Raw genomic sequence first — 144,179 nt, forward strand, 5'->3', positions numbered from 1 at the left:
CGATCTCAACAGGTTCTTTCCGAACACTTTTTCAAATATATTTCTGTGGGGGTGCCGACTTGCCCTTATGGCCTGATCTTTGTGATGAATCCCTATATGCATTTCATCGAGAGGGTTATACTGAATCATTTGAGTGCAGAAAATATCTCCGATCTAGTTTAGTTTGTGACAAACAGAAATTTATATATATATATATATATATATATATATATATATATATATATATATATATATATATATTGACATAATAAGGGCGGGACTACCCTATTCGTTATCAATTAATATAGATGATATTCATTTTCATGATATTGGGTATGTTTTCCATATGTTCTTATTGTAGATTTTCGTTGATCTACATATCGCGAGAAACTGCCTCAAGAACAATTTTAATATTAGGGGCCGAATCCCCTTGCAGTCTATTAACTTTCATAAATCTCCAAATGGAATCTATTCAGAGTAACATTGTTCATCACTTGACATATTTAGTTTTTACCGATCTCGTCAGGTTTTTGGTGGAGAGGCGTTAAGTATCGGAGAAAATAGGGGTGATTTCACCCTGTTCATTTTGTTTAAGCTTGAGTAGTGACTATTTCATATTTTAGTAGGGCTCATTCTCACTACTTTTCTGTTTCCGATTCTAGTCGATCTCAACAGGTTCTTTCCGAACACTTTTTCAAATATATTTCTGTGGGGGTGCCGACTTGCCCTTATGGCCTGATCTCTGTGATGAATCCCTATATGCATTTCATCGAGAGGGTTATACTGAATCATTTGAGTGCAGAAAATATCTCCGATCTAGTTTAGTTTGTGACAAACAGAAATTTATATATATATATATATATATATATTGACATAATAAGGGCGGGACTACCCTATTCGTTATCAATTAATATAGATGATATTCATTTTCATGATATTGGGTATGTTTTCCATATGTTCTTATTGTAGATTTTCGTTGATCTACATATCGCGAGAAACTGCCTCAAGAACAATTTTAATATTAGGGGCTGAATCCCCTTGCAGTCTATTAACTTTCATAAATCTCCAAATGGAATCTATTCAGAGTAACATTGTTCATCACTTGACATATTTAGTTTTTACCGATCTCGTCAGGTTTTTGGTGGAGAGGCGTTAAGTATCAGAGAAAATAGAGGTGATTTCACCCTATTCATTTTGCTCAAGCTTGAGTAGTGACTATTTGATATTTCAGTAAGGCTCATTCTCACTACTTTTCTGTTTCCGATTCTAGTCGATCTCAACAGGTTTTTCCGAACACTGTTTCAAATATATAGGGATTCATAACAAAGATAGGGCGTTATGAATCCCTATATGTATTTCATCGAGAGGGTTATACTGAATCATTTGAGTATTGGAAATGTTTCCGATCTCGTTCAATTTTAAACAAACAAAAATTCATATGAGAATATAAATATTGAGAGAATAGGGGTGATTTTACCCTGTTCATTTTTCTTAAGGCTGAATAGTGACTATTCAATATTTTAGTTAGGCTCATTCTCACTCCTTTTCTATTTCCGATTCTAGTCGATCTCAACAGGTCCTTGCCGAACGCTTTTTCAAATATATTTCTGTTGGGGTGCCGACTTGCCCTTATGTCCTGATCTTTGTTATGAATCCCTATATGCATTTCATCGAGAGGCTTATACTGAATCATTTGAGTACTGAAAATTTTCCCGATCTCGTTCAGATTTTGACAAACAGAAGTTTATATATATATTGACAAAATAAGGGCGAAACCACCCTCTTATTATTAATCAATATGAATGGTATTTATTTTCATGATATTAGTGTTGATTACTATATCTTCTTATAATAGATTTTCGTGGATTTCGATTTTCTCGTCAGAAATTGACCTGGGCAGAAATTTCATATTAGGGGTTGAACCTCCTTTCAGTCTATTAACTATCATAAATTTCCATGTGCCATCTATACAGAATTTTTTTTTATCATTTGACAAATGAAATTTCTGCCAATCTCTTCATGTTTTTGGTGGAGAGATATCAATTATCAGTAGAAATCGTCATTACTTGTAGCAATAGGGGTGAGACCACCCTTTCCAGGTTTAGGCAGCCTGATTACCTCTCAATTTTCACTGAAGCTGTCATTTTGCATTATTTTGTGTTTTAAATCCAAGTATATCTCGAAACGGTTTGCGAAACTCTTTTTTGAAGGTATACCTGTTATGGGTAGGCACTCGCCCTTTTAGTGTAATCTTTGATGTGAATTCCAATATGCGTGATATCATCATGCATTTCTACCTCCAAAATTCATTGTGAAGTAGACATATTTCGGGAAAATATAATTATGAGCATTATTCATCTGGTCAACTGTAAAATCGAAAGAATCGGATTTAAATCTAAAGCTAACTTCAGCCACATTCATTATACATCACATAACATAAATCGCTTTTAATTAAAAGGGATCGGTACTCCCTATCTGAATTCACTTTTTCGACTGCTTGTCGTTCTAAGAAATAATTCTGTCAAATTCATGGGATCTCCATAGAGTTCACACACTTGAGAGTATCAGAACTGAACGAAGTCTAACAGTTCATTAGAAGAAAAGAGAGAGGAATGCGGACAGGTAAATTTGTCAACACAGAATATCATTTGCGAGGGTATAGGTGCTCCTTGACAATTTACCAATATACGGCTTTCAAAATAAACGTTGAATGAGTGGACTCAAGATTATTCCAATGACTATATACAGCATTTATGATTATTTACATGGGGGTGGACACTGTGCATGTGTACATGGGAGGTAGCTTGATACGTTTTTATCAGATTGGGTGGTTTAGGAAAACTAGTTGGTGAATATATTACTATCTTTTGCAGTTTCTAAACTGGAGCAATGTACAGGGTGGAACATTGATCACCTTAAAACAAAAATATACGAAGTGTGTGAAAACGAAAACGTTACACACACACGACAGCTATGTTTCAAAGGGGCTTCACTTATAACGTCGTTAAACTATTCAATTATATCCCAACTCATGCCAAGAAAATGAGTTCAGGCGCCTTCAAAAATATATCGGGAAACATATCAGTTTGCTAGTCTGAATATTGATAATAACTTTGCATCTTAATACTCTGCAACCTATCCTCATCCCTTTGGAGTCAATTACATTTTTTCCTTTTCGTTTTGTAATTTTCATTGTGTTTTCTAGTTTATGTTTTTAACTATCGGTTTTTTGTACTTTTATTAATGACTGACCATCAGAAGATTAGATGCAATAGTAGCCATTGGTTAAATCTCGCCTTCTATTGATCAAATAAGAGGGTTATATTATCATATTGTGACTTGTTCATTCAATTTTCCTTCAATAAACGCGATTATTATTGAATGGGTAGCTCCTATGAACTTCCTTTTGGACCAGTATTCCCCTGTGGATGTTCTTATTATCGCTTCGTAAATAAACCATTATTTATCGATGATAAAAAATGGTCATTGCGGATCATCCTTAAGAGATGGACATATACTATTACAGACTTTTTTGTAGATCTTTTTAAGGTGTACAATACTGTGGTATATTTTTTTATCTATCTCGGAGCTAGCGTTTGCAATGTAGGCGGAAAAAATGTGTTCATTTACATCACATTAGAAACCTTTAAAATTATCAGTGTTTTTCTGTTACATGTTTAGGCAAACCCGCACTGAAATCCGTCGCGCAGATTTGAAGATCTAAGCATACATAGGGCGGGTTGGCTGTCCTTGTTCATCTTTCACTACCTGAACCAATGTGCATGCTGTTTTCGGCGAATGCATTCACTTGGGATGTGGGGGTTGAGCAAACCGGCCATCGGATGCCTGCTTCCACGTAGCCCCGCTGGATACGGGAACGACAGAATCACTTGTGATTATGTTATTCCCCAACTGAATGGCATCCCATTCAGTTGGGGCTTAATCCTTAGGTGTGTGTATCCGTGCCGAAAAGATGAATGACTCTGAGCCTATCAGCTGTCTCTACGGAACCTTCGAGATATCGGGCGCACTCTTGTCGTAGCATCGCCTTCTCACGGTAATGCAGGGCTCTGTCGTGATTGACCTTCCTTTCCTAGCTACTCGTGGGACTTTTGTCGACAGAGTAAACTTCAAAATTAATTCTTTCTGACGCTGAATCTATAGAGGAGATGGATGTCGAGCTTTCGACTCCAACTGACCTACCTGTAAACTTAGATCAGGAGCGAGTCTACAGAGGAGATGGATGTCGAGGTTACGACTCCAATGGACCTCTGTGTAAATTTCGTTCAGGAGCGAGTCTACAGAGGAGATGGATGTCAAGTTTACGACTTCAACTGACCTCATTGTATATTTAATTTAGGAGCGAGTCTACAGAGGCGATTATTGTCGAGTTTACGACTCCAACGGACCTCTCAGTGAATTTAGTTCAGGAGCGAGTCCATAAAGGAGATGGATGTCGAGTTTACGACTCCAACTGACCTCCCTGTAAATGTAGTTCAGGAGCGAGTCTACAGAGGAGATGGATGTTGAGTTTACGACTCCAACGGATCTCTCTGTAAATTTCGTTCAGAAGCGAGTCTACAGAGGAGATGAATGTCGACTTTACGAATCCAACGAACCTCTCTGTGAATTTAGTTCAGGAGCGAGTCTATAGAGGAGATGGTTGTCGAGTTTGCGACTCCAACTGACCTCCCTGTAAATGTAGTTCAGGAACGAGTCTACAGAGGAGATGGATGTCGAGGTTACGACTCCAACGGACCTCTCTGTAAATTTAGTTCAGGAGCGAGGCTACAGAGGAGATGGATGTCGAGTTTACGACTCCAACTGACCTCTCTGTAAATTTAGTACAGGAGCGAGTTTACAGAGATGGATGTCGAGGTTACGACTCCAACTGACCTCCCTACAAATTTAATTCAGGAGCGAGAGCTTCTCAACTCATCAAATCCTGATCCAACAACTGAACCTTAAAAAAAAGGTTTGGTGGTGCAGCCAAGAAACGACCGAGTCGTCTCCTCAAGAGCGGGGTATTGCACCAAATTATTGAGCGGCGTACGCAAAATCTGTTTCAGGTGTAGGAACAAACCCCCCATGAGCAGGTAAGCAAACGTTTGCACTCAAGTGATGATTCACCAAAACCAGAGGCGAAAAAGCCCTGCTGGCTGATTCTAAGGCATCGTCAGATGTAGCTGACTTGCAAAAACCCTCATATGGGAAGGTTGTCACGTGTATCAAGGTGGGAATCTTGCACCTTGACTATCCGACTACCACATTAACGATGAAACTGCAGAGCATATACTTTGTGCCTGCCCCGCTGGGGACAGAATCAGGTTTTTAGAGATCGGCAGAGCCGAATGAATAATTCAAAAATATATTCGAAGCCTTGTTCAAGTGAAATGGCAAAAAAATAAATTGTCTAACACTAGTTAGATAATTCGATTGAAAAGAGACACTCGAGATTTGAATGACGATAAACTGTCAAATTTTTACAGGAAATGTAAAGAGTTTTACATTGAGGCAGTAGCCCAAATCAAACAGAGGTTTCATTTTGCTAATAAAGAACGTCAGACACTAAAGAGTTTAGTTGTTGAATCCACAAGCGATTTTAGGTCATGGTTTGAGCAAAAACCAGATAACATCAATATCTGATTTATTATATCATTTCCCAAGTATTTATCCAGAAAATATAACAGAATTGGATAGATAATGGAGAACTCTTCGCAAGACCAATTTTGATTTTGACGAGACTGAGACGCCTATTGTAGATATATTTTGGTGGCATGTTTCCAAATTGAAGAAAGGCAACGGCTCTGCAATGTTTCCACTATTATTGACTGTAACCAATAAGTTTCTATGTTTTCCGCACATCACTGCTACGGTAGAACGCTTATTTTCGAGCATTAATGTTACGAAAACAACGAAACTAAGAAATAAACACAAAGTCAGAAATTAAAAATATTTGTTCAATGCGACAAATGACCATTCAAAAAAATTCAATAAAAAGATGTTCGATATCAAACACAAATAAAGATGAAACGGAAAATCAAGAAGATTTACAAATTTAAAATGAGATAGACATATTAACATATCTTAATGTTTCAAACCTTTGACGTTTAATTTGATTGAAACTTTTATAAATATATGATTCAAATTGCCCCCCTATAATCTATTCTATTTATTACCATGATTAAATAATACAAAATAAAAAAAGATAAAGATGTAAATTTACTGTTTTTGAATTTGATATTTACACTTTTCTACAGTTTTTTTTTCAAGCATATCTGCAGTTTTGCTCTATGCTGGATTTGGCAACACTGGTTACCTCTGCTGTGGCACTGAACACTGTCAACCACTGTTGCCACAGCTACCCCGTAAGGGGTAGTTCTACTCCTCTTGAACTTAATTTCACCCTCTCGCTCCCCTCAAGTAAATTTAGCCGCTCAGGTACAAAGCAAAAGAATGTAAAATAAAAATTGAAAAAATGAACAAATATTTGAGGTTTGATTTTGAATCTACCGCGTTACACGAGCTGAGTACCCTTGGCAGTGTTGGCGTAGACTGAGTATCTGGTGCCACTGGTGGCGGTTCCTTGAATTGTGTCTTACTGTAAGACTCTTATACCGATAGTTCCGAAAATTTGTGACTGAGTACTGAATTACACTGCAATGCTCTTCTGCTCTTCCAATGATACCGATCGCAGTGATCATGCTCTCTCTGTGCGTGTGAAATGTTTGTGATATGACATTCGACATTTTTAGTTAAAGTTGAGAACGTGAATATGGAAATGTTTATATTATGTGTAATCTCAACCTGTGATGTGAATTTAGTTATAAGTATAGTAGAAGTAACCGATATTGTGCACTCTTAAAGTTGTCGGCGCTCTCGAAGGCCAAAAAAAACAACACATAGATATGAACCGGCAGCAAACTAGTCTACGTGGACTGTATGCCGGTTTGAATTGAATAATTTTACTAACCGAGTTAAAATCAAATTTGAAGTCATGTTACGGTGACAAATAGAAATCGGGGAATAAGGCCTTTGGTTATCGCCTCGTCTTCAGTTCAGGAACTGATCGCGATTTGAGTGTTGAAATTCGATATTGGTGCAGTTATAATTACTTAAAATTTTTGTTAGCTGTTTAAAATGTGGCGTCTTTGACCAAGTACTAATATTAATAACGAGTGTAATAACAACTCACACTATTTCCAGTGAAGTGATTCCAATAGCGATGGTGAAAAAAAAAAGATACAAGTGAATAAGATTCGGATACATTTAAATACAGAAACACAGAGAGTATGTTTCAATGTATATAAGAATCTACATTTCAAGTTTGGTTTTGAGGAAAACCAACTATTACAAGCCACATCAGATTTGACCGAAATTCTCAACTGTACGTAAAATAGTCAATAACAAACCTTATGAACGTAAGATGCGATGTGATACAGGATTACCAAAACCTTTAGATGTTCATCTAATAAAATCATTGAAAAAAGCAATAGATGACTGTCACAAAAGCAATGAGATTCCTACAACCGAAATCATAAGGAATAAATTGAATACTTTCGGCCATAACGTGAGCTGCTATGACAAAACTCTTCAGAATTGGATAAAGAAAATAGGATTCAGATTTAAAACAATAAAACGAACGTCAAGCAGTTATGGAAAGCAGAAGAATTTCGGAATTTCATAACAAATACTTAGACACGACAGTTACGAAAGTGTGGATTGATGTTTCAAAAATGTGTACGCCTAACAAGCCTACAAAAGATCCCCGACTAATCATTGTGCATTGCGGAGGAAGTAAAGGATGGTATCCGAATTCTTTGAATTCATATGGAAAAAACTTGAGGACTGAAATGTTGACTATCATAAGAACATGGAAGCTAATATTATCGAGAAATGGTTTGAAAACACATCGATCCCAAATTTGGATGCGATGACATGTGACTTATGTTTTTAATTACGATTGTCAAATTTATCATAGAACAATGAACGACAATCATAGGTATACGTCAATGCGTCACTGTGATTGGTGTCATCATGTGAACGTGGATCCACCCCGGTTCTACCCCGCTCCCTTCGAAGAAATCTACTTCGATGGAATAATAGCTTGTGGCAACACTGCTGTCAACAGAAAATGAAAATATCCTGATAACAGCAGTATACAGACCCCCATTAACTTCCTTGGAATCATTCATCCAGAACTGGTCGGGATACCTAGAAAAAATTAAAAATAATGAATTCCAGCATCATATTTCAATAGGTGACTTCAACATCGACATTCTTGTGGAAGATCAAGAGATATCTAGCGATTATCTGAATGTACTATCTGAATATAACTACGTCTCAATGATAAACAAACCCACAAGAGCACAAAATAATTCATCAAGTTGTTTAGATCATATTTTTTTGAATGCAAAATCAGAATGCGTACTAAAAGAAAGCCTACCAATTATAATCAAATCAGGAATCACCGACCACTTTACCACATTGTTAGTAATGACTTTGAAAATAACTGAAAAAAAGCAAAGCGTGGATTGTAAGAAATACATAAACTATCCTGAACTGAAATCGGAACTGAGAGAAACAAACTGGTTAACCGTATATAATGAAACAAGAATTCAAGAAGCAATGACACTTTTTACAGAAAAATAACTCGAACAATAGAAAAACACACTAAAAAAATAAAAATCAAAAGAAAATTAATCAAAAGGAAAATTTGTATAACAGAGGGCCTAGTAAAATTTATAAATACCAAAGAAAAATTATATAAAAAATATATTGAAAATCCCGAACAGTACAAAAAAGAATATGTAACATACAAAAATCAACTGAACAGGCTGATAGAAACTACAAAAAAAACTACTATGTTAAAAAGATAGAAAAAAATAAAAATAAAACGAAAACATTATGGAACACTGTGAAAACTCTACACAACTCCCATCCAAAACAAGAAATATCAAAAATTGAATCAAAAAATAAAAATATAGTCGAAGATGAACAGGAGATGACTGAAATCTTCAACAACTATTTCATAAATGTAGGGAAAACTCTAGCAGAAAATATAACATCCTCACTTGAACCCACACCTGAACGAGAACCAGTCCCAAATTAATTCTTTCTGACACCCACTACGGAACAAGAAATCAAGACAACAATTGATTCACTAAAAAATGGAAAAACTCCCGGGTACGATTCGATCACCGCCGAAATGCTCAAAAGAATATCAGAAGCAGTCTCAACTCCATTGGCACATCTGATCAATAGAATATTCTCTACTGGAATTTGTCCTTCACACTTCAAACTGAGCATTGTAAAACCTCTCTTCAAAGAAGGAGAGACGACAAAACCGGAGAACTATAGACCCGTGTCACTCATAACGAATATAAAAAAAAAATTTGAAAAAATAATAAAAGGTCGAATGTCACAATATCTAGATAAATATCAAATGATCTCAGATAGACAGTATGGGTTCAGACAGGGAAAATCCACCCAGGATGCAATAGCGAAAATCACATCAAAAATATACGAGGGTATGGAAGACGGATTAATGACAATTAGTATATTTCTCGATCTCTCCAAGGCATTCGATACAGTCAATCATGAACTGCTTCTAGGTGCCTTGGAGGAATTAGGATTTAGGGGTATCGTGCTCAAATTATTCAGAAATTACTTATCAAATATATTTGTTTCCTATAGGAAACAGTCAGTACAAATTGAAGACAAAATAAGCACTCAACAGATAATCACATGTGTAGTACCACAAGGTACCGTCTTAGGATCCATTCTCTTCACTATTTATGTGAATAAACTATTTACCCTGTGTGGAGGAGAAATCTACAGCTTTGCTGACGACACAGTTGTGTTATACAAAGATGATTCATGGAACAACCTGAAAAGCAAAATCGAGTTAGATTTTGAAAGTGTGTTGAAATGGTTTGACCCGAATTACCTCACAGTAAACTATGACAAGACCAAGTTTATGCCATTTGCCATCTACAAAAACAATTTACCTCAGTATGAAACGATTTTAATTCAAAGAAATGATACAATCGAACTTATACATTCCACAATTAGTTTTGAATATTTAGGAATAACATTAGATCGACACTCGAGATGGGATATACACGCTCAGAATATCGTTAATACTCTAAGGTACATGCTCCCAAAATTCAAATATTTGGTGAAAATATTAAATACTCACCATATGAAGGTTCTGTACCACGCATTAATAGAATCAATATTACAATATGGGATATTAGGGTGGGGAGGCATAGCAGATATCCACCTAAAAAAAATTGAAATTTTGCAAAAAAGATTCCTAAAAATAATATTCAAGAGACCATATAGGTATCCTACAGACGAATTATATAAAGAATCGAAATGCTTCGATTTGAAACAATCATTTTTTTATAGCATTTTAGTTAACCTATACAGAAACAAACACGAACTGAAAACACTAGAACATAAATACACAACAAGACAAAAAATCAATTCTGATATTCGTACGAAATACTCAAAAAAGCGGTAGGACAACGATGTTATACTTACCTCGCACCTCGGGTTTTCAACTTCTTAATAAGTTTAAAGGATCTCATCACTCACATCAACTCTATCACTTTAATCAGAAAAAAACTAAAATCGTACACATTTAATCTAGACAGAAAAGTAATTCACGATATATTATGAGTACAGAACAATTATTTGAAAATTAAAGGGTTATTTCCCCTATGTTGACTACAATATTGAAAATCTCTATTAAACAACAAAATTTATGAATAAACAGGAAAAAACCCCACGCACAACCTAGGTTTCTGTGGGTCTCCCTGTTTATTCATGGAAATCATCGAAGAAACTGATATCCATTATTGTACTTAGAATGATACAGAAACTTATATTCACAACAATAAGTATTAGTACTATTACATTGTTAATATAATATTGTCCAACTTAGGAGTGTTCTCTATATGCATCATAATTATTATTGTTTTACTTTACACATTTTAATATTCTGTCCACGCACAAGTTTTACTTTTATGGGTCTTCCTTTCTTTTATTTATTCACCATTGTTATATATATATATATATATATATATATATATATATATATATATATATATATATATAACAGAATAATTAGTGACTGAATAATTAGTGATATATCGATTTAATTCGTGAGGTTGCAGTCAATAGCTGGGCTGTTACAAAGAAAACTCTTTGTTATATGTCAAGCTTTCGGTATATTTCACACCTTCGTCAGGACAACTACAATAATAAGATTATATATCTTGTAAAAAATATATAAATATGGAGAACTTACTAACGTGAGAATAAAATATAAAATGGTTCAAAAACAGATAGAAAAACATTAATAAATGTCAGTTGATAAAAATTTTGGCTGACAATGTCAAGTGGGAAAATTCTGAATGATACTCGAATTACTAGATTTTTTATTTTCTTTATCATATTTCAGTAGGTACGCGTAAATTTTGCTAAGACTATCAATATCAGTTCGTTTATTCATTGAATGTTCTTCGTTATTAATATGTATCATTTCCAAAAATATTCTTTTAGATATATATATATATATATATATATATATATATATATATATATATATATATATATATATATATATATATATATATATATATATATATATATATATATATATTGTGAAATTGATTTGAAATCTTGGTAAATAAATATTATATTATTATATTATAACAGTGTGGTTGATAGCAACAGTGATGCGTCGTTTAGAGGCCTATGAAGTGGCAGCATCATATTGAAAATCGCGAAAACACTTTGTAAAGAAATGAGATGTTATATGAAAAATATGTATAGGGGACAGTTATCGATAATGTAACAAAGAATATCCCTAACTCATTTTTTTCCATTTTATTTTTTAAAAATGTTTTTAACTTTTTATTCCTTTGACGAATTTCAAAATTTTTGAGATAGCGAAATTGTACGATTGAATATAGTCAACTTCTTCACAAAATAAAATATGAAATAATGTTTGACTAATCTATGAAACGTGTTTTCCTTATTCAATGAATTGTCACACATCAAGTGCTGCCATCTTATACAAACTGAACCCAGATTAGAGCAGAGAAGGGTTTGGCAACATCGCTGTTAGCGAAACGCCCGTCGAGTGCAAATAATATCAGTTTGATGTTAGGATAATTGGTCTCTACCAGTGACGGCTCGTGCATTGGAGAACATATACACACAGAAAAGCCCACCGGAGGGGCGAACATTTTTTGGGTACCGCACTTATTCAAAGCAAAATACGTAATATTCGCATAAATGCAAACAAAAATTGTGTATTGCCGAAAATTATATGTATAAAACTGACCGGTAAAAAAAAACAAGGAAAAAAGGTTGTCTTTGAGTTATTTAATATAAATGAACTCTTCTCAGTCAATAAATAATACTTTTCTCTTCTAATATAACAGTTTTGTTAACAATTGCTACAAATATTTAAGAGCACAAGTACTTAATTTTGTTTATAAAAACAGGTCTAAAAGTAAATGTTATTGTCCAGCAAGAACCAACGGGGGGATGAGAGTCGTGTCTTGCCAGGAAAGGAAAGGAAGGATGGGGTAGGAAGGAAGGTTAAATCTGGTTTGTTTAAGTGAATTCACAAGGCACCCGCAAACTACTTTTAATCGACGGTCATTCAAGTTCAATATAATCTGCGAGGGTCCCGCATTTTGAAAGGTGAATTGAAAGGAATATTTTGTAATTTTCGATAGAAAGGAAAAAATAAAAAAGAAACTGAAAGTAAACATATCATTCGTTTTCAACCAAGACGAACAAAAACTAAAAAAAAAACAAATTACAAAATAAAAATAAAAACAAAAACATAAAATTCTTTGCTTGAGTTACAAACTGTAATAAATAAAACATAACTCTAATATTTGGTATTATCTTTGGTTAAGTGAAATATGTAGGTATGTACATAGCTGGGCACCGTTAATCAAATAGTTAACTTCGTTAATCGTTAATCCGCTACAAAAAAAGTTAGCTTCGTTAAGCGTTAAAGCGTTACATTTCGGAAGAATTAACGCAAGTTAACGTTAATCGTTAATCCGTTAATATGTGTAAAATTGCATTTTTATATCGTTGCGTTAGTGAACTTATACAACTTGTTGGTTTAGGTTCTGGAAGTTAACAGGTTAGGAATAAAACAAAATACTTGTATAATTCAAATGTGTAATTTAATCGTCGGGCATAAGGTGCATATTCCCCTTCATGAACATTAACATGTTGAAGTTCTCGTCTGAAAGCGAGGCTCGTTTTGGTGTTAAAATGTCTTTACCCGTGGAAAACAGACGTTCAACTGCAGCGCTTGAGGGTATAGCAGTATTGTATTCAATAAATAGATTTATGAATATCTGTTCCCCGAGGAATGCAGCATCGTTGAACGAGTCTTTTGATTTCATGTCCAGCCACATTTTAACGAGACTTTGCGCTTTACACTTTAAAGAGTTGGAGCTCTTTGGTTTTTCTATAGACTGAGTGACAGAATTGAAAAAGTCTTCCTCCTCGTCATCATCGTTGTTACTCGCATTGCACCCTCTGCCAGTTAAACTATCTCTGTCCTTCGAATTTTCCGCTGCTTCTTGTCGTAAAGCATCTTCTACCTTTTTTTCCATGACCTTTTTTACTGCATCCACTCTACTGCTGTCATACGTTTCCAGCCATATCAACCGGAACTTTGGGTGAAATGCCGCGGCAAGTAGGCACTGTTCATCATTCAGGAGTGGACCAAACCTTTTCTCTATGCCATTTAATAAGGCATTGGCTAAAGCTGTGCAGTTTACTAGGCCCTTAGATTTAATATTTTTTAATTTATAGACAGTTGCTGCAATCGTCGGTAGTAGTGATCCGAAATATGCTTGAGCTTCTCCTTGGATACGATCGAGGGCATTCGCGACAGGTGCCATAACCTGTAAATAAGTATTTAATATAAGTATTGATATGATGTGGAAAGAAAATAACTTTAGTAAAACGTTAATTTAAACTATATACATATATGAAATTACCTTTGCGTACTCTTTCATTACAGTCACATCTTGGTCATTGAAAGTTAGAATTTTTAGTTGAGTCATAACCCTGTGAAGAGAAGGCCTTTTTGTTTCCAATATACTGTTGAGAACGACAATAGCATCATACAGAGAGTTCCACCTCGTCGTATTTGGAAGGACAAGTCGTCTGCCTAATTCAGCATGAATGCTATCTGCCGCTACCGTACTACGTGATTGCTGATTCCAGAGACTACGTGCCTTGGCTAAGGCACTTCTGTAGGGAGTCTTGAAAACAATTATTTGTAGAGCAGCATCTGCATCTTTGCTAGCGACCAGATTGAACGTATGTGCAGCACATCTCATGTGAACTGGCATAGTATTAAAGTTTTCTAATATCTGTTCATTGATTTCATTGCACTGGAGATGATCAGGAGCATTCAGTATGCTTTCTATTGAAATAAATTCTAAGTCATCATTTTCTTCTGAGTTTGGATTTAAAAGATTGGCAATATCAGGGTCAAACTCAGACTATAAATCACATGATGGCAACTCTGGAAGTATGTCGATCTCCGAGCCGAATTGCACAAATGCCTTTACAAAGTTACTGCCATTATCCGTAGTAGTCCTAAAATAAAATTAAGCCTGCTTTTAAAGGTAGCCTACGTTGAGAATATGTGTACAAAATTTCATCGGCTAAGTAGTTTCTACGTGAAAGCGTAACAAACGAACAAACTCACATTCACATTTATAATGTTAAGTAAGGATTACGTAACCGATCCACATCACCGTAGGTCACATCACTCACATCACGAAAAATAGACTTAACTGACCTTGGGATTTTTTTATCTATGTGAAATTCATAGTGAATATCTATCATTACTTGGGCCAGAATGTCGTATGTATGATGACCTTTTAGGCGTATGCACGTTAATACTGCATGCATTCTGGCTCTTGTGATAGCATCTAACCAGTAAACTGTCATGCCCAAATAACTTTTGTTGTGAGCTGACCAACAGTCAGCCGTCGTTGCCACCCAATCAATTCTTCCAAGTAAACTGAAATTAAAATTATAAACACATCACGTGAAAAAATGCACTAATAATAAATGAAAATTATATACATATGTATATGCATGCATACCTATTTTATGAACCCCTAATTATTTTAACTTTTTTCAAATAAAATTATACCTACGTAGGTATACGTATACGTAAGGCGACGTTTATCTGTTAAAAATAAATAGAAAATAGGTATTTATTTTAGTTACTTACCTAATCAGGTGTTGCTTCAATTCAATGTGTTCGTCAGTAATGCGTCTACCCAAAGTTCTTCTTGAAATTGAATTTTTGCTAGGGTTTAACGTTTTTATCAACGCACCAAAAGACTTGCTTTCGACAACATGTAAAGGAATCATGTTTGAAACAAATAAATTTACTATACATTTGTCCACTTTGGCTTGGGGTACACCGCTGCCAGTAGCTGCAAACTGTACGTACTGTGACTCATGTACCCTTCTTACATGTTGTTTCAAATTATTCAGGCTTGATACATGCACTTTTATTTTGGTGTCTTTCGGCAAGCATCGCTTACACGCAAAAATTATTTGCTGGCCCGATCTGGATACAAATTCCACATACTCAGTCAAATGTGGCCATGGATTCTCATCAGGACCGCTGAATTCCGATTCCATGTCTTCCATGATATGGTTTTAATTACTACACTGCACAGCCTACACTTTTTCTAACTAAATTACATTCACTCTTCTTTATCAACACGCAAATGATCACTGAGAGTAATTTATAATAACAACAAACAAGACATTCGTCACTCTAAGCACTAGCGCTAAGTAATGGAATTATCAAACGAAAAAATATCTTCGCAGTTTTCTCACTCGCACGTGCCGGCAAAATATATCTAGTTTTGTTTTTGTTTCACGCGCTGCCACGCGCCGCTCGGCACTTGTCATTCGTTTCATACTTGTCTGAACCTGTTTTTCGCGCCGCGCCGCGGTGCCGGTAAATAGTAGGCATTAGATTAACGATTAACGGGCTTCTGCATATTAACGGAAGTTAACATGTCCGTTAACATTTTTAAAAGTTAACTTAAAAGTTAATTCGTTATCAAAATGTTAACTTCGTTAATTAACGATTAACGGATTAACGAGTTAATGCCCAGCTATGGGTATGTACATAATATATACAGGTTTTTTAAATTACCTACTCTGCTTTAAATATAAGAGGAATCCTTCTATTTTTAAAATTGGCAAAGTAGTCAATTACTTCGTCATAAAATCGGGGGTTACCTGTCACTTCTTTTATATACTCTTTTTCAATTGAAAGAAAAGATATATTACTTAATCTATTTTGAGTCATGGAATTTCTACTGGATTTAATTATTTTCAATGCTGAAAAATTTCTCTCAACTGACGCTGATGTTATGGGAATTGTGACAATTATAGATATAAGTTCAAATAACTCAGGCATGCAATCTCTCAAATCATTTTTAAACATAAAATTTAATAAATCTGAAGGAGCCTTGCAATTTTGAAGCATATGAGGGTGGCTGTACATTACGATTAATTCATTTTTCAGTTGAATAACATCGAAAAATGGATACTGAGCTATTAAGTCGTTATGAAGTTTTTGGGGAAAATCTTTGGTATAAGGACGAAAATTTTTCAAACAACAACAAATCAAAGTAGTTTCATTTAAGTAAATCTTCTAATCTAACTTTGATTTGCATTAAAAAGGTGTCCAATATTTCATTATAAATCTGTTTACAATTTTGTCTCAAATCGAATAGGTCTAAATTGGTTTTCATTGGTTTTCAGCTATTCATTTTTATTCTTTAATTTTTTAATTCTTCTTTTTTAGTTCTTTCAGGGATTTCAAATCAGATAATGAAAGTATGAACGAATAAAATTCAATAAAATATATGTTTCATAGAAATGTGATTTACTTTACTTTTCGCTCATTCTACGTTATATTTTATTGTTTTCAATGAAACTCTTTGAGTATTAGTCATAGTTCATTTCCACTAATCAATTATGTTTATCACATAACTTGTCGATTTGATATCTTCTATAAATTCATTCAACTCGTTTCGAGTGATTTTGAAATGTGAAAAAAGACAAAAAATTACTGCATCTAGTGTTGAATCAGAATTTGTACATGCGTTGAGTGATATCCAAGTTGGAAAGTAAGGAAAAATGATTGAACCTTGCTTAGAATCACCGAATGATATAAAAAATATATTTATGAAATGAACGAAAACGAAACGCCTCACTTCTCGTAATCAATCATGACATGTTTTTTTTTCTGTAAATGATTACCGAATGTGCCTTTTATACCTATATTTTTACATCATTCGCTAATTCTTGTCTGGGTTCAGTGATAATTATCATACTTTTCAACTCGGAAATCACAAAACACAAGAACAACTTTCCATTCAGAACTCTAATCAGTCATTACTCTATATTTTCTGCCTCTATGAAATCACTCAAAGTAAATGGAGCAAAATGATTGTATAGAAGACGCCAAAGTGACAAGCTATGTGATGAATAGCATCCTTGATTAGTGAAAATATTTATTAGTGTGAAGTTAGCCACAGTTTCCTGGCTACACTTTCTGACGTAGGGAAAATTATATGCGGGATAGAGGAGCAAACGCGGGCGGTGTTGTCAGATTTTTTACTTTTTCTGTTTCTGATGATTAAAATTCTTCTAGTGAATAAACTTAACCTACAAGAAGACCATGTTTCTGATACAATACTCAACATAAAGTCTTACAAATCCGTGAGGAGACTTCGATAATCTACCCAAATGATTTCGAATGTCAGAAATTCTCATATTTCTCAAAAAAGAAGACATACAAATAATTATATAATATAATTGCGGTCAAAACAATGTGTGACCGTAATAGACGAGGAAAAAATTATTTCTCAATAAGACCATCAGTAAACTAACAGAAATATTTCGAGTGCCAAAAATTTTTGTATTTCGCAAAACTGATGACATATAGTTGAAATTATATACAGGAAAGGAAAGGAAGGATGGGGTAGGAAGGAAGGTTAAATCTGGTTTGTTTAAGTGAATTCACAAGGCACCCGCAAACTACTTTTAATCGACGGTCATTCAAGTTCAATATAGTCTGCGAGGGTCCCGCATTTTGAAAGGTGAATTGAAAGGTATATTTTGTAATTTTCGATAGAAAGGAAAAAAATAAAAAAGAAACTAAAAGTAAACATATCATTCGTTTTCAACCAAGACGAACAAAAACTCAAAAAAAAACAAATTACAAAATAAAATAAAAACAAAAACAAAAAATTCTTTGCTTGAGTTACAAACTGTAATAAATAAAACATAACTCTAATATTTGGTATTATCTTTGGTTAAGTGAAATATGTAGGTATGTACATAATATATACAGGTTTTTTAAATTACCTACTCTGCTTTAAATATAAGAGGAATTCTTCTATTTTTAAAATTGGCAAAGTAGTCAATTACTTCGTCATAAAATCGGGGGTTACCTGTCACTTCTTTTATATACTCTTTTTCAATTGAAAGAAAAGATATATTACTTAATCTTACCTACAAGAAGACCTAACCTAACCTACAAGAAGACCATGTTTCTGATACAATACTCAACATAAAGTCTTACAAATCCGTGAGGAGACCATCGATAATCTACCCAAATGATTTCGAATGTCAGAAATTCTCATATTTCTCAAAAAAGAAGACATACAAATAATTATATAATATAATTGCGGTCAAAACAATGTGTGACCGTAATAGACGAGGAAAAAATTATTTCTCAATAAGACCATCAGTAAACTAACAGAAATATTTCGAGTGCCAAAAATTTTTGTATTTCGCAAAACTGATGACATATAGTTGAAATTATATACAGGGATAAAACGATTTGTTTGGCCGTAATAGGCGAGGAAAAAAATAATGTCTGACAAGACTTCAACTAAAGTACCCGAAATATTCCGTGTGCCAAAAATTTTTGAACTACATTGGAAAGAGAACATATGTAATGTTATATATACAGAGTCAAATCGATTTGTTTGGCCGTAATAAGTGAGGAAAAAAATAATGTCTGACAAGACTTCAACTAAAGTACCCGAAATATTCCGTGTGCCAAAAATTATTGAGCTACATGGGAAAAGAAACATATGGAATGTTATATATACAGAGTCAAATCAATATGTTTGGTCGTAATAGGCGAGGAAAAAAATAATTTCTAAGCAAGACCATCAGTAAAGTAACAGAAATATTTCGAGTGCCAAGAATTTTTGTATTCCGCAAAACTGAAGACATATAGTTGAAATTATATACAGGGTCAAAACAATTTGTTTGGCCGTAATAAGCGAGGAAAAAAATAATTTCTCAACGAGATCAGCAGTAAAGTAACAAAAATATTTCGAGTGCCAAGAATTTTTGTATCTCGCGAAACTGAAGACATATAGTTGAAATTACATACAGGGTTAAAACGCTTTGTTTGGCCGTAATAGGCGAGAAAAAAAATAATGTCCGACAAGACTTCAACTAAACTACCCGAAATATTACGTGTGCCAAAAATTTTTGAGCTACATGGGAAAGGAAACATATGGAATGTTATATATACAGAGTTGAATCAATTTGTTTGGCCGTAATAGGCGAGGAAAAAAATAATGTCTGACAAGACTTCAACTAAAGTACCCGAAATATTCCGTGTGCCAAAAACTATTGAGCTACATTGTAAAGGAAAAATGTGGAATGTTATATATACAGAGTCAAAACATATTGTTTGGCCATAATAGGAGAGGAAATAAATAATTTCTCAACAAGAGCATCAGTAAAGTAACAGAAATATTTCGAGTGCCAAGAATTTTTGTAATTCGCAAAACTGAAGACATACAGATGAAATTATATATAGGGTCGGAACAAATTTTTTGGTAGTAATAGGCGAGGAAAAAATTAATGTCCGACAAGATTTCAACTAAAGTACCCGAAATATTCCGTGTGTCAAAAATTATTGAGCTACATGGGAAAAGAAACATATGGAATGTTATATATACAGAGTCAAATCAATTTGTTTGGTCGTAATAGGCGAGGAAAAAAATAATGTCTGACAAGACTTCAACTAAAGTACCCGAAATATTACGTGTGCCAAAATTTTTTTAGCTACATTGGAAAGAAAATATATGGAATGTTATATATACAGAGTCAAATCAATTTGTTTGGCCGTAATAGGCGAGGAAAAAAGTAATGTCTGACAAGACTTCAACTAAAGTACCCGAAATATTCCGTGTGCCAAAAATTATTGAGCTCCATGGGAAAGGAAACATATGGAATGTTATACATACAGAGTCAAATCAATTTGTTTGGTCGTATTAGGCAAGAAAAAAAATAATTTCTAAACAAGAGCATCAGTAAAGTAACAGAAATATTTCGAGTGCCAAGAATTTTTGTATCTCGCGAAACTGAAGACATACAGATGAAATCATATACAGGGTCAAATCAATTTGTTTGGCCGTAATAGGCGAGGAAAAAAATAATGTCTGACAAGACTTCAACTAAACTACCCGAAATATTACGTGTGCCAAAAATTTTTGAACCACATTGGAAAGAAAACATATGGAATGTTATATATACAGAGTCAAATCAATTTGTTTGGTCGTAATAGGCGAGGAAAAAAATAATTTCTAAACAAGACCATCAGTAAAGTAACAGAAATATTTCGAGTGCCAAGAATTTTTGTATTTCGCAAAACTGAAGACATATAGTTGAAATTATATACAGGGTCAAGACAATTTGTTTTGCCGAAATAAGCGAGGAAAAAAATAATTTCTAAACAAGACCATCAGTAAACTAACAGAAATATTTAAAGTTCCAAGAATTTCAGTATTTCGCAGAACTGAAGACATACAGATGGAATTATATACAGGGTGGAAACAATTTGTCTGGCCGTAATAAACAAAGAAAATATTATTCAAATTAGTACCCGAAATTTTACGCGTGCCAAATATTATTTAGCTTTCCTTGGAGAGGGACATAAATAAATGAATCACAACATTCCGAATTTTGATATTTCAAATCAACAACTCATTTTTAACCTGCAAGTCATCAAAAAACATTGTGTTACAGTAATTCGAAATGCTTTGGAAAAATAGAAGGAATAATTTTCAGGGGTAAATTTCATTATACAATGTTTCATTTGCATAATTCACAAATGAATCCTCCATCAGGACGTTTTTCATACCGCATATGACAAGCTTCGTGGGAAAGTCTTCGACACTTTTCACATTGTTTTATTTTGGTATCTACTGTTATTATGACCCCGCAAATTATACATTTATCCTGCATGTTATCAGAATTATGCAATATATCAAGTTTTTATTTTATTTCTATATCCTCTTATGTTGACGTTGTTCATTAGAGATTTTGAAGCTGCAATATTTTCAAAAAAATATAATATGAATGGACCGCAACTAAATGAATCTTTTTGTATGCCGTGTGAGAGTACTGTTATTTTCCAGTCAGTTAGCTCGTACTTTTCATTATTCATTTTGTTATAATATCTCAAAAAGTCAAAAAATATTTCCAAATATTTTTGTGACTCTGAAATAGAGCATCCTGTTGGATTTAGAAAGATAAATATTTTTGATTTGAAGTCTATTACCATTAAGCAGAAATGATGTGCACTTGGGTAAGGATTTGCATCAGAGTAATTCTGCAGAATTGGGAAGACAATTTTTTTCTTACCTATCTTGAAATCATTAATGGACCAGTGAATTTTGTCAGAGGAAATCAAAAAAATTCGTGTAGCTAGAATACATTCGACAATTTGATAATTGCTTCCATTATTTTCATTCGATATATTCAAATGTATATCTATGAGGAAATTTGTGAGCCAGGCGGTGCTAGACAAAATTGCTAAGTCCTCGTCAGTAACCTCTTTCACCATGCAGGGATAGCTTTGGAAAGTAGCTATAATATATGATCTGCTTATTTTCTTGTAATATTCAAGATTACTGGTTATGAGCTCCTTCTGACCGGTTACTGGCATTAAACTACGAAAAATCGGTTCTTTCGGAACTCCTGCTAATCGGGGCAATAAAAACGTTTCAAAAAAGTTTCTCAATTTCTCTAATAATAATTTCCATATTATGAAATCTCTTTCAATTCTTTGAATTTTGATTCCATCGTTTGTGAAAATGACAAAATCACACCATTTGCGATTTGTTACTCCCAATAGACCTTGGATCTGATAATAATAATCACTGGTTGCTTTGAGCAGTCCATTTTTTTTGTCGCAGTATCTCAAAAGACCTTGTCCGCATGCCACATTGGGATTAATATTTCTTATACGATAGGGGCACTTTATCTCCACTATCCCATCATTATCTACGAGAGCGTCTGGAGATGGTGCAATATATTGTAATTCTGGGTGAATACGTAACCCAGAAGTGGTACATATAATATTTTTTTCTTCCATGTAAGCTTTTAAAGCTTTTTTCCCGCTTTTTTTCCCGTGATCTATTGCATTTGACCTGAAATTGGGCGGATTAACAATATCCATCAAGATATTTTGCAGAGTCTTTTCAGTTCTAGCTTTCCAAACTCTACCAAATAATGATGAAGTTATCCGTTTTTTCCTCTCATTATACCATGAAAGAGATCTACTCTGTTCTCGAGTTTCTCTTTCAATAGTATCTAGTGCGTAGATAGATTTTTTGTACTCCTTTTCAAAAAACTCTCGACAAACTTTTTCTTTTATACGTTCATCACCGCTCTTTGAAACGCGGCAAGTGTTACAGAAATATGAGTCATGTTTTTCTGGGGGATATAATTCACAAGATTCGTGAACCCATCCTAAACATCCATCGCATCCATACCAAACTACCGTATGATCTAAGAAACCAACGCCGCAGTGAACACAAAGATTTATAGTATCATCAATTATACTTTTGTCTTCAAGCATCCGTCTCAAATGTTCACCCTGAAAATTTGTCGATTTGTTGTTATATTTTTTCAACCAATTTTCTTGAGATGCCAATCCTTGATCATCAACAGTCGCCTTGTGAGAAACTAATACTTTTCTATGCTTTCCTTTATTTGGAATTTCAAGTAATTCTTCTTTATACACCGATAGTACATACTTTCGTATTTTTCGCACCACCCTGCTACATTTTTGTCCCATATGACTGGCTAGAATGTTATTTTTGCATATACCATACCACCTCTCGACGGGGGCGTTGCTCTTTCTGTTTGAATCCTCCAACATCAATCCGCTCCACAAAGGTACGTATGGTAAGTACCGTTTCATAATGGTGTCAAAAAATTCTTTACTGAAATATTGGTTCATAGAAAATATATCGTCGTTATCTTTTTCAATAGTTGACAGGCTAATTCTTGAAAATGAATATAAAAAGGGCTCTTTTCGTATATTGTAGTGGAATATTCTGAAGGAATTGTATATGTTATACACGAAGTATCATATTCAATATCTTTTGCATAGCATATTTTTAGCAGATTATGTAAACTTTTGTTTAAGGTTGGAGTTTTTGATGGAGAATTTAGTACAACCGCTATATTTTTGAACCATAACTGAAAAGTATTCCACATCCGTATATTGAAAGAGGCCGCTAAAATTTCTTTCAGATGTGTCCTTATAACATCTTCTTGGAAATGGTTTTTAACTTCAATTACCATATTCTTGAATATATGATTGCAACAAATATGTAACTAAATTTTGTTGCTTGGAAATGTTTTCAACTTTGTGACAATATTATACGTCAGCTCTAGGTAATCTATCAGCTCCATACTATTCCATGCTACAGAGGTTGAATTCATCAATGCCCAACTGAAATCAACAACAACAGAACTGAATGGGGGTCACTTCTTTTGTTCTTGCAAGTAGAATGATCTGAATTTCAACTGCCATGCACCGATCGAACCAGCGTCGTGATCAGATGATATCATTTCTACCACTGGACATACTCTTTTATTTCTGGGTAGTTGAATGACTCCGCAGTAATAGAATATCTTTTTCGATGTTTTTTTAGGTTTTCTTATTAGTGAACCTGTTGAATCTAAATATAAAACAAGTTTTTGCCTCATCAGAAACAGTTGTTCTCTGCTATATACATACACATGCAGTGGATCACCGACAGTCTTAATATATTCTGGATGACTTCGATACATTAATAACATATCTATGATGTCATCGGAGTGCCTATCATTCCTCGCAAATATCTCTGCTCTGGCTTTTCGATATACTGCATCTGATCTAACAGAACCTAAATTATGTGTTTCACTGTCGAAATGGATAGCGACAAAACATCGTTTTGACATTGGTCTGGTGGATTTATATGCAACAAATTATTTTTAACGATTTTTCGTTGAATACCTCTCATTTGCTCATATTCTTTCCCTAAATGATTAAAATCATTTGATGTACTGAATACTTCCACTATATGGGTTGGTCTAGAAATATTGGAAATATTGTTTATGAGAAAGAGGTCACCTCTTTTTAGATATCGGTTTGTTTTGTAACATACTAAACAAGTATTATTAACAGATTTAATTTTTATATTCATCATGAATTGGTAAGAGCTTTCTATCAATTGACGATTTTTACATATAAACTGAAATTCTTTTTTGTTAAGTATAAATACTCCTTCTTTGAATGTACACATGGTGTAAGTGTTCCTCGACCAGTTACTTTCGTTCAAATTTTTGCATCCGTAAGGTAAAATTTTTGTTGTTCCGTCTTCAATTTGTTTTGTTAAGTAAGCAAATTCTTCATCAATATCTTCATTATCGGGAGTAACATTTATAATTTGTTCCTGAACATGTGTTATTTTGTTCTCAGTTGATTGGAATGAAAGAGAATCTGGGGTCTCCGATATTATATTTTCATTTTGATAGTTTATTTTCGTGGATTCTAGCTGATCATATCCTTGGGAAAAAGTTATGTTTTCGCAAGACAAGGGTATCTTCATCTGCAATAAATGATCGTTCAACATCTACGTTCTCTACAATTGTTGAATGTAGAAATCCGTTTTCAGGAATATCAATATTAGGAAAACATTCATGAGGAATAGGAGAAACACTGCATTCAAAAACGTCAGACATTTTCAAACTCATTCTCGCTTTCAAATCATTGGCATGTCTTTTGATGAAACCATGTAATTTCTTACGAGTTCTCACGTTACTCTTCTCTCCTATTATTTTACACAATTCTGAGTAATGAGGGTTGCTGTAGTAACTTTGGGTGAGTAAATATTCAATACTGAGCCCTTTAGTTTTCAAATGATCTAATACTAAATCAATATTTCGTTCAACCAATTTCTTATTATTTGAAACTTTGGGTACAGGTTTTTCATCACAACGCTTTTCTTTGAATAATATCATTGATTTGATATTTCCAGTATTTCTTTTCAGTGCTTGCAATACCATGAATCGAAACGTATTGCTACTGGTTGAAAATAAATGATTGGCAGCATCTTCAATTATTGGACTCGATATATTCAAGTATTCTAATGTAGTTTGGGTAATACTTGTATTCGCATTCAGATAATCGGCGAGTTCTCTAACTGGAAACTTCGTTTTGCGACCAGCCATTGTATTAAAATAAATTCCAATAGATACTTTTGGAAATGAAATCAACAACTGAATCAACAGATTTTGCCAAGTCTTTGCAAATGAATCGAAACCTCTATTGAAGCGAGAAAAATATTTTTCCCTTTCAAAAAACGTAACAAGCGCCTAGAAAATTATGTGATGTACGTTGTAGTAATAGTATCTCAAGAAAAGTTCGAATAATTCAAGAAATAAATCAAATGAAGCAAATCATCGAAGCCGTCGCATAAATCACAGCGAGCTAAAATGAATCTAAAATGGAATATTAAGTACCTACATACGAAACATTGCTAAGATCTACCGCTCTACCTACATAATAGTCGACGAGTTGTCTATCTCTACAACGCGCTCCTAAGGTAGACACGTTGGTTAAAATTTGATCTGAATCAACAACTTTTTCAACTGAAACCGTCTGTTAAAAACACCGACCGTCGAAATAATCAAATGTTAAGATATTCGGAACAATATTAATCTGAAGAATTTTACTGTTTGGATTATTTATAAATTCTGATGCAGATTGAAATATAGGAAAATATCGAATATATAAAAAAAGATGTAGAGAGGTAGTTGAGTAAAATATGTTTCTCTGTTTAAAAATTATCGATTGTTAGTGTCGATTAATGCAATGACCAAAAAAATGTATCGGAATGATTCATTTAAGAAAGGATGAAAAAAATGTACAGTAAACTAATGCTGAATTGTAAGAATACTGTGAAAGAGTCACAAAAAGTTGTATGGAGAAGTATTCGACAAAATACTTTTAAAAAAATTTGAATGCCAATTGGAAACAATAACAAGTGTTAGGTTTTTCAAAGGAAAAAAATGTTAATTGAATTTTTGTGCGAAGTGATTATAGTGGCATATTTCAGCGACTAAAGCCCCGTAGCGATTAGTAAATACTACACGCTGTTACAATTCGCTTTTGAAGTAATAATATGTTCGGAATAGTGAGAATCTTGCGATGGATCTGCAAATGTATCGTAATCATCTGATAGTTAAATATTCTCAAGAGGGTAATCCAATAAGAAAGAGATTACACTTTATTAGATTATCCGCTAGGAAGGAGTAAATGAGAAGTTTGATGAAAGGATTGTTCAGGTATATCGACGTTACTTCGAATTGATATCACGAAAAGTCTTCAATATTGATTAACGTCGTAGAAATTACGAGTTTGTTGTGGGACAATGATTAGTTTTGGTTTCACAACTGACTGCCATAGAGACTCTCGTGTGTAGATGCCAATGGTTCCCTTTCATGAAAGACAAACGGAGAACCACAATCACAGAATGGTATCTATCGACTGCTATCCTATCCAGATTACCAATGGATGGCGAATGTTTATTATTACTCAGGCTGATAGGCCGTGGCCGAAAAAAAAATTCGAATACAATAAATTTGAGAAATTTCACAAAATATTTTGACAAATTTGATTGTTTCGTCAAAAAATTGAAAAATTATATTTTGAAGATGAATAACTTCGAAACGCGTCTGTTTATCAAGAAATTATATGATATTTTTTTTGTAGAGTGTTCAATTTTTTGAACTATTGAACAGTTATGAAAAACTCAAAAATCAAACTTTTCCATGTTAATCAAAGGGGGAATTGAAATTTACCAAGCGGTATATTTTTGTTAGACTGAACCGAAATCAAATAATTGATATTTTGTAAGGAATAGGTGAAGTAAACTTTTTATGTTTTACGATATCATTATATATATAAATCATAAATGAAACAATTAGTGGACACAACACTCCAAAAGTGGGGCAAACCGCGGACACGTGTTTCTGGCTATTGGCCCCATCAGCGTGGTGCAGCCAAGTGTAAAGATGGGCAACACTTGTTTGCCGAAAGCAGGAAACAACACATATGCATGAAGTCAACAACAGGAGACAACCGCACATTTGTGGTTCCAGTTAGAAGACCTAGAATTCCCAGGCTACAACTAACATGACCACGTAGGCAGCTATAGCTACCTGCGTGACATCCGGGTCCAGGCTATCATACCCACTCGATAAAATATCTATGCGGCTAAGATTTTTGCTTTAGTGCGGCAAGCCGGTATGATTTTAAGATTTCAGAGTAGAGAGGACATCATTCCACCAAGGACTCCAATAATCTGAACAACCATCTTGACAGAGTGATCTGGATAGAGTCTGCAGAGTTCGAAGAAAAAATCTCCATATTTTATCACTTTTTCCTCCTCTTTTCTGACGATATTCGTCTCGCCAGGAGCTGAAAACTCCACGACAAATATCGTTTTGCTCTGGTGGTCGAGAAGGACCACATCAGGCTTCTCAGCTGATTGGATTATTATTATTACTATTCTCACCGTAGTGTGCGCTGGTCAGGCCTTATTCCTCAAAGCCCCAATACATTCGGGAGGGCGCGTCAGCATTATCAACCAATGACTACTGCCTGGCAAGCCATGATGAACCCCTCAGTTTCCGACTTCAGCCCACTCGACCTGAGAAAAACGAACGTCAGGCGCTTTGATAAGCTAAGGTCTCCAATGTTATTGAAGAAGACCCCATGCATTGGCTTATTCTTGTGTCTCCGCAGAAGTGAGGTGATCTCTGCGGTTTTTATCTGAACGGGTCTTTGGTTGTAACTCAATAATTTTTGGCACACGAAATATTTCGGCTACTTTAGTTGAAGTCTTGTCAGACATTATTTTTTTCCTCGCCTATTACGGCCAAACAAATTGATTTGACACTGTATATATAACATTCCATATGTTTCCTTTCCCAGGTAGCTCAATAATTTTTGGCACACGTAATATTTCTGGTACTTTAGTTGAAGTCTTGTCAGACATTATTTTTTTCCTCGCCTATTACGGCCAAAAAATTTGTTTCGACCCTGTATATAATTTTATCTGTATGTCTTCAGTTTTGCGAAATACAAAAATTTTTGGCACTCGAAAAATTTCTGTTACATTGCTGATGGTCTTGTTTAGAACTTATTTTTTTCCTCGCCTATTACGGCCAAACAAATTGTTTTGACTCTGTATATATAACATTCCACATGTTTCCTTTACAATGTAGCCCAAAAATTTTTGGCACACGGAATATTTTGGGTACTTTAGTTGAATTATTGTCAGACATTATTTTTTCCTCGCCTATTACGACCAAACAAATTGATTTGACCCTGTATATATAACATTCCATATGTTTTCTTTCCAATGTAGTTCAAAAATTTTTGGCACACGGAATATTTCGGGTACTTTAGTTGAATTCTTGTCAGACATTATTTTTTCCTCGCCTATTACGGCCAAACAAATTGTTTTGACCCTGTAAATAATTTCAACTATATGTCTTCAATTTTGCGAAATACAAAAATTCTTGGCACTTGAATCATTTATGTTACTTTACTGATGGTCTTGTTGAGAAATTATTTTTTTCCTCCCCTATTACGGCCAAACAAATTGATTCGACCCTGTAAATAATTTCAACGATATGTCTTCAATTTTGCGAAATACAAAAATTCTTGGCACTTGAAATATTTCTGTTACTTTACTGATGGTCTTGTTGAGAAATTATTTTTTTCCTCACCTATTACGGCCAAACAAATGGATTTGACTCTGTATATATAACATTCCATATGTTTTCTTTCCAATATAGTTCAAAAATTTTTGGCACACGGAATATTTCGGGTAATTCAGTTGAAGTCTTCTCAGACATTATTTTTTTCCTCGCCTATTACGGCCGAACAAATTGTTCTGACCCTGTATATAATTTCAACTGTATGTCTTCAGTTCTGCGGAATACAAAAATTCTTGGCACTCGAAATATTTCTGTTACTTTGCTGATGGTCTTGTTTAGAAATTATTTTTTTCCTCGCCTATTACAGCCAAACAAATTGTTTTGACCCTGTATATAATCTCAACTATATGTCTTCAGTTCTGCGAAATACAAAAATTCTTGGCACTCGAAATATTTCTGTTACTTTGCTGAAGGTCTTGTTCAGAAATTATTTTTTTCCTCGCCTTTTACGGCCAAACAAATTGATTTGACTCTGTATATATAACATTCCATATGTTTTCTTTCCAATGTAGTTCAAAAATTTTTGGCACACGGAATATTTCGGGAATTTAGTTGAAGTCTTGTCAGACATTATTTTTTTCCTCGCCTATTACGGCCAAACAATTTGTTTTGACCCTGTAAATAATTTCAACTATATGTCTTCAATTTTGCGAAATACAAAAATTCTTGGCACTTGAAATATTTCTGTTACTTTACTAATGGTCTGGTTTAGAAATTATTTATTTCCTCGCCTATTACGGCCAAACAAATTGTTTTGACTCTGTACATATAACATTCCACATGTTTCCTTTACAATGTAGCTCAAAAATTTTTGGCACACGGAATATTTTGGGTACTTTAGTTGAAGTCTTGTCAGACATTATTTTTTTCCTCGCCTATTACGGCCAAACAAATTGATTTAACTCTGTATATATAACATTCCATATGTTTCCTTTCCAATGTAGCTCAAACAATTTTGGCACGCGGAATATTTCGGGTACTTTAGTTGAAGTCCTGTCAGACATTATTTTTTTCCTCGCCTATTACGGCCAAACAAATTGTTTTGACCCTGTAAATAATTCCAACTATATGTCTTCAATTTTGTGAAATACAAAAATTCTTGGCACTTGAAATATTTCTGTTACTTTACTGATGGTCTTGTTGAGAAATTATTTTTTTCCTCGCCTATTACGGCCAAACAAATTGATTTGACTCTGTATATATATAACATCCCATATGTTTTCTTTCCAATGTAGTTCAAAAATTTTTGGCACACGGAATATTTCGGGAATTTAGTTGAAGTCTTGTCAGACATTATTTTTTTCCTCGCCCATTACGGCCAAACAAATTGTTTTGACCCTGTATATAATTTCAACTATATGTCTTCAGTTTTGCGAAATACAAAAATTCTTGGCACTGAAAATATCTCTGTTACTTAGCTGATGGTCTTGTTTAGAAATCATTTTTTTTCTCGCCTATTATGGCCAAACAAATTGTTTTGACTCTGTAAATATAACATTCCACATGTTTCCTTCACAATGTAGCTCAAAAATTTTTGGCACACGGAATATTTTGGGTACTTTAGTTGAAGTCTTGTCAGACATTATTTTTTTCCTCGCCTATTACGGCCAAACAAATTTATTTGACTCTGTATATATAACATCCCATATGTTTCCTTTCCAATGTAGCTCAAAAATTTTTGGCATACGGAATATTTTGGGTACTTTAGGTGAAGTCTTGTCAGACATTATTTTTTTACTCGCCTATTACGGCAAACAAATTGATTTGACTCTGTATATATAACATTCCATATGTTTTCTTTCCAATGTAGCTCAAACATTTTTGGCACACGGAATATTTCCGATACTTTAGTTGAAGTCTTGTCAGACATTAGCTTTTTCTTCGCCTATTACGGCCAAACAAATCGTTTCGACCCTGTATATAATTTTATCTGTATGTCTTCAGTTTTGCTAAATACAAAAATTCTTGGCACTCGAAATATTTCTGTTACTTTACTGATGGTCTTTTTGAGAAATTATTTTTTTCCTCGCCTATTACGGCCAAACACATTGTTTTGACCGTAATTATATTATATAATTATTTGTATGTCTTCCTGTTTGAGAAATATGAGAATTTTTGACATTCGAAATCATTTGGGTAGATTATCAATAGTCTCCTTACGGATTTGTAAAACTTTATGTTGAGTATTGTATCAGAAACATGGTCTTCTTGTTGGTTAAGTTTATTCACTGGAAGAATTTCAATCATCAGAAACAGAAAAAATAGAAAATCTGACAACACCGCCCGCGATTGCTCCTCTATCCCGCATATAATTTTCCCTACGTCAGAAAGTGTGGCAAGGAAACTGTGGCTAACTTCACACTAATAAAATATTTGTAGATTCGGTACTTTATCAGCGAAAAATAATGAAAACAATGTTTTAATGAAATTAAAAAAATAATGTATGTAACACGATAGGATTTCATTTTTTGTAACTTGAGCTCGTTACAAAAAATTAAACTTTTCGTAACTTTACATAAATAGCTATTCTAGAAGTATGGCCAAGCATAAAATGCATCAAATATACTAATTTCACAACCCTATTCTGATAAAAAAGAGAAATTTAATTTTTTTCACAAAGCTACATTCTTTGGAATCACAAACTCAACTGCAAACAAGAGAAACCTAAAATAAGATGGAAAATTTGCACATCATTTTCGTATTTTCAATTTTTAACGCGGCTGCCATTGCGATCTCTGGCCCCGCCACTGAGAAAGAAATGAAAACCTAATATCGGTTGTATTTCAACCCTTGTCTTTGAATTCACCAGCGCAGCGTTGCCAGGTGATGAACAGGCGAATGTGGGCATTCACTAAGAAATGTTATACTTTATTCTCGTCACACTTATTTCGAGTGCTTACTTCCGCTACCCGCCAGCAGGGGCGTGCGTCTTTGATTAATTTGGCTAGAGAGAGTAAAGCAAGAAGAGAGATGACAATATCGTTGACAGATAATAATTTGGTCACGTGCTCCCACGGCCTCTTAATAAAAATTTACAAAAAGTTGCTGAAAATGGGGGTAACTTTCAAGCCACCTAAGAGCTTGTTGTTCAACCAAGATGTCCATGTGAATCTGTATAATTTTTTAAGAAGCCTTTATATTTACATGAAAGCAACCGGACTTGAAAGTAAGGAAGATCCAACTGAAGTTGCTATCTTATTGAATTTGGCTGGTGAGGAAGCACGAAAGAAGTTTTAGACATTTCCACTAACAGGTGCAGAAAAAAGTAACTTTGATAGTGTAGTAAACGCCTTCAAGGACTATTGTAAACCCATGCGAAATGAAACTTATGATCACTATAACCTCAACAAGAAGGTGAATCATGCTTGCATCTGTATGCAACTTTGCTATGTTAGAAGATTCTCTGGTCCGAGATAGACTAGTGAGTGGTATACTAGATTTGTCACTGCAAGGCTGCTACAGCAATCCACTTTAACACTCAAGAAAGCAGAAGCAATCTACAGAGCATCAGAGATAAGCAAAATACAAGTTAAGGACCTGCATAATGACAAAGAGATTGATTTTATAAAACAATCATGAAGAAATAGAGGTAATCAGGAGCAACCAGGACAAGCTAGAAGCCAAACCCAAGAAAGTGGTAATAGTAGTTATGATTGTTTAAAATGTGGTCGTAGGCATTCTACAGGTAATTAATTGCCCTGCTAATGGTAAAATTTGTTCGATTTGCAATAGACCTAATCATTTTGCTATAGGGTGTAAAAATAAAAATAATAGAAAACCAGTTAGTTAAAAAAAGTTTTGATGAATATAAAAATGTTAGAAAGGAGTAAATCTTGGACTATTGATATAGTAATTAATAATAAAATTTTAATTTTCAAATTAGATACAGGTGCTAGTTGCAATGTGTTGCCTTTGTATATTTATAATAAGTTGGGATTCAAAAATATCAGAATAGATTCTGAGCATTCTTCGATAATAACTTATGGTAATAATAAAATTGCTACAGCTGGTACTGTCACTCTCGAGTGTTATGTAAAAGGGGTAAAGTGTAAGATCAGGTTCCTGCTTGTTGATGTAGATAGTACACCAATCCTTGGATTGAATGCTTGCATGAAACTCAACCAATTGAAACGAGTTAATTATGTGAGTGGTGGCTTTACTAATGAAAGTAATTTCATTAATATGAATAAAGATGTATTTTCTGGTACAGGTAAGGTCCCTATCAAATATAAAATAGTTTAAAAGAGTAATCCAGTAACTTTTGTCAGTCCTTATCGTAGTACCCCTGATTCAGTTAAACCTGCATTAAAAAAATTAATAATAATATGTTATTTATTTAAGATCCAAATACAAATGAGAAGTACAAATTGAAAGTTCAAATAAATAACGAGAGGCTCGATAAGTAAGTGAATACTTGTTTCCAGATACAAATTTGGTGTGAATGGGCATATACACATACATTGAAATAGTTTAACAAAAACATAGAATGAATAACATATAAAGGTATTCGACTACGAACATATTCAATTGTAAATGTAATCAAACATGTACAGCTATTATAATTTATTATTATACTTGAAATAAAATTAAAAAACAAACACTATAATACAATACAAAGACACAGTTCAAGATTATTTAACTTTCAACCAGTTCTGTTTAATATAATATATCAATCGTTTGTATTCCTGCTTGATAAGGGTGGGACATAGGCATTTAAAATGGTGTTCAATTTTCATTTTCCTTGAAATAAAAATATGAAAACAAATAGTATAATACAGTAACACAATTTTCAATTTGCGAATATCAAACTTTTAAACAGTTCAGTTCAATACAATATATCAATAATCTATATACCTGTTTGCTAACAGTGATACATCGGTATTTAAAAGGTTTCCAATTTTCATTTTCCTTCGATTATTTCAGTGACTACAATTCTAGGCATTTTCAGAATGTATCTTTTTAATTCTTTCTTGAAAGTAAAAATGTTTTTGATGTCGGTTATTAATTTGGGAATAGAATTATATACTTTAGGCGCAATGTATCTGTATGACCTTTGACCAAACGATTTAGCCATGTGAGGTACTATATGTTGATTTTTCTGGCAAGTTTCATAGTGGTGAGTAGGTAGCTGTGCCTGATTCCGCAAAGTATGATATTTTAAATCAGTTTTCAGATAGTACAATTGCCTTGGATCAAGGATATAACTTTCACTAAAGAACTGGTCTGAAGGATATCTGTTGTTTTTGATAGCATTATTCTCAGAAATCTTTTTTGAATGGTTTCCAGAGGCTTAAGGTGTGTTCTCAGTGCGTCGCCCCATCCCAAAACACCATATCTCAAATGACTTCCTACCAAGGCGTGGTACAAGGTTTTCAGCTGGTCATATTTCAGTATTATTTTCAAATATTCGAATCTGTATAATATTGTTTGTAGTTTTTCAATAATATAAGTGATCTGGTGATTCCACTTTAAATGACAATCGAAGAAGACGCCCAAATATTTGATTTTTTCTACTGATTGAATTTTGATGGGAAGACCTTGAATGTTGACCTCTAAATTGTTAAAGGGAATGTGTTTTGATTTGTTGCACGTGAATGTCATGTAATTCGTTTTTTCTAAATTCACTGTAAGGAGTTTGTGTTCTAACCAGGTTTTAATACGACTAAAGCCTTTTTCTGCTTTTTCCTTAAGAGAAATCCAACTCTCGTCTTCATATAATATGGCTGTGTCATCAGCAAATCCTATAATATCCCCACCACTCTCTAGCGCACAAACCATTTATATATATACACTAAAAAGAATAGGACTCAGAACGGTTCCTTGTGGTACACCATACTCGGTATTTTCTTCGGTACTCAGTATGTTGTCAATTCTTACTACTTGCTTTCGAATAATTTCAGTGAATTTCCTCGGACGCCAATGTCTTCTAGAGAATGCAAGAGTAAGCTTTCGACAGATCTATGAATAGGCATAAGCATGCTTTATTCTCACTAACAGCACTGTTGATTTTTTTGGTCAGTTCATGAATTGCGTCTTCTGTGGATATATAGGTTTTGATATTTACAATATTTGTTATATATAATGATAATAATAGTATAATAAGGTACAGTACAATAATAAATAAGACGGTTGAATAATATAGTAACAATAATAATAGTAATAGTAATATCCTTCCTCTACATTGACGTCAATGGGTTAAGATTTGCAATAGGCGATATTTATTACAACTACAGTTCCCATATCACAATTTTTATAATTGGTTAACATTACATGTTGGATAATTTAAGAACTATTAAAAGAATTTTTAAAAGAATTTTGCGCAGTACTCAGTTATGGTGCAATCGCATAGAGACCCATCACCAACTGTCGAAACTATAATAAACTTTGGTTTTTAGATAATCAATGACCGAGACTCTGAATTTGTTGTGGTTTTCTGTATTTCTAATTTCTCTTGGGAGAGATTGATAAGCTTTTATGGCTTTGTAATGCAGTCCTTTTTCAAAAAATGAATTGTGTCTCGGTATGCTTAGTTCATTCTTGTGTCTGGTATTTATAGTCATTTGGTTTGAGTAAAGATCAAAGTTTCTCATGAAGATACTATAATGTTTTTTGACAAACATGACTAATTGCAGAAAATAGATTGAAGGAACTGTTAATATGTCTAGCATCTTGAAGTGTGGTCTACATGTTGATCTATGAGGTAGTTTTAACATACAGCGAATTATCCTTTTTTGAGTTTTGAAGATTTTATATGACTGTGTGGATGATCCCCAGAAAATAATTCCGTATTGAATAATAGATTGAATATGCACATAATAGTATATCTTCAGACTATCTAATGATACTTGATCTCTTAGTGTACGGATTAGACCTACTGTAGTACCCAGTCTAGAGTTAAGTTAGTTTAGATGGATGTCCCATGTAAGATTATTTTCCACTGTGACCCCTAAGAATTTAATATCACTTATTTCAGGAATAGATTTGTTAAGCAATTTGGCATATATCGATTCTAGCCTATTTTGGGATTTGCTGAATGTTATAAGCCCTGTTTTTCCTGTATTTAATTTTAGGTCATTTTCCTTGCACCAATCAATCATTTTTTGAGCTGCTTGGGATAATTGTCTGGAGAGGGTAGACGGGGCTTCGGCTGACACTATAACCGATGTATCATCTGCAAACTGGTATACTAGTCCAGGGTCGAGTGAATTTGAGAGATCATTTGCATATACTAGGAAAAGAATTGGGCCCAGGATAGACCCCTGTGGTACTCCTTGTGTAATGGGGTTTCCTTCTTGAAGCCAAATTGGTGATTCGAGATAATACGGTATTTTTCAAGATAAGATATCAATCTGTTTTTCAATAACTTTTCGAAAAGTTTGGACAGGTGAGTTATTAATGATATAGGTCTATAGTTGTCGACCTTTTTTGTGTATAGGTATGGCAAGAGAGTTTTTGAAGGCGATTGGCCATAGACCAATTTCGATACAAGAATTGAATATGTACGCGAGTGGTTCGACTATTTGGGAAATTATTGCTTTGAGTGTTTCTGATTTGATATTATCTAATCTGACAGATTTTTTATTTTTCAATTCTTTTATGAGGTATATTAATTCTCATTCATTCGTTGGAGATAGGATCATAGAGTTGTGAATTGATGTACGATTCAATTTATACTTTGGATCACGAGTAATGTTGTCAGTGAGCGTCTTAGCCATCTTAGCAAATTTAGAATTAAATTCATTTGAAATGTCATGTTTATCTGTTATTATTTCGTCTGCATCATTTTTTAATGATTCAATTTTGTGTTTCTTTTTTTCTGAGCCAGTTAATTGTTTTACTACTCCACAAAGTTTCTTGCTGTCTGCAGAGTTAATACCTATTTGCAGCTAGTAATAATCATATTTGGTGACTTAGTTAATGCGGACATAAAAACAGATGAATGAGCCCACGGAGTGGGTAAATAATATAGTTTTGGTGGAAAAACACGATAAAAAAAATTAGAATATGCCTTGATTCTTTACATCTGAATTAAAATGTATGCACAAATCAATATCCAATTCCAACTGTAGAAGAGTTGGCTTTAAAACTAAAAGAAAAATCAATCTTAAATGTTTTAGATCTTAAAAAAGGTTTTTATCATGTACCATTAGATCAGGGGTTCCCAATTTTTTTTGTCTCGAAACCCTAATTGACGATATTTTTTTTGGCGGAACCCTATTTTGATAATTAAAAATTACCTTGTAGTTTGAATTTTTTTCATGTGAGACTTTAAAAAAAGGAACAAATTATGAATGAAAAATAATATTTTAAGCATTACAAAATATTTATTATACGAAGATAAACACAATTAAGTAAGTAACTATAACTATTTCAATGTGAAGAATGAAATTTTTTCACATATTTTCTTATAATAGTATTAAAGTTAGGCTTAATGTCTGAAAATTGAATACGAAGATCCGGAGCTGCATCCAGTCTATTTCTGAACTTGTTTTTGGTATAGCGTAAGCTGAAAAACCAGTCTCGCATCGGTAAGTCGTCACAACGATTGCGGGATATTCATCTTTAAGTGCAATCCAAAAGTCATTCAGATTGAAATCTGATTCGAATTTTAGTTTTAGTAGGGATGAACACTTAATGTCGATCAAATTCTCATACTCTCACATAGTTAGTATCGATGGCTTGGTATGTTTTGTGAATGGATTCTGAACCCAGTCGATGTCCTGTAACTTCTTCGGAAAATAATCTTTCAAGGATTTTGCGAGGTTAATTAAATGTTCAATTATGTTTTTTTCCACATCTGCGGTTACTCGTAACTCATTCTCTTCCAGGAAGTTATTTAAAAGAGTAAAACATTGCTAATTTTTTTGTTCCACACATTCTATCCAGAAGCAAATTTTGTTTTTAAGAGACGATATTTTGTCTTTTACTGTAAATGGGGTTACCGTTCTTCCTTGTAGGGACTGGCAGATTACATTGAGTTTATCGAATATATCAGCTAAGTAAGCCAATTTCATCAACCATTGCTCATCATGCAATAGTTCATCAAGCGTACTAATATATACAGAAATGGGTTGTTCAGCAAAGAATATCGTAAGCTCGTTGTCCAATTCAAATAATCTTGATAAAACATTTTCTTTTGAAAGCCATCTTACTTCCGTGTGTAGCAAAAGTGATTGATGCTGACTTCCAACCTCTTTACACGCTTTTTTAAAAAGCCTCGACTGAAGTGGACGTGATTTAACGTAGTTAACAATTTGTACGGCTTGATCAAGAACTTTCTTTAAAGCCGATGGCATATTTTTAGTGACAAGGGCATGGCGATGCAGAACGAAGTGACTGCTACTACAATTGGGTACAATATTCTTTATTCTGGTTACTGTTCCTTTTATTTTGCCGATCATAGCTGCAGCTCCGTCGCTACACACATCAATACATTTGTTCCAGTCAATATGATGTTTAGTCATATAATTATCAATGACTTTAAAAATGTCTTCTCCTGTTGTGTTGGTCTCCAAGCGTGTACAGAGAAACAAATCTTCTTCAATTGATCCTTCGAAAGGGTATCTCATGAAAACAAGCAGTATTGATAACCCGGCTACATCCGTACTTTCGTCAAGTTGTGAAGCAAACATTTCACTGTCTTTCAACCTACAAATTAATTCATTTTCAATGTGGTCTGAAACCTTATGAATTCGATCAGATATGATGTTATTGGAACACTGAACTGCTGCAACTTTTTTGCTGCATCTTCCCCAAGTACGCAACTGACGATGTCTGCAATACATGCTTTGATTGAATTATCTGCAATCGTGTGTGGTTTACCAGCATGAGCAATTCTGTAACTTAGCAGGAATGATGCTTGTGTTGCGTTTTCATTATCTGTTTTAACATATCTCTGTAAAGCAGCCATACCGGTTTTATGCACTTCTTCGTGTCTTTCAAAAAAGCTTACACTTTTATCTTTCAGTTGCTGATGATTGTTGTCAAGATGCCGTTTAAGCTTTGTAGGTACAAGAAAGCTATTGCACATAATTATACTGCAAATAACGCATTGTTCATCTGGATTCTCAGCAATTCCCACAGGAATAAATTCGAAGGACAAGTAGGATTCATCATATTTTCTCTTTTTTGAAATAGTTCTCTCCTTAGATTCAGCCTTTTTTTGGTTGGTGTATTTTGTCGGTCTTGTCCAGCACCAGGGTCTTCCGTATTTACTTCCGTACTCTGTAATAAATTGTTAATAATCAACAAACAACATTGATAAATAACCAGCAACAACAATAAATAACCTTCATAAAAAATAAAATAAATAATAAATGAAAATTAAAAATAGTCATTGGTAAGACTGTATTAAATAGGTCAGGTAAATAAAACTTCCTCACAGAACAACCACCAACGGCTTCTTCTGAAATATTTTCTGTAGACTCTGCTGGTAAATGTGATTGAACACTTTTGCTACTTGCAAGACGTCCCGTTTTGAGTAGAGATGGGCTTATCGATATTAGAGGTTATCGATATGATATCTTATCGATACCGATATTTTGAATTCGTATCGATATTCCTTATCGATACCGATATTTTGAATTCGTATCGATATTCCTTATCGATATTGTTTATCGATATATAATAGATAAAAAAACATACATTATGTAAAATATATTACTAAATATATCAAATTCTCACAACTCGAAAACAAAAAGTAACCTAAATAAATTAGATAAATTCTAACAATCGGAAAACGAAAAGTAACAACATAACCTAAATAAATTAAATTTGTGAAATAAAAATATTTACATAAAACAAAACAATTATTCTGGATAAACTAAATATATATCTAGAAACTTAATCCAAATTTGAAGCTGAAAATATAATTTTTTCAACTCTCTTGGGACTGAGGCGAGTTCTACGATCTCGTAAGAGTTGTCCACTTTTAGAAAAAACTCTTTCCGATGGAACAGACGTAGCTGGTATAGATAAATATTTTACTGCCAATTGGTATAAATTTGGAAAATCAACCTTTCCACGATTTTCCCACCATTGGATAGGGTCTAATTTTCTACTAATTGTCTTTTGAATGAAATAAGTTCGAATTTCAGCTTCTGCTTGAAGATCAATAGTTACTGAGGAAGAGGAGGAAGTCGATACAGCAGAAACTTTATTGTCAAAGTATTCCCATATAGCCTGATGCAAGTTATTTTTGATTTCATGAGTTGAAACTTTTTCAACTTCATTTGTCTTTTCATTAATCTTCTCATTAGTCTCATTTTTTTTCTCTTCATTATTTACCTCTCCGTCAATGCTCACTTGCATTGAAATTTCTTGTTTTTTGTTCATAATTTCATTCTTCATTTTATTTCTGCACTTATTGCAAGCTTCTGGACTTATAACTATTTGTTTGAATCTAGGATCCAGCAGAGTGCTCATTACTAAAATACTATTTTGTTCAACTAAGCCCATTCGGTGGTTTATCCCTTCCAGAAGCCCATTTCTCAGAATTCTTGTATTTTCATCAAGATTTGTCAAAGCATTCAGTTGAGCTTTCAGGCATTTAACAATGGGAATAATTTTAGATGAGGTCACAATTTTCTCAGCAGACATTTCTTCTGTAATACAATTAAATGGATTTAAGGTATCAATTAAATTTTTTATTAACACCCAGTCAGTTGAAATTAAATTGGGAACATCCCTTCTATCCAGTTTCATTAATACTCTTGATAGAATCTCCCTCAAATCATAAACACTTTGGAGCATTGTTAAGGTAGAGTTCCATCTGGTATCAACATCTTTTTTCAAACTTTTCACATTCAAACCTAGCTGCTTCTGTTCAGACATGAGTAACTCAGTTGACTTGTTGCTACTTTTGAACAAATGTACTATTTGTTTGCAAATTTGAATTACATTTTTAGATTCAGATTGATCGTCATTAAGAGCATCCTTAACGATTAGATTCAAAGTGTGGGCAAAACAAGGAAGGTGAATCCATTTTCCCAACTTGACAGCTTTCACTATATTTGAACCATTATCTGATACTATAATTAACACAATGTCTGTTACACCCCACTTTTCGAAGTTTTCTTCAAATTTTTTTCTTATATTTTCACCAGTATGATCTTCTTTAAACTCACAAGTAGTTAAATTAAAAGTTTTCAATTGCATTTCAACTTTGCACCAGAAGTGTGCTGTAATACACAAATAAGACAGCTGTCTATGTGTATCTGACCACATATCTGTTGTGCAGTGCAATATATCCCCATTTATTAACTCGTTCTTCACCCTAGCAGCAGTATCATTGTATAATTCATTCAACTCATTATTACTGAGCCATTTTCTAGTTGGCAAACTATAAGATGGGTCTATAGTTTCCATGAATTGAATAAATCCCTTTCTTTCAACAATACTGAAAGTCTCGAAGTCCCTCCATATCATTTTGATTAGCGATTTTGTGATTTATTTGTGTTTCTTTGAGTTGGAAGGATATTTATGAACAGAGATACTTGGCTTTAGAAACTGACTAATTTTTCTTTGCTTTGTGGCGGTTTCCGTTTCATCATTTAAAGCCTCACGTTCATCTGGGTGGTGTCGAGTCAAGTGATGTAATAAATTAGAACTATTTCCTGAGTGTGTAACTATAAGATTGCATATCTAAAAAATATAACAATCAGTCCCATTTGGTATTTAGTTATAAAAGATTGAATTACTGTACACCTGGCTTGTCTCCATGAATCATTTCCATCAATATTTTCAAAATATATCCAGCATGCACTGCGTTTTTGTCTGGGTTTCTTAAACTTTTCCTTTTTTACTTTTTCTAGGGATGTCTATTCCTTGGTATATTAAGATGATGAAAGATTGTTATTGTTAGGAAATAGAAACAAACCAACAAAGTCAAAACAAAAAGTAGATAGGATGAAGTGACAAAACTATTTTTTAATTTACATTGGCCTAACAGTAATGTCATATGATAAATGACAAATTGCAAGTCTCGAAGACAGACACTCTTCTTTCCTACCTTTACTTCTTCTTCTGAGCTGTACAATGAAACTATGTTGCCAACTAGCCAATCGTCTTACTTAATAGCAACGTGGAAGAAGTAACGTTTTATAACAACAAAAGTGTTTCATTCTTTTCATTAAATTGATCATGAATTTCCACAAAATAAACAAATCATCAATTACACAAATTATTTCGATATTCTTATGGATATTACTTTTTGTATCGATATTCTTATCGATATTACTTTTTGTATCGATATTCGATGTTCAAAATGTTTATCGATACCTTATCGATATATCGTATCGATAAGCCCATCTCTAGTTTTGAGCCAATTATTCATTATTATAAACTAAAATAACAAAAAAACCTTAATTTAGTAAAATATCATGATGCACACGACAGTTATTTTAATCGGTTCCTAAATCTTGATTAGTTACAAAATCTATACATTCGGTAAGGTAAAGGACCCATTGGTTGACACTATAGTGAAGGATTTTCACTTCTTCACACATATTGCCAAGGAGATATTTTTTTTTCCAAAATATCTTGAGAAAACGGAACAAATAGGGTTTTTGCTAACTATAACACAAATTTTGAAGATATTAAATAAAAAAATATATATTATGTCTTTGCAATTTCACCAAAGGTTGACTTTCAAGAATCACAAAATTCCAAAGATTGACACCCTTTTACACCAATAGTTGACAAAACAATTATTTTGATAACATGCTACAATAATGTCAATTCAAACCTACATTCCCATTAATATTCAATCATGGTCTCTCTGTACAGAATGAATCAGGACTCAGAAATACTTTAAAACAATATTTAACTTTCGGTATTTATTCACCTTTTTTTCAACCAAGTGTTGACACTTTTGAAACCAGTGCTTGACAATATTTGACAAATTTGTCGGTAGCTTTTTTCTTGTTAAAATGACTTCTATGTACAATAAAAAACAAATAAATGATAAAAAAATTATATTTGCTTTCACAGTTAGAACAAAAATAAAGTAAACAATTCCATTCTTCATCTAAAATATGATATGATCATGTCATCCATCGACATTTAATTTTTTGTTAAATTCATATTTGAGCCCATCACCAGAAATAGTTATTTTTGGAAAGTCTAACTTTTCTACAATTTGGTTAAAATTGATCACACTAACATCTGTGTCATTAAGTTTGAAAGTTTTCTCATCCTCACATTTTTTCATCCCCATAACTTCAGCCTCATTTTCAGATAAAATCTTTTGAATACCTCAGACATAAATGTGCCTCCGCTTTATACCAGGATATTCAACTAATATGTAATCATTTTCTTTGTAATTATATCTCAAATCATTTTTAGATTCCTGGTCAATGAGCGGCATCTCTGAAGACGATGCATTTTCTTTGTCAAGATTGGACAAGTTGAATAAACTTATGTCGTCATCAGTGTTACCGGAATTTTCCCATTCCTCTGATGCTTCAGTATCAGATGATGAACTCTCTTTCTTCCTTTTTTTATTTTCTTTGGTTTATTCTTTTTTTCCAATTGTAATCTATGTTGAAGTTCTTTTCTTTTTTGTCTTTCTTCAGCTCTCTGCTTTTTTTTATTTCTCCATCTTTTTTTTTATCTACTTTCTTTTGGCAATATTCTTGCCATTGTTTTGATGTCACAACCGAAGGAATTTTTTCTCTGAGTGCTCTCTTTTTCTTTGGTTTAATTGGATCTGGCCACATTAATACTCTTTTGAATGGGGAAGGAATGGTCTGATTATTGATCTTAAGAGGGGAAGAATTATAAGCAGGTTTAATAATAATATCACTAATTATTGGGAAAGAAAGTTTTTTGGCTTTCTACTACTCCATCTTGATACAAAAAAGAAAAAGATGGAGTAGTAGAAAGCCAAAAAACTTTCTTACCCAAAAATTAATCACTCCTAAAAAAAAAAAAATATAACCCCTTCAATTCATCACTAATTACTTTGAGTAAAGTTTTATGTGATGTGGATGAGATATGGATCAATGAATCAGTATGTGCGCCATTTTCTGAATTATTTTCGTTATTTTCCACATTCTCTTTTGAAGCTTCTTCGATAACATTTGACTTATTACCATCTTTTTTAGTATTTCTACTTTGGCTGTAAAACTTTTCTGTAGATTCACCAAATTCTTGATCTTTGAGTCTTTTGATATTGATTTCTAGTTTTTTATAAAATCCTTAAAGAGATGTATCTTCTATTTATACCTGTCCAGGTTGAACTTATCTTCAGCTATCTTATCTTCAGGTATACATTTTTCTAAAAAAAGTTTTCTCCCTTCCAACTCTTCAAGATTATATTGATTCGAGTCTACTAATTCATTACTAGTTTTTTCAATCTTCTGAATTGTGATAGACACCGCGTCAGCAGACCACGGTACCAAACCGCACTTGCGGAACCCATTCTGGAGAACTGACGGATGCAGTCTGCTATCAATAGTTTTTCTGAACAATGAGCAGAAATCAGTTTCAAAAAGAGATAATACCATTTTTTACGGGGCGACTGTTTGTGAATGGATTTTCCCTTTTGAGTTCTATCATGAATTTTTGAACGCTATCCAATAGTTGATCTTTTCCAACTGGAAAGCCTGCCTTTGCCACACGAACGATCCAATTTACTAATAACTGCTCTTCATCCTTAGACAGGAAGGACTCAACTCCCATGCCACATTCCCTGGGAATGTCCCCTCTGAATTCATAAAGAAGGGTTATCCTAGGTAATTTGGGTTTTACGTATATTTTTGAACCTATAGTTGACACCCTGATTAAAATAGATTTTTGAGCATTACAATTCAATTATAATCTTTAAGCAATTATATTTTCTATAATAAACAGTATGGTTCAAAAGAGTAAAGCTCACCTTAAATATTTCGGAATAAATGCACCACACTCCTTAACTGATGTCTTCAAAAACACAAGAAATTTCACAAGAGTGTTACGCATGGAACTCAAATGGCGACCATATTAACAAAATCAGTTCTTTTCTACTGTACCTCCGATACACAATCCTAGATGGAACCACGAGTAATTCCCTCTTTAAAAAAGTGGGACAGTCATATTATTTACCTTATTCCATGGGATTTTCGACGGAAGTGTCAATCTTTGGTGCAGTGTCAAAAATTGGGTGTTTTACCTTACTTGATAAAAATAAGTGAAAACATCAAATTAAATCATTTGCATTTGATTTCGAACAGTGTGCTTAAAAATATTTACGAATAGGAAAAAACATACCTGCAAAGATCGAAAATTCTAGATTAAAACAAGAAGAATAAATATCACTGTAATAGCATTTCTTTACATAACACCAATTATGTGAACACGGGTAGTCTTGTCGCGGTAACTGAATCGCTGGCGTGGTTCTGCGCATCGTTGCGATGCACTGCTCGCCCCCGCGCTTGCGCGACAAAAGCGCTCATGTGCCGCAGCGCCCGCACTTTTCGGAGGCGGGTAGCGAGGTATGGCGGTAATACACGTTTGTGCTTACTCTTACCACTTAACCAAATGGTTCAAGATGTTTGCCGCGCACCGTACCGGGATTTAAGCGAAGTCTTATTAGATGTACCTAGTTATGAGTCTTTCCTACGAATGTTTTATTTAACTGTCGGACGGACGCGGAAACCCTGCGCTCCTTCTACGGAACCCTATGTTGTATTATTGATAAAAACACTACTCTTTCCCTTTTACAAATCAAATCAAATCAAAGCATGCTTTATTATCTGAAGAATAGAATTCTTATTGACAAAGCTCCTAAATATAATAGTACATAAATCCTAACTGCTTAAAATGAGCAGGAAGTCATGATAATTAAATGAAATTAAAATTATGCAAACCAATATGGATTGTCGGATGTTAAAAGTGGATGTACTTAATGTATATATACAGTCATGTTTCTATAAAATATTTTCACAACAATACAGTAGAATAGAAATAAAAACAGTTTTCCCTAATTTATTCTATATTAATTGGTTATAAATACAAAACAGGAAAGAATTGTCAGATGATAAAAACATTAAAATAATATATATACATATACATATATACACATATATACACACATATATACACACATATATATACACATATACACATATATATATATATACATATATACACATATACACACACATACACATATATACACACATACACATACATATATACACACACAGACATATATACATATACACATATATACACATACATAGACCCATGTACACACATATAATAATTTTATAAAATGTTTGATTTCTTAATACAGTTAATATGTACATACATATATAGTCATACATACACACCTACCTTTAAAACTATTTAGTGAGAGACATAGATACGACATATTTTGTACTGCTGTCACAGCTATTCAAAATTTTGTTCAAAAAATTCCCTCAAATCATAAAACGGTCTTGTTATTAAAATTTTTTTACAGCCCTTCTGAATTTCGGAGTGCTATGAATATTTTTAATTTGCTTCGGTAGATGGTTGAACATTTTCGTACCATTGTAAACAATTGAATTTTGGTATTGGGTGGTTCTGGGGACTGATAAAGGTAAATATTGGCCATTTGCCCTAGTATTACGTGCAGTGTCAGATTTTAATAAATGCAGTTTATGCTTATGAACTAAACTAGTTGATTCTAGCACGAAAATTGATGTTAACGTGAGTATCCTCTGAGATGTAAATAAGGGTTTACATGAAGTTTGGTGATTAACATGGCATAAGTATCTCATTGCTCTCTTTTGTAGCTTAAAGATCATTGAGAACAACGTTTGTGAGCAGGCTCCCCAAAATGCTATCCCATATCTGATGTGAGATTCCAGGAGAGCAAAGTAGGCTTTTCTAGCAATAAGATAACCGATGTCATTTCTAATAACTCTGATAGCATAACACCCAGATGACAATTTATCTGCCATTGCCATAATATGCTCATCAAACTTTAAATTATGGTCCAATACAACACCTAGGAATCTGTAATTATCAGATTTCATAAGTGTATCATTATCTAGTTGTATTTTGTCGATGTCCCATTTAAATGATAACACTTTAGTTTTCTTAGAGTTGAAGACCATTTGATTGGCATCGCACCACCTTTTTATTTCAGTTAGATCTAAGGAGATCAATTGGCCGAGAATATTCTTATCTTTAGTGTGCCACTCTATAGTTGCATCATCTGCAAATAAAGTGAACCTACCACTAATATTCAAGTTCGTGAGATCATTCACATATAGCAAAAATAATATGGGCCCCAAGACAGAACCTTGTGGAACTCCGCTGGTCAATTTTTTTTCCTCAGATACTGCACCCGAAACTTTCACATATTGTTCCCGGTCTTGCAAGTAAGATGTCATCCATTTATGAGATATGCCTCTGATGCCATAGTACTCAAGCTTCTGCAGCAGTATTCCATGATTCACACAATCAAAAGCTTTGGATAAGTCACAGAACACCGCCGCGGTCGCTTCTTGATTATTAAGATTAGTGTACACATTTTCTAAAAAATGATAGATAGCGTCATTTGTACTTTTGTTGGTTTGGAAACCGTATTGGTTACCATTTAGTATTTTATGTTTAATGACAAATGACATGAGTCGCTTCTTTACTAATTTTTCTATGATTTTTGCAATAGTAGATAGAAGGGATATTGGTCTGTAATTTGATGGATCCTCCCTATCCCCACCTTTGTAAATTGGGATCACCATGGCTGATTTAAGTATTGTTGGAAATGTTCCCGAGACAAACGATTCATTTATTATATCAGTAAGCGCGTCAATAGCTGCCGGGGGCAATTTTTCCAGCATATTTATAGACAAACCATCAGCTCCAGATGCCTTTTTGTTCTTAATGTCCTTCATAGCACTCTTTATTTCATCTGGGTCTGTTGGAAATAAAAAGAAGTTTTCGTCAATTCTTACATTCTCAAGATATTGCATTGGATTAATATGAATGTTAGTGGAAATGTCATTAGTAAGTTTAGTTGCGATAGAGCAATAGTAATCGTTGAAACAGTCAGGTTTCAAATTGATTTCATCGATTTGATTTTTGCTCTTTCCACGGATTTCATTTATAATAATCCAGCTCTCCTTTGCTATATTGGAGGCAGTATTAATCCTGGTATGATAATATGAAAGCTTAGCCTGTTTTATGACACTGTTGTATACACTTCGGTACCTATTGCAATAATTTTGTAGGTGTTCCTCTTTATGAAACTTTTTAATGTAGTTCAATGAGCGCATATTTTTGGCTGATATTTTGATGCCCTTCGTTATCCAAGGTTTCCTTACCTTTTTTCGGATTCTGGTGATAGGGAAAGCACTTTCAAAAATATTACTGAGTGTATTCAAATATGTGTTCATATGTATGATTCTGTTCCAGTTGACCTGATCACAGGCCTTTTGAAATTTGCAATAGTTGTTTTTAGAAAATATACGCCCAAGTATATTATGTTTTTTAGAAATGCCTTTACCAGGGAAGCTGAGTGTACTGAGAACGGCTTCATGATCTGAGAGATTTGCTGACAAAACTGAACAGGTTACCTTAGACTCATCCAAATTAGAACAGAAATAGTCTATTATAGTAGATGTACTCCGGCAAATATGTGTTGCGGATTGCACGTGCATGGTTAAGTTTAAGGAGTCTAATAACTGTTCTAGAAGCCGACAGGAACGATTTGATTTGTCTTCAAAATTTATATTCAAATCGCCTGCTAGGACAATATTCGAATTCATTGGAAGATGTGTCAGCAGTGTTTCGAGCTTTTCGAAAAATATGGTCATTTCTTCTGAAGGGGTTTTATTGTTATCTCGCGTTCTATAGATACACAGAACATACAGGAGAAACGCTTCACAGTACACCAAGGAGAACTCAAAATTTTTCTCCTCCAACAAATTACTGAATTTTTCTACCTTAACAAAGGAGCATGTATCTTCATTTACATTCTCTAGTATCAGGGTTCCTCCATGTTCAGCCGTAACTCGGTCAAATCTAGAGATGCATTTATAACCTGGTACAATTATTGGTTCCTGTGGTTTCAGCCAGTGTTCTGTAACTAATACTAATTTTGGAAAATCAAGATTTTCTAAATAAATATATAAGTCATCAATTTTGTTTCGAATTGACTGTATGTTAATGAGAAGCAGGGTTAATTTACTATTATATATACATTCTGGAAGATTCAAATTTACTACTCTTTTTCTTGGCTTAGCGGCATTTCCAATAAAAAAGATTCCTGGAGGTATCTACTTGGAATCTCAGCCTTGTCGATTTCTTGTATTTTCACTGTCTTTACAACAAGACATTTATTAGATTCAGTAAGGAAGCTGTGTACCCTTGTAAGTACATCGAATTTACTTCCTTTTTCCCTGACGTCGCTTATGTATGTGAGAGAGAAGTTATGATTATGTTTCCTAAACTCATTGATCCTTTTATTGATAGAATTGAGCAACTTTTGGTCAATAATATTATTTCTTTCAATAATTAAAAGGAGGTTTGTGAATTTGCTTATTGGTAAAATTTGTTTCAGCGCTAGATTTAGACTACGGCTATTGCTTATATTGTTGGTATTGCACATGACGATAACATAATCATCCTGCCCTAAGTTAATAGTGTCTTGGAACAAGTTACTTGTTAATTCAGATAGCTCTGTATTTGGTTTCAATATTTCATACATTGAGTACTTGCGTTCTCCCATACGACTTTCCAGGGCCATGGAAAAGTTTTTTGAATAGTCATCTCCCAAGATCACTATTCTTTTTAATGAATCTGTGTGTGACCTGTCATCACTAACGTTCGATCCTATTTCATCGGTTATTAGATTCACCACCCCTTCATCGTACAAAACGGCTTTTATTTACGACTTCCACGTTGTTTAACAGGGTAGCAACAAAGTTTTATATTCAACTCAAGGACATTTTTATGCATCACACACATGATCCAAAAATATATATCGTTAATGTAGAAAACTTGGAAATCTGATTTGTATTGCCATCTATTTAAAATGGACCAAAGTAAGGCTCAAACAGCATTTCATTTTAGCGTAATAATACAGATTTCTATGTAGATTCTTAACACCCCAGGGTTCCGCTGACCACCATTTAGGAACCGCTGCACTAGATAATGAAAGCATGGAACTATGTACTTCCATAAGACCGTTTGGTAAATATTGCTTCAAAAGACTTCCTTTTGAATTGAATGTGAGTCCAGAAGTATTCCAGAGAGTAAATGAAAAAATGTTTGGTGACCTTAACATTGGTATTTACTTTGATGATTTCATAATAGCTACGGAACCCGATGAAGATCATGATAAAATTCTCAATGAAGTTTTAGCAAGAGCAAGGAAATATGGAGTGAAATTTAATGATAAAAAAGTATAATTTTAAAGTAATTGAAGTTAAATACATAGGACAAATTTTTTCAGTAGATGGAGTCAAACCAGATCCACAATATATAGAAGCCTTTTTGAGCATTGAAAATCCAAAATCTAAAAATGAGCTGTTAAGTATAATGGGTATGGGTAATTATTTAACAAAATATGTACCTAAACTTTCAGAATTTCTAGCCCCATTGAGAAAATTGATATAAAATAATATAACGTGGTTATGGACAACAGATGTTAGCCTTAAATACAATTAAAAAACTCTTAACCGAGATACCAAATTCAAAAATATTTTACTCAAAATCTCCGATTGAAATACAGGGCTACTCAATTTGGTATTGGTGGTTGCCTACTTCAAAATCGAAATCCAGTCGCTTTCTGTTCCCGCAGTCTTACAGAAGCTGAAGTAAGATATCCACAAATAGACAAGGAGTTACTAGGAATTTGTTTTGCACTCAAAAAGTTTCATAATTTTATTTATGGTTGTAAAATTTTAGTCAAAACTGACCACAAGCCATTAGTAGCTATTTGTAACAAAGATTTTTACAAGGTGAGCAATAGATTACAAAAATTGAAGCTCAAGCTGCCAAAATATAATTTCACTATAAAGTATTTACCAAGAAAATATATGTATATTGTGGACCTCTTATCAAGATCATTCATTAAAACTAAACAAAAAGATGAATAAAATATTAAATTTGTTCATTGTCTAGATTTAGGTATTCCTATTTCTACTAGTAGCCAAGAAAATTTGAAAAAAGAAAGTGAAAGTGATTCAATATTATCCACAGTCAGAAATTATTGTAATTTGGGTTGGCCAGAAAACCTCAAAAAATTAGAATATAATCAAGAACTTTCAGCCTTTTTCAAAATTAGAAATGACCTAGTTGCGAAAAATTTTTTGGTCTTTCACAATGATAAAATCATAGTTCCTAAAACTCTTAGAAATGTAATGCTTGCAAAATTACATAACATAGCACATCTTGGGACAGAAAAATGCAGGGCACGTGCCCGGAAAATATTTTATTGGCCTGGTCTTGGTACTAATATAAGCAATTTCATTACAAAATGTAAAGATTGTCAAAAATTTTGTAGAAAACCAACAAAAGAGAAGCTAGTTCAGCATGATAGACCTAACATTCCCTATTACAAGGTAGCTGCTGATATTTTGACTTACGGTGGTTGTGACTATCTGGTGGTAGTTATCCTTTATAACCATTGCCGTAACAGTTTTCGTATTTGAATAATTGTACACCATTAGTCTTTTACATTCAAATCGGAAGGAAAACGATGTTCCGTACGTCGTTGGACGTACGGAACATTATATTACTACGTAATGCCATTATATTACTACGTAATAGAGAAGACAGACGTGAAGTAGAGGAATTTGAGAGACGAGCCCAACAATTAAGTACAGATATTCAATTATATGAGAAAAAGAAGAATGTTCTGCAGCAGTTGAATGATTTAGATATTCAAGACGAAGTGTTCGAGCCTCAGAGTGTAGAATATGTCGCCAACGATGCTGAAAAACAAATTTTTCACTTCTGACTACAATAATATATAATGTTTCGTATGAGAACGTACCGAATGTGGGCTAGTGATTATGGATGTAATCAATGGAAATCGACTCGTTCGACATCAGTCAATGAGGGTCAGGTATCAGTATTCGCAGACACAATTCCAAAGAATACACCATCCAAATATAAATTTAAAAAAATATCTGTTTTTAAATCTGTTTTCCGTTAATCAGCTGTCGTCCCCATACGAACGACCACTCTCAGAAGTTGAGAAACTTGTGCGAGCTAAGGACTAACGAAGTCTTACCTTTTAACGTGTGATTCCTAACACGCTAAAATATGTTTCGCATTTTGTCAGTGTTTCACATGGCAACTGATCTATCTTCCCTACTTGTTGGTTACTTATGACAAAAGTTGCATCATCGGCATATAAATAAACATCTGCTGTATCAATATATGCAGTGGTCGGTTTCTACGTAGAAAATAAAAGAAACTTTATGTATATCTTCACTTCGGAAATATTGACGATTTTTGGGAAATATAGCATGACATGTTTTTTTTCTCCCAATATTCGTCATTCAGAATATTTGAAATTATAAAGATGTGCCAAGTCCAATTGAATTTTTTTGGTCAAATATTCTACAGTGATAACTCTCTCAAACGATATATCTGAAATCGACCTGTGAATATACAGGGCATGAAAAACCGCTTGTCACATATTGCAAATGAAAATTTGCAGAATCTTCCTTATTTTAAATGGATCACCCCGTATATTATTGATCCATTAGGAGCACCAACGACACCTCTACAAATTTCATTAAGTATTCCCTATGGCTAGGTTCAATAGTTTTTTTTTGAATAGGCATTTTTTTCGAAAAATGGTCGTTCTTCCTATTTCTACGCCATAAACTCGATGAAAGACTTTTTTCAAAGCAAAATCCATTTGACGACTGATAAGAGTATACAAAAGATATCTTGTTTCAATTTTGTACATTACAGCGTGTCCAAACAAATATTTTTTTACGAAATGTATGTACCTATCACATTTTTCTAAATGAAAAAAAATGTTTTTCATTGGATGCAGAATTTTAGCCATAAATCGTGCAATATCAAACCAAACAAGATTAAATGAAAAAACAATATAAATATTACTAATTTTTTTTTCGTGTTATGGTGTATAATCATGAATTCAGAGCTAAAGTTCTAGATATTTAAATTTGTCAACTGGCAAACTACACAACTACAAAAGGGAAAGTTTAATGAAGGTTGATAATGAAACTTTTATAAAATATGTTCAACATGTCTTTCATTTTCTTGAATACAGAGCTGAAGTCTATGTTCTATCCTGCGCAAGACAGGTGGTGTAACGCTGCGAAAAGCATTCGTTATTATAAGTCGCATATTCTCGGAAGAAGTTGGTTGTCCGACTTTATCATATTTTTTATGTATCCCCATAAAATATCCAGTTTTGTTAAATCTGGTGATCTAGCGGGCCACCGTACAGTCCCATTCCGTCCTATCCATTTATTGGGAAATACTTCATTTAGATGAGGTCTTTGTACAGTGTTTTCCTATGCAAAAAGTCAAAAGTGAATTAAAAAAGCCTTAAATAACCAAAGGAATCAGAACATCTTCAAATACATGATTAGGAAATACACTAATAAGTGATTTCTTCCACAGTTTTTTTAATGAGTACCGAAAGATCTATAGAAGAATTATAAGAAGTAACCAGCGTTACTCATGATTACAAATCTGCCGGAACTCGCCTCACTACATAGGAGTTAAATTACATAATAAATTTAAATGTATATGTGAGCTTAAACGATACACCTGTAATATGTCTAACATGTCATTTTGCATTAAAGCCAAATGTTTTCTGACAACAAATATTTTATAGCTTAGTTTTTCAACTTTGAAAATGTGTTTCGTTTTTTTTAATATAAATTTTTAAAATTATGACTTACTAATTTTAATTATAACTTTAATTTCATAATTAAATAGAACTTGCCGATACTTGATGAAAACCCATATTAAAAAAAAATTAAATAATACAGTTTATTGTATGCCTCGTCTGCCTAATGAATGAATCTACCTGAAACGGTCAGGTATGAATTCATTGTTGTTATTTTTAATGTGCATGCCTAAATAAAATGATTTGAAATCCCTGAAACAAGTAAAAAAGAATAATTAAAAAAGAATAGTTGAAAATAACAATTATATTAAGCAACAATAAACCTGAAATGAAATGATAGTGAAATAACCTACAAGTAAAAATATAATAATTGAATAAATACAAATTAAAGGAATGCAAAAAGAAAATAATAAAAAAATAAAAAAGTGTAGAGATTCCAAGTCACGTTAGTTCACGACGTTTCGATTGTTGGTATCTACAATCGTCTTCGGGTGATGACTGGACTGATTCCTCCGAGAGATGACTATTTTATAGGTCGTTGAAATATTTTCACTTTCTCTACTTTCCATTTTCCGCTTCACTGATTCCGTGAGAGATGACCGTTTTGGCGGGAGTTGGTCATTTTTCGTTTGATGATGGGTTTCCATATGTTTCGTATATCTACGCTGGCCTGGCTGAATACGTTGTTGGACAACATGTATGCGGCTTCCTTAAATTTTCTCCTGAACCAATGTTCCTCTCTGTGCAAGATCTCAGCTTGGGACCACTCGATGTTGTGTTGTGTTGATGCTTAATATAATTGTTATTTTCAACTATTCTTTTTTAATTATTCTTTTTTACTTGTTTCAGGGATTTCAAATCATTTTATATAGTAGACAATGGAAGTCCGAACTAGTGAAATTCATCACGAAACATTGTCAATCACCTTCAAACAAAAGTGCATGCCTAAGTTGTTGGTTTTGAAAGCAATATTTACACCTTTGCTGTGCAGTAAACCGTTGTTAACCTGGCAACAGGTGCATACGTTTCATTGTAGTCGAACTCTTTCTTTTGGCTGCAGCCCTTCACAACTAACCTTGCCTTATACTTTTCCACTTCCTCATCAGGGTTTCTTTTGAGTTTAAACACCCATTTGTTGTCGATGGCTTTTCTTCCTTGAGGAAGTTCACACATCGTCCAGGTGTTATTTTGCATAAGTGCTGACATCTCTTCCTGTACTGCTATATTCCAAGCATTTCTGTCATCCCTTTTTACTATGTCCTCATAGAAGTGTGGTACATTGTCAACATAAGATTCAGCACAATACTGCAACATCCTCCTCTAAGACATAATCCTGCAGATGTGTTGGCAGTCTCTTTGGGCGTGTACTTCGACGCTGTCTTTCTGGCTCAACTGGTTGAATTTCTTGTTCTAGCTCTGTGACTACTTCTACGCTTGAGTCATCTTCAGACTGAGACATTTCCAATTCATCCCTTGGCTCAGTTGCATTGTGCCCATTTGAGGCTTGGTATACTTCCTCCCATTCACCCAGCTGTTGATCACCTGAAAACTTATGTTCATCAAAAGTAACATTCCGTCCTTCTACTACTTTACTCTCATCAGGATTCCACAATCGATAGCCATTGTGGCAATATCCTACAAAAAACACTTAATGGTCCTGGTTCCAAACTTCCAGTCTATAAGTCGCTTGGGTGGATGTAGAAAAGCTACACATCCAAATACCCGAAGCTTTCTTACATCTGGTTTCTTCCCAAACCAAGTTTCTGCAGGGACCTTGCCTTCCAGTGCACATGTAGGACTCCTGTTTAAAACATATGTCGCTGCCTGGACAGCTTCACTCCACCATTCTTTCTTTAGACCTGATTCCAAAAGCATGCATCTAGCCTTTTCTGCTATTGTTTTATTCATTCGCTCAGAGACTCCATTTTGCTGAGGAGTGTCCCTGATGGTGCACTCATACTGAATGCCTTTGGTTTCGAAAAACATTTTCATGTTTTCTGAAAGATACTCAGTTCCTCAGTCACATCGGAATCTACTTACAGGAAGATTGAAGTGTGCTGTCACCATGGCTTCATAAGCCTTAAAGTACCTGAAAGTTTCAGACTTGGCTTCCAGAAAATATACCGAGGTAAAATGAGTGTAGTCATCTACAAAGCATAGAACATACCTCTTTCCATTCCAAGAAGTAATATTAATTGGCCCCATCATGTCACTGTGGATCAACTCCAGTGGTCTTTTAGCTCTAGTTCTTCCTTGACTATGAGGTAGTCTGGTTTGCTTACCAGCAACACAAATCTCACATACTTTCCTTGCATCAGGATTGCATGAGAGTTCCAGTCCATCAACTAGTTTTGTTAGTTTTTGTAGATTTGCTTTGCTGATATGGCCAAAACGACGATGCCAGAGCTGAGCTTCTGTTTCAGTGAGATAAGCATCAGCTGAACCTGACAGCCGTTCTAGACTTAGCTCATATAATTTATCATTCCTTTGGGCTATAGCTGCAATTTTATCATTTTGTTTGATAAGGGCTTTCCCATTTACAAAGATTACGACAAAACCACTCATTTCAAGCTTTCTTACTGACAAAAGATTATGTTCTAGACTAGGAACAAACGATACATTTTCAATTAATATGGAATAAGTTTTACCATTTACATATGATTTGAGCGTCAAACTTCCATATTTTTCAGCTATGAGATGTTGGCCTGACTTGGCAACCTTAATTTTAATTGGATTTGCACAATACCTTATATTTTGTAGAACACTGTCATCTGAAATAAGATGTTCACTCGCACCTGAATCCAAGTACCATTTCACCTGATTGTTAGTGAATCCACATTTCTGAGTACTGGCTGAGAAACAGAAATCATATTCCGAACCTTGATCATTGCTAGAGTCTACCTTAGCTGTGTGGACTTGACCAGAATTTTCTTGACTTTTCTTGCGCTCCAACCACCTTTCCCTTTTCAGACATTCTGACTTCTTGTGTCCAACATTATGACAGAAATGACACTTGTATGCACATTTTTCTCCATGATCTTGCTTGTTACCTTGATGAGAACTTGTCTGGACTTTGTTCTGGGATCCTTTGAACCGCCTTTCACCATTAGAAAGAAATGCAGCTGAGGAATAAGTTTCTTCCTTATTCTTCAAAACTCCGACACTACTTAACCTCGCTTCCTCATCCAGTAATTTGCCTTTCACCACTGGTAAGGTAATGAGTGAGCTATTAGCAAGTGATACCCAAAAGAAAGCAGTTCTTTCATCACTTACTAATTTTAATTATAACTTCAATTTCATAATTAAATAGAACTTGTCGATACTTGATGAAAATCCATATTAAAAAAAACTTATTAATACAGTTTATTGTATGCCTCTTCTGCCTAATGAATGAATCTACCTGAAACGGTCAGGTATCAATTCATTGTTGTTATTTTTAATGTGCATGCCTAAGTTGTTGGTTTTGAAAGCAATATTTACACTTTTGCTGTGCAGAAAACCCACTACAAATATTTAAGGTTTTCTGCACAGCGAAGGTGTAAATGTTGCTTTCAAAACCAACAACTTAGGCATACACATTAAAATTAACAAAGATAACAGTTCAGTTTCAGAAAAATCAGGAGTGTATAAATTATCGTGTGGGTCATGTCTGATGTTTTACATAGGTCAAAGTGAAAGAGCGTTTAAAGCTCACATAAAGAAACACAAATATAGTTTCCAGAGTGGAAAAATAAATTCCACTGTAACGGTCTAAATTTACTTGTAAATATTGTAGATATTGTTCGTTTATTTACTATGGAATCGACAGAATTGTCATTTATTGATGACGAACTTTTCGTCACAGCTAGGGACACATCTGGTTTGTCAGTGTGCCCGACCTACATTTTCAAAGAAGTTGTTACGTTTCAATTTAGCACTAGATCAAACTGCTCTTATGTGACCTTTCAAAACCACTACCTTACCTTTTAAGATCTTTATTCAGAGGATATTAACAATGTAATTCAGTTACAAGTTCATTTTATTCATTTAACATCATAGTAATGGGAATCTTCCGTTCCATAGAAAACCATACCTGAAATGTATAAGAATAAATGTATGCTCCCTGACTAACTGCTTTGACCAGTACTTACGCGTTCTCCTATTGCCAATCGACATTGGAGATCCGAAATTCCTCGCTAGGTTGAAATAGTTGTTATTGTTTGTTTCTCAGTTTTCTTCACCTATCATTTTTTTCAGCCGTTGTCTGCCTTATTCCCTATACCTTTCCGAGAATATTTCTTGCATAGATTGTTATTCATCACTTCCAGAAGGTTTACTGACATATTAGAGCCATATCGCCTGAAAAACAATATTAGTTACCTCTGGGTTTCTGAATACTGTTTGATATTTTCGGTAAATATTCTGCATAATATGAATGCTCTAATATTTGTACTGAAAGGGAAGGTTATGGCGACTTACCTTATATGTTTCTATTCCATCGCATGAATAAGGATTGGTAAATAGTTGAAAATAGGTTGGAACAATATATTTTGTAAATATTCGTAAACAAGGTTAAGAGACAGCTGTTGGTTGACATCTGCCGAACTTTCGTAGTGTCGTTCCGTCGACTTACACCGAACTAGTTCTACAGTTGTTCACGGGTGAGGGATTGATCGGTTACTCAAGTTGTCAAGGGTTGTTTTAGGGTTGCATTGCTTTGAGAAGGAGTTTTGATGGGTCATGGACTTGTTGATGATGTATCAAGTGGCTGTGGAGGAATTGTTAGATTTATGATGTTGTGCACAGCGCCCCCTTGGTGCTTGTAGTGTAGATTGGATGCACTGTGGCAACAACTGGTTAGCTGTCAGATGTGGCATTCTCTTAGTATTTGGAAGTTAGCCTTCGGTGAGCTTGGTTCGGAGTTCAAAGGGTATCATCAGACTGATTGTAGGATATATTTGGTTGTATTTGTGCCATCCTTCACGGGGATTATTTCTACAATTCAGGATTGTATAGTGGAAGACTGATTGGTCATTTTGGTGTGGATATTTGCAGTCGGAAACTTAAGCTCTTTTGAGGATTTGTGGTGGATACCGAACTCGTGCCAGGTGGAAGGATTTCCGAAATTAGGTATGTCTGAATCACTGTCGCACCTCTCATGTGATCTTAGCTATGATATCACTTCTTCAATTCTACAACCTTCGTTTCTCGTCTCTAGATTCATAAGAAACAGAAGGCCCTCAGTCACTCATCAAGTCCCAGCAGGACTTCCGTGCAGAACACCGCACACGAAGAATCGTATAGAAAACCCCTTGGCCAGGGTAAGAATTTTACCATTAAATGTGTTTTAAATGATTTTAGTAATTTCTGGTTCCATCGTTATATCTCAACGGAATATTAGTATTGAAGAGAGGTTTCAACACTCATTCAATTTTCTTGATTTTTACGGATCATATGGTTATACAGGGCACCCAAAAATATACTCTTGTTATCTTGCTACTTTGCTTGATGAAAATATACCAGGGGTATTGATTAGTCAAATAGTCCTATTGAATGGGGGTTGAATCTCACCTTGTTTTATCTGATTCTGATTGAGAATTTTCTTCCGTAGGGTTTTTCTTCCTGCTTTTCTTCCTGTCTTTCTTCCTGTTTTTCTTCCTGCTTTTTCTTCCTGCTTTTTCTTCCTGCTTTTTCTTCCTGCTTTTCTTCCTGCTTTTCTTCCTGCTTTTTTTTGTCTTCGTCAAGGGTTCCTGTTTTCCTTTATTTTCTTTCTGGATCTTATTTGGTGATCCATTACTGGTCCAGCTTGTCGTGCCCTACAGGGTGATCTATCTTGGTGGTGCTACAGGGTGATCCATCTCCGCCGTACTACAGGGTGATCCACCGGTGCTACAGGGTGATCTATCTTGGTGGTGCTACAGGGTGATCCATCTCCGGTGCTACAGGGTGATCCATCTCCGCCATACTACAGGGTAGCCTAACACCATATACCGGGTGGCCCAAAAGGAGCACGCAAGTTATAATTGATTTAATTGAATATTTGTGATATACTGAGATATTTGAATAATTGTTGCCCTTATGTTTATTGATACCTGTTGATATAGTGTTTGTTTATCGTTTATTGATTAAGAGTTTGTTATTGATACCTGATTGACATAGATATTTGTGAAACGGAAATTGAGGTATATTCTTCCTTTCACGATTGCTGATTGACACCGATGCGCCTACGCCTGAGCTCACGCGACGCAAACGAGTTTGTCTTACCATCCGATACTAGTATTTACGATTTCACCTACTCAATTTTCGTGGTAGTTTTACTCGACGTATTGTAGTTTTTTTGAGCGTCGTTACTACCGTAATTTATGGCTGATTGAATTCGTGGTTAGATACACCGCGCTCTTGTATGGACATTTGAACATCGCGTAGTAGTGTGAATATTGCATTGTTGTCTTAGAAGCGTTGTTGGTTAATCCATGTAAGTTAGGATTACTGAATAAATCATATTGGGGATTTTTATCTTTTATTTCCAATATTAATTGGTAAGTTATTGATATTGTGAGTTACTTAGGGTATCTGGAGGATTAAATTTACCTGGCGCCCATTAAGATCTATTTGAAATTTGCTAAGTTGTTTAACCCACTCCCGTCTCCACTGTTTAGCTTAGCCGCGGATACCCATCTGTCTTATTTGTTACCGACAGATGATTTAGTCCCCTCTTGTGGTTTGTGAGGTGACATTTTGGCGCCCAACGTGGGGCCCTTAAAAGAAGGTTTTTTTTTTGCGTTTTGGCTTTAGTAGGTGACTTTTGGAAACTTTGGAAAAATATAAATATTTTTTTTTAATTGATACCACTCTAGTAGAATAGCGTTATGGCAAGAAGACTGGTAATAAATCGTCTTGATAAAGACGAACTGACCTATGAATTAGCATATCGGGGCGTAGCAACTGGCACTTGTGAGGAAATGAGACATCGTTTGGTTCAAGTAATGCAGATGGAAAGGTACGGCGAGAGTCTTCGATATCCTTCATATCCATTCACTTTCGAGGAAGATGAGGCTGCAATCAGAGGGAAACTAGATGATATCAGAAGGCTGATTGATGACATAACCGATTCTGGAACGAGTAGCGGGGCAATGAAACTTCAGACCAAGCTAGCACATGTGTTGAATCGTATAGACAATATGGACCCAGATAAGGATAAGGACAAAGAAACCCGGAAATCCGAACTCCTAGGTTTGGCTCTGTCGTTGATGGACGAATTTTCACATAAAGTTGACAGCAGCAAGAGAAGTGATACGAAGCGTGTGCCGGTTGCACTAAATCAATTAGAAAGCAGATTGGGAGCGCAATCATTCCATGCTAACTTAGGAGCAGTTGCTCGATCGTCTCTGACGGAAGATCCAGTCTTTGACCCATGCTCAACCAGTAAAATGATTCCGCCTTATAAATGGAATCTGAAGAAGTTTTCTGGAGATGGTAAAGGAATGTCGGTGACAGCATTTTTCGAGGGAATAGAGGAGTTGAGACTAGCGCGACATGTCCCCAACGCTGTTTTGTTGGACTCAGGTGTGGACCTTTTTGCTGACAAGGCGTATCAATTTTATAAAGATTGTCGGAATCGAGTATCGACCTGGGAAGAACTAGTGGAAGAGTTTCGAGAAGAATATCTCTCTGCCAATCATTCTGACGCATTGTTCGAAGAATTGCAGAAAAGGACTCAACACCACTCAGAAACCATCGGAGTTTATCTTGCAGTGATGTCAAGCTACTTCAGCCGCCTAGGTTGCCCAATGACAGAGGAAGCTAAGCTGAACATAGTTATGAAGAATTTACATCCCTTTTACCAAGACAGATTACGTGAACCCTTACCCACAACCATTTCAGAACTTCGCTCGGTATGTCGAAGAATGGAAGCCAGAAGGGACATAATCAATAGCTACGTAGAACCATCAGCACGTCGTGGCAACGTGATAGAGAAGGATTTGGCTTTCGTAGAGGTCACCAAGGAATTGAATGCCTTAGAGATAGCAACGGCACGAATTCCGTCGAACAATCAGTCGAAGGAGATAGTATGTTTCCGATGCGATCAACCCGGACATCGTGCTATAGGATGTGCTCTACCGAAGCAACTGGAATGCTACAGATGTAAGAGAAAAGGGTATACCGTTCGTAATTGTCCAAACTGCTCCGTGTCGGGAAACGACAAGCGACGCCTTTGAATCGTCGAGGGGAAGGCGTTCGCAAATTGCACTCGGCGACTGCTATTCAACCAATCCTTGATTATATTCTGGATCACGCCGAAAACGATGAGAGACCCTACCTTAAAGTTGAAGTCTTGGGGCGTAGTTTACTGGGGTTATTAGACTCAGGTGCCTCAGCCACTATCTTGGGACACCCAGGTTGGCAAATCGTAAAAGATTTGGTACATTTGAATTCAGCAAAGAGAATTAGTTGCACTGTTGCCAATGGTCAAGTATGTGAAAGTATAGGAGAATGTGAAGTGCCATTTTGTTTAAGAGGCAAGCTGAAATTAATTCGAGTTTTAGTGGTTCCTGATGTCCCTCATCACTTAATTTTGGGAACGAATTTCTGGAGAGCAATGGGAGTGGTTCCGAATCTGAGGCACAACGAGTGGAAATTTTCTGAGGAAATTTGCTATCTGAACGCATTGGACCATCTTCGAGGACAAACAGTTTTATCACCATTGGAAGAGGCCCGGCTAAACGCTGTAGTAGAGAAGAACAAGGAGCTCATGGGGAATAATTTAGGCTGTACGAATCTAGCTGAACATGTCATCGTGACCAACTCACCACCCATCAAGCAGCGTTATTATCCAGTGTCGCCTATTATTCAACAACATATTGATCGAGAACTAACAGAGATGTTGAAGAACGATATTATCGAGAAGTCGAATAGTGGCTGGTCGTCACCGGTTCTTCTCGTTAAGAAGAAAGATGGGAGCTACCGCTTTTGCGTTGATTACAGAAAACTAAATTCGGTAACGGAACGAGACAGCTACCCTCTCCCATATGTTTCCCACACGCTCGATAAATTGAAAAATGCACATTATTTATCCTCTCTTGATATCAAGTCTGCGTATTGGCAAGTTCCTGTGGCGGAAAAGTCGAGACCGTATACAGCGTTTACCGTTCCTGGGCGTGGTTTGTTCCAATTTAAAAGGATGCCGTTCGGATTACATAATTCACCAGCAACGTGGCAGAGGTTGATCGATACCGTCCTAGGACCTGAACTAGAACCACACGTCTTCGTCTATTTGGATGATGTAGTGATCGTTACCCAAACTCTGGAGAAACATCTGACAATTCTTGATGAAGTTTTCCGCAGATTGAGAGAAGCAAATCTCACTGTTAGCTTCGAAAAGTGTCAATTTTGTAGGCCAGAAATGAAGTATTTGGGATACGTTGTAGATAGAAATGGGTTGCATGTCGACCCCGATAAAGTCAAGGCTATGTTGCAGCTTCCTAGACCAGAATCGGTAAAAGATGTCAGGAGACTGGTGGGTACTTTTTCCTGGTACAGGAGATTCATACCTGAGTTTGCATCCATCGTTTCTCCACTCACATCGCTGCTGAAAAAGGGTAGAAAGTTTGATTGGACCGAAACTTGCGATATCGCTTTTCAGAAGATGAAGGAACGTCTTATATCAGCACCAGTCTTGAGCTGTCCGGATTATTCCCTCCCATTTGTTCTGCAAACAGACGCCTCGGCATTTGGAATTGGCGCTGTTCTCACTCAGACTCGCGAGGATGAGGACGTAGTAATTTGCTATTTGAGTAGATCATTGACGAAACAAGAGCGCAATTTTTCTACTACAGAAAGGGAATGCTTGGCCGTGCTGTGGGCGATTGAAAAACTGCGACCTTATTTAGAAGCTATTCCGTTCACCGTAATAACCGATCACTATTCCTTGGTCTGGTTACAGAATTTGAAAGATCCATCAGGACGACTGGCAAGATGGGCAGTCCGCATGCAGCAATATGACTTCAAAATTGTTCACAGGAAAGGGAAGGATCACATCGTTCCTGACACCCTTTCTCGATCGGTCCCAGTCATTGATGCCATCAACCAGCAGATGAAAGAAGAGATTTTGGACAAGTGGTACCTGCGCGTGAAAGATCGAGTGAGTTTACAACCCGAAAAATACCCCAATTGGAGATTCTCTCAGGGATCACTCTACAAGTACGTCAAACCGTGTTACGTGGAATTAGAAGACCAAACCGACGTTTGGAAGTTAGTTGTACCAAAAGCGGATCGGAAGAAAATTCTTATTGAAGCTCATGCAGACCCGACCTCAGGACATCAAGGAATATTCAAAACCTACCATCGTATCAGGGAAAGGCATTATTGGCCAAAGATGAAATCTGACGTGTCGAAGTTTGTTCGAAATTGTTCCACTTGTTCCGCCTATAAACCCGACCTCAGAGGACCAAATGGACTAATGACTCCACAACCGAAAGTGACCCGGCCATGGGAAATGATCGCCAGTGATATCATGGGACCCTTACCTAGATCTACAAAAGGCAATAAATTTATCTTAGTCGTAACAGATTACTTTAGCAAGTTTTCATTAGTCTTTCCGCTAAGATCGTCAACAGCAGAAATCATCATAAGGAAGATCGAAGAGGAAGTTTTTCTGGTATATGGAGTTCCCGAATTCTTTTGTGCGATAATGGGCCGCAATACCGATCTCGACAGATGAGAAAACTCGTGGAAGAATATAAGGTGAAAATTAGGTATAATGCCCATTATCATCCTCAGGCAAACCCGACTGAACGAGTGAACAGAACATTGAAGTCAATGTTGGCTATGTATGTGTCCGATAATCACAGGACCTGGGATTTCAACTTACCCAAGCTATCATGCGCCTTGAGAACGGCTCGACATGAGACGACTAACCACACTCCATATTTCGTGAATTTCGGCCGCTCAATGGTTTTGTGCGGAGAGGAGATCTCTCGGAGGAAAAATCTATTGGTTGATAGTGAACCTGCTGAAGATTCGAGGCCTGAAGGATTTAGAAAACTCTTTGAGGAGATAAGGAAAAGGTTAGATGTGGCTGCTCGAAAGAATGAAAAAACTTATAACCTTCGAAGAAGGAGTGAAGAATTTTGGCCAAATCAACCCGTTTGGAGGAAGAATTTTGTGGTATCGGAGGCGGACAAATATTTTAGTGCTAAGCTAGCGCCAAGATTTGTCGGGCCTTTTTATATTAAAAAAAGGGTATCCCCGTGGACATATGAATTAAGAGATGAAGACGGTAATTATAAGGGAATATGGAATGCGAAAGACCTAAAGTCAGCTAGCGCTGATGAAAATTTACGCTAGTAAATTTTCTTGAGGCAAGGGGGGAATTGTAACGGTCTAAATTTACTTGTAAATATTGTAGATATTGTTCGTTTATTTACTATGGAATCGACAGAATTGTCATTTATTGATGACGAACTTTTCGTCACAGCTAGGGACACATCTGGTTTGTCAGTGTGCCCGACCTACATTTTCAAAGAAGTTGTTACGTTTCAATTTAGCACTAGATCAAACTGCTCTTATGTGACCTTTCAAAACCACTACCTTACCTTTTAAGATCTTTATTCAGAGGATATTAACAATGTAATTCAGTTACAAGTTCATTTTATTCATTTAACATCATAGTAATGGGAATCTTCCGTTCCATAGAAAACCATACCTGAAATGTATAAGAATAAATGTATGCTCCCTGACTAACTGCTTTGACCAGTACTTACGCGTTCTCCTATTGCCAATCGACATTGGAGATCCGAAATTCCTCGCTAGGTTGAAATAGTTGTTATTGTTTGTTTCTCAGTTTTCTTCACCTATCATTTTTTTCAGCCGTTGTCTGCCTTATTCCCTATACCTTTCCGAGAATATTTCTTGCATAGATTGTTATTCATCACTTCCAGAAGGTTTACTGACATATTAGAGCCATATCGCCTGAAAAACAATATTAGTTACCTCTGGGTTTCTGAATACTGTTTGATATTTTCGGTAAATATTCTGCATAATATGAATGCTCTAATATTTGTACTGAAAGGGAAGGTTATGGCGACTTACCTTATATGTTTCTATTCCATCGCATGAATAAGGATTGGTAAATAGTTGAAAATAGGTTGGAACAATATATTTTGTAAATATTCGTAAACAAGGTTAAGAGACAGCTGTTGGTTGACATCTGCCGAACTTTCGTAGTGTCGTTCCGTCGACTTACACCGAACTAGTTCTACAGTTGTTCACGGGTGAGGGATTGATCGGTTACTCAAGTTGTCAAGGGTTGTTTTAGGGTTGCATTGCTTTGAGAAGGAGTTTTGATGGGTCATGGACTTGTTGATGATGTATCAAGTGGCTGTGGAGGAATTGTTAGATTTATGATGTTGTGCACAGCGCCCCCTTGGTGCTTGTAGTGTAGATTGGATGCACTGTGGCAACAACTGGTTAGCTGTCAGATGTGGCATTCTCTTAGTATTTGGAAGTTAGCCTTCGGTGAGCTTGGTTCGGAGTTCAAAGGGTATCATCAGACTGATTGTAGGATATATTTGGTTGTATTTGTGCCATCCTTCACGGGGATTATTTCTACAATTCAGGATTGTATAGTGGAAGACTGATTGGTCATTTTGGTGTGGATATTTGCAGTCGGAAACTTAAGCTCTTTTGAGGATTTGTGGTGGATACCGAACTCGTGCCAGGTGGAAGGATTTCCGAAATTAGGTATGTCTGAATCACTGTCGCACCTCTCATGTGATCTTAGCTATGATATCACTTCTTCAATTCTACAACCTTCGTTTCTCGTCTCTAGATTCATAAGAAACAGAAGGCCCTCAGTCACTCATCAAGTCCCAGCAGGACTTCCGTGCAGAACACCGCACACGAAGAATCGTATAGAAAACCCCTTGGCCAGGGTAAGAATTTTACCATTAAATGTGTTTTAAATGATTTTAGTAATTTCTGGTTCCATCGTTATATCTCAACGGAATATTAGTATTGAAGAGAGGTTTCAACACTCATTCAATTTTCTTGATTTTTACGGATCATATGGTTATACAGGGCACCCAAAAATATACTCTTGTTATCTTGCTACTTTGCTTGATGAAAATATACCAGGGGTATTGATTAGTCAAATAGTCCTATTGAATGGGGGTTGAATCTCACCTTGTTTCATCTGATTCTGATTGAGAATTTTCTTCCGTAGGGTTTTTCTTCCTGCTTTTCTTCCTGTCTTTCTTCCTGTTTTTCTTCCTGCTTTTTCTTCCTGCTTTTTCTTCCTGCTTTTTCTTCCTGCTTTTCTTCCTGCTTTTCTTCCTGCTTTTTTTTGTCTTCGTCAAGGGTTCCTGTTTTCCTTTATTTTCTTTCTGGATCTTATTTGGTGATCCATTACTGGTCCAGCTTGTCGTGCCCTACAGGGTGATCTATCTTGGTGGTGCTACAGGGTGATCCATCTCCGCCGTACTACAGGGTGATCCACCGGTGCTACAGGGTGATCTATCTTGGTGGTGCTACAGGGTGATCCATCTCCGGTGCTACAGGGTGATCCATCTCCGCCATACTACAGGGTAGCCTAACACCATATACCGGGTGGCCCAAAAGGAGCACGCAAGTTATAATTGATTTAATTGAATATTTGTGATATACTGAGATATTTGAATAATTGTTGCCCTTATGTTTATTGATACCTGTTGATATAGTGTTTGTTTATCGTTTATTGATTAAGAGTTTGTTATTGATACCTGATTGACATAGATATTTGTGAAACGGAAATTGAGGTATATTCTTCCTTTCACGATTGCTGATTGACACCGATGCGCCTACGCCTGAGCTCACGCGACGCAAACGAGTTTGTCTTACCATCCGATACTAGTATTTACGATTTCACCTACTCAATTTTCGTGGTAGTTTTACTCGACGTATTGTAGTTTTTTTGAGCGTCGTTACTACCGTAATTTATGGCTGATTGAATTCGTGGTTAGATACACCGCGCTCTTGTATGGACATTTGAACATCGCGTAGTAGTGTGAATATTGCATTGTTGTCTTAGAAGCGTTGTTGGTTAATCCATGTAAGTTAGGATTACTGAATAAATCATATTGGGGATTTTTATCTTTTATTTCCAATATTAATTGGTAAGTTATTGATATTGTGAGTTACTTAGGGTATCTGGAGGATTAAATTTACCTGGCGCCCATTAAGATCTATTTGAAATTTGCTAAGTTGTTTAACCCACTCCCGTCTCCACTGTTTAGCTTAGCCGCGGATACCCATCTGTCTTATTTGTTACCGACAGATGATTTAGTCCCCTCTTGTGGTTTGTGAGGTGACACCACATATGCCACTCATTTATTCACAGAGGACATGAGTTCAACCATAAATACAAGCCTCTCCATTTCCAGAAGAAAGGTTTGAAACTTTACCTGTTAGAGAGAGAGTTTTTGGCTTTCTACTACTCCATCTTGATACAAAAAAAGTGAGGGAATCTTCCAAAGAAAGGAAGGAGGTAATCAATTTGACAATAAGTAACTCTATACATGGATTGTAGATCATGCAAAGAAGTATCTTTCAGACAGAAACTGAAAGAAAGTCCCCCTGAAACAGCTACTTTCACATAAGCATTGAATTACACGAAAGAAAAAAATTCTTTCGAAACAAATACTTCTATATGAACACTGAATTATGCAGAAGATAATTTTCTTTACTCAGTTTGTATTTCAAACATTCGTTGTGGAATAAAAATCAGATATCATTCACATGAGTTCTACTTTAAATGAACAAATTGCACTTACATGGACTTATTATTTTATTATTATTTTTAGTGGAATAAATTTAATTGAAATTTGTTTTTTTTTCAGAATTTCTGCACAATAACTGATGAGATTGTCGTCGGCCTATAATACAGAATGAAACATCATCATGGAGATACACTTTGGGATGCTGTGGGTGGTAGTATATCAAGGATGCAGACGAGTTACTTGGAATGTAGTTTCCTTTTTTATTGATGTAAATATTTTATCTCGATCTTAGTGAGACATATTTTCCCATGTAAATGATTGATATAAAAGTACATACATTGGTCAAATATTGGATCAGGAATCGATTTATAATATTACTTTGAGGGTCAAAATTGTCACAGCTAATACATGTGAAAATATGCTCTATTGTGGGAGTTGTTGAAGGGATTTTTATGATGTGTGCATTTCGATTCTGTAGTAAGAAAGAAGTTATTGGTAGAAGATGATTTGTCATGGGTTCAACTGGAATAACTAAGTAAAAGTGGCTAATACTGATAAACAATTTGTAAAATGTGTCCTCAAATTGCAAGATATCTGATTATCTTTCAGAACTACAGATGTGAAGTGTAGTATTGCTAATATTTTATATTTGGTATGAAATATGTAACACTTTTTTTTGGGAAAGAAAGTTTTTGGCTTTCTACTACTCCATCTGATACAAAAAAATGGATGAGAGAATCTTCCAAAGAAAGGAAGGATTAATCAATTTGAAAATAAGTAACTCTATACATGGATGTGTAGATCATGCAAAGAAGTAACTTTCAGACACATTCATTCAAAGTAGAACTCATGTGAATGATATCTGATTCTTATTCCTCCACGAATGTTCGATATAGAAACTGAATAGAGAAAAGTATCTTCTGTATAATTCAGTGTTCATATAGAAGTATTTGTTTCGAAAGAATTTTTTCTTTCGTGTAATTCAATGTTTATATGAAAGTAGCTGTTTCAGGAGGACTTTCTTTCAGTTTGTGTCTGAAAGTTACTTCTTTGCATGATCTACACATCCATGTATAGAGTTACTTATTTTCAAATTGATTAATCCTTCCTTTCTTTGGAAGATTCTCTCATCCATTTTTTTGTATCAGATGGAGTACTAGAAAGCCAAAAACTTCCTTTCCCAAAAAATTAATCACTCCTAAAAATATTACCCTTTCAAATCATGTAACACTTGATCTTATAAAATGGAATATGTGGCTAATACTGGTAAACAATTTGTTGAACGTGTCCTCGAATCGCAAGATATCTGATTATCTTTCAGAACTACAGATGTGAACTGTCCTATTGCTAATATTTCATATTCAATAATAATAATAACAATAAATTGACTTTATTCATCATAATATACAATAGAATACATAGCATTGACAGTAAGATACTATTTCAATACCATGAGAAAAAGAGTCTACAAGTATAATCGAAATACAGAAATCTATAAAGGCAATTGAACAGATGTGTGTGGTTATCAAGATTGTCAGTTCCAATTTTCTTTAAATTTGATTTTCAATCTTTCCTTGGTATGAAATATAACGCTTGATCTTATAATATGGAATCTGTGAGTCATACTGAAATACAATTTGTAAAATGTGTCGTCAAATTGCAAGATACATTATTCTCTTTCAGAAAAATAGATGTGAAGTTTCGTAATGCGAATATTTTATATAGAGCATGAAATATAAAATTCGATCTTATGAAATGGAATATGTAGGTCATACTGAAATACAATTTGTTGAATGTATCCCCAAATCGCATGATACATGTTTTTCTTTCAGAAAAACAGATGTGAAGTGTGCTAATATTTTATATTTGTTATAAAATACAATACTCAAATCGCAATATAACTGATTCTCTTTCAGAACTACAGATGTGAAGTGTTGCATTGCTAATATTTTATAATTGGTATGAAATATAACACTCGATCTTATAAAATGGAATATGTGCAATGTGTCATCAGTTTGCAAGATATGATTCTCTTTCAGAAAAACAGATGTGAAGTGTTGTATTACTAATATTTCATATGAAATATCTTATTCAATGGAATATGTGGGTCATACTGAAATACAACTTGTTGAATGTGTCCTCAAATTTCAAAATACATGATTCTCTTTCAGAAAAACAGATGTGAACTGTCGTATTGCTAATATTTTATATTTGTTATGAAATATATCACTTGATCTAATAAAATGGAATATGTGGCTAGTACTTAAACAATTTGTAAAATGTGTCCTCAAATCGCAAGATATCTAATTATCTTTCAGAACTACAGATGTGAAGTGTCATATCACTAATATCTTATATTTCTTGTGAAATATAATACATGATATTATTAAATTGTTTATATGGGTCATACTGATATACAATTTGTTGAATGTGTTCTCAAATCGCAAGATATCTGATTCTCTTTCAGAACTACAGATGTGAAGTGTCGTATTCCTAATAATATTTTATATTTGGTATGAAATATAACACTCGATCTTATAAAATGAAATATGTGGGTCATACTGAAATACAATTTGTAAAATGTGTCGTCAGATTGCAAGATACATGATTCTCTTTCAGAAAAACAAATGTGAATACCCGATCTTATAAAATGGAATATGTGGCTGATACTGATAGATAATTTGTTGAATGTGCCCTCAAATCGCAAGATATCTGATTCTCATTCAGAACTACAGATGTGAAGTGTTGTATTGCTAATATTTTATATTTGGTATGAAATATAACACTCGATCTGATAAAATGGAATATGTGGGTCATACAGAAATACAATTTGTAAAATGTGTCGTCAAATTGCAAGATACGTGATTCTCTTTTAGAAAAACAGATGTGAAGTGTTGTATTACTAATATTTTATATTGCTTATGAAATATCTTATTCAATGGAATATGGGGGTCATACTGATTTACAATATGTTGAATGTGTCCTCAAATCGCAAGATACATGATTCTATTTCAGAAAAACAGATGTGAAGTGTCGTATTGCTAATATTTTATATTTGTTATGAAATATATAACAGTTGATCTCACAAAATGGAATATGTGTTCTCAAATCGCAAGATATCTGATTTATGAAATATGTAACACTTGATCTTATAAAATGGAATATATGGCTAATACTGGTAAACAATTTGTTGAATGTTGCCTCGAATCGCAAGATATCTGATTATCTTTCAGAACTACAGATGTGAAGTGTCCTATTGCTAATATTTCATATTTAATAATAATAATAATAACAATAAATTGACTTTATTCATCATAATATACAATAGAATACATAGCATTGACAGTAAGATAATATTTCAATACCATGAGAAAAGGAGTCTATAAGTATAATCGAAATACAGAAATACAAATCCATGAAGGCAATCGAACAGATGTGTATGGTTATCAAGATTGTCAGTTCCAATTTTCTTTAAATTTGATTTTCAATCTTTCCTTCATATGAAATGTAACGCTCGATCTTATAATATGGAATTTGTGAGTCATACTGAAATACAATTTGTAAAATGTGTCGTCAAATTGCAAGATACACGATTCTCTTTCAGATAAACAGATGTGAAGTGTCGTATTGCTAATATTTTATATTTGGTATGAAATATAACGCTCGATCTTATAAAATGGAATATGTCGGTCATACTGAAATACAATTTGTAAAATGTGTCATCAAATTGCAAGATACATGATTCTCTTTCAGGAAAACAGATATGTGAACACTTGATTTTTTAAAATGGAATAATGTGGCTGATACTCGTAGATAATTTGTTGAATGTGTCCTCAAATCACAAAATATCTGATTCTCTTTCAGAACTACACATGTGAAGTGTGGTATTACTAATATTTTATTATTATTATTAAATATAACGCTCGATCTTATAAAATGGAATATGTGGGTCATACTGAAATACAATTAATAAAATGTGTCATCAAATTGCAAGATACATGATTCTCTTTCAAAAAAAACAGATGTGGAGTGTGTCGTATTGCTAATATTTTATATCTGGCATGAAATATAACATTCGATCTTATGAAATGGAATATGTAGGTCATACTGAAATACAATTTATTGAATGTCCCCAAATCGCATGATACATGTTTCTCTTTCAGAAAAAACAGATGTGAAGCGTGCTAATATTTTATATTTGTTATAAAATACTATACTCGATCTTATAAAATTGAATATGTGGCTGATACTGATATACACTTTGTTGAATGTGTCCTCAAATCGCATGATATATGATTCTTTTTCAGAAAAACAGATGTGAGGTGTGCTAATATTTTATATTTGTTATAAAATATAATACTATTATAAAATGGAATATGTGGGTCATACTGAAATACAGTTTTTAAAATGTGTCGTCAGTTAAGTAAAAATCCTATATTAGGAAAATATGACAGATAGGAGATATTGGTAGTAAACAGTCGATATGTGAAGTGTTGTATTGCTAATATTTTATATTTGGTATGAAATATAACATTCGATCTTATGAACTTGAATATGTAGGTCATACTGAAATACAATTTGTAGTAAAATGTGTCGTCAAATTGCAAGATACATGATTCTCTTTCAGAAAAACAGATGTGAAGTGTCTTATTGATAATATTTCATATTTGTTATTAAATATACAGGGTGATTCAAAAGTACTTTGACAAACTTCAGGAGGTGATTCCTCACAATATTCTAATATGACTTGTCCAAATAAATAAATGTTCGGAAAAGCTTCGTTTCCAAGATAGGGTCAGGGTGGCAACAATGGATCAATTTTTGTTTGAGAAGATATAACTGAAAATCGGAGAAAGTTAGAATATTGCAATTTCATAACAGAATACTATAGTTATTTTTCTTTGATTTTCCATAACTACTTTTTGAAAAAAAAATATGATTATATTGTGACAGTTTTTTTGTAAAAGTTGGTAATTGAGCCAATGTGTACTGAGGGTAGGGTTCAATGGCTCAACCCCTAGTAAACAATGGATCATGAAGGTACACAGTGAATCATCTCTTAAGATTCCTAATGATTGGACACCAACAATAATAAATCCTTTATTCATACAAACCATGCTGAAAGAAATCAGTATCTAATGTGAATCACAATCTTTATAATAATAAATGAATGATAATAAACATAAAAATAACTATATGTTTCAATTTCTGGAAACCTAAAAGAAACTCAACTCAATGGTTTAATTAACAAAAAGTATGTTTCTCGTTATGTTAACAGTGAAAACTTATGATACTCACTAAATCTGGTGTTATGCTCATCAACCTCAATTAATATTAAGAAGAGATAAATCTAATGAACATTCATAAAAAGATTGTTGTCTTGAGGTATTCCCACTAATAATAGGTTCTGGTAATATTAATTTAATATCGCCTTCTCTAACGAAAGATATATCAGGTACGTCGGGAAATCGAAATTTGTGTCCTACATTTTGTCTTAAAAAAGTAATGTGGTATTCTAAATCCTAGTTTCTAGTGTGTAGTACCTTTCCCACATAATACAAGATTTTCTTCTTAGTCGAAAATTCAGTTATTACATATTCACCTTCTTGTGGCAAATGAGGTAAAGGTTTCTTCAAATCGTTATTTGTTAAAACCAAAATATTATTTTCCTCTTCACTTCTCCATTGCCAATCGTTATTGTCGTCTGAATCCTGCAGTTGAATTTCAATATCATCATCAGAGTCAAGGGCGTCGCCAGCCGATGGCGCAGGGGGGGGGCAAGTTGACTTTACATACTACAATTCATACTTTTCTCATTCTCTATGAATGAGAATTGTAGGTATTCTGTGACAGTACAGAGTCCAATGTGTAAAGCTACACGAGCACGAGCTCTTGACTATGCAATAAAAAACATGTAAATAAGTTATAATAACATTTATTAGAAAAATAGAATAAAAAGGAGTTTGAATTTGAATAAGTGTACAGCGTACAGCGTATTTTTTTTAATTATCAATCAGATTTTAATATTATAATGGTCGTTGTTTGTTTATATTAGGTTAATTAAAATATAATTTTCGGGGATTCATTGTAAACTTCTCGACCACTTTATTATTAAAATCTTGTAAGTTTCCATGTATAAGTTTTCGGTGCACACTCATCATGGCCAAACCATTGAGGCGATTTTCACTCATAGTGCTTCTTAGCCAGGTTATTTTCTGTTATTTTCAATGAACATATTCATCATATGCTACGTGTTTAACTATATAATCTTTCAAATGGTACTTACCCAACTGTTTCTTTTCCGAAGCAGATTTTTCTTCAAATCCTTCAAATAGCTCCTGACAAATTTCTCTCCAAGCTTCCCTATTCTTGTTTCTGTCTTTATATTCCTCTAGCGACTTGTCCCACAGCAATGGTCTTTCTTCCACAAACATGATTAATTTTTCCATGTCAATATCATCAATATCAGTCTCAATGACCTTTTGTGTTTCACTCATTTTAACTCCTTAAATATATGTTCTAACTTCTACTTCTCTTTCGTTTCAGGATATAAAAACTTTTTTTATAATCCTCAATCACTTCAGCAACAAAACATTGATCAAACACAATACCATAGTAGGTCTTCACTCTCCAATGGCAGAGCCAAGACTAGAGGTTAAAGTCGTGCGGCGCACGCCGGACCGTGTAAAAACCTCAATAAGAAACAATAGCCCTTCGCAGACTAATCCGGCGTGAACGCCGCATGTCCGGCGTAGGGGAGTCCGGCGGCAATTAGCGCGCCGCGAGGCGTCTACGCCGTGCGGCGCGCGCCGCATGTAGTGTGGAAAGACTCATCTACTGCCATAGCTCAACGCCGCATAAGGCGCGAGCCGCACGGCGCGAACCGGATCGTGTGAAAGAGCTGTTAGATTTGTTGAAAGCTGTGGCCCTCGCTAGGCTGCATGATTCCGGTCTTCGCGAACTAAGATCTGGATGTCTTTTTCGAAAAGCTTTCAGCCAATCTTTTCCTGCCATTTCTTTCTCAGTCCAAGATTGAGGCATTTTAAGATCATTCAGTTTTGCCATTTGGAAGGCTACTCTTCTACATTCTCTAGTGTTTAATCCATAAAACAAAAGAGCACAGTATTTGAAATAGTCGCCTAGGTTTTTTTCTTGTTCTACACTAAACACTCTGTTTACCTCATAGTTGGGTACTAATCTCATTTCGTCAATTGATCCTTTTTGATTATATTCAAAATAGTACCGCCTTAAAGTTGTAAACGGAATTTCGCTTACTTTTGAAACTTTTCGAATGCTTTCACCATTTCGAATTTTCATTATAGCTTCCCTCATGCAAACTGCGGTATGGTTCCCTCTGGTACGTGGTTTTTCAGCACGCGGCATTCTGTAAAAAAACTATTTTTGACAGGATAATGAATATTTTGCAAAAATATTGGTAGGTCCATTACACATTTTCGCAGTCCACAATGGATCATGATCCATTGTGTACTAGACGAAACTGAGCCATTGTGTACCATGACGCCATTTCAACTTCAATATGCAGTATAGCCATGAAGGATTATTCTATTTCGAGATATTTGTAACAAAACAATATCAATACAATGCTTGTTATAATACACCTACTAGTATTGGTTCAAAGCAATTGGGTAATTATGTAGAAAGGATACAATCTTACCTTGAAGTTCGAATATTATCACCATAAATAAATAATTCTTCTCAAACGTTACTCACATGGCCACAAACAAATACCGACTGGTTGGAATGTTTTCGTATAACGACAGGACGCGACGAGTGACAAAGGCAGAAGATGTTACTTTTCTTTTTGCACAAAGAACGTCTGATCCATAGTTGCCGCCCTAACCATTGTTACCACCCTGACCCAACAGGATGTTGAAGTTTTATTTTTATTTTCGTTTTTTTTCAAATAACTTTTGAAATACTGAACTTAATTAAACGAAACTTGGTAAAAGGAGGTTTTTGAGGTGTCGTATTCGAACCTGATGTTCTTATTGCTCTTACTCGTAGGGGGCGCCACCTACACGTCTTTTTCTTTTTTAAAGATTCATAACTTTTTTTGGGCGTACTTCTAGCACATTTTTCAGTAAAAAAATCGATTCCTCTATCATATCTATGTAAATAAGCTAACCTTGTTACTAGTCGCTGTAAGCAACCGTTTTCTAAATATTTGGACTTGAAAACTTCAAGTCGATTATTTGATAATCGATGCATGTTGAAGTTATTACGAATATTTTGTATTTTTCACCAGAATGCTTTGGTAATGAATTTGAGGTTTGTGAGTAGTTTTGGTAATTACATATTTTGTGACAGACGTTTTGTTGATGTTTCCGTAAGTAGAAGTAGAAAACACTTATTTTGAAAAAATGGATTATTTAAACAATAATGCTCATTTAGCCGATATGAATTTCGTTTATGGCCTTGCGGATGACAATGCCCGCGAAGCAAGACGTATTTACCAGGAGCGATTTCCTAATCGAGTACTGCCTTCAGCTCCAACATTTGCTAGTCTCCACCGTCGTTTGGCAGAAACAGGTAGCTTTGAGAGGGCAGCTGATATTATTGGAAGACCACGAGCAGTCCGAACCCCAGAATTGGAAGAAGCTGTTTTGAACGCTCTCGAGGAGAATCCTGAAACAAGCACAAGAGTAATTGCTGAAGCTGTCAATTCTACTCAGTCCACAGTTTGGAGAATTATCCATGATGAACAGTTTTATCCATACCATATTCAAAGGGTACAAGCTCTTTTGCCACGAGACTTTTCCCAACGCATTACTATGTGTCAATGGTTTTTGAGAAAATTGGCTGGAAATCCTCAATATTTAAGATATGTACTCTTCACGGACGAGGCAAACTTCTCCCGAAATGCTATCACAAACTTTCATAACAACTATGTTTGGACTGAAAAATGTGCTAGAAGTACGCCCAAAAAAGTTATGAATCTTTAAAAAAGAAAAAGACGTGCAGGTGGCGCTCCCTACGAGTAAGAGCAATAAGAACATCTCGAAAACCTCCTATTAACAAGTTTCGTTTAATTAAGTTCAGTATTTCAAAAGTTATTTGAAAAAAACGAAAATAAAAATAAAACTTCAATATCCTGTATCTTGGAAACGAAGCGTTTCCGGACATTTATTTATTTGGACAATTCATATTAGAATATTGTGAGGAGTCACCTCCTGAAATTTGTCAAAGTACTTTTGAATCACCCTGTGTAACACTCGATTTTATAAAATAGAATACGTGGCTAATATTCAAGAAATTTGTTGAATGTGTCCTCAAATCGCAAGATATCTGATTATCTTTCAGAACTACAGATGTGAAGTGTCATATTGCTAATATTTTATATTTGGTATGAAATATAACACTCGATCTTATAAAATGGAATATGTGGGTCATACTGAAATACAATTTGTGAAATTTGTCGTTAAATTGCAAGATACATGATTTTCTTTCAGAAAAATAGATGTGAAGTGTTGTATTACTAATATTTTTTATTTCTTATGAAATATCTTATACAATGGAGTATGTGGGTCATACTGATATACAACTTGTTGAATGTGTCCTCAAATCGCAAGATAAGTGATTCTCTTTTAGAAAAACAGATGTGAAGTGTCGCATTGCTAATATTTTATATTTGGCATGCAATATAACATTCGATCTTATGAACTGGAATATGTAGGTCATAATGAAATACAATTTGTAAAATGTGTCGTCATATTGCAAGATACATGATTTTTTTTCAGAAAAAGTGATGTGAAATGTTGTGTTACTAATATCTTTTATTTCTTATGAAATATCTTATACAATGGAATATGTGGGTCATACTGATATACAACTTGTTGAATGTGTCCTCAAATCGCAAGATAAATGATTCTCTTTCAGAAAAACAGATGTGAAGTGTCGTAATGCTAATATTTTATATTTGGCATGAAATATAACATTCGATTTTATGAAATGAAATATGTAGGTCATACTGAAATACAATTTGTTGAATGTGTCTTCAAATCGCATGATACATGTTTCTCTTTCAGGAAAACAGATGTGAAGTGTGCTAATATACTTTTGGCTTGGAGTCAAACTCCAAGTCAAAAGTATCATTTTTAAAATCGTTGTTCGATTTTGCAATAATCGCGGACCACCACTGTAAATCAGATAAAACTGTTTGTAACAAGAGCATGTTTGCCTCATAATTCGAAGCTAATGCCAACATTTTTTTCTCTTTCTAGTGTCTTGGTGTACATCCAGCCTTATTTAATGACTGGGCAGGCGGATATTATTGTGCCGATAAAAACAGCAAATATCCTGATTTTACAATGTTTTTTACTCAGAAATAATTGGATCATTATCATTTCTTTGATCATATCCCTTTTGGCCTCTGGAAGTTCGATAGTGAGTTTTTCGGTATTGAACAAAAAAACCTAAGAATAGACATGATTGACTTCATTGTCTAAGATGTGGTTATTCAGACATTGAAACATATCAACCGAAAGACATTGTCTCAATATAGTATTGGTTAATTTTTTAAAATTATTTCCTTTTGGCAAATCTTCGTGGCTGTGTCTTATAAGTTTTTCACTAATCTGGCAAATTTTAACAACATCAGATGAGGGATATATTAATCCGCCTTCAGTTTTTTGGGAAATAAGGGAATTAAGAAAATTCGCTTTGTTACCTATCAAGCCAGTAACACATGATTCACATTTAATTTTCATCGACAAATGTTTAGTAACAAAACCAGCTATATAGGTTACAATTTCTTCTGAGCAATGAGATAAAACATTGGTGTTCATGATATAACTATGTTCAGAAAAAATTGTTTCTAGTGATTGAGCTTCTTTTTCGGTTTCTTATAAATTGTCTTCCGTTATAATTGATATTGAACTATTTATTTGCTCCTCAGGAGTTTTATTGGTTGTACTTGAAACCGATAGAATAGAAATTTGTTCTAAAGGTAGACAATTACCTATGCCCCCACTTCTCACTTCCGTTCTTATAAGGAGACGTTTATATGCAGCCATAAATTGACGGGCGGTTGGATTATTGTTCCAACCCCCTCTAGAACGAATTGAAGAAAAAAAGAGTTCTATATGGTCTTGACTTATTTTATAGAGAGGCAAATAAATCAAAAGTTCTTTATGCCACACTATGTCATCAAACAGATCCACTGCACTTTTGAGATCTAAAAGAAAGCCAATAAAGCCAGTTTTTCTAGGTGAATTTATTATTTTTTCATTATTGGGAAATTTCAAAGCACAAATATATTCATTGAATTTCGCAACAAAAGCCAAAACTTCAACGATTTTGCTTGGGCACAAAGCTTCTTTATAGCCAGGTGCTTGCACAGTTCTCGAGTTTAAAATATCAAAAGCGGTGTCGATATATTTAATAAAACGTACTGTGCCTTCACAACCTTCAAAATCTTTTAATTTTAGTGTTTTGTTGCAAAACTCTCAAGGCGTCAGCAACCGATTTGCTGAGCAATTGCACAGCTAGACGAACCTTCATCTTTTGTTTGAAAAATGATACATGAGAATTTCGTAATTTATTCCCTAAATGAAGTCCTTCGCTTTTCTGCAATAGATGTAATCGACGAATATATTCCCAGTTAATTAAATCACCTTTATCATCCTTAAAAATTTTTAGTTCACCGATATCATTCCGTACCAATTTAAGCATATGACATGGATCATAGAATATATAAATTTTTCTGTCGAGGAATGTAAAGAATGGTTTCATATTTAACGGATCTGTTTGACAACCTGATAAATGGCACATTGCAATATTTGCAGCAGTTCCATCAAAAGTTAATGAAACAATTTTTATACCAGTTCCTTCTAAAAGTGTCAAGCACTGTGTAATAATGGAGCATTTCTGTTGTCCTTTTAAACTGTCAGTTAAAAAGTATCCAACTGGGATTTTCCAAGTACCATTTATATTAACCACCATGATTACAAATGCCTCTTTTGCGATATGATTGGTGTCATCATCCAAGTCTACCCCAAAATTAACATATCCAAGAAACTTTTTACCATCCCACTTCAAATGCTGTCTTATTGCTATTTCATCGATTATTAAAGAACATAAAATAGTTTTTTTGGCACTATTTCTGGCATACAATTTCAGGCAATTAATTGATTCGGTAGTAAACCCTGGTTCAGCATTAATTTTTTGGTACCACTTGCCAATTGTGCTACGATGAGGAAGGCAAGTATCAAAAGTTTTTCGTATGTAATCATATGCATTCGGAGAATAAAAGTTAATAGTCAAAGCAAATTTTCTCAATTCTTCACTATATTTACCTTTTTTGCCAATTTTTCGCATTAGGAGTTCTTTATTAAATGTGCTTCTATTTGCTAAAATATTAGACTGTTCTTTTGTGATTAAACACTTTGTTTCCAATAAACGAATCACTTGTTTCAATGAAACTATTTTCCTTTTGCTTCTTGTCAATGTTTGCTTTAATTGTTTGATTTTGACAGATTTCTCCTTCAATTTCCTTTTTGCGATTTGTAAGCTTCGCTTTAGTTTCTTTTTGCGGGGTGTATCTGTTTGCAGTTGAGCACTTGTTGATGGATAAGGTTCTGGTGTTTGGGGTCTAATTCGTTTCCTGTTTTTCTGGAAAATAAAAATTTGTTTAGTACACAACTCTCTTTATGGTAAGGTACTCTTAAATACTTTCAATCTGCTGAACAAAAAACGCATATTCTTTAATCTTTATTTAGCTGAAAGACATTGTCGACTGGCCTCTAAATAGAGAGTATCAATAAGGTTTGAAACATTAAGGTTATCAAATTGTTTTTGCAGTATACCTGTCTTGACTGAAGACTTGTAGGTCGTTCTGGGAAAATAGTGGGTACAGCTTCATTCAACAATTTCGTTTTTTTCCTCAGTTCTATAAAAATGACAGGTTTCAAAATGTTTTGAGCAAATACAATCGTTTTTTGATGGGGACCAGTTTGAAATCTTCATATTAGCTACCCAAATGGCCTGTCTATCTTCATTTCTAGGAAATCTGAAAAATGAAGTAGTACCGTAATAGCGGGTGGCTTTGGCCCATTTTGAACTTTATACTAATATTTGCCGGCTTTTAAAAAACCTGAATGTTATGTGATATGCACAAAATTTGAGTCTTGACCTGTTCTTTCAGTATAACTATGCGAAATTATGTCAAAAAAATCATTTTGTAAGAAAATGCAAGAAAATGGTGTGTGCAAAGTCACCCGCCGGAAGAGGGTGGCATTGTCCCACAACGTATTCAATACGATTTTGAAGCTATTATTACTGACCGAGTCAAAGCAACCCATCAGGCGTTTTCAGAAATACACAGTTAACCAAGGAAAAATTATTTTATTTATTTTTTGTCAGAAAGAAACATAAAAATTCAATGAACCAGAAACTCAAATGCGTTTTTTTTCTCAACCATCTGAATAGTTGTTTAAAACTGAATTTTAATTGTATTTTCACAAACATGGGAATGAGAATAAGTTGTCATCAAGTTTGGTTGGCTCTCCAATGGCATCCATATCGGCAATATGATGATGTACTCGGCAACTCACTTCAGGCCATCGCCAAGTATTTCCATCCCCCTTGATCATCATCAACACCCATCCGAAGCGGTTATCATTGGTTAAATATCCATCGAATTGTCCTGGTGAGCAATGACTTTCTTTTACAACCATTACATAATCTCCAATAGACAAAAATTCTTCGTTTGATTCAGATTCGTCCATGTAGCAAATACTTGAGTCAGAAGCTGATGTGTCTGAGAAATAATAGTTCTGTTTTTTGTATTTTCCTTGTAACTTGTTAGTAGATTTTTTCTGTAATCCACTGCAACCAGCTGTATTCATACTCTCTATGGTTATAGCAGGTTGATTGGTATTCTGGTTGTGCACATCCTCATTGATTGGTGTACTGCTATCGCAAATCCCTTGTTTCAAATCTTTTAATGTGTCAACTTTGTTTTCTTGTTAGTTTTTCGTCTCTAAAATCTTTGTAGCCTTTTTTATTTTAGTTCCATTTCCGTTAGTAGTTTTACAATTTGCTTTCTTTTTATTTGAAGTCTTTGTTTTTTATCAGGATTGGCAGTTTTTTTAGCTGGCGCTTTCTTTCCCCTGTTGACCTTCGCTTCTTCAATTGCTGCTTGTTGTTGTTCAAGGTCTTGAACACTGACACTTTTTCCTGCAACAACTTGAATTTTCTTTCTGCGCTTAACAGATTGTTCTGCAGGTTGCAGTCCCCTCTTTTCGGCTAAAAAATTCAGTACAGTATCGCTCACTTTTGCAGACACCGCTGCAGCATCATTGCATGGTACATTTGCTTTGTAGTCGGGAATTCGTTTCAGGACTGGCTCTTTATCCAGTGGAAAAATTCCGCATTTTCTGAAGCCACTTTTTAAATTGTCACCCCCTTTTAAGTCGACTTTTTCTACTAGTTTTTTCAAAAGTGTTGGGAATAAACTTTTGGGTATCACGCTTGTTTTTATATGTTGTGTTTTATAGTCAAATAAAAGATGTCTCCAAGCGACCTTCATAGGCCGAAAGTAAGCCACGTCCAATGACTGAGTTAAATGGGTGGAATTGGCAGGTAAGCAAATAAATTTGATGTTCTCGGCTTCACATTCTCGTACTACTTTCAGTGAAATATGTGACGATAAGTTATCGCCAATTAAAACTTTTTTTCCAGGAGTTTTCCTCAGGATGGGTAAAACCAACGAGTTAAATCAATCTTCGAAGCATGATGTGTCGAACCACCCGCTTTTGGATCTGTTATATCTAGTGCCATGAGGACCATTCTCTACCCAGGTAGACCACAATTTGTCAGACTTGTAGACAACATAGGGAGGTAGCATATCTCCTGCTGCCTTGCCACAGAACATTATCGATGTTGCAGACTTACTGAAGTTTATCACTCTCTCTGGATATTTCATTCCTCGTTTAGTTAATATTTTTTTCTTACCTGGGTCATCGCTGAGATTTGTTTCATCGTAATTCCATATGCAATCGGCTGGTACATGTTCGATTTCATTTTTCAGATGATCAAAGTAAGCTGTTATCACTGTTTCATTAACTTCGGCTCTGGAACGCTTTATATTGCTAGCAAACCTTTGCGTTAATATTGGGTTTCTGTTGAGGAATGTTTTTACCCAATCTTTTCCTGGAAGATTATTTGCAAATTTTTCTTCAGTGCGTCCTTCTCGATCCAGATAATTTTTCACAACATTTCGAAGATCTGTCTTGTCCAATGGAAATCCGTATGCAGATAATGTGCAAATATGGGTCGTTAACGCTTCCTCTTCTACTTTTGTGAATACTGGCTGACCACCATACGCATTTCTATGTCTGTTTTTTAATTTATTTTTGATTGTGCTAACTGGAATTCCGAATTCTTGAGAAGCCTTTCTCTGGGATACATTTCCACTTCTTACAGCTTCTACTGCTGTAGCCAAAGTTTCTTGGGTGTAATTGGCGTAATTTCTACTACCAAGCACCCGTTTATATTTCGATGGCATGTTTTATCTGAAAAGAGAGGTTAGGTTAGGTTAGGTTATAACAGTGTTTGAATTATTCTCAATCGAAAACTTCGGAAAACTAATGAAAGGTGAACATATACTAACCTTAATATCCTCAGAAAGCAACTAAAATCGTTGTTTGAAAAGCGAGTCAAAGTCACCCGAAAATCGATAAAAACAGCACCGTCTCTTAAAAACACCTGTTATCACGTCTCACTAATTGATTAAGACTAACGCTCTTCACAGGATACTACTAGTTTCATGAAGAATGCCGAGTGATTATACAACAGTCAATAGACCTAACAGTATTGATGGTTGCCTACAAAATTTTCCAGCTACGAATCAACTTGAGTAGTTTTGCTCCGCAAAAATATTCATTCTGATCTACATATAAAAGATAGTTCCAGCAAATATAGTGCTTTCAGCATAAAAAGAGTTTTCTAATCCCTTGACGGCCAAGTTCATGCCATAAGTCATGAATACTATTTTTCTTAGCCACGAGAAATTTTTTTCCAAAATTAGTTAAAGTCACCCTGCTGGGCCAAAGTCACCCGGTTTTACGGTATTTAATAATAATCTATAAAATTTTCTTGTAATATGAGTAATGTATTGCACAGATCATTTTCAATGAAATAGAAAAGAAATATTTAATTTGTCTAGGGTCCACAATGTAGTCATTATTTTTTTTCAATCAAAAATGTATCTTCAAGATATTCCAAATTTTCACTCGATCTGACCCTGCTATAAATGCACGCCTATGCAAAAAAATGGAACTTTCAAGGTGAATCTGAAGTCTATCATAAAATTATGAATGAAAATTCACAAAGTAAGCACTGAAATCTTCTTTAACCATAGATTATCCATCACTGAGTTACATACTTGAAAATCTAGACATTTGCATACATAGTTTTCACATAATATCCATGTTTGGCCCACTGTTCCTAAATGTACTGATGTTTTCTCACCTGTGAAATGATATACCGGTTTCCTTTTTCTCGCTATTACTACTACAATTGTAAGATGAGCACTTCACCATGTTTATACAGTATTCACCCACAAAATAGTTCAAAATACACTCAATAATTGCACAAAATCGAACAAGCACCAAGATCAATGTTTAGCACCAACAATATGGCGGCCTCTCGGAAATAGGTCACAAACTCGATTCGTACGCAGAGGTTGGCGTTATGTATCCCCTCTTTTACCTAATCTAAGCAATAGCTGGCTTGAGTAGCTTTGTAGAAACAAACGGCGCTACTGAAATCCCGAACGGGACCACGGTAAACTCGTCTAGCTTTCCGTCGAATTCAAATCGTAGATATTTTCGGTGGCTCTCGTCCACCGGGATTAAGAAATACGCATCTTTAAGGCTGATTCTCACTACACGTGCCAGGCACGATCCAGTCACGGTCAAGTCACGATCGCAATTTTTATAATGCATTCACACTGTCCGGTCAATAGTACGGTCGAAATCTCCAGACAGTCATGTTTTCGTGAAATACTTTAATGAAAATAGCCATTGTTTTGGATGAGGAAGAACAAATCTCACTTCCCAAAGCTCGACGATATTGGGTGCATCCTATCCTAAGGCAGCGCAAGAGAAAAGGAGAGTTTTCTACTCTATATAAAGAGTTGATTGATGATGAAACAAAATTCCACAGATATTTTAGGATGTCCCCTAACGAATTTCACCAATTACATGAAATTTTAAAAAGTGATTTGACCAAGCAGAACACCACGTTTCGGGAGTCCATTTCCTCTTTGGAGAAACTTGCTGTTTGTCTAAGGTGAGTAACTACATTAAGAAAATTTTCGTTCACTTTATTACCGGAGTATTTTTAAATTAAATAAATTCGGGGTTGTGTCAATTGAATAATGAAGAAGTTTTAAAAGTGGTTGTGTAATTGAAAATAAATTTATTTTGGTATATTAATGTTTAACACCAGAAAACATATAGTGTTTGTCAAACTCAACACTCATCTTAACTTAAAAGTAATACCTAATACATGGAAATATGAAATATAATATTAAGGGGAAAAAGTTTCCAATAATGAGGCGGCAAACGAAGCAACACTATCTGGTGGCGTTTCTTGTACTGATGATGCAGTAGAAGATGGTCGGGTTGAAATACTGGGGGATGTTGCAAAATATGATTGGTGTTGAATGGATGTAGTAGGGGGAATTGCAATACTATGTGTGAATTGTTGTTGAGTGAGCTGATTGTAGTTAGGTACTGATGACACCACAGAAGATGGTCGGGTTGTACTGTGGGAAATACCATCTGTAAATTGTTGTTGTGGAGTGATCTGGTAGTTTGTAGGTTGATTCCAATATTGATCCATGTATTTGGCTTCAATTTCCGTGATACTTTGGAAAATTTTTTGTTTGGCTAAAAATTTATCATAGGGATTGAATTTATTCACAGTCATTCTGATGGAATCAAAAAACACGTCCATTTCAGATTTGGGTTCTTCCTTTTTCAATTTCTTCTCCTCCTCTAGGATGTGCTTCATTAGAGTACTGGAAGCAGTTTCTGTAGCAGCAACAGGGATTTTCCTTTTTCGTAACACCGAACTGGATGCTTTTGCTATTTGTGGCGTAGGTGGTGTAGGTGGCTCTGAGATTTGTCTAAGCGTATCATTCTCATCTTCTTCATCCGCAATAAATGAAGGATCTTCATTTTCGCCCGTTACTGAGGTTATTCTCACTTTGTCTTTCATGTAAGCTCTGAGAAACTCCATATGATCTTCGTATTTCCACTTCGTTTGGAAAGAGGCGGCCTGTCCGGTCTTTGTTTTTTGACCTCTGATGTGTTTTCGAAATTGCGCACGAAGCGATTCCCATCTTTGTTTGCATTTTCGGGGATCTAAAAAAAAATGTACATTGTTGAGACAAATCTTATGCATGTCGTACCTATGAGATAATAGCAAATGCAAAATCGTACAATAATAACCTAAATATGGAGAAATAGTAATGAGTAGTACAAAATTTTTATTGTTCAGCTACTATTCGATTGCAACTTTTAATAGTGTATGTCAGGTTGTTCTATTCACTCTTTTCTCTTTTTTTTTTGACTTAAACATAAGTGTTTGTACTGATTCATTATTGATATATGGTAAAATTATATTTGTTTTAGATTTCTTGCAACCGGTGATTCATTCCAGACCATCTCATTTAGTTACCGCCTTGGTCATTCCACTGTTCATGCAATTGTACAAGAAGTGTGCAATGCCTAACCTAACCACATGTATTTTGCATAATTTTTTGCGCAACGGTACTTCAGTTTTGTCAGAAAGCTCTTCTTCAAGTGAACAGAATCAACCTATTTTTATGGCATTGCCTGGTATTGGTAACAATGCCCGACTAGAGGCATTTCAAGACAGAGAAAAATTTACTGCCTTCTTCAACTCTGAAGTGGGTTCGGTGTCATGGCAAAATGATAAAATATAACATATAATGTGTAATATTGTACGTAGCTATTTAATAATAAATTCAAAAATTTGTTTATATGCTTACCTGTTTTTAATGTTTGCCCTATTTCATCCCACAATTTGTTTTTGTGGGGTGTATCCATATATTTTCTGTGGGACATATCGTATAATTCCTCATGTTCTCGAACCAATTCAATCATTTGCTCGTCCATTTTGCATGCGACTTGACCGACGATCGCCGTTTCGTCATTCACACTGAACAGGCATGGTCAAGTCCGCCACGTGCGCGACGGTCTTTGATCGCCCCAGAAATGATCGTCACGATACTAGACCGCGGCTTGTCTTGACCGTCCCGTCCAATGTGAATTAAAGCATTGTTTTACATTGAATGTGATTCCAACGGTTTTGACTTGACCGTGACTGGATCGTGCCTGGCACGTGTAGTGAGAATCAGCCTTTAAGGTCGATTGTGGACATGAAATTGTCTTTTTGAAGCATTCTCTAGACTGTGCGATAATCTACCGTTTTGAAGTGCGTTTTTCTTATGAAACCGTTCAACTGCTTCAAGTTCAATATGAACCGTTTTTTACCCATTTTTCTTGTCGGCCAGGAAAGTTCTGGAGATAAACTGTTCTAGATTCATTTTGCATTCAACAATGGCGCCTATAGAGATAAGTTCTTCAACAGCCATTTTAAGTTGCAAAAATTCACTTGAGGGATAATTAGTTCCGACAAGGGCTTGGCCCTGCCTTGTTTTTTCGGAAAATGGGATTTTTAAACCGACTACTCATGATAGAATCATTGGGTTAGAACTTAGAAGAAATAAATATTTCTTTTCTATTTCATTGAAAATGATCTGTGCAATACATTACTCATATTACAAGAAAATTTTATAGATTATTATTAAATACTACTTCATTTTTCAGATTTCCTAGAAATGAAGATAGACAGGCCATTTGGGTAGTTAATATGAAGATTTCAAATTGGTCCCCATCAAAAAACGATTGTATTTGCTCAAAACATTTTGAAACCTGTTATTTTTATAGAACTGAGGAAAAAACGAAATTGTTGAATGAAGCTGTACCCACTATTTTCCCAGAACGACCAATATTAATGAAGAGTCAAGTCAAATTCAGCCAAATCGATATTAAAGGTCCAGATATTGGCATATCTTGCTGTACTGTTTTTTACTGGTGATGGTAATATATGAACAACATCCTTCTTTGGAACATAATTGTGTTCTTCAGTTTTGGAAAATTTATGTATTGCATTGTGTCGTTTGAAAAAAACCATTTCATACCCATCTGGGCTTTCTTCAATGATTTTTGCAACATAGTGTCGAAAAGTTGACATTGTTTTTCCATATATAATAACAATACAACAATCACCTACTTTGGGCTCATTTTCTTCTTCAAGTCCGTTGATATCTTCAAGAGAATCAGATGATTCGTCAAATTCTATGATTTCCTCATCAGATGATGAACTAGATTCCAAGACTTTTTTCTTGATGTTGTTTCGTTTTATCGTAGCTGAGGCACGTTTTTTCTTTTTGTCTTCGCGAATTCGCGCTTCCTCTTCCAGTTCTTTTTTAACGGGAGCATCAGTTAAAATCATTGATCGTCTTTTTTTGCGTGCAGATGTGTTTGTTTTCCGTGGTGCAGCTTTGGGATAAGGGCGTATTTCTTCGGGGGTAATACATTTTGATGGTCCAGCCTCGCAGTTTTGAAGCAAATTAAGATGAAAATACTGTTGATCTTGCAGTTGACTGTTGTCCGTCGGTGTGCCATTTGAAACATTTCGAGTTTTTGGTTGATCTGGGGAACGGTTTTCTAAAATTTGCCAATTTTTTTCTTGCACCGGGTCTAAATTTTGAGGCTGATTGACTGGATCCGATCTATCAGTAACATAAGAAGATGCAAAGTCAATATCAGAAAATATCTGATCATCAAACGGTTCTATACCAGTGGCTTCAAAACCCTACAAATGTTTTTTGGCGTGAACGCTTGAGGAAACGCTTCTCCAACTAAACCTGCTACATCATGTATGGTGATAGGCCTACCAGGATGATTCACCATCCATTTATCACAAGCAGAGTTATAAAAATTTTTAAAAGGTCCAAAAACACTGACGTCCAAAGGCTGTATTTTATGGCTGCAATGGGGAGATAGCGTTAACATTAGAATGCCGTTTTCTTTGGCAAAATCGAGTGCCACAATGCTTAAGTGACTCTCGTGATTATCTAGGAGAATCAGTTTGGGTTTCTCTCTAGTAGGCCTCTCATGTTCTGCAAAATGTTGTAAAAGTGGTAAAAACAACGAGCTATTCATCCAGCCTGTAGGTGTTGCAATACCTTTGCTTCCTGGAGGGGCACCATGTAGCATGTGTTCCTTGAAATGAACCCGTGGAAAAATGAGAAATGGAGGAACGAATTCTCCAGTAGCTCCAATAATACCCACCAGAGTAACTAGAGTTCCTCGCTCCGCTGAAGTTACTTGGCCGACATTCTTGTTACCCATCTTGGTTGATATCTTTGGAGGTTTATGAACAGTAGTAGTAGCTGTCTCATCTAGATTATAAATATCGTGTGATTCCAAGTTATATTTAGTTCTAAGCTCTCGCAAATTTTTAAAAAAAGCTTCAATATTCGTTTTATTAAAACTAGTTGCCCTGCTTAAACTGATTTGTTCAGGAGTTCGTAATGTGAGCTTGTACCTTTGACGAAATCCAAACAACCATTCTTTACCAGCCATGCCCTTTTCCGACCAACTTTCAGCAAAACGTTTATTGTTTGCCACTGCAAACTCATAAGCCAGAATACGAACTTGTTTACTACTCAAACCGTGGTGAATGTCAGAGGCACGTAAAATGTAATCTCCAAGCATGATTTTTTCTGCATGTGTAAAAACTAATAAATGTTAATTTTTCGGCCGAAAGTTTACTGAATTTGAATCAACATTTCTGCTTTTATCAACAAATCGTTTTAAAATTATTCGTGGTATTTCAAATCGAGTCGAAGCGCTTCTCACAGAACACCCTTCTTCTAAAACTACTCTAACAGCGTGTTTTAGCTGTTTTTCCGAGTAAGACCTCTGATTAGTAGTGCGCTTTCTAATTCGTGGCATTGTGCATGAATTCTTCTGAAAAGAAGAACAATCAAAGTTATAGGGTCCGAGTAAAGTAAGTGCAGGTTAACTGGACATGGTTCACATAACCCCACATTAGTACTGTTCAGTTAACCTCACTTATTGTTACTTCGCTAAATGCAAAAATTAACATCTCTATTTCAATTAGAAAAAACAACTACAAATACAAAAGAATAGTAGATACTTACGTCTTTAGGTTGCCCTATAAAATATAAAGATTGTGGCGATAAAACGAAAACAACTCGAAATTCGGATTTCACTATGTCAGCCCAAAAAAACCCAACTTGAAATGAGCTTCCCACTGACAGTTTTATGAGAATATTTTCATAGTGAGAAGTAGAGACCTGTATACTTGATCAAATAGTAAGAAAGTAAATTCTGCTATCTGTCAAGAGATGGCTAATATTGTGAGCTGTTCAGTTAACCTGTATGTCCAGTTATCCCCATTTTACCCTAGATTATTTAAGAAGAAATTAAAATGTATAACAATATGAACTAATATAATTCTTACTGGCAAGTAACACTAGACACAATACAACAACACAAGCAGAGAGTATTAGATGGCTAAGTGAAGAATATGGTTTTTAAAGCGGGATACTGATAAAATGAAGATTTGAAAGTTATTTGAAGAGTTAGCCAATCGAAGAGTTCTGGGAATAAAGCAATTATACGAATAATTGAATCTGTAAAAACAAACGTAAAACGTTTGCACCGGTCTAGTTGAACGACTGGGGACATTTTGGAGAACAAATCGGTATATAATTTGCCTGCGTCCCATAGTGGCTCCAATAAGTTATCTCTCGTGTTGTTAGAATGTTTTCCTTGTTACGGAGGACAAGGAAAACTAGGCACAGGGCAGTTAACCCGCGTCCGACTTGAGTTTGTATGTATGAGTAACAGACATCTTTTTTTTAGGGTGCTTGACATTATTTGCGACAATTCTTGATTGACTTCCTGAGGATGCAATTCCATATCAGATAGTGGTATATATTTTTTCTTGAGATCTGTCAATGCATTTTCTGAAAGGCAGTTTTCAATTGGGTAGTGTTTATATTTTCTGTTTGAGGGTCTTCGCTTAGGATAGCTAGAAAGTCTTCCTCCAATACTACGTCATTTTCTAATATAAGGGGCGGTGTGCTTTTCGTTCCCGTTTGTTGAGGTTGCGGCGTTGAATCTCCAAGGATACACTCGTCGTGATCGTAATTTGGTTATATTCGCGAATATCGCACTTCGGAATGAGTACGACATGGTATTCGTAAAGTGATATCTATCTGAAGGCCTGGAGGTGAAATAAAATATTTTATATTTGTTATGAAATATAACACTCTATCTTATAAAATGGAATATGTGGCTGATACTGATAGACAATTTTTTGAATGTGACCACAAATCGCATGATACATGTTTCTCTTTCAGAAAAACAGATGTGAAGTGTGTCAATATTTTACATTTGTTATAAAATATAATACTCGATCTTATAACATCGAATATGTGGGTGATACTGATAGACAATTTGTTGAATGTATTCTCAAATCGCAAGATATCTGATTATCTTTCAGAACTACATATCGACTGTTTACTACCAATACCTCCTATATGCAAAAACCAGAATTTTACAGGAGGAACAAAAACGTTAAAAAAATTAATTTAATAATTTTTAAGTGCAAAGTTATTAGAACATTATTCATTAGGGACTTATTTACTCTAAGTAAAACAGTTTTTATGTAATTTGTAGGAAAAAACAAATTTTAAGGTGTTTTTGTAACATAGGAGTTATTGGCATAATTTTCATGTCAGATAGGAGGTTATTTTCACAAGTTAATAAAAGATAGGAGGTGTTGCCATAGCTTTTATTGAAGATAGGAGGATTTAAATAAAATACGGGTATAAACTAAAAGTTTTTATTTTAAATTAGGCCTAATATATATATATATATATATATATATATATATATATATATATATATATATATATATATATATACATATATATATATATATATATATATATATATATATATATATATATATATATATATATATATATATATATACATATATACCTACATATATATATATATATATATATATATATATATATATATAGTTCCTGTAAATGTTTATATTTTGATTTTTGAATTTGTTAAGCTGTGTATAATTAAGTATTACTTCGGATATTTTCTTAGGCCTTAAGGATAGTGCTTTCCATTCATCATCAAATGGCAATTTGTATTGAATTATTCCATCTAATAAGTTATAATGTAAAGCACGAATATCCGTGACTGTAGGATCATTAGCTTTCCTACCTGGACGAATATTTGTATACTTCAAAAAAGAAGTTTTTGAATAGTCTTTGAAAAAGTCGTACCCTAATTTCACAACTTCGTATGGGGATGATTTAATTCTTGCTTCTCTGCTGGCTAAAATATAGTCACTTGGCATGTGAATGTCTCTGTTTTTGAGCTTCCGTTCAATGCAGCTGTGAACGAAGTCATACTCCATTTGAGTGTGACCTCGTTCAAGAAATTCTTGAGTTACAGGAATCTTGTTTTTAACCATTTTTCAACAAATCAGTCATTTCATTTAGAAAATCATCAAGATAGGAACGAAGTGGTTTGGGTGTACATGTACCACAATAAATACCGACCACAAAAGGAGAAAATTTAATATTTTTGATGAGACATAAAATTGTCCATAGTTGTGTGCTATTACTGTGAAACAATGGTAACCCGTCTATATTAAAACTTAGTTTAATATTTTTCTCAATAGAATTATATTTGGTTAAGTCAGCAAGTAATTTTTGCATCCCAAATTTCAAACCAATATGGATATATACACCATTATTGTCTAGATGTTTTTCTATTGTATGTTTTGATGGTGTGTGAAGTAGAGTTCGGCAATCTAACGGAAGTTCTGGATGATATGGATGAAGAATATGTAATAAATCTGTTACATCAGTATGCGATATCGTACGTTTTGCACTTGCCCAAATAGCTAATTTTGATTGCAAATCTGAATCATTAGTGGTTAGATTATTTCTTGTTTCACTAGAAAGTAATGCACAATCCGAGAATTGACAATAATCTATTTCATTATTAGAAGACAATTCAGATTTTTCTGGTAATTCTACAACTTTATCTCCAAGAATGCTATTTGAACACAGAGGAAAAGACTGGACATTATTATTATGGGCATTAGGTGCCTCAGAAATATGAAAATTATTAGTTGACTCAGAAATGTGAAGATTATTAGACGCATTTTGTATCTCATTTAAAATTGTCTGAACACCTAATGTTACTCTCCTATAAAATTGTCTTTGACCTACGACACTTTTTCGTTGCATCTCATGAAATTTCACATCTATTCTTTTCTCATCTTTTTGTTCAGTCTTTCAGGAGCATGCTTCAGCCATACTTTTATGGAATCTTCAATATCTTTTTCTGTTGCCTTGGGGATGACATGTTTAACAGAATCTGCAAAAGTTTTTAAATTAGAAAAAGGTTAAGAATGACCAGTGATGAATATAAGAATTTGGTACTCAATCTCACCTATAATCAATTTGTTGAGCCTCAAGTTTGAGAAGGCCTGTTTATTTCTAGAGCCACAAAAATTGAATGAACAAGATGCGGAATTTGTTGAAATTTGCCTCAGAATACGATTCGTACATGATGAAGTATCCTTCCCACCTAATGATAGGAGGTACGAGTTTTAAAAGAAAAATTAATTCAGTAAAATTTTCTACTACACCTTGACGCATTTTTATTACCAAAGCACTGAAATTTTCCTTCAAGGATAAATATTCTTCAAGTTTTATAACATCATTTGTACTCGTGCAGGGTAAATCTATGGGTAACTCTGGCAAACCAAAGAAAGTGTAGGTTACGTGATTTCGATTATCTGTCCCAATCAAACCAGACTTCAAAAAGTTCAATATTTCTTTGTTCTGTTCTTTAATGAAGACCAAATTTTCTAGAATTTTCCTTTGTACTAAAAAAGAAAAAAAAATAAAAATTTCTGTAACACATTGAAACTTATCAAATTCACCTGACTGGTCAGCATTATTCACAAATAGATCATCAGCAATTGTAGATTTTGATTGACTAAGACGTTTCTGTAATGCTTCATTTGATGTAGAACATGTATTTCCAGAGCCTAATGACCAACTTACTGGGGATTGGCTCTTTTGATTCCATCCAAAACTCTTTTTATCATTTGATGATACTAATGTTTGAGAGCAGCTGGACATTTGGCTGTGAGCACTCAACTCTTCAATGGGCCTTTTTACAGTCTTTCCTGCAATTGTAATAAATTTCATTATAGGGCAAGTTAGAAATAAATACAGACCATCCAGTTAACAAAATACAGTGAAAAATTACAACCTTGACAAGCTTCACTTGGTTTGGGAAGGTTGCTAATTCTAGGGAAGAATTAAAAATATGACTTAAGCCCATATGACACGGTTCAGTTTTTCATGTATTTTCTGAAAGAGAAACTGTAAACAGATTTTACTGTATCGTGTAATACAGAAACACAGATATTGATTCAGAAAATATATGAAAAATAGAACATTTTCTATTTTTCATTCAGATTATCTTGGAGCGCATGCGCATAACATATGTCAATGCCTTTTTAGGGTTATCTGAGTTTTTATGACCACAGAAGAACTGTTTATATACGTGCGTTGTGTTTATGATTTTGATAAATATCGGTGTTTTGAAAAGGTAATCAATATAATGTAAAGTGCATATAATATTACTGATATATTTGCTATATCTCCAATAGGCTAATCTGTCGTTAAAATGGTTTGGTCGTCTGTACATGTTAGTACTTTGATTGAAGAATACCAGAAATACCCCTGCTTATATGCTATTAAACATCCATTATACCAGAAAAGAAAGATGGAAAAGGCCATAAAAAGTGGAGCTGGTGTAGATTGTGTAAGTATCAAAATTCTAGAATATAGAAATAGAAAATATTACACATACTGTGCTTTTTTTATAAAGTGATGATGATATATTTCAGGTTTATGTACCATCATTATGGTATTTTGAAAAAAATAGTTATTTGACTGAACATGTGACTCCAAGACCATCAAAGTCAAATCTAGATGCTTGCGAAGAACAGGAATCACATAACGTCCTTTCTCCTATAATACGTGAAAGAAAAAACAAAAACACTATTCACATCGTAGAAGACGTACAGGAATATGAAGATCAAAATAACCTCTCACAGATTTCATGTGATGATGAAACAAAGGACAGTGAAAATGAACAATATGAGGAAATTATTATTGAGACAACAATGGATGTAAGTAATTGCATACAATGCCCAGTACTGGCAGAATTATGAACTTGAAATATCATAATATATACAGTGTATAAACGCCAATTGAAATGAATACATTATTTCGGTTACTGTACATATTTAAAAGAATAATTTGACATTCTTCAAGTAAAAAATGCCACCCCTATATTCAACCCCCCTTCGATATGACAGGGGTGGCATTTTTACATTGAAGAATGTCGCATTATAATTTAAATTTGACATGTTCCGGATTTTTTCTAATTATGTACAGTTACCGTATATGTGAAGTAATTAGTATTTTAAAATTTCACTCATTTCAGGAGGTTCATGGATTCCAGCAGGAAGATAATAATTTTCAAAACCAATCTACTCCACAGAATAAAAAACAAAAAATGAACAAAAAACCATCTGAAAGTGCAGAACAAAATGTAATGAAAGATGCCAGTAAAGCACATAATGATATAACTAATGCTATAAAATCTGCATCACAAGAAACTAATTCTGCTGAAGATATGTATGGCAAACTTGTTGCTGAACGTTTGAAATCCATCACAGATCGCAGGAAAAGAGTGAGGGCACAACAAGACATTGATGCCATTTTATATCAGTACCTCATTGATGACTGATTCATTGAAATCCATTGATAATAATTTTAATCAACGAATGTAATGAATAGTATCTATAGAAATTGTAGTTTTTAGTTTTTGTTATAGATTCTAAATTTTATACAACCATTTGATGGATAGATATTATGTATTTTAGTAATTTTGTTTTGTTTTTGGGGATTTTGTAAATAAAGTATTTGAAATGAAATCAATGAACTTTAATGAATAATATCAAGTACATGTAATGAAAAAGTATAAGGAAACTGTGTTGGTTTACATAAATGATTGTCTGCTCATGATATGTCAATGGTTATATTTATTTATTGCATCTATCTGCCAAGGTACTGCTCCTTCAGACATAAAATAAGCCATGAATTCATCCCTCATATGTTGAGCAAGTTTAGCTGACCTATTTCCTCCTTGGTGATTTTGTAGACCTTGCATTCTCTTTAAACTATCTTCAAAAAAAATATCCTCATTACAATTATCAGTAATTGATGTTTTGATCAGATAATTATGTACACAGCAACAAGCAAGTGTGATTATTTAACTTCATCTGGATTCAAAGTAAGTGTTGTTAATAATATTCTAAACCCATTACTAAAAGCGTTCTCCACTACCCTACGAGCTCGAGATATTCGGTAGTTGAAAATACGCTGCTCAGTTGAAGCATTCCTAAAGGGAAATGGTTTCAGAATTCTTCTTGTCAAGGGGAAAGCATCATCTCCAACTATGGTATAAGCGACAGGAATATTTCGTCCTGGTAGTGTTTGGTCTGGAGGAAAGTTTAATTTATTAGTTTTCATGAATCTGCATGAAGAACTATCCCTAAATACTCGACCATCACTAATGCGACCATTTACACCAACATCAACATAGGTAAATGAATAGTTTGCATCAACCAGTGCTAGCAAAACAATGCTATGATTTCCTTTATAATTATAATAAAAGGAACCAGCACTTCTTGGTGGTCTGAAGTTTATATGTTTTCCATCCAATGCACCTAAGCACATTGGAAAATTCCACTTTATATGGAACTCGTCAGCCACCTTTTTCCATTCATCTGATGTAGAAGGACATTTCAAATACTCTTCTCTCAACCTTGAGTAGATAGCTTGACATACTTCTGGAATAATTTTACTTATAGTACTTTCATGAATACGAGATGCATACATCAATGAACGATAAGTCTCCCCAGTTGCTAAGTATCGAAGAGTTATAGTCAGTCTGAAAATTTAAAAATTAAAATCTAAACATAATAGAATTTGTGAAACAAACCTCTTTTCTGCTGAAATACATTCTCTCAAATTTGTATCCTTTTAAGAAATTGTATCTTTAATTTTGTTCAATAGAAAAGTGAACTGTTCTTCATTCATTCTCATAAAATTAGTATATGATACAGGATCTTCAGTAAGGAGTTCATTTTTCAGCATGTTGAGAACTCCTCGTCCCTCATTCCTCCTTTGCAGCCATTCTCGAGACCAAAGTTTTCTTTTCCTTTTCCTATTTCTTTTTCAAAATAAATAAGCTGGGAGTAGTAATAACTACTGCCGAACTACAGATCATTAGATATTGTTGAAAGGAGACCATTATTTTTAAGTATACCATGTACAATATTATTCCTAACCTTACTTTGATTTTACCATGACATATGTGACTATGATTTGACATCTGAATGGGATCCATTGGACATGCCTCTGGTGAGAATATCTTGTATAATGTCACACAGCATATATTTTCGCACATAAAATCATCCATTTTATTATTGATGATTTCCTGACTACAAAATTGATTCATTTTATGAGTAAAAAATTGAACCGTGTCATACGGGCTTTAGAATAGACAATAGAGAATGGATATGTTTTAAAATTTTGGCTGTGATGTTAAATTATCTGTACCATTATTTATTTTTAATTTTGAAGCTAACTTTAATTACTTCTTCTTCACTGATTGGATAAAAGAATATGGAGCTGGGAGATAATTTTGAAGGAAAAAATTGTTTATTTCACATAAAAGTCAATTTTCTACAATAGGAGCAGAATTAACAAAATTATCATTAAAATTATTAGCTAGATTTACGTATGACAGTTGCAGTTTTGACTGTTGATTTATTATTCACAGCGTTAATTTATGTTCAAGGTAGTTTCTGATTTGTTATCACTTTGCCCTATCTGACTATTAAAAAAGTCACTTTTTGTTTTATTTTGAATATATGATTCTCTGTATTCATTGTAGATATTTTTGTAAATTGTATTAATTTGGTCTGAAGACTGTAATAAAGCTTACTTTTTCATTTGTGCTCTTAACCTCCTCATTACAATATAATGTGATTACGTCTAACTGTCATTTTAGGCAGGTTAAATGTAAAAACCAAAAAGATCCTCCAATCTAGAGAGAAATATGCTTTCAAAAACTACCAAAACATATTATTTATATATAATATAAAATTAATAAATAAAATTAGTCAATAAAGCAGGGCTGATTCCCAAATTGATAATATTCCACTTTTAACAAATCTTTTACCTCACATTTCATCAATCCAGGACATACCTGTATATGAACTTTTTTTGTGAATGAATATTTTCAAATTACTACCTCAAGTGTGTACGAAATTCATGCCATTTACCTTATCAACATGCCTTGCAAATGAATACAATGGAGAAAACTAACTAACCTGGTATCTTCTTAATAAAACATTTGGGTGGCCTTTCATGTATTTCAGGTTCCTCATCATCACTACTTTCGATAACTAGATGCTTGGGCTTCTTCACCTGTCTGCGCCTGGTATGGTAAGTATCATCCCCTTTATTTATATCACTGAATTCTTCAGCAAGTTTCAGTTTACTTTGCGCTGTTTCGAAATTTTCTGAAAGTGGAAAACATTATGTCCTTAAATTATTTTCTCAGAAGAGATAAAATGTCATTTTGTATAAATATATCGATATACAACACAAACAAATTAAAGAACAGTGTATGCATACTATATATGGTCTTAGTTCTTTTGGTATTAGTTATGATTTTATTATCTAATTAAATTGGTGGTACATTCTTGAATATATATATATATATATATATATATATATATATATATATATATATATATATATATATATATATATATATATATATATATATATATAAGGGATCTACTGAAAAAATGTAGGAGTTTTAATTTCATTCACTAGCAAATAAGAATGTATATACTACCTACCAGTTTCATAGAATTTTCTTTCTATGGAAAACTTATCCCAATCGGACGACACACCCGAGAGATTTCGCACAGCTCTACAATATTCCTGCAATGGCGGCCAATACATATTCTGTTTTTCTGGCGTATACCACTTATCTAAAATAATAGCTAAGCTGCCATCATCAAATTCCACTACCTGATACATTATGAGGGATAGTATGACCACTACTGGCACTACACGAGACCACATAAAAAACTATTTCTAGTTAATTATTACCAATTATTTTAATGAATTCAAACAGAGCACAACAAACACCTCACAAAACAAAAACCTAAAACTGTGAAACGTGAAACTGTAAATGTGCAAAGGTAAGGTTGACATCGTCGGCACGCAGGGGGGCGCTGACGATCGTGCCGTCGACAATCAGATGTTCAGGCCGACCAATGAAATAAAGCTTTTTAAGCGCTCTCTTTTGAATTCGCATCGAGGAATGAGAATCGTTATATATATATATATATATATATATATATATATATATATATATATATATATGTGTGTGTGTGTGACGTCATATTGACGACATATTAAGGTCGTCAAAATAACGTCATTTTGGGGTCACATGACGTCAATGACCATAAATGACTATATATTGACGTACAAATGACGTCAGCTTGTTACCTGGGTAATTGTCTTGCATCAATTCCATGTCTTCAACATTCTTTGATTCATCATCATCGTCACTGCTGGTATTTCTAATTGTAGACGTTTGAACGTCAGTTACAGAATCGTTGTTGCTTTTTTGAATTTCTGCTTATTATAGGTCACGATTATCGGGATTAGCGCCATTTATCGGGTTTTTATTGACGGGAAAGGAGTCATCACCAGTCTCTTGGCTATAACACTGCATTTCAGTTTGCTTTACAACACTGTCTCCATTATAAGCATCAGCTGTCTGTACATCAGTAAACAATCTGGTATCACTATTTTGAAGAACGAGACTTTCATTATTAAGCTCAATTTTATGTGGCTCACAACCAACATACAAGATCTCGACATTGTTGTCAACATCATAAATATTTAGCGAATCTTGGCAATCAAAATTATTACAGTCCTGAAGGAATTCCAGCGAATTTTCTTCGTTCTGCTGTGTAACTTACACAAAATTAGTTTGAGAAGGCGTCGATGAAACAGATTGGTCTTCAAGAGATGCATCTTCTGTCTCTTTTCTTACCATGCGAATAATTTTGTCTTTTCTCGTATACATTTTGATCTAAAATAGAATACAACAAACTCTAAGTGCCGTTTCACAAAGGACCGATGATCAGCACTGACGATCGGTCGCTACCGATCATCGGTCGAATAAAATTCTTTTCACATACGACTGATCATCAGTCGTCAACATGTATGTGAGAAGTACACAGCATCGCGTTGTTGTTGCTTTGTGCGTGAAAAGGTTGATAGAAAGGAAAAAAAAGAAACGAAACTCCAGAAATATTTGGGTTCACCCTTTATGTCTACAGAGGCCAATAAAAAGTGCTTTCGTAACCCTTTATTCAAATTTGCGAGAAGATCCACGTAAATTCTTTATGTATTTTCGGATGTCCATTTCTTCGTTTGACAAACTGCACCACAAGCTAGAAAATGATCTAAAATTTTCAGATCGTATTAGGGCTTCAATTTCTTCAGTGGAAAGATTGAGTGTAGCACTAAGGTAAGCTTTTTCGAAAATAATTAATATCTAGGTAATAAATATATAAGCATTGAATTATTTATAATATTTTATTGATTTAAATGAAAAAGTGGATAAGTAGGTCTTTCAAACACGCGCGATTTTTCGATAACGACGGCGCAGCCGGAGTGCTCGAAATAGAGCAAGTGTTTGAAAGACCAGTTGTCCACGAATACTTTACGCTATTTTTTTATTGGTGCATTTTGAAATCATAAATACTGGTATTATTACTACAAAAACGGAAATAAGAACTGATAATGTAATATGGTTGAATTCGTGTGCCGACATCACCATACCTTTTGTTGTCATGGATATGAGAAAAACAGAAATAAATTTGCAATTTGACGTTACAAGGCACATAATGCTGTCAGATCAATGATCAAAGAGTTGTCATTTAGACTTCACATTTCTCGAGTTGTTAATGTTTACCATGGTAACTTTAAAAAACGCGGGTTTTTGAAAGTCAGAATTAAACACGCTAGGGCGTGCTTTAAACGGGTAAAATGGGGTATCAATAAAAATATATATATATATATATATATATATATATATATATATATATATATACATATATATATATATATATATATATATATATATATATATATATATACATATATATATATATATATATATATATATATATATATATATGTATATAAAATCTAGAAAGGTTAATGCAGTCAAGCTGCTGGAAAATAATTCCATGAAAATCAAAAAATTAAGCTCAATTTCATGTGGTTCACAACCAACATACAAGATCTCGACATTGTTGTCAACATCATAAATATTTAGCGAATCTTGGCAATCAAAATTATTACAGTCCTGAAGGAATTCCAGCGAATTTTCTTCGTTCTGCTGTGTAACTTACACAAAATTAGTTTGACCAACTGCTACCGCAGTTGTCGGTTGATTGGTCAAACCACCAACACTGACATAAAAACTTGGCAAGTTGACTTGGGTGTCACACCAATAGGTGGTTCCACTTATGTTTCGCTTGCGTTTACGCAGCTATTTTTATCAAGTACTTTCTTGGTTTTTTCTCATTTTGTCTTCAATCGAGGACCGCCTGCCCGGTACTGACGATGCCCAATAGGCTGAAACAGCTGTATACCGGTGGCTCTTAAATTGAAATCAATATGGGAATGATCAAAGAGTACTTATCTATTTATTTTTTGATTTTCATGGAATTATTTTCCAGCAGCTTGACTGCATTAACCTTTCTAGATTTCATATCATTTCTAGAAACATGTGGATTCGTTTTCCGATGGCATTTCAGGTTAGCTTCCCAAATTTCTGCTACCGCAGTTGTCGGTTGATTGGTCAAACCACCAACACTGACATAAAAACTTGGCAAGTTGACTTGGGTGTCACAACAATAGGTGGTTCCACTTATGTTTCGCTTGCGTTTACGCAGCTATTTTTATCAAGTACTTTCTTGGTTTTTTCTCATTTTGTCTTCAATCGAGGACCGCCTGCCCGGTACTGACGATGCCCAATAGGCTGAAACAGCTGTATACCGGTGGCTCTTAAATTGAAATCAATATGGGAATGATCAAAGAGGACTTATCTATTTATTTTTTGATTTTCATGGAATTATTTTCCAGCAGCTTGACTGCATTAACCTTTCTAGATTTCATATCATTTCTAGAAACATGTGGATTCGTTTTCCGATGGCATTTCAGGTTAGCTTCCCAAATTTCTGCTACCGCAGTTGTCGGTTGATTGGTCAAACCACCAACACTGACATAAAAACTTGGCAAGTTGACTTGGGTGTCACACCAATAGGTGGTTCCACTTATGTTTCGCTTGCGTTTACGCAGCTATTTTTATCAAGTACTTTCTTGGTTTTTTCTCATTTTGTCTTCAATCGAGGACCGCCTGCCCGGTACTGACGATGCCCAATAGGCTGAAACAGCTGTATACCGGTGGCTCTTAAATTGAAATCAATATGGGAATGATCAAAGAGTACTTATCTATTTATTTTTTGATTTTCATGGAATTATTTTCCAGCAGCTTGACTGCATTAACCTTTCTAGATTTCATATCATTTCTAGAAACATGTGGATTCGTTTTCCGATGGCATTTCAGGTTAGCTTCCCAAATTTCTGCTACCGCAGTTGTCGGTTGATTGGTCAAACCACCAACACTGACATAAAAACTTGGCAAGTTGACTTGGGTGTCACACCAATAGGTGGTTCCACTTATGTTTCGCTTGCGTTTACGCAGCTATTTTTATCAAGTACTTTCTTGGTTTTTTCTCATTTTGTCTTCAATCGAGGACCGCCTGCCCGGTACTGACGATGCCCAATAGGCTGAAACAGCTGTATACCGGTGGCTCTTAAATTGAAATCAATATGGGAATGATCAAAGAGTACTTATCTATTTATTTTTTGATTTTCATGGAATTATTTTCCAGCAGCTTGACTGCATTAACCTTTCTAGATTTCATATCATTTCTAGAAACATGTGGATTCGTTTTCCGATGGCATTTCAGGTTAGCTTCCCAAATTTCTGCTACCGCAGTTGTCGGTTGATTGGTCAAACCACCAACACTGACATAAAAACTTGGCAAGTTGACTTGGGTGTCACACCAATAGGTGGTTCCACTTATGTTTCGCTTGCGTTTACGCAGCTATTTTTATCAAGTACTTTCTTGGTTTTTTCTCATTTTGTCTTCAATCGAGGACCGCCTGCCCGGTACTGACGATGCCCAATAGGCTGAAACAGCTGTATACCGGTGGCTCTTAAATTGAAATCAATATGGGAATGATCAAAGAGTACTTATCTATTTATTTTTTGATTTTCATGGAATTATTTTCCAGCAGCTTGACTGCATTAACCTTTCTAGATTTCATATCATTTCTAGAAACATGTGGATTCGTTTTCCGATGGCATTTCAGGTTAGCTTCCCAAATTTCTGCTACCGCAGTTGTCGGTTGATTGGTCAAACCACCAACACTGACATAAAAACTTGGCAAGTTGACTTGGGTGTCACACCAATAGGTGGTTCCACTTATGTTTCGCTTGCGTTTACGCAGCTATTTTTTACAAGTACTTTCTTGGTTTTTTCTCATTTTGTCTTCAATCGAGGACCGCCTGCCCGGTACTGACGATGCCCAATAGGCTGAAACAGCTGTATACCGGTGGCTCTTAAATTGAAATCAATATGGGAATGATCAAAGAGTACTTATCTATTTATTTTTTGATTTTCATGGAATTATTTTCCAGCAGCTTGACTGCATTAACCTTTCTAGATTTCATATCATTTCTAGAAACATGTGGATTCGTTTTCCGATGGCATTTCAGGTTAGCTTCCCAAATTTCTGCTACCGCAGTTGTCGGTTGATTGGTCAAACCACCAACACTGACATAAAAACTTGGCAAGTTGACTTGGGTGTCACACCAATAGGTGGTTCCACTTATGTTTCGCTTGCGTTTACGCAGCTATTTTTATCAAGTACTTTCTTGGTTTTTTCTCATTTTGTCTTCAATCGAGGACCGCCTGCCCGGTACTGACGATGCCCAATAGGCTGAAACAGCTGTATACCGGTGGCTCTTAAATTGAAATCAATATGGGAATGATCAAAGAGTACTTATCTATTTATTTTTTGATTTTCATGGAATTATTTTCCAGCAGCTTGACTGCATTAACCTTTCTAGATTTCATATCATTTCTAGAAACATGTGGATTCGTTTTCCGATGGCATTTCAGGTTAGCTTCCCAAATTTCTGCTACCGCAGTTGTCGGTTGATTGGTCAAACCACCAACACTGACATAAAAACTTGGCAAGTTGACTTGGGTGTCACACCAATAGGTGGTTCCACTTATGTTTCGCTTGCGTTTACGCAGCTATTTTTATCAAGTACTTTCTTGGTTTTTTCTCATTTTGTCTTCAATCGAGGACCGCCTGCCCGGTACTGACGATGCCCAATAGGCTGAAACAGCTGTATACCGGTGGCTCTTAAATTGAAATCAATATGGGAATGATCAAAGAGTACTTATCTATTTATTTTTTGATTTTCATGGAATTATTTTCCAGCAGCTTGACTGCATTAACCTTTCTAGATTTCATATCATTTCTAGAAACCTGTGGATTTGTTTTCCGATGGCATTTCAGGTTAGCTTCCCAAATTTCTGCTACCGCAGTTGTCGGTTGATTGGTCAAACCACCAACACTGACATAAAAACTTGGCAAGTTGACTTGGGTGTCACACCAATAGGTGGTTCCACTTATGTTTCGCTTGCGTTTACGCAGCTATTTTTATCAAGTACTTTCTTGGTTTTTTCTCATTTTGTCTTCAATCGAGGACCGCCTGCCCGGTACTGACGATGCCCAATAGGCTGAAACAGCTGTATACCGGTGGCTCTTAAATTGAAATCAATATGGGAATGATCAAAGAGTACTTATCTATTTATTTTTTGATTTTCATGGAATTATTTTCCAGCAGCTTGACTGCATTAACCTTTCTAGATTTCATATCATTTCTAGAAACATGTGGATTCGTTTTCCGATGGCATTTCAGGTTAGCTTCCCAAATTTCTGCTACCGCAGTTGTCGGTTGATTGGTCAAACCACCAACACTGACAAAAAAACTTGGCAAGTTGACTTGGGTGTCACACCAATAGGTGGTTCCACTTATGTTTCGCTTGCGTTTACGCAGCTATTTTTATCAAGTACTTTCTTGGTTTTTTCTCATTTTGTCTTCAATCGAGGACCGCCTGCCCGGTACTGACGATGCCCAATAGGCTGAAACAGCTGTATACCGGTGGCTCTTAAATTGAAATCAATATGGGAATGATCAAAGAGTACTTATCTATTTATTTTTTGATTTTCATGGAATTATTTTCCAGCAGCTTGACTGCATTAACCTTTCTAGATTTCATATCATTTCTAGAAACATGTGGATTCGTTTTCCGATGGCATTTCAGGTTAGCTTCCCAAATTTCTGCTACCGCAGTTGTCGGTTGATTGGTCAAACCACCAACACTGACATAAAAACTTGGCAAGTTGACTTGGGTGTCACACCAATAGGTGGTTCCACTTATGTTTCGCTTGCGTTTACGCAGCTATTTTTATCAAGTACTTTCTTGGTTTTTTATCATTTTGTCTTCAATCGAGGACCGCCTGCCCGGTACTGACGATGCCCAATAGGCTGAAACAGCTGTATACCGGTGGCTCTTAAATTGAAATCAATATGGGAATGATCAAAGAGTACTTATCTATTTATATGTATATATATATATATATACCAAGATCAAAATAGCTCCAAATATATTTACTCATATACATGACTGTCAACATTGACGCCTGTTAAGTTCAACAAAGTACTTCGGCCCATTTCGTGCTGGCTTTCAGTAGGCAAACAATCTTGTGAAGACATGTTAGGGGAATATTCATATTCATTAGATGATAGAGGTGGAGAAACGTAAGATACACTCGACTGGGGTCTTGAGTTAAAATCAGAATATCCAGAAGTAGAAGTAGACGTAAACGAGTGTGGGTAATTTGAATTAGCATTAGAAAAGGCACCTGCACATTTCGTGACATTATATTGTATATATGAAACACGTCGCTGCTTGGAAACATTTTTAGTTTGCGCATTATCTCGGGCATCATACATTCGTGCAAGAGTGGGGATATTTTTTATTTCCATCATAATTCGAAGAACTTCCGCTCGAAATTGTAGCGATTTTGCTTCATCGAAGGTATTAAGTGTTGGCAACAGAGATTCAAGAAGTGCTCTATTGCCATGGTCTTCAGTTGTTTGTGCTAATTCCATTAGCTTTTCATCGATATCTTGTTTCTTTTTGCGTTTCGTTGTTCCTGTATTCAGACTTTCTTCATAAATCGATTCGTTTATGGGATCCTCACTTTCAGACATATCTTCTACATTTGGACTTTCTTCCATATGATAGTTTGTGTCAGTTTCATTTAGGTCTAAAGTTTCATTCAGAAACTGTCAATTTTCGAAATTGATATATTTTTTATACGTCTTCGCAGCTTGACCCGATTTTGAAGTTTTCAGTTTTGATCTATCTCTGCGGTAGGCATCTCGAGCTGACTTCCATCGTTGCTGAATCAACTTAACTGTAAAAAAATTATAGACCTTAGACCTTTTTTGTTAATAATATTGTTATAATAATAATACAAATAATAATAAATAATAATAATAATAATATTCGCCTCATAAACACTCAGCTGAGTGTACCCAAATGCATAACCTTCGCGGGTAGAGGACGGCTATTATTATTATTTGCCGTGACGATCTGGGGTGCCTTACTGATTTTTGGTGGCGCATTCATTTTACAGCTGTAGAGAGGGAAACCCAGAAAAACCTACAGTACCAGCCCGGGTAGTGGGATTCGAACTAACTCCAATCCTGGCTACCCTCAACCCTTCCCTACTATGTCCAAGAACTGCATTTGTCCGTTATGCGCAAAAATCGATTGCATCATGATTTTTGTTTTAGGTATTTGGCCAGAGGGAATACATTTACTGACCTACATTTTACATACAGAATGGGCATATCAACAATCAGTGGTATTGTAGAACTTATATGTGACAGTATTTGGGTGCATCTATCTCCTGAATATTTGCCTGCTCCCTCGAAAAACCAATGGATAGAAATTGCACGTGGTTTTGCTCCGCATGCTAATTTTCCGAATTGTCTCGGCGCAGTCGACGGGAAGCACGGGATCATTAACCCATTGAGTCCCAACTTATTTTTTTTTAAAAGATAAATTTTTTCTAAAGTCTTCATTTTAGGGGTCACTTAGTACATAAATATTCCTAATTTGCAAATCGGTGCTTAAGGGTCAAAATTGTAGGGTGTCCTATAAATATGACGCTGGAACTTAAAGGTTTTATTTTATATAATTATTACAAGAAAAGTAACAAAACATTTATTTTAAATGATAAGGATTGAAGCAGTCTTTGCACAGAGTTACTCAACATTTTACACAAAATGTAAGAGGCTTTGATTTGCAAGCTTTTCCTTGACATCTTCTTTGTTTGTCCCTACGTTCCATGAAATGTCCCTTTCGGTCAAATCTTACATCATCAAAGACTTTAGAAGTTGAAGATATAGTGGGACGTCCCATAACTGATTTCACTCCCAATTTCATATATGCCACTGCAATTGCTCTTCTAAAATTTAGCAAGCACATATCTGCGGAGTTGATGATCCTGTAGAGAATCCATGCATTTACAACGGCCATATCAATCATTCGTGTAAAGAGTACCCAATACCACTTTTTTGCCCTTATTTGTACAGCATATTTACCTACATCCCAATCATGTTGATCTACTCCACCCATATGAGTGTTATAGTTTTTCAAAACCCGTGGTTGAGGTATATTTTTCTTTTCTTCGGCTTTTCTATCCCATCGGGGCGCTTGTGACAGGGGTTCTATATAGTCATGATTTGTTGCGATAGAGACACACTTATTGTCATTCCACTTCAAGATAAGAATTTCACCATTACTGTCAAATTTGTGATCAAAAGTTCCCCGTGGATCTTTTGCTAGGCTTTTGGAATCCTTTATTGTACATTTTCCTAGTCTATTTTCCCTCAATGTGCCAGTGGCTCTGAATCCCTTCTCTTGCAGATGCAGCAATAAATCTCTACTAGTGAATAAATTGTCGAAATAAACACAATGACTTCTAGGGTTTTCAGCACAGTCTAGTAAATTGACTACCCTCATTCCCAAATTGAGGAGGTGAGATTTTTTGCTACGTTCGTAGAGGTTTCAGCACCACAGTACAAATCGAATTTGAAGCAATAACCATTAGAGCCACATAAAGCCCAAAGTTTATATCCAAAGCGGATCGGTTTCCCACGTATAAACTGTTTTAGGCCATGTCTACCAAAATATTTTACAATCATTTCATCAATAGACAAATCTTTAACGAAGATCCCAAATTGTTAAAATGATTCATTGATTATAGTAATCAACGGACGAACTTTGAAACCCTTGTCATTCTTATTATTGTTATTTTGTACCAAGTCGTTTTCTTTAAAATGTATGTATCGTTTTATTTTGAGATACCGATTTCTAGACATACATTTCTTTACAATATCAACTCCAAGATCTTCTTCTTCCGACCAGTAGTTTTTTTCAGAAGGCAACTTGTGATAACCCGAAAAAATCAAGATACCCATAAAAACTCTTATTTCTTCTGGTGAAAGACTCATGCTTGTATCATTTTTTACTGCCGCAGCGTATCTAACTGTTTCTTTTCAAAAATTTGAACAGGAGTCTTGTCTTTTAACAACACTTTTGATTCGGCTAAAAACTTATCAATAACTTCTCCACCTTCTGCTGGTAATTTTGTGTAAATAGGGTTAATTTTGCGCCACTTAGGTGATATATCTGTAAGGAGTCTTTTCTTCTTCAATCTCGGAGGTACATTGGAACGCTATGAGAAGGTCCTGCTATTGGTTCTGCTTGTAATTCTTCGATTTCGTCTTCTTCTTCAATAATATCTTGCGAGGTATTGTATTGCAACTCAACTTCGCCTGGTAAATCATGGACATCAGCTATTCCTATAAAAGAACAAATATTGTATAATAAGTATACGTAATAATATTATGTTGTGCAACATACCTATTATATCTTCATCTGCCTCGTCCTCATCTGTCAGTGAATCAGCGTCTGGCGGGAGCACGACCATGGTAGCAGATTCAAGTTCTTCAAAAAATTTTGGGTCATCTATTATCTCTTCCAATTCTTGGACAGTTAACGCCCGTTTAGTTTGATATATTTTCGGTTATTGCCGTATAAAAGACGCTGCACATACACTTCACGTAATACAGTAACAATCAGTAATCAAACTAGGTTATGTTTAATTTTGTGTGGTTATGTTTCTCATAACAGCTGTGGACAGTTGATCATGGTAAGTGCCAGCGTCTTATAAATAGGACGGGCATATATAGAGCACTGTATATCTTTTGCTCTTTCAAAACATTTTGTAAAACATACCTATTTAGTAACAATAATATACTGTGAGGTCAACCTATGCAGTTATTTCATTTACAAAATACACACAACACGAAAATCTAAAAATATGGTAAGTGATGTTCAAGAACCAAATAAAAGGAAATATTATAGAATGCTTTGCAATAAGAAATTACGGCTTATAAAGAAAATAGAAATATTACACACTTCCTACAACTATATTTGAACAAAAAATATTAGACTTTCTACAATTATGAAAAAAATGGCATAATAAAAAAAAATTAATTGTTGTATGTCCTATTTATAGGACACTGGGACTTAATGGGTTAAACCAACTCATAGCGGGTCAGACTTTTTTAATTATAAAAAATATTTTTCTATAGTGCTTTTAGCCATCTGCGATGCTAATTACTCATTTACATATATTGATGTTGGTGCTTATGAAAAGTTTTCGGACTCCAACATATTTAAAAATAGCAAATTTTGGCAAAAGATTCAAAGAGAAAGTTTGACTATTACAGATGAAGCACTTCCACAGGGCTATGACAAACCACTGCCTTTTGTTTTTGTTGGAGACGAAGCCTTCCCTTTGTCACGAAATTTAATGCGCCCATACGCTCGATAGAATTTAAATTATAAAAAAAAAATTGTAACTACCGACTTACACGAGCTAGACGATTCATCGAATGTTCTTTTGGAATCCTACCTAATAAATGGAGAATTTTTCACAGACCGATGAATGTGTCCCTGCGACTTGCTAAAACAATTACCAAGTCTTGCTGTGTTTTACACAATTATGTATGTGCAAGAGATGGTTATGCTTTCCATCATACACTATCGGTAACAGGCTTAACAGACTTGGGTAATACAACAGTGCTAAATAGATCTGCCAGGAATGTACGCGATGATTTTGCTAATTATTTTGTAAGTCCTGTTGAAAAAGTTTCATGGCAAGATTCAAAAATATAATATCCGTGTTTGTCAGATAATAAATGTTATTACGTAACGTCGCTGACTTTTTGCAAAAAGCAGGGTACTTTTTTTCTATGTATTAAGGTAATTGTACCCTTCACCGACCACTAGATTTTATTCAGTAACAGATTCACGAATAAGAAAATTAGATATTATTTTTCTTCGTAGTATTTTCAATAATTACCTTCAATATATTTATTTTAATTAATCACATAGAAATATTGTTATTGTTAAATATACATACAGAATAAAAGATTTAATAAATATGTGCAATATTCATCAAATCGCTCCCTTCACCGATCGGCTTGCGAATATTCACAAATTACCGACCGATTTTGTCCCTATTACCAACCAGGATCACCTTAGTACCGACCATTTCAGCTATATCACCGACCTTCTATGGTGAATATTTAAAAACAAACATATTTGCTTGATAGAAAAAAAAACATTCGAATATGCTTATCAATGTATAATAAACTGATCTCTGATTGAAACAAAAAAAACCTAATCAGGATAAAACTAGTAATAAAACAATGAAATTCAACTCGATTATGAAATAATGATAATAATGTTTCATTTCATCCATCTCTGGAATTGAAAAGATGCCCCGTTTATTAAAAGGTGTCGGAGGAATAATTTTACAAAAAATTTCATTTTCTGAATATGTCAATATATCTTCCTTCTCTGGCCATTTCCAATGCGGACCACTTTTTGCCATAGTCTAGATTTTCAAACCCGTTTCATCTGGACCGAGGCTCACTCCTGGAAAATACTCTCCTTCATAAATAATTACAGCATATTCCCCTTTCGGAACATATAATTTATTTTTCCTTGTGATTTCACTGGTATCAAGATTTTCCTTTTCCGCTGGATTTTCCGTTTTTTTTGCTCAGGCTCGATATAGAATCTTCTTTTTGTTTCTTTTTTGCTGACGATGTCGTTGGGATTTCAATAGAGTCGAATTTTTCTTTTCTTTTCTCGTGTTCTTTGCTTTTGTTTTGCTTGGGTTCGATAATAAATCCAGCTTAATTTTCTGTTGTCAAGTGATTTCTTTTCTTTTTTCTTTTTTTCGGCTTCGATTTTTCGTTGATATTCTAAAAACTCTTCCGATGTGGCTACTGTCGGAGTAATTTTTTTCATTACTTTTTTACTTTTTTCATTCTGATCCTTTTCTGGCCAGAATAGAGCTTTCTTGAAGGGGGTCGCAATATTCTTCAAAAGAGGAGGAATATTTTCTGAAAGTGTTTCGGGTTTATCTATATTTTTTTGTGAAGCTTCATGCTCAGTGGTTTTCTTTGCTGGGGTAATATTGTACTCTTTCAAGAATGGAAACTCAATATTCGATGAAGGTAGGTTAGGTGTATCATTTCGGGGAAGAAAGATATCTTTTGAAACAGCAGAGTTTCCACAATCTGGTATCTGGACTAAAGTGCCTTCTGGTTTCTTGGAGGGAGTTGTGACATTTTTTAAAGTAGCAATATTTTCCAAAGGTGTCTCGGATTCATCCCCATTTTTTCTGAACCTTGATCCTCAGTAGTCGTCTTTGCTGGGGTAGTATTGTGATCATCCAACAAAGGAATCTCAATACTTGATGAAGGCAGGTTACATGAATCATTTACTGGAAAGAGCATAACTTCAGAAATGACAGAGTTTCCATCTTCTGGTATTAGGACTAAAGTACCATCTGGTACAGCATGATATATCCAAATTAATGTTAGAAATTTCGTTATATTCCGGCATATTTGCTTCTAGAGTATCATCATGGTTATTCACTGATTGGGTATCTCCGTTAAGGGCGTCCGGAGACTCATTCCTAATTCTTCTCCAGAAATAGAACAATTCTTTATTTGAGAGGTTTCCTTTCCAAATAACTCAACAAGTATAAAATTCCTCTAAAAGTGTACTGACAATTCTCTTTTCTACTTCAATTAAAAAAGAACTCTTTTGTGAAACACTTCCACTTTCTGCTTGAGATTTAGATGCAACTTGAGTGAGTAGTTTGGTGTAGTCAATTCTACTCTGATCAAATGGATATAATCCACAAGTCCTGAAACCATTTCTTATCGTATCCTCGGTAGCGCTATCACGAATACACTTGCCCAGTTGTGCTGCAAAATCTTCTCTTTTCAGTTTTTTGCCGTTATTTTCAATGCGCCAATTTTGTACTCTATTTTTCCACGAAAGTTTGAGAGGGCGAAATATAGCAACATCTAATGGTTGTAATCGATGTGTGGAGTTAGGCAGAAGTGCAATAAGTATAATATCCTTGCTTTTGCAGAATTCAATTAGGTGAAGGATTAAATGGGAAGAGTGTCCATCTAGAAAGAGAATAACTGGTAAAGGAATGTTATTTTCAAGGATCCATTTTTTATAGAATACATTAGCGATGAATTCATAGAAACATTCCCCATTCATCCACCCAGAGTCTGAATGGCCAACGGCCCAACCTGGAGGCATTTTTAAATGGATACTGGCAGGTACTCTTTTATAAGGAAATAAAACTGTAGGCTTCACAACTTGTCGTTAGGCTAAAACTGTTAATAATACAGTGAGACACTCTTTTTCGTCATTAGCAATTCTGGAATAAACTTTGTTCGAGCCTTTACTTACGATCACACACTTCTCTTTTGGTGAAAGAAAAAAAACAGATTCATCACAATTAAATACTCTCTTTGGATCCGATAAAATATCTTCTAAATTGTTCACTCTCAGGTATTCTGATATTCTATCAAACCAGTCTCTTATTTTTTTTTTCGGTTATATTCACCAGAGATTTGGTCAGATTCTGACATACTCGATGAGACAGTTCCGGATGTCTGACAAAGAAATTTTCATATCAATGACGACCTGAAATACCATTTTTGAATTCATTTGCTCTTTCTAGAGGCCGAACTAGTTCTGCAACACATTCTAATAATTGATTTTTGGTTACAGGGAAACCAACAGTTTCCAAATATAAAATCCAGTCCACTATTGTTTGTTCTTCTGCTACTGTCAGGACACAGTGGGCTCCACTTGTAGCACCTTCTGCGTATTTGTTATGAATCTTATCAACAAGTGTACTTTTTGGAATTTTAAATTCCGTAGACGCTTTTCCAAAAGACATTCCATCCCGAATGGAATCCAGTGCACGTTGAAGAGTTTCCTTCGAATAGTTTCTCCTCTTGTCAGACATATCTAATTGGTAAATGGTTATCTAAAAAGTAAGTACCATTAACGGTCGGTAATAAGTTTCATCTTATGATATTGTAGGGGAGACGGGGGCTGGTTCTAACAAATTTTGAATTAAGCGTAATATTTTCTAAACTACTTTAGCAAGAAACATGGTTTTTTGGTAAATGATGCAAAATTTAATGAGCTTTACGTAAAGTACAACAAAATGTATATAATAATTACCATATCTGAGAAAAACGAGTTTTGGCAAACAAGTCACTTGTTAGATCTTACCCCCGGTTTGGGGTTGGTTTTAACACCGCTGGGGAAAGTTTTAACAGCGGGGGTAAGAAATAACATGTAGTTGGGATTGGGATTTTGGTTAAGATAAACAACAAAATAATATTCAATGTTTGTTAGAAACACTAATAAAATTAAATGCGGTTCCTTACCGTTCATAAAATAAACAGAAAACTTAAATTATATAGTTAGACTGACTCACTTAATCAGCATTACTCAAATCAGAGAACAAAAAATAATGTTTGATCATCAAATGATCATTAAAAATCCAAATAAAATGAAATTCGGCTCCTTGCCGTTTAAACATGTGTAATAAACTTAAAACTTAATAAATCTATCTTTATCAAATAAAATAACAAAACATTACTCCTCTAATAAATCAACATAGGTACAAGTTTGGTTATAACAGTGAAACTTTCTAATCAGTCTTACTCAACCTACTCATTAGTCAGTCTTCAAACCAGTGATCAAAATTAGTCATCGTAATCGAAATCTGAGTTGCAGTTTGTGCAAACATAAGCAACTGCATCGCCTTTTATGCAAGTTAAATGCGACCATTGTTTACAGGATATACATTCAACCCAGTCCACACCAGATATATCTTCAGAATATGATGAGCCACAGCCTAAGCAAATGGTTTCATCCTCATCATCGTCGTCTTCTGAACTCTCTTGTAATACTTTCTTTTTCACTCTATCCCTAGACTGTTTACTGGACTTCTTCTCTTTTTTTTCCACTTTACGTTTCTTAACTGTTTTCTTTTCCTTATTGACTTTTACTTTCGCAGTAGATTTCTTTTTGTTATTCTTTAGCTTAGCTTCTTCTTCTAAAGCACTCTTTTCCGGAGTGTCGGTTAAGATTGCACATTTTCGCTTGCGACCTCGATTAGACTTAGAGCGGGGGGCCGCTTTTGGCATTGGCCGTACAGCTTCGGGAATAAAGAATGTTGGTGAATCTCTTGGACGAGACGTCACTGCTGGTTCATTTTCTGCAGTTGATGTACCAGGAACTGGACTCCTTGACATTTCCTCAATTACTGCACCTACGCTGATATCAAGATTAGGCATGCTTCTTTCGATTTCTGGTATCAAGGACGGTTCCAGGCCTAATGTTAGGCTGAGACTCTTTGATGTTAATTCGTCTTGTTCCTCAGTTTGCAGCAATGAAGGCGATGGATTACTTAAAATGTCTTCCTCGTTTTGTTGATTCGGGGGAATCGTGATATTAGACTCAACAGGCGCTGCATTAGTGTTGTCATTCGGCTGGGATACAGGCATTGGCCGGTCTGTTACGAAAGACGGAGCAAAGTCGTCATCGCCAAAAACAAACTCATTGCATGGCCAGATACCAGCTTTTCTAAACGAGTGAGCAATATTGTTCGGGGTAAAAGCCAACGGAAATGCTTCTCTTACAATACCAGGCAGGTCATAAATAGTCATCGTCTTTCCAGGATTGTTAATCATCCAATTAGTTTGTAGTCTGGCAACGTAATTCTTCAGGGGCCCATAAATTCCCACATCTAATGGCTGCAGCTTGTGCGAACAGTGTGTAGGAAATGAAAGTAGGATCACATAATTTTCCTTCGCTTTATTTATCACCGCCACATTTACGTGCGAGTGATGATTGTCTAAACAAAGAAGTACCGGATCATCTTTAGTGGGTTACACGTGTTTTATGAAATGATCCAAAAATATCAAAAATTCAGTCTCAGACATCCAGCCTGAACTGTTACCGGCGCCAATAGCTTCAGGCGGGCCATTTTTAATGAAAATGTCATTATATCGGATTCGTGGAAATACAAACATGCAAGGAATGTGGTTACCTAATGCATTTGCTGCTGCTGCCACAGTTACCAAGACGCCCCTTTCGGCAGATGTGACTGCTCCAACTTGTTTTGAACCGCGCTGTGCGACGATCTTCTTTGGTTTCTGTACTGTTGTGACTCCCGTTTCGTCAACGTTCCAAATCCTACTTGCAGTTAGATTGTACCTCTGAAGAATTTCCTTGTATTTTGTGAAAAACTGCTCCACATTTGTTCGGTTAAACGATGTAGCTCGACTTAAACTGGTTGCTTCCGGGCTTCGCAGTGCCAAATTTGGGTTCCTCTTCAAAAATGCTGTAAACCAGTCATTACCAGCGGACTTATTTCTTAACCAACTTACAGGAATGTTGGAAATCTTGTGATAAACGGCAATTTCATACGCCAGTTTTTTGACTTCACTAGGTAGCAAGCCAAAATATATTACAGCACATTGTAGAAGATATTCTGCTAACTTTGTTTCATGTTGTGTATTAAACACTTGTCTATTTTTTTTATATCCCAGTTCTACCGGTAAGCCTTCTTTCTTCTTTTTCATAAATGTATGTAGTGTTACATGGCATATTTCGAAACTTCTAGCTGCTTCCCTCAGGCTCTTTTTATTTTCCAACACTTCCTTAGCTGCTAGTTCATAGACCTCTTCCGATGTACTTCCACGCGTGGTTTTCCTTTTATAATTCCTCATCCTAAAAAAAAGAATAAGTAGAAGTTTAATAGGTCGATCCATATCGCACGCAATATTAAATGAATAAATAAATAGTGGACAACATCACATAGATTGCTCCGATCCCTTAGTAAGTAGCTTATGCATTTGTATTATGGAAATAAGAAACAACGAAGATACCACAACACCCAAACCCACAATGTAGAAAACTTAATTTTCTGCATTGCCCCAACCGGGGATCGAACCCGTAACCTCAGAGATGGCGGCGCTTTGAAAGCCGGCACGCTAACCACTCAACCACAGAGGTCGTCAAACATTGTCGCCATAACCTTAACATTTTTTAAATGGGATCACATTTGGTATCAAAATTGCACCCTCGTCGTATAGAAACAGTAAGAACAATATTACCTACGTTTAAATTTTTTCAACTGTTAAAACCTGCCCGTGTGCGGGGCAAATATTAACGCGTTAGAACCTACCCCGTGCATTTTGTTAAAACCAACCCCACGACCCCATTTTGCACAAAGTTATAGTTTTTCTTTTACCGGTTATATTCTCGATTAAAACTTTAACATTAATGAAAAATACAATAAATACAGATTTATGCAATACCAAAGCCAATTTTTTACGATACATATTTAAAAAGTAATGCAAAAAATTAAACACGTTAAAAAGTTCATTTACCTGTGAAATTGGAGGCGTCTGACACAACCTGCTCCCGTGACGCTCGGCCGGCAACTGACAGGTCGAGACACGTTCGCGCGTATTCGTAAACACAAAGTGCGTTGGAACTAACATGGTAAGTCGAATAGGATCCATGTAGAATAGAATAGAATAGAATATTTATTTACCAATATTTGATACAATAGTGTATATTTGGCACGTCACTTAAATATCACACACAAATAAATATCACAAATGTCACAAATAAATGTAGAGTCATGTAACAAAATGAATAAAAACTGAATCATCACATTTACACACATGAACATATTTACAAATATGATTGTATAATATAACTTATACTTGTCAATTTCACAAAAAAACAGGTGTATATGAGACAAAACAAAATATTTGTCAGATGTATATGGAATAAAACAAAATACTTACACTACACAAAAAGTTTACACAATGAGGAAATAATTTAGATTCCTCATTCCTCCTATTTTCCCTTTGACAGGTCATTTAATTCTATTTATAAACTCATCTATACTATAAAAAGCATTCAGCATCAAATATTTTTTTATTTCATTTTTAAATGAAGATAACGTCATTTCTTTCATAGGCTGAGGAACACAGTTATACAAAACAATACAGTTATAGTATAGAGAGTTTTTGAATGCAGCTGTTTTATGCCCAGGTATCGACAATAATTTTTTATGTCGTGTATCGTACATGTGCCTTTCCGCAGAGGTATTGAAAGAGAGTATATTAGTTTTCGCGTACACCAGACATTTATAGATGTAAATGCTAGGTACCGTTAAAATATTATTATTTATAAAAGTTTCTTTACAGCTATCTAAGCGATTTATATTGAAGATCAGTCTCAGTAATCTTTTCTGAGCAACAAAGACGCGCTGTAAATGACTCGATCGTCCCCAGGTTAATATATTCAATGAAATATGTGAATAAGCTAATGCATAGTACACACTTACAAGACCCTGTTTGGCAATTGTGTCTTTAAGCTGTAAAATGGCAAAATAAGCTTTATTAAGCAGCTTGCAGACGTGGTCAATGTGTGGTTCCCATGTTAACTTGCTGTCTATAAAGGTGCCAAGGAACTTAGTTGTTTCAGAGAAAGCAAAATTACAGCCAGGTGTTAATGGCCTCCTAAGGTTAAAGTTCATAAAAACCGTTTTCCCATGGTTTAAAATAAGTTTATTTCTTTGACACCACGCATACACTTCGTCAAGCGTTACCTGAGTTTTGTGGTAAAGTTCCTCCTCAGTAACACCCGACACAGTAACAGTGGTATCGTCAGCATACAAAATGGTGGCACCATATTGAATATGATTTGGTAAATCATTAACATAAATTAAAAAGAGTAGTGGGCCTAAAATAGAGCCTTGTGGAACACCGAGAGTTACGTCATGCATGTCTGATTGGCATTCATTACATTTAACAATTAGTTTTCTATTTTCCATGTAGGAATTGATATAGCTTAGAAGACATCCTCTTATTCCGATATTATATAATTTTTTAGACAGTATGTTCCTGTCCACTGAATCGAAAGCTTTCGATAGGTCAAAAAATAGAGTTAAAACATATTTGCCATCATCTAGCTCTTTATATACATTTTTGAAAAAATGTGCGGATGCTGTCTCTATTGATTTTGATGGCCTAAATCCATGTTGACAATCTGTAAAAATTTTGTTCCCTTCAATATATGCTAAAATGCGGCAGTAGAGAATTTTTTCTATAATTTTTGAAAATGCACTTAGCAAGGATATTTGTCTATAATTTTCTACTTCACTCATGCAGCCTTTTTTGAAAATAGGGATTATACAAGCTATTTTGAGAAGATCAGGAAACTCTCCGCTAAGAAATGACTGATTTATGAGGTGAAGCAGTGGGTCTATGATGTTACTGCAAATATTTTTTATGATGTGAGTAGTGAAACCGTCCAAACCAGCCGACTTTTTATTTTTAAGATTGCTTATAACAGTTGCTAATTCATTTTTACTCACTGGATAAAAAAATGTGGAATTTATCCTATGTTCAGACAAAGTACAGGGCAAAGATAAGTTATATCCAAAATTTTCGGCGATATGATCAGGCACAACGCTAGAAAAATAGGAAGCAAAGGAATTTGACACTTCTTTCCCATCAGCAGTTAAATTGTTTTGAATATTCAGAGTAATATTTTTAAAACCAGTTTTTGACCTTCCAAGCTTCTTATTAACTAGAGCCCATGTCTCTTTGGATTTATTTTCAGCATTTATTATTTCATTATTGTAATAATTCAATTTGGCAGATTTTATGTTCTTTCTATATATTTTTTTCCTTTCCATGTAAAGTAATTTATTTTCAGGACAGTTTTTTATTTCATTGTATATTTTACGAATCTCTTTACCTTCTACGATTAATGCGTTTGACAGCCAACCTTTGTCATTTTTGTAAGACTGTGGTTTTTTTTTAGTTAATATTAACGGACATGCAACATCGAAACACCAATTACGCTGTTAGTATTTACCCCTGTTCAAACCAGCCCAAGGGTCCCCTACTCTGTTACCGACCATAAAAAATCAATATTTCAGGTGATCCACTAGCAAATATTTCAAAACTTACACATTATATTTCTCTATAAAACCAAGAAACATCATAAAGATTATGGTAGTTTCCTCTCAGAAACATGAAAAGAAGAAAACAAATTTGACCAATTTTGTTATCATATATTTTGATTAGGGAATGAAGTACATTCGGTCGGTAAATGCTCACATGAATTGTCGGTGTGACATATTTGAGAAAAAAATTCAGTGTTAATTATTTTATAATGGAATACAATGAAAATACCAAATCGGTGTGTTAATACATGTTCTTAATTACGACCGTCTGGTCGGCAATAGGTTGATTTCAAATCCGAAAGTACTCTTTACCGACCGACAATTAATTGCAAATTATTCTTGACCGAGTCAAATAAATGATCAAAGGAGTTATCAGATATGTGAGAAAATGTTCTTTCATGTTATTTTTGATAATTCATAGTGCACTACTTACCTTTATATACTAACAATTGCTTAAAATGGCCGAAACACATATATAACACTCCTTACAACTTGCCTTATGGAATCTACGGACACCTCGGAAAAATACGTTAGAATCTGTCAAACTGTGCATCAGTTATGCGTCTGCGTACATCTTAGATGTTGCCATATCTACTGTTATTACAATAAGGTCGTTAAAAATTTCAGTGGTCAAATGAGAAATATGTACTGCGCCTAATACCAAAGAAATTCAACGTGGTCGGTGATAGGAAACGGACGGTGAAGGGTACATTTACCTTATGTCTAATTATAAAATAAAATGTATCTCAAAAAATCTTTAATACCTACCTACTTACCTAATATTCCTATTCGCATTCCAAATACCTACAGATGATGACAAACATTTCTTTATTTTTATTTATTTTTATCCAATTGTTCTATTTTACTTGTATTTTATTTCACTATTATTTCATTTCAGGTTTATTTTGCTTAATATAATTGTTATTTTCAGCTATTCATTTTTAATTTTTCTTTTTTAGTTGTTTCAGGGATTTCAAATCATTTTATATAGTAGACAATGGAAGTCCGAACTAGTGAAATTAATTTGATGCCCGTTGTACATTTTAATATTATTAATAATTCATTTTTTTTCTAGTTACTGAAATATTATGGTATCAATAATAATAATTCAACCATTTTAGGCTTCCTATGTATCCACAAAACCTCCTAACTGCAGCGCGTATGCAAAATACGGGAATGGAAATAACTCCTATCTGCATACTGCTTTATTTTAGAGGTTTTTGTAAATAAAATATGTCTTTTTTACAATTCCAACAGACAATTTAAGTTTTTGGTTGCCTAGAATACTTTATAGTAACATAAATTCCTCGAAAACGTTTATTAAAACATTAAAAATTTAAATAAAATTCACCAGCTAATTTACACGTGGTGCTGTCCATAACAAAATGCGAGATAAGAGATATTTCTTCCACAATATTGGGCTTGTGCAGATTGGTGATATTGACAGTTGAACATACGCGGGAACTGTCAGATATTTATGAATAGGAGGTATTTCTATTCGTTAGATTTCAAAATAAACAATTTAGTTAAGTAAAAACCCTATATTAGGAAAATATGGCAGATAGGAGATATTGGTAGTAAACAGTCGATATGTGAAGTGTCGTATTGCTAATATTTTATATTTGGTATGAAATATAACATTCGATCTTATGAACTGGAATATGTAGGTCATACTGAAATACAATTTGTAGTAAAATGTGTCGTCAAATTGCAAGATACATGATTCTCTTTCAGAAAAGCAGATGTGAAGTGTTGTATTACTTATGATATTTTATATGATTATGATATTTTTATATTATGATATTTCTTATGAAATATCTTATACAATGAAATATGTGGGTCATACTGATATACAACTTGTTGAATGTGTCCTCAAATCGCATGATACATGATTCTCTTTCAGGAAAGCAAAGGTGAAGTGTGCTAATGTTTTATATTTGTTATGAAATATAATACTCCATCTTATAAAATGGAATAGGTGGCTAATATTGATAAACAATTTGTTGAGTCTGTTTAAAATCTGTTTTTCCGTTAATCTCTTTCAGAGAAACAGATTTGAAGTGTTTTATTGCTAAAATTTAATATTATGAAATATAACGCCCAATCTTATAAAATGGAATATTGTCGCAACGCAGTACTCGCTTGGCTTATTAAAGAGAGGATTCTATTCGCTATTTCACCCATTCATCATCCATCCAAAAAATGAAAGAACTCATTCAAAAACTCGATTAAATATTTATTGAAATGAAACGAGGAAAATATTTCAGGAATAAACTTACATTAAAATGTTATTCAAAAAGAACAATAAATCACCGTAAACTTACATTATACTGCCACCCAGCAGAATCGAAAAGAAGGAGATGTGCTGCATTGCTGGAACCTTTTCTGAAGATGAATAGAAACTGAATGAATTTTTCAATACTGTATCTTTTTGATCATGACCTCCCTAAATATTTATGAAGATTTATACGTTGACATTGCAACTTTGATTCGGTCACTGTACCAAGGTAAAATACTCAGTATGTAATCTGTGCAAAGTTTGCGTATTTGGAGATTGTTTATATTTTTATATCCTGTGATCGTATCAATTTCGATGTCTATGAACTTGGAATATTAAAAGATGGAATTCTGAATACTGAGTGTTTTTGTTTTACAATATTGAAGTGAGGTTGGAACATCTTTCAATTCACGTATTCGCTTAAATTAATTTGAATTATTTCATGATTATTTTCCATATTTGACACATCTCTCCTCGATGAAGCTGGCCCCCAGCTTTGTGGGTGGTAACGGAAAACAAAAAAGCCAAATTGAAATTCAAATGAAACTTACAACTTAATGAAAATATTTTGAATAATTGATAAAAACAGAGAGTATAAAATATGATTATAAACATCAATTACAAGCTACATGTCCTATAAAAGTTAGAAAGAACTATATTGTCTAACTGATTTTGCAACTATGAGTTCCCACACTAATATTGTCATAGTCCGGCACTGAACTTTATCGACACGAACAAGTATCGAAAGGAGAAAAATAATAATAAAAAAATACAGACAGTTGTTTTGAATAAGTGGAAAAAATTACTCTTATGGCGGCAGTTTTTGGTTATGTTTCTGAACCTCTTTGTATCCAATGCTCTGGTCTATAAAGTTATGTTATTAGATATGGAAACTCCTCTGAAAAATACCCAGTTTGGCCATAGAGCCAGATAATTTGGTGTATATAGAAAGATACTTGAAATTTACAGATGTTTTGTGGCACAATGTTGAAATTTTTGGAAAGCATGAGATTATAAATATTTTTGATCGCCTTACTTTGCAGTACTAAATACACACTGAAACTTTCAGATTCTGTAAAAAAAAGACATTCCTCTCATCTGTGATGTTTCACTTACAAGCTCGCTCACTTCTCTGGAGCACCGCAAAAAGGTTGGCGACCTGTCTGTTTTATAGGTATTTCTAGGGATGATGCTCTTCTGAAATATCACCAACTATTCCACCCTTAGCAGAATGTATTCTCGTAGGCATACAGCCTGTAGAAATTCAAGATCACCAGTTCTTACCTCGTTTCCTCAGCTCTCACAATGTTCTAAATATTACAGTATTTTTTTTCTTGAGAACCAGAATAAAGAAAAAACAAAAACATTATTGGTTGGTTAGTACAGAACGTATTCTACTTCCTCGGTTATTTTCTAATATACTTAATTTTGACAATCGGAAACCGTGATTACTTAGGGGTTCATCATCAAAAAAATGGTCATCAAAAATATCACCTTTCATATTTTGGAAAGTTTCAAGGATTAGTTCAACTCTTAAATTACCTAGTATCGCAGAAAACATGTTTGAACTATTCTTCAACAACCTCAATCTTTTTTCTTCTTCCTTACAGACATTTATAACAAATTGGAAGCTTTCACCATGATACCATACATAATAAATGTAAACAGTGAGAACATTTAAAAATTTTTTGATTTTCTTCACAACGAACCCAGCTATATATGCCACCACGTCATCCATATACAAGGTTAAATCCCATACATTTGATGCAATGTAATCATGATCATCTGTTTTCTTCCAATCTCCAACTTTGTCTTCAACACTATCTCCACCATTTCTGACCAACGATGAACTAGTGCAATGTAAAATATTTGTCGAGTCCAAAGCTACTGCATTTGCACAGTTGCTTCCCTTTATTTCACTGTGAACTAGTATTCTTTTCATTATACTGCCGAATTGGCGGGCTGTTGGATTATCATTGTATCCTCCCTTAGCTCTAACACAACTGAAAAAGATCTCCAGATGGTCTTGGCACAATTTATATGTCAGGACATACTTCAATTGTTTTTTTTTTCTATGACCTTCTCTTCATACAATTGTTTGAGACTTTCTATACAAATGAGTAAGCCCAAAAAAACAGTTTTCCTTGTTGAATACAAAACAGGAATATCTTCGTTTCCAATTGTCAGCTTCTTTATATAATCTCAGCAGTGGTTCATATAATCGAAATATTCCTTTTTTGTTTGCGGAGAAAGCTGTTTCTCAGAAGGCTTCTTGGTAAATCTACTTCTTGAATTGAAAATGTCAAATAAATTATTAAAAGTTCTACAAAAAAACTAAGTGGGTTCTGAAAATGAAAACTCTTCTAATTTTAGGACCAAATTTAAATAATCAAAGGCGACTGCAACACTGTTGCTCAGTGTTGCACTGCAACTGCGGCACTGCAAGTTTTACTTTCATTTTTTCTTTCACCCAGGCAATGTGTCTTTTCCTGAGTTTTGTAGCTAAGTGAAGACCCTGTGTTTCCTGAATTTCACTGTTTCTTTACAAAATCCCATTTGATTGGTTTTCCATAAATTAGTTTTCTTTTTTCTACTCTTTTAACATTAAGAACTTGTTTTGAACCAAAAGCGTTTCTCACTAATTTTATCATATGACTGGGATCGGGAAACACATACACCTTTTCATTGGTTTCAGGATGAATGAAATAAGGCTTTAAATTTGATGGATTAAGACTGACACCCAACATTTTAACTACAATAAAATTTGTTGGGGTTCCATCAAATGTAATTGAAGTTACAATAACACCACTTCCATTAATGAATTTAGGGCAATTTTGCAATAAATTAGCCTTTTCAGATCCAGTAAGCCCATTAACAAAGAAATAACCAACTGGAATTTTCCAAGATCCATTCAAGGCAACAAGCATAAATACTAGTGCTACCTTTGCTTCATCTAAATTGTTTGATTCAAGGTTGACGCTAAAATCCACATATCCATGAATTTTTTTCTATCCCATTCAACTCTTTTGGTCATCTCATCAAATTCAATATTGCACAATATTTTAATTCCTTTGGAAGAAGCTTCACCTGCTTTAACCTTCAAAGCATTTAGAGTATCCTTCAAATATCCTGGAGTAAAATCAACTGTCTGATACCACTTTGAAAGTGTTCTCTCATGAGGAAGACTTTTGAAGAATGTTTGTCCGACATAATTATACGATTTGGTTGAATAAAAATTTAGAGTAAGGGCAAATTGTCTCAATTCAAGTGAATACTTTTGTGTTCCAGGTCTCTTGAGCATCCGGTTGAACAGACAAAGATGCCTATAAAATGAACATAACTAAAACGCCAATCAAAGATATATCACAACTTACATTCAGAGTACACTCTGCATTCTCAGATATCATATTATGATTCCTGAGATGCTGGGTCAATAATTTGAGCGTTTTGATTTTGTGACTCATCCTTCTATTACTTTGCTATAGTTGTCTTATTTTGGCTCTTTGCTTTGATATGGTGTTTCGGGCTATTTGAAAACACTTTCTTCTATTCTTGGCATCTTCCATATTGTCACTATCCAGATCCCCAAAATATCGAATACTTCTGAAAAGAAATTGGATTTGAAAATGTTAAGATTGGATCATCAATGTATTTTTCAATATTGAAATTTTGATTATTTGAAAAAATGACAAGCTTTACTTTTTTAAATCAACCTACACACAGAAATGAATAAAACGAATGATCTCTAGAGAAATCAACAGAATGTTTCCTGAATTTCCGTTCCAAATAATACTAGCTGCTGAAAACAAACTTTTTCAAGATTCCAAAAAAATGGTATTTTCATATCTTCTTTAGGGAAAAATTACAAATGAGAGGTCTACCACATTGTGCGATTCATTTTGTATGTATAATCTTTTATGAAAAAACTATAGTGAAAGGCAAATTTCTCTCTCTCTGTGACAATAAAAACTTAATAATTTTCTCTTAGTCAAGTGAATCTCCACAGACAATATAAAAATGTACCTTATGAAAATTGAAACAGTGAAAGGTAGTAAAAAATAATTATCCAACCATCATAGTCCGACAGTTAGTGTACTGAAAGTTTCCTGCGTATCTGTACTCTCATCATCATCTTTGCATTTTTCTTCAGATAAAGCGCTACAACAATATTTCATCAGAATAAAAAAGTTACTTTATTGAAAGTATCACCCACCTCCCATACGAGGGTACATTGGGCGGATTGTTTTCTAGTTTCGAATGCAAACCAGATGTGGCAAAGGTTGATGTTTTAAATCTGAAATGAAAATTTAATTATCGAGGTATGAGATATAGGCATGTGGTACTCAAATATCAAGATAATTATGATGGTAAAACCCAAAAATTCAAATGGTCAATTTCGTTAACAAAAATAATTCTATAGATATGAGCTACTTGGTGAAACTAACATCAAGTAAATTATACCAAATTTTTGGGGTTGTGATTGACGATAAACTAAGCGAGAATCCCTATATAGTAAAATTCAAACTCAGTTAAAACATTTGTTCACTATGTCAGCATTGTAACTACAGAAACTATTATCTAAACTGACATTGTTACATATCTATGTTTTACTCTATTCAGTGGTTGTCTATTTTTTTTTACCAGAAGTAGTTAGTATTTATATAATATTCATTGTAAAATAAAACTAGTCCATTAAAATTTTGATTGATTGAAACAAGACTTGGCCACTGGGAAATATAGCTCAGTTTCAATAAACTTCATGTTTATTACAAATAGTTGAAACAAATTTTAATGTGCATTTTAGGACAATTTTGGTTTTTAAGATATTTAGTGAAGAGTAATTTCCAATCAGGGGATCTAATGAAATATACTTAATATAATAAATGCATCACCTTTTCCTGAATGGTTCACTTTTCATTGAATTTTGTGTTTCTGTTAATGCTTCTGGTGCAGTTGAAGTAGAAGATGAAGTTTCATCATTAACTTCGGAAGCAGAGTGGTAGAAAATGATTGTTCGCCAGCATTGGTACAGTCTAAACCTTGTTGTGTCCCTTCCTCATATTTCAAAGCTTCTGGTGCAGTTAAAGTGGATGAAGAAAGTATTTCATCATCTTCAAATTCCGATGCAGTCAGTGTTGTTGAAAATGACTGTTCTTTAGCATCAGTATCATTAATGTTTTGTCCCATTTCCCCTACTTCAATGCTGAAAACAATTGAAATTTAGTTTTATAGGATAGGGACACATATTTTTTATAGCGGTTACCATTCTGAAGTAGAATGTGACAAAAACATTTGGGGAATAAGCAATAATTACTAAAAATGAAATCACCTTTTCACGGTGTTAAGTTCTTTGATTATATTGAAGAATGTATTAATTTAATTTTTTTTTCAAAAAATAATAATTACATATCACTTTTACAAATGAAATAATCATGCAAGTTTTCTAAAATTATAGTAGATTCTGATTACCTTACGGGTTTCTCATGATCATACACTGATCTTAAACTTGATTGGTCATGTATGTCAATAATATTCAGCCTACAAGTTGGAATAGCATCCTTTGATAGAACTGTTCTACTTCCAACGTGAATGACATGGTGAGGCAAGAAATGGGAAGAACAAATAACTGGAAACTTTCTTTTCAAGTTGTTGCTATTTATCATGAGTGCATTATACCACATTTCTGCAACAACCACATTGGATGGAATTCTATGGAAAACAATCAATTAGTATGATTCGTTTAGTTTGACTATTGGCAGTGACGACTATGGTTGAAACAGAATGTGTTATGGTTCAAACTTACCTATGGAATGTTTTGTCACATCCCGGAGACTGCTTGAGTCCACAAACTTCACAAATTTTAACCGTTTCAGATATCACTAATTTCTTTGATAAATGGAGGGATTCTGATTATTCTGAATATTACAAAATAAACACAACAATATGTAAACAAACAGGAACCAAGCCGATAAACAAAGAATGATGAATTGATCCGAATTAAGCAAGCTGGCCTTCACAAAACTGCTCGATTTAATCTGGACATTTCATTGTATGAGGGCATGTAAACAAACAAAGTTATGCTGCCTTCAATGTAAGGATGGAAAAGGCCACTCTCTGTCTTTTGTTCCTCTGAGACTCATAGGCACAATGCACACAGAACGGACGTCTGGCAGAGACGAGTCTTCGGAGTGGCACGGACGTGGCGGAAACGTGGTGGAAGCGTGGCGTATGCAATGCACACAGAGGGGCGGGACAGTGGCGAGAAAGGACGTCAGTAACCTGTTGGTTTTGTGAACTACAACATGGCGTTTTCAAGCAGTGACGAAGAAATGTTGGATTTGGTGTATTTGGCTAATGTGAATAAAATAAGTAGATATTGGGTTCATCCATTGTGGCTGCAGAAGGGGAAAACTTGTGGAACATTCGATGTAATGCGTGAATTGAACATGTACCCAGAACGATTTCAGAATTTTTATAGGATGTCTCGTGAGTGCTTCCATAAAATATTGCTCCTTGTGAAGGACAACCTGGAAAAAAAATCAACTAATTGAAGAGAACCAATTTGTCTGGAAGAGAGACTACTAATAATCTGATTGATACGGCCGTTACTTGTTGAAGATCTATAGTAATTTCAAAAACTACACCTCACGATTTGATCTCCACAAACTTTATTTGAAAAATATATCACAACATGTTTCGCTAAGACATTAGTTTTTTCAAGTCATTCAATATGCCACCTGAAATGTCTTAGCGAAAATTGTTGTGATATATTTTTCAAATAAAGTTTGTGGAGATCAAATCGTGAGGTGTAGTTTTTGAAATGACTACTAATAACTTTGAGGTAAGTGAAATGATTGTTATTGATTGTTGTTAAATAATTTTAATTCCAAAAGCATAATAACTGTGAAACATTTTTTATTGATTTCAAAAAAGTAAATAAGCGCAAGAACAAAGTTGAAAAGAATACTCAAATAAAAAATTTAACTCCAAACTCATAATTTTCAGAATCCAGTTATTACATAACTCTCTCACTAGTTATAACATAACTAGTTTCAACAGCTCTCTGACGAATAATTTACTCTGGGAGAACTGTCAAGTAGTTATCTATGTGAAAAACATCTTCATTGTTGTCACTTCCGAAATCGATGTTGGGTGTTGAGCACCTCTTCTCCACGAGTGGTGATGTGATCAGTGGACTGTGATGCGTCATCGAACGTACTCATTACGGAGTTTGTGGACAAAGCACTCACTGATGAGGCTGTTAGTAGAGCATTCACTGAGGTGCCACTTAACAGATGTTGTTGCGGGTAAAGTATTTCATCCGCCAGTCGCAATAATCCAATTTTGAAGCTCCTCTTCTGCCTATCGTTCATTATTTTCATGTCTGGCAAAATACTCTGCAAGAATGCCATATCAGGGTCAGGGTGGCTAGTAGCGTTATCCTGCTGTCGTTGCTCTAGCAGTCGTTGTTCAGCCTCAAAATAGGTACACGCAGAAGTATTCACGTCCTGTAAACTTGTAACAGAGGATCTACCTAGCTTTCGGTAACCACCGGTGTTGTCCTGTTCAGGTGTTGGAGGAGGCAGCGGCGTACTTGGTGATGAGTCGCTTGTGAGTTGGTTGGTAACTTGCGTGGAACCTTGAGTTTCACAAGCTTCCTCATCTATGCCCTCATTTAAGATACCATCATCACTGTTTCCTGCTTCTCCAGCAACGATGTTTCCTTTACTTGCAAGTGACTTCAGGAAAGAGTCCAAGAACTAAAGGTGGCTAGCCAAGTAATATTCTTTAGGTATCCTTACTCCGGATTATTGGTTTTTATATTTCGTATAGCGTCCTCTGATGTTTTTCTAACGCTCCTTGCAATCTGCCGCTGAAATGAGCAAGAGTAATACATATTAGTGAACATAAATACATGCGCAACAGTTGATTGATTAAAATAAGACTTATAAGAATTTTCCTTGCAACTAATGATTATGAATATCCATTTTTATGTTCCAGATACTTTGCGACTGGGTGTTCATTCAAAGCCCTTTTCTACTACTTCCTAAAAGGACATTCCACAGTCAGGATGGTGGTACATCACACTTCGAAGGTCATTTGGGAAAAATTGCAACCTGTGTACATGCCAAAACCGACAGCAACGAAATGGAAGGAATTCGCAGATCGTTTTCATTCATTGTGGAACATACCTAACTGTATAGGCAGCGTGGATGGTAAACATATCAGAATTAAAGCCCCACCACGATCAGGCTCCGCCTACATTAATTACAAAGACTATTTTTCCGTTGTTTCACTTGCAGTATCAGATGCAGATGGTATGTTCGTGATAGTGGATGTCGAGGAATACGAACGTAATAGCGATGGCGAGTATTGACAAATAGTAATTTCGGCAGGGCTTTGCAGTCGGGAAATCTTGATTTACCTGAACCGCGTTCACTACCAGGAGACACAACGCTGATTCCATTTTACTGCACTGTTGATGAAGCATTTCCATTGGAAAAAAATATGATGAGGCCATTTTCTCGCAGACAACTGACAACTAACAATCAACGGGTGTATAATTACAGATTGTCGAGAGGAAGAAAATCAGTGGAATGTTCTTTTGGAGCTCTCAATACACTCATACGATGTAACCCTGTCAAAGTTGATACTATAGTTCAAGCAATGTGTGTTTTACATAATGCCATAAAAGAATGCGATGGAATTTATACAAAACCCCAATACGAAAATGTTGTTGAAATCGGTTCCGGTGCTCAATTACCACCACTGGCCCAATCGAATGCAAAAATATCAGGGAGTACATAACCACGTATTTCGCTGATTTTTCTCCTATCCCAGATCAGGATAGATATTCCGTATAATGCATACCTATATTGATATATTAATGAAATAGTAATGCTATAAATGTAGTACAATTTTAGTAAAACTGTTTATTTATGTTTTGCAATTCATTTTGTGGATATCCTTCTTTCGGCTCACTTTCCCCCAAAACCATGTTAACTATCGAGAACTGTAAACAAATGTAGTAAATTGGCTACAACTTACCTTGAGCATCAAATGTATTGGCAATTTTCTGCCAGGCCTGGTCTTGAGTATTCCTGTTACAATAATCAGCACGATTATAATCAAATAAACAAGGATATTTGCCAACTTCTTCGCAAAATTGTATGTTGAAGTCAACATCATACCGCATTTTTGATGATAAACACGGAGAAACACGTGGCGAGGAACTGGCGTGCCCCTTCCTGTACGCCACGAGAGACGACAAAGAGACGTGGCGAGGGCGAGAGGGCAACCGCCCGTGCCACGTCACTTCTGTGAACATTGGACTATTTGTTTACATAGAGAAGACGCGGAGGGGGCAAAGGTCCGAGCCTCGTCTCTGCCAGACGCCTGTTCTGTGTGCATTGTGCCATAGACAGTAAAAGTTGAAAATGTGAAATTTCACAGAATCACACCTTAAGCATCAAGTCATGAACATATCCATCGAATTTTCGAAAATAATTTACAAGATGGTTGAAATTTCCACCTAAAACATAACATCGAGAAAACTGATGAAATACGATTTTTTCAAATGGAAACCACACACTATTCTATCATTTTTGGGTACTACGAAAAAAAAGATATCAAATTTATGAAGAATGTCCTATACCTAAAATACACCCCTGGCAAGATGTATCCGATTTTGGGAAATATTTGAAATGTAAATCATTCGAAGCAATAACAAACCAAGAAAGCTTTGAAAACAAATGAAGTTACAACTAATATGTCAAAATTTTATGCGATATAATTGAAGTGTATTTCGTAGTTTTCTATTTGTGTGCAAAATGCCTCGTTCGGGGTATTCTAATGAAGATTTCCTGAATTTAATCATTTATGGTGCATGCAATAAGATAATGGACAGAACTTGTCGTGTTTTTGCAGAAATATTTCCAAATCTACACAGACTCAATAAAAATATTCTGAGAAGACTTCTAAGAAACTGCCGTGATTCCGTATCTTTTTCGTCTGTCATCAACAAAAAAAATCACTCGTGAACAATCAGGATCATCGAAATTGTAGTTTTGGCCCACTTCACAGCCTATCCAAAAAATTCGTTGAAAGACGCAGAAAAGTCAATAAACCGGATTTTAATCAAACGTAAGTGGCGCCCCTTTGAATATCACCAGGTACAAAATCTGAAAACTCACGACTTACCTGCACGAGTGAAATTCTGCCAATGGTTTCTTATCAAGATTAGTGATGGGTATTACTGGAGTTTTTTTCCAACACCAAATTGTTATTTTTACACCTCGGCACGTGTTTCGATTACCAAGTGATCATCTTCAAGAGGAAGATAAAACAGTTTTATCTTCCTCTTGAAGATGATCACTTTGTGATCGAAACACGTGTCGATGTGTAAAAATAACGATTAGGTGTTGGGAAAAAACTCCAGTAATATTCATTACTACATCAAAGGTTCCAAACAGTACATCATAACAAGATACAGAAGGACCCTAAGTTCATGAAGAACATGATATGGACAGATGAAGCCAAATTTGCCAAGAACGGTATGTACAACCGCCATAATAGTCATTTTTGGGCAGCAGAAAATCCAAAGCTCGTTTGCCAGCGCAACTTCCAGGATTCATGGAGTTTTTTTTTTGCGCTATTAAGGAAGACCTGATTTTATGTTTATATCTTTATGAAGAGAATTTGAATAGCGATAGATATTCGCATATAATTAGGAATGTGGTTGGTGAATCCATAAGGCATGTTTCTGAACAATACCGTTTTAAGTTATGGTATCATATGGATGGAGCCCCTGCACATAATAGTGATACTGTTGCTGTGTTGTTGAATAGGACATTCAAAGATCAGTGAGTGGCTTTGCTACAATGGGCCATTTGAATTTCCTCCTCACTCTCAAGACCTGACGCCACTGGACTTCTTCATCTGGGGATATATCAAAGAAAATGTTTATGCGAATCCTGTGAGTGATACAGAAAACATGAAAACGAATGGTTCTGAGAGCTTTCAATAATTTGATTCCTGTCTCCATACAGAAAGCTAAAATAGTGGTATGCAAAAAATAATATATTCTTGTTTAGAACAAAACGGCAATGTCTTTGAACATTTGCTGGAATGAACCACACTATTATTTGAATTTAAAGAAATTAAGTTAAATTCTAAAATTAAAGTAAAATTTGACCTTAAAAAATATAAACAAAATAAAATTACTATATTCGATATCAATAAACAAAGATATAATTTATCTCTCTGATAGTATTTTATTTCAATCCATCCATTTTCATGTTGAGTTACCTTTTACTACCGACAGAGTTAATATTAGTTCATTTATTTTCAAAGCTTTCTTGGTTTGGTATTGCTTCGAATGATTTACATTTCAAATATTTCCCAAAATCGGATATATCTTGCCAGGGGTGTATTTTAGGTATAGGACATTCTTCATGAATTTGTTATTTTTTTTCGTAGTATCCAAAAATAATAGAATAGTGTATGGTTTCCATTTGAAAAAATCGTATTTCATCAGTTTTCTCGATGTTATGTTTTAGGTGGAAATTTCGACCACCCTGTGAATTATTTTCGATAATTCGATGGACCTGTTCATGACTTGATGCTTAAGGTGAGTAGATATACAAAGGGACCCTCAAGTAATTCAGGGTCAAGCACTGTAAATCTTATATTTGCTATAATGATAAAAATATCTCCTGTGATTTGGATTCAAAACATCATGGTGAACATCCCAGCAAATTTTGGATACGCTATTATGAATGTGTCAATATTAGGGACTCATCACACATCACGGTGTGAACATCCCACTCCATTTTTTCTAATACGTTATTGAGAATTTGTCAAAATTGTGGGATCCGACACCACAGACACGGTTGACATCTTAGCAAATTTTTGATATGCTATTGTGCATCAACAAATATGGGGGGACCCGATACTTCAGTGCCTCGTGGGGGAGAACCTCATTGCGAACATAATTTTTTTTGTATGTTATTAGGATTAGTTTGCTGTGATAGAAGAAGACACAGTTATGAAGCAAAAATGTGGTTTGAATGCAACATGAGAATTGTTTATAAAATTTAGTTTACGTTGTAAATTTTCATCCTCAATTACCTTCTTCCACTCAATCCCAAGGTAGTATAATCTTATATAATTCTTAAGAGAATGTAACATTAGCAAGTTGACTGGAGAAAATGTTCAAGTAGAACGTTTGAATGATTACAAGAATGTGGTGGTAATTTAAAACAATATATATAGAAGAAGAATTAATTTGAAGATCAAAACTTATTCAACTTACATCAGAATAAACTGTGCTGTTCTCCTGAAAAAATCAAAAGTGAGTAATTTTTAATATTATTTTGCATGTCTCTTACCAATTGAACTAAAGAGAAAAGTATTGGATTATATTTTTTTATATATTATATTATTTATATGAAGTAGATTCGGAGAGACAGTTCTCCTCGAAGTGGAAAAGAACGTGGTTTTTTTACTTCAAAGAGTGACAGGTGATTACAAACCTCAGATAACCAATATTTCTCCAGGAAAATACGCTATTACATTTAGAGAAAACAGAGACGTAAGCAAACCTTTACCTGCTATATTGTTTGAAATTGTTGAATTGTAAAAGTGAGTTACTTTTTTTTATAAATAATAGGTGATACATTATGAATGAATTTAACCCGTTAATGCCCAGAATTATTTTTTTTTATGTTTTGGCTAATTGTTTGAAATGTTGGTAATGTTAACGTGAATTTCATGAGAGAAAAGTGAGAAAAGTGTTTTAACTGTCATTTTTTGACGTGTGATATATCATACGCTGGGCAAAAGGCAATTAAAAAAAACATTTTCAAGTAAATGTTTATTTTTAAAAGCTTAGAGGAGAACAAAGCAATTACCTAAGTTATTTAATATAAAAAAAATTATTTTTGGTGGTATTGACGAAAACATAGATCTGGATGTAGTCCAACATTACATTTAAGACAGGAAAATTTTGTACACTTGTCACATTTTCTGCAACTCCGTTGCGTTTCTTGTTTATCTAACCAGTGTTCTTTCCCATCGAAAAGAATCTCTGCTAATACGTTTGTTACGTATTTTGGTTTAGGGCCAGTGTTTGAATTGGAAGGAGGTGAAGACAGAATTGCCAAATCGATCCTTCTTCGAAATTCCTACAGAGAAATGTACTCATTGTTTGTTTGAAGGGTTCGGCGGTATAAATACCACATATTGACGACAGCTCCATCCAAACAAAACCGAAACAGCGGTCAGTACCATGTCTTTGATCTTATCCGGCTTCTATGTAAGCCTCTCATCTTATCAAATCGATCCACTCCACCCATTCCTTTATTGTACATATTTATTATTGATGGTTGATCGACCTGGACAGAACTCTTTTGTTTTTTCGAACACCGTTTACAAGTTCCTTCAGTTTTGTAAAGGGATTCTTCCGTTACATTTGACATGACGGTAACCTGGCTATTGTCATGCCAGCGAGTTAAAGTTGTACTAGAAGCTGAATCGTGGATAGAGTAGTGACTTCCTCGGTTTTCTTTCTTCAAATCTTTGAGAGGAGCTTTTTCTGTGCGATCAGATTCAATTGTGCCAATACAAAACAACTTATTTTCTGACATCATCTTTACCAGCAGAATGGAGGTAAAATAGTTATCGAGAAATATAAAACTATTTTGGGGTAAAAAATTAAGACACATTTTCAGTCACGCTGGAACCCAAAGTTTTGCCCTCAATTTTATCTCCAGCGCCAGTATAAACATCAAATTTTATGAGGTAACCGTCAGAGGTACACAAACACCAGCATTTAAATCTGAAGCGTATCGGTGTGCCTCTTATGAATTGTTTCATGTGATGTCGTCCATAATAGGGTTCCATAGCTTCATCAATCGAAAAATATTTTATAGATCTTGGTCGGTCGGTAGCCAAGCGGTTCGGCGTGGGTGCTTTGTTCACTCACTCGAATTGACTGCCGTGTTAGTCGGTGGTTCAAGCCCTAGTCTGAACGATCGATCTTCAATTGCTATCGTCCAACCCGTGTTAGGAAGGAATCACACGTTAAAAGGTAAGACCTCGTTAATCCTTAGCTCGCACAAGTTTCGACTTCTGAGAGTTGTCGTTCGTAGGGGTGCGACAGCTGGTTAACGGAAAAACAGAATTTTTTTGTCACTTTTGTCAATTTGGGAGTTATCGTTGAAGTGAAAAAATCTGTGGATACTCTCAAATTTATTTCTGGAGAGTGCATTTGTTATTAGAGCCTTGTTGGTATCAGCATGCGTTTTCCAATATAATCGCCTAGAAGGAACTGGACTATATATTCAGATAATAGGATAATGGCCAAATATTTATATATATACATATCATCAGAAGAAACTAAAAAATTATGATAGCCTTTTTGATTTGCATACCTCTTCGTCTCAATACAAATAATATCTATAAGGTCATCGCTAAAAAACATCTTGAATAAATCAATGGGTGCCAAGTTGCCATTCAGTATTTTGTGAATAATCGTCGGTTTTTCTTCTTCAATTAGTTCAATTTTCTCTTCTCTAATATTCAAATTTATTTTTTCCCACTTGAATGAGTTGGATTTTTTATTTTTTTTCCTTTTGAAAGTTTCAATCTTTTTTGCTTGGTTGCTAAGGTCTCGTTGTCGCTATCATCCCAAGTTTCGTCGTTTGTGATGTTTTCATCCAGAGAAAAAGACTGACAAATCAATGGCCAATTTTGTTTATTGGTCGTAAAGACTTCAACTTTTTGCGCAAGTAATCCTTTTCCAAGGTCCTCAATAGTGGGGGCAATCTCGTCGTCACTGGGTGTATCATCTTGATCGCTATCTCCAGTCGGAGGAACAAGAATAATTTCCAGGGATTCTGCCTCTTCAAACTGGTCATAATATTCATCATCAGATTCGATACTGTCTAAATAAGCCAATAGCTCTTTGGCATCCCGGGGATTTTCGGGATTATAATACTTCTGGCTGAATAAATAAATATAAAATATGTATGTAAGTATTATGCAAAATTGCATATAATATCATACGCTGGCCAGTATAAAACCGAATTACTTTTAGTTATTTTCCATATACACCTACTGGCTTTAGCCCAGCGTATGATGTATCATACACAACATCTAACGCTACATAGTAAAAATACAAACATTTTTACAATAATATTATGGACGGCAACTAATGCCTACAATACCAAATAAATAACATGTAAAATTTGATACTTTAGAGCCGAACGTGGCCACAATAAAGTGAGCCTGGGACGGTTCCATCCACATTCGGTTGGGGAATATGGCTAAAAAGTGAGAAAATTCCGGTAAGATACATTGTGTAGGAGTCATTCAATGGTCCATGCACTTAAAACGGTGGGTCACAGGCGAAGCACAAAAAACTAAAGGACTGTTCACCGCACAGAAGCACCAAACACAAAGTAATTACAGCTTTAAATGGGAAGAGGAAAGGAAGGAATGTATTGCCTCAACATTAAGATAGTTCAAAAGATCGAATAGCAGGTCATTAAGAGATATCGGACCAGGTCGATTATGGGTAGTCTGAAGAGAATTATGAAGTCTGAGGATATTGTCTTGATTGTGTGGGCATGAAAAGAAGATATGCCACAGGTCCTGTCGTTCCCCGCACTCGCATCTGTCATGAGGTTTCACCCGAATTTTATGTAAATGTGCCATGGATAGGCAATGGTTGCTCCGCATTCTTGTGATAGTAGTGATGATATTTCGAGAACATGAAGTGAAAGTAGTGAACCAGGGCTTCTTTAGCGGATGTGGAATCGAAGAATAATATGAAGTGCCCTTGTACTGACCTTGTCGGGAGTATTCAGTTGACCAGCTAATCCAAAGATTCGCTTTAAGTTCAGAGTGGAACTCTCGGAAATCCGCTTGGGGGAAGTTGGTGAGATCTTTGCTGCGCCCCAGGGAAGCCAGTCTGCTTTTTCATTGCCTGATATGCAACAATGGCTCGGTATCCACACTAAAGCAATATTAAAATCTTGATCATGGGCTCGAAGCATAAGGCGTTTAGTCTGGAGTGATAACAGGTCCATCTTGGCCGAAATGTCTTGGCGTGATATTTTGGACAGTGCACTCTTGGAGTCACTAAATATCACGGCGTTGGTGATGTTCTGTCCTAGGATAATCTTCAGTGCTTCCTTGATAGCCCAAAGTTCGGCAGAGCAAATTGAGAAAGTAGAGGGAAGTCGGTCGCTGACTTCGATTGTGTTCGGTGAATAGATTCCAAATCCAACGTTGCCAAATGGGTCTCTAGAGCCGTCTGTGTAGACATGGGTAAAATTTGGAAACATCTGTTCGGCTAAACGAACGAAATCCGTCTTATTGTTAGTATGTTTAAATAACTTGAGTTCATGGAAGTTCATTTGAAATGTAAGGATATCCAAGGTGACTGTATAGCAGGGAAGGGTGGGGAGAAGGAGAATGTCTTCTATCTTTGGTAAAAAGGTGTGATACGCTTCAAAGATGGGAGGGAGGTTACTCCTCGTCCAATATTGGGGGTCTTGAAGGTAGGTATCATGAAGTTCTATAACGAGGTGGATGATAGGGTTGCGATACGAGAGGAGTTTAGACACCCATTAGAGAGCCAACCATCGTCGTCTGATCCACAAGGGGGTTTCCCCTCCCTCCGACAGGATTATATTTATAGGGGTGGAGCTCATGAAGCCCAGCACAACCCGTAATGCCTGATATTGTATCTTGTCAAGTTGTTTCGACACGTGTTGAGAACAGCGTCCGAGTAGAATACCCCCGTTATCTAAGTGAGGCCGCACTAGAGCACGGTATAGCTGAAGAAGTGTAGATGGAGCAGCACCCCACCAGGGTGCTGCTCCACAAGACCGCAATAGGTTGATGCCTTGTTGGACTTTCCTACTAATCATCTGAACATGCGGTTTCCACGATAATCGATCGTCAAAAATGACACCTAAGTATTTAATTTGAGAGCACTATGGAATTGGTGTATGATTTATATACACCGACCGCCGGCACAAGATAGACCTGCGCCTGTCCCGAAAAGTAATGGCGTGACATTTAGTCGCAGACAAGTGAAGGCCATTTGTTTGGAGAAACTCGGCAATGTTCACAATAGAATTGTTGAGTTTATCGATAATACTATTGATATTTTGTCCGTTGCCGACCAGGGCAAAATCGTCAGCATATCCTAGAAGCATTATGCCATCATCCACGAGGTGCTTCAAAGGATCGCAGTATATATTGAAGAGCAAAGGGCTAAGGGGCGAACCTTGTGGGAGTCCACTATTTGCAGTTCCTGGGCCTATTCTGGCTCCAGTGGAAGGATCAATGACATATACTTGTCGGTCACAAAGGAGGGAGATGATAAAGTCTGTGATGTCCTCGGGTATACGATATTCCAAGAGACGTTGTTGTAAATTAGGAATTAAGACATTATCATATGCTGATGAGATATCCAGTAATACTACCACCGAGAATTCGTCAAGAGCGAGACTAGCCGCGATGTTTGAATACAGTGCACCGAGGTTGTCTTGAATACCCTTTCTTCTGCGGAAGCCGGTTTGGAGGGGATTGAGGAGTTGCTCATGTTCTAAAAGCCAGTCGATTCGATTTTTTATTAATGTCTCAAGAAGTTTTCCTGGGCATGAGGTGAGGGCGATTGGCCTCCACCCCTGGACAGTGCGTAAGTCTTTGCCTGATTTGGGAATGGGTAATATTACCTGGGTTTTCCATTCCGTCGGAACTACAACCTGTTTGCTCAATAAATTATTGAAAAATTGGAGGAGGCTGTTGGTTCCCCTATCTGGCAAATGTTTGATCATGCTGTAGGTGATCAAATCATTTCCTGGAGTTGAATCTCGTTTAGACCGAATAGCCATGGAGTACTCCTCAGTACTAAAAGGCGAACTGGGAGAGCGCAAATAGTCGGTTGAAATGAACTGAGAATCAAAAATTGGTTGAGTAAGAGCGTGAAGGAAATCCACCGCAAAGTGGGAGCCCAGAGAGGCACTTCGTCCTATGCAATGTCTGGATTTAGAGAAGGCTCGGACGGAGGACCATACCTTGGAAATTGGGGTAGAGGGGGATAGCTGAGTGCAGAAATCACGAAATCCTTTGGTCTTATTTCTTCGGAGAATTAATCGAGTGTGCGCTCGAACTCGCTTAACCCTTTCAGACCCAAGATCAAAAAAATTGTATTTTCTGAGCGAAAATCACATTATATGCTAAACAAGCTATGAAATTGAAGAATCAAATCATGTTTTTGAATTCAAAGGACAATCTACAGGATTTCAAGGACACTCACAATTGTGTTGTATCGTTCCAAACAATTAAACCTCACAGTTGTGATGTGATTATCATTAAATTAAATTAAAAATAAAATATTTTATTGAGAATTATCTTTTATGAAATTTCATAAAACAATTTTGGTCTTTACCAAGACACAGGTACACGTTACATTTACTACACCTTGTTCTTGATCGGCTACTACAGGCCTCAAGGCGACAATTCAATGGATGCTTCAGGCTTTCACTGATGGGCCAGTGATCGAAGCAGTCATACCTTTTATCCTTACATGGCATTGGTGTACATCTGGTTTTTTTTTTCGTTAGGTTTGGAAGAATCGTTTTCGTCATTTTCATCTTCCCTTTCGCGTTTTTTCGTACCACAAGAAAGGAATTCGGCCAATTCCAATCTGAATTCAAGCAGATCCTTCATATTTTTCGCAGGCAATCCATTTTTCTTGCTGTCTCTGCGGTATTCCATCCAGCTGTTCACAATAGCCAAATCGAATAAGTGAAGAATGACTTTTATTGGCCATTTCTTCGTCCTGAAGAATGTTCGGTAACATTCCATCATCATATCACAAACATCTACACCTCCCATTTTTTCATTGTAAGATTTCACAACCTTTGGACAAGGAATTCCTCTACGAACCTTCTGGATTTTATCCCATCTGCTTACTTCATTCATTGGATCCGTTCCAAAAGCTGTGGAAGCCATCACTACACACTTATTGTCTTTCCATTTAGTCAAACATCACCTCTGACTACCGAATCTGTCTCTCCTCTTGACATTTTATTATCAGCTTTTAGATTGCAATTCTTACCCAGTCTATTACTCATCATGGTCCCAGTTCCTTCCATTCCGAGTTCTTTCAGTTTATCGAATAAGGACAATGTTGAGAAGTATCGGTCAAAAAATATGTAGCTTCCAGTTGGTAGTGATTCCACTAAACGAGTGACTACAGCTGGACCCAAACCCAGTTCTTTAGATGAAATTCGTGTGGTATTTCCCTGATAAATTTCAAAATCAAGCACTAATCCTTCCGATGTTGTGATGACAAAGTTTTTGAGACCCACAGGGCGAGGTTTATTTTTGACATATTGCCGAACAAGACAACGGCCTAAAAATGGAATCATCTGCTCATCCACGGAAAATGAACCATTTGTTGGTCTTTGTATCTGTAAGCAGCGTGATCTGACTTGGTCAATCATGGGTTGTACTTTCCACAGACGGTTGTTTTTTTTTGTATCTTCAGGAACGTTCAAATTGTCTACAATGTGGAGAATATTGCGTAAAAGGAAGAATCTGTCTCTTGACATTTGATCTGATATTGCTGGAAAAATGAATTTCGTACTCCAATACAAACGAATCCTAGGAAATTTCATACAACCCATGGTTGCATGAATGCCAAAAAATTGTTTAATCTCTGTTGGTGTAACAGCAGGCTTGATCTCTCTTCCGTGTAGCTGTAAATAGAATTGTGCTGTTTTCTCTGCCACCAATTCGTAAAACGATTCACCCAAGTATCTGCTGAAGTATCCCCAAGGTGATGAAACTGCATTCGTATCAATGCTATCCATGTTATCTTGGGGTCCATTTTTACTATCGAAAACAATTCGATTCCATGACTGTTTGCTGTATTTTTTGGCAAGTTCACTCAGTCTCATATTCATCTCTGGATCGTCAGCATCTGATTCATCAGAAATCGATCTTTCAGAACTGATATCAATATCACTATCGAGTTGGGCAATGGTTGGATTTTCTGATTCCAACAAAATATCGTCTTCGGACTCCTCATTATCAACCTCGAAATCGGATCCAACCTCGTCCAATAGATCAAAAATAGCATCAGGATTATCTCGAAGATGATCCAAATCAATGACACTCCTGCTTTCTGTAAAAAAATAACAAATTCTCAATATACGTGATATTCCTGGAGAGGTTGAGTCCCAATACTCACATCTGTGATATTATGAAATCAACCAATCCCAGAAGTCTCACTTAATTTTTTTTCATATCATTCAACCTGTAGGCTCAAATATCAACCTTTATTGTTGACATCATGCACTTAAAAACAGAAAATAACTTCAACTGAAATTAACTTACTTGCTGAATTCATGTTGATGCACGAATGTAAACAAAACACTGTGAAACGCTTCATACAGGTCTGCTCAAGTTGGCTGTTACGCGTCAAATGGCGGAACTGCGGCCTTCTGCGCATCAATACGTATCCTCACAATCGTATGATGTCGGTATGAACCTATTCGATCGTAAATTTGATCATATTGTGCGGCATGTAGTTCACCCTCACAATTGTAACTACCAGGAACGAAAGGGTTAACGTTGATAAAGTTTTCCATAGAAGGGTGGGCCTTATATAATGAAAAAGCAGCCTTGCGCTTGGAAATGGCTTCGGAACACTCATGGTTCCACCATGGATGGCGTGGTTTGGGTTGTTTATATATATGTTTCTTGGGAATAGCGATATCTGCAGAAGAAATCATAGATTGGTAAAGCGCAGAGTAGGAGATCTCGTTGAGAGGTAAGGTCAGGTCCAAGAGATCCGTATAACTAGTCCAGTTCGCTACTCGGATGTTGTAAGGAGAATTTCGTATACCATTAGGGCATGTGTCCTGAGGCTCCGTCTGGAGCGAGCAAATAACTGGATAGTGGTCGCTCATACCCGCATCGTAAACAAGGTCCCAAAGAAAAGCAAAAGAAAGTAGAGGGGAACATATAGCAATATCAGGCGCGCTCAAATTATTGTTTGGTGAT

General features: G+C 34.9%; 6 protein-coding genes and 2 long non-coding RNA genes across 12 annotated transcripts; 2 read left to right on the plus strand and 6 right to left on the minus strand.

The window, feature by feature from the left end:
• Positions 1-12,948: 12,948 nt before the first annotated feature.
• LOC141482950 (uncharacterized) lies at positions 12,949-14,523 on the minus strand. Its single transcript, XM_074176994.1, has 2 exons — positions 14,031-14,523; positions 12,949-13,934 (listed from the first exon to the last, which is right to left on the minus strand). The coding sequence occupies exons 1-2, from the start codon at positions 14,385-14,387 to the stop codon at positions 13,203-13,205; spliced, it is 1,089 nt and encodes a 362-aa protein (XP_074033095.1). The 5' UTR covers positions 14,388-14,523; the 3' UTR covers positions 12,949-13,202.
• Positions 14,524-32,148: 17,625 nt separating this feature from the next.
• LOC141482958 (uncharacterized) lies at positions 32,149-69,079 on the plus strand. Of its 2 annotated transcripts, XR_012465821.1 has the most exons (3): positions 32,149-34,297; positions 34,348-36,565; positions 68,851-69,079. It is a non-coding gene; the product is annotated as an uncharacterized lncRNA (long non-coding RNA). The 2 variants fall into 2 exon arrangements; XR_012465820.1 differs by having other exon boundaries at positions 32,149-36,565.
• Positions 69,080-81,776: 12,697 nt separating this feature from the next.
• Positions 81,777-84,797, minus strand: LOC141482963 (uncharacterized). Its single transcript, XM_074177007.1, has 2 exons — positions 84,362-84,797; positions 81,777-84,263 (listed from the first exon to the last, which is right to left on the minus strand). Exon 2 carries the CDS (start codon positions 84,254-84,256, stop codon positions 83,468-83,470), a length of 789 nt encoding a protein of 262 aa, XP_074033108.1. The 5' UTR covers positions 84,257-84,263; positions 84,362-84,797; the 3' UTR covers positions 81,777-83,467.
• A 1,074-nt stretch (positions 84,798-85,871) lies between these two features.
• Positions 85,872-87,905, minus strand: LOC141484632 (uncharacterized). Its single transcript, XM_074179689.1, has 3 exons — positions 87,773-87,905; positions 86,535-87,122; positions 85,872-85,876 (listed from the first exon to the last, which is right to left on the minus strand). Exons 1-3 carry the CDS (start codon positions 87,897-87,899, stop codon positions 85,872-85,874), a joined length of 720 nt encoding a protein of 239 aa, XP_074035790.1. The 5' UTR covers positions 87,900-87,905.
• A 1,737-nt stretch (positions 87,906-89,642) lies between these two features.
• Positions 89,643-90,569, minus strand: LOC111516826 (uncharacterized). The gene has a single exon (XM_023172929.2). The coding sequence runs from the start codon at positions 90,567-90,569 to the stop codon at positions 89,643-89,645; it is 927 nt and encodes a 308-aa protein (XP_023028697.2).
• Positions 90,570-93,386: 2,817 nt separating this feature from the next.
• On the minus strand, positions 93,387-100,210 carry LOC141482965 (uncharacterized). 4 transcript variants are annotated; one of them, XM_074177028.1, is made up of 4 exons: positions 99,949-100,210; positions 99,412-99,603; positions 94,873-95,121; positions 93,387-94,815 (listed from the first exon to the last, which is right to left on the minus strand). In XM_074177028.1, the coding sequence occupies exons 1-4, from the start codon at positions 100,175-100,177 to the stop codon at positions 94,424-94,426; spliced, it is 1,062 nt and encodes a 353-aa protein (XP_074033129.1). In that variant the 5' UTR covers positions 100,178-100,210; the 3' UTR covers positions 93,387-94,423. The 4 variants fall into 4 exon arrangements, with proteins under 4 accessions (XP_074033129.1, XP_074033126.1, XP_074033123.1 ...); XM_074177025.1 differs by having other exon boundaries at positions 93,387-94,301; positions 94,377-95,121; XM_074177033.1 differs by having other exon boundaries at positions 94,655-94,815; positions 94,997-95,121.
• On the plus strand, positions 95,470-96,758 carry LOC141482976 (uncharacterized). Its single transcript, XM_074177045.1, has 4 exons — positions 95,470-95,549; positions 95,611-95,765; positions 95,851-96,135; positions 96,453-96,758. The coding sequence occupies exons 2-4, from the start codon at positions 95,628-95,630 to the stop codon at positions 96,756-96,758; spliced, it is 729 nt and encodes a 242-aa protein (XP_074033146.1). The 5' UTR covers positions 95,470-95,549; positions 95,611-95,627.
• LOC141482978 (uncharacterized) lies at positions 96,397-99,024 on the minus strand. Its single transcript, XR_012465829.1, has 2 exons — positions 98,016-99,024; positions 96,397-97,964 (listed from the first exon to the last, which is right to left on the minus strand). It is a non-coding gene; the product is annotated as an uncharacterized lncRNA (long non-coding RNA).
• Positions 100,211-144,179: the final 43,969 nt, after the last annotated feature.

The sequence above is a fragment of the Leptinotarsa decemlineata genome, unplaced genomic scaffold, assembly GCF_025532065.1.
Source record: "Leptinotarsa decemlineata unplaced genomic scaffold, Ldec_3_MD MMD2_P_RNA_scaffold_14, whole genome shotgun sequence".
Taxonomy (NCBI): domain Eukaryota; kingdom Metazoa; phylum Arthropoda; class Insecta; order Coleoptera; family Chrysomelidae; genus Leptinotarsa; species Leptinotarsa decemlineata.

Excerpts from the sequence above, each read along its gene's own strand:
- LOC141482950 (XM_074176994.1), bottom strand. The coding sequence starts at position 14,387 with ATGCCAGTTCACATGAGATGTGCTGCACATACGTTCAATCTGGTCGCT. Across the intron at positions 13,935-14,030 it reads TAATGAAAGAGTACGCAAAG|GTTATGGCACCTGTCGCGAA; the intron begins GTAATTTCATAT and ends ACTTATTTACAG.
- LOC141482963 (XM_074177007.1), bottom strand. The coding sequence starts at position 84,256 with ATGCCATCGAAATATAAACGGGTGCTTGGTAGTAGAAATTACGCCAAT.
- LOC141484632 (XM_074179689.1), bottom strand. The coding sequence starts at position 87,899 with ATGGACGAGCAAATGATTGAATTGGTTCGAGAACATGAGGAATTATAC. Across the intron at positions 87,123-87,772 it reads AGGGCAAACATTAAAAACAG|ATCCCCGAAAATGCAAACAA; the intron begins GTAAGCATATAA and ends ATTTTTTTTTAG.
- LOC111516826 (XM_023172929.2), bottom strand. The coding sequence starts at position 90,569 with ATGCTTGGAGATTACATTTTACGTGCCTCTGACATTCACCACGGTTTG.
- LOC141482976 (XM_074177045.1), top strand. The coding sequence starts at position 95,628 with ATGGTTTGGTCGTCTGTACATGTTAGTACTTTGATTGAAGAATACCAG. Across the intron at positions 95,766-95,850 it reads GTGGAGCTGGTGTAGATTGT|GTTTATGTACCATCATTATG; the intron begins GTAAGTATCAAA and ends GATATATTTCAG. Across the intron at positions 96,136-96,452 it reads TTATTGAGACAACAATGGAT|GAGGTTCATGGATTCCAGCA; the intron begins GTAAGTAATTGC and ends CACTCATTTCAG.
- LOC141482965 (XM_074177025.1), bottom strand. The coding sequence starts at position 100,177 with ATGTGGTCTCGTGTAGTGCCAGTAGTGGTCATACTATCCCTCATAATG. Across the intron at positions 99,604-99,948 it reads AAGAAAATTCTATGAAACTG|AAAATTTCGAAACAGCGCAA; the intron begins GTAGGTAGTATA and ends TTCCACTTTCAG. Across the intron at positions 95,122-99,411 it reads TTTTATTAAGAAGATACCAG|GAAAGACTGTAAAAAGGCCC; the intron begins GTTAGTTAGTTT and ends TTACAATTGCAG.